The following is a 144,179-nucleotide window of genomic DNA, read 5'->3' on the forward strand; positions in this document are numbered from 1 at the left end:
AACTTTTATCTGAAACTCGACAGTCTATTCTTGTTCTTAGAAATGAAGGCTATTCCACAAAATTGTTTGGGTGACCCCAAACTTTTGAACGGTAGTATATATATATATATATGTATGTATATATATATATATATATATATATATATATATATATATATATATATATATATATATATATATATATATATATATATATATATATATATACATATACATATATATATATATATATATATATATATATATATATATATATATATATAAACATATATACAACCCCGTTTCCATATATATATATATATATATATATATATATATATATATATATATATATATATATATATATATATATATATAAAAACATATATACAACCCCGTTTCCATATGAGTTGGGAAATTGTGTTAGATGTAAATATAAACGGAATACAATGATTTGCAAATCATTTTCAAAATTACATTTGACCACTGTTTGACCACACCTTGGAGTCTTAGAGCAATCGCCACTGATATAAATATATCTATATATTATACATGTTTTCGAAGCTGGGTGCTAAGCAGATCCAACTACAGTGAAACACTAAACCATTGTGTAGCATTATTGCTAAGTGCTAAACAAGAAATACAAAAGCTCTCTTTCTGATGGCGATTTATGGGATGGTAGTATCTTTCAGGAAATGACTTGTTTTGTGAGTTCAGCAACATCCTACTCTGTGATGTTTTGTATGCTGGATCCCAAGACGCAGAGGCGGGAAGCAGGTGTGTAACAAAAACATTTCCTTTAATTAGCAGGTACTAAGACAGAGCTTGTGGCAATAACGGAAAGGTGTACCATAAATAATAAAGAAACACAAAAAAAAAAACAGGTAGACAGGCCAGGAGGAAAGGCTCTGGACTAAACTGAGACGTTTGTTCCAAAGAAAAGGAAAATGTTGTCAGTAGTTGTTTTTTTTTAGGCAGCAACGCAATAAACTTATTCCTGCATCTGAAACAGAGGCCTCTAACCAAATGAAAAAAATGCAACTCTTTACGAGGCAAACAGGACCACAACAACAACAAACTCCAACTAAAAAACTAAAAAGTAGCTTATTGTGGTGGAATCATTTACACAAGGTACCATGCATGATAAGAAAAAAGCACAGTGGAGAACAATCACTAAAGCCAGGGGTGTCCAAACTTTTTGACTTGGGGGCCGCTTTGGCTTAAAAAAGTCGGCCGGTGGCCAAAAGCTGACTGCATATGAAGTAAAGCCTATACGTATAAATGGGTTATACCTGTATAGCGCATTTCTACCTTCAAGGTACTCAAAGCACTTTGACACTATTTCCACATTCACCCATTCACACACACATTCACACACTGATGGCGGGAGCTGCCATGCAAGGCCCTAACCACGACCCATCAGGAGCAAGGGTGAAGTGTCCTGCTCAAGGACACAATGGACGTGACGAGGTTGATAGAAGGTGGGGATTGAACCAGGAACCCTCAGGTTGCTGGCACGGCCACTCTCCCAACAGCGCCACGCCGTCCCAGTCTATACATATATATGTGTTCGTATTCTATTAATATAATGGATATAAGCATATAGCATACAGCATATAACCCCAATTTTTGAGACTTTGCAATGGCTCCCTATTCATTTTAGGATTGATTTTAAAATGTTGCTGTTTGGTTTTAAAGCTTTGCATGGACTTGCACCTCTTTATATCTCGGACCTCATCCAAATTTACACTCCTGCGTGCGCTCTGAGGACAGAGAGCCAGCTCCAGCTCGTGGTGCCCAAGACGAGACTAAAACCAGGGGAGACTCTGTGGTCGGCCCAAAGCTCTGGAACACTCTGCCCTTCCATGTTGGAACTGCTCCCACAGTGGAGTGTTTTAAGTCTCGTCTTAAGACCCACTCTGGCTTTTTACACAACATGAGTTTTGTGGTCCTCTGTGTTTTTAAATTTGTATTTCTATTTATTGTTTTAATTGGTTTTACCCTTTAAAATAGTTTTTAATCATATGTATTTTTATATTGTTTTTGTATTGGTTTTATATTTATTTATTTTGTTTTTATTCAGTCATTGGTGGAGCTAAAAATAGTATTTGAATCTTGTTTTTAATATTTTTGTGCAGCACTTTGGAAACATTTTTGTTGTTTAAATGTGCTATATAAATAAAGTGGATTGGATTGGATATAATTAATAAGTAATGAATTACATTAAAGGCCTACTGAAACCCACTACTACCGACCACGCAGTCTGATAGTTTATATATCAATGATGAAATCTTAACATTATAACACATGCCAATACGGCCGGGTTAACTTATAAAGTGACATTTTAAATTTTCCGCTAAACTTCCGGTTCGAAACGCCTCTGAGGATGACGTATGCGCGTGACGTAGACCGGCGAACACGGGTATGCCTTCCACATTGAAGCCAATACGAAAAAGCTCTGTTTTCATTTCATAATTCCACAGTATTCTGGACATCTGTGTTCGTGAATCTGTTGCAATCATGTTCATTGCATTATGGAGAAGGAAGCTGAGCAAACAAAGAAGAAAGTTGTCGGTGCGAAATGGACGTATTTTTCGAACGTAGTCAGCAACAACAGTACACAGCCGGCGCTTCTTTGTTTACATTCCCGAAAGATGCAGTCAAGATGGAAGAACTCGGATAACAGAGACTCTAACCAGGAGGACTTTTGACTTCGATACACAGACGCCTGTAAAGAACTGGGACAACACAGACTCTTACCAGGATTACTTTGATTTGGATGACAAAGACGCAGACGTGCTACTGTGAGTATGCAGCTTTGGCTTCTAAACATTTGATCGCTTGACCGTATGTGCGCAACTTTTTTTTGCGTATGTACGTAACTTTTTTTAAATATATAAGCTTTATGAACCTTGGGTTAGGTGAACGGTCTTTTGGGCTGAGTGATTGTGTGTGTTGATCAGGTGTTTGAATTGTATTGGCGTGTTCTATGGAGCTAGGAGCTAGCAGAGGAGCTAGGAGCTAGCGTAACAAACACGCAGGTGTTTTTATGCAGGATTAATTTGTGGCATATTAAATATAAGCCTGGTTGTGTTGTGGCTAATAGAGTATATATATGTCTTGTGTTTATTTACTGTTGTAGTCATTCCCAGCTGAATATCAGGTCACCCCCGGCTCTCACAGCATCTTCCCTATCTGAATAGCTTCAACTCCCCACTAGTCCTTCACTTGCACTTTACTCATCCACAAATCTTTCATCCTCGCTCAAATTAATGGGGAAATTGTCGCTTTCTCGGTCCGAATCTCTCTCACTTCATGCGGCCATCATTGTAAACAATAGGGGAACTTTGCGTATATGTTCAACTGACTACGTCACGCTACTTCCGGTAGGGGCAAGCCTTTTTTTTATCAGATACCAAAAGTTGCAATCTTTATCGTCGTTGTTCTATACTAAATCCTTTCAGGAAAAATATAGCAATATCGCAAAATGATCAAGTATGACACATAGAATAGATCTGCTATCCCCGTTTAAATAAAAAAAATTCATTTCAGTAGGCCTTTAAGTTTGCACTTTATTAATCTCAATGTTGGAGAATATCATTTTTTTGCATGCAATGTGCAATGCTACATTTTTTTTAACAGAATTATTTTATTCAAAACTGAAATATTGCCTCCCTGAGGAAGCTCTTAATTTAGTTCTTTTAAAATAATAAAAAGTAAAATGTATATGTGGTCTAAAACTAACAACATTATACAAATTAGAATGTTGCTAAAGGTAAGAAGCAGTGTATGCAGTGTCATTTCAAACTACTAGTTTTTGATCAACTAAAACAGAAACTTGTTTAGAATAATCTGTCATTTGTATTCATTGGTTTCTTTAAAAGGTAGGATAAAATAAATCGGACAAAATCATGAATCTTTAGGTCATATATCGCACAGGCCTAGTTGATTGACATGTAAACATAAACATTGGTATTGCTTGTAGATACAAACGTTTATCGTCCGAAAGAGAATATGAACCCTAATCCAAATACAGTGGCGGGCCATGCGTTTCCCACCTAGGCCTTCAGTGATGTCGGACTTCAAAAATTACCTCTCAAAATACCATAATTGATGTCACCACATGACGATTGCTGGAGAAATACTATACAGAAACACATTCACGCACTACTGTGCATTCAATCACATCAACAGTGTACAAAACGGGTTATTTTCTGGCGCATTTAAAAAACAATTAAAACGTATAAGCAATTAAAACATATCTTATGTGGTACTGTCAAAATTAAAATTGCAAAAAAAATTAAAAAGTGAAAAAATTTAATATTTGAACTCACAATTTATAGAACCTATTCGACTACTCCAGCTCTCACTGGATCGGTTCGCAGCCGAGTGTGAAGCGACTGGGATGAGAATCAGCACCTCCAAGTCTGAGTCCATGGTTCTCGCCCGGAAAAGGGTGGAGTGCCATCTCCGGGTTGGGGAGGAGACCCTGCCCCAAGTGGAGGAGTTCAAGTACCTAGGAGTCTTGTTCACGAGTGAGGGAAAAGTGGATCGTGAGATCGACAGGCGAATCGGTGCGGCGTCTTCAGTAATGCGGACGCTGTATAGGTCCGTTGTGGTGAAGAAGGAGCTGAGCCGGAAGGCAAAGCTCTCAATTTACCGGTCGATCTGCGTTCCCATCCTCACCTATGGTCATGAGCTTTGGGTCATGACCGAAAGGACAAGATCACGGGTACAGGCGGACGAAATGAGTTTCCTCCGCCGGGTGGCGGGGCTCTCCCTTAGAGATAGGGTGAGAAGCTCTGCCATCCGGGGGGAGCTCAAAGTAAAGCCGCTGCTCCTCCACATCGAGAGGAGCCAGATGAGGTGGTTCGGGCATCTGGTCAGGATGCCACCCGAACGCCTCCCTCGGGAGGTGTTTAGGGCACGTCCAACCGGTAGGAGGCCACGGGGAAGACCCAGGATACGTTGGGAAGACTATGTCTCCCGGCTGGCCTGGGAACGCCTCGGGATCCCCCGGGAGGAGCTGGACGAAGTGGCTGGGGAGAGGAATATCTGGGCTTCCCTGCTTAGGCTGCTGCCCCCGCGACCCGACCTCGGATAAGCGGAAGAAGATGGATGGATGGATGGATGGATGGATTCGACACCGTATAAGCCACTTGTACCCACGTTGTCGACTTATTCGAATGGAAATGGCAAGTATTTCCCTATTTCATCGCCAGAACAGCTGTGCTAGGTTCCGGGGTTGGCCGACATCGTCTCACAAGATGTAGTTTTTCTTTAAATATCCTTCTTGAAAATGGCCTTGCAAATATATATCTGCCACCTAATCAACATTTTGTTCTCCTTCTCTGCTATCCCGGTCTGGCTATGGCGCAACACTTCCCGCTTCCTGCTAAATTGAATCTTGTGAATGGATACTCACTTTAAGATTGACAAGTGACTATCCAATCCCAGTCTCGTTAACATCAGGCTACTTAGATAGGCTACTGTCAACAACTTGTGATCTGATTGGCTATCGCAACTGTCTATCAACTGTATGTGTTCTCAAATTCATCCGCTAGCAGTTCCGATGGGTATCCAATCACAGGTCGCGTAAATGTCCCGTTCAAAGTGAGGCCATTTAGAGGGCCTTACTGACAACAACTCATGATCTGATTGGCTATCGCAACTGGCTATCAACTGTATGTGTCCGTTCACTTACAGTGCACGGACGCCCGCATTGTTGTTTCTGAAGGCCTTGGGCAGATTTGGTACAGCATGGCAACATAAGCTAGCTGAATTCTGATTGGATACAAACTCAAACTAAAAACAACAGCACTGGAACGAGAATAATATGACATGAAAATAATATTAATACTTTTAGATATTTAGGGAAAGTAAATTTAAAAATTATTTTATCTTTTATTATGATCATGATTTCTGGTTATGTTAGGCCAGCCGATAATGCCTTGCTAAAGGGGAACTGCATTTTTTAGGAGTTTTGCCTGTCAGTCACAATCATTATGAAAGACACGAAAGGATGTATTTTTATTTTTTTTATATTCAACTTGTAAATAAACGTAAATAAAAGTCTGCTTACAACGAAGCCAACAAAGACCTCTATTCCGCCCATGAAACACAATAAAAAAATATCCAAAAAGCGCCAACAATACTCCATTTACATTTGATGACATGAATATTAACCAAGTATTAGTGATATTGTTATTACACGCGCTAACGCAGACAAACTATTTATAGTATATGATCACTAGCGCATGTGCCTATGTTTACATCGAGTGGTAAGCTGCTTCCTCTGCTCGTGAAAGTTTTTTGTAGATCATAAATCACGCCTCTCACCTGGATAGTAGAAGGATGAGGACGTATTCCGACATGTTGGTACACTTTGACAGCCATTTTAGACCCGGAAATGGCGAGAACGACACGAAAACAGGCTTGGTTCCACCACCCCTTTAGTCGTGAGTCATTCTTCATCTAAAACGAGAATATAACAAGATTCTATCAGTCGGCATCTTAATGACAGCAGACTTTGCACAGTAAGTGATGTTTTATTATGCCACGTGCACATAGATTTTAGAAAAACATTTTTTTAACATTATAATACCTTATTGGGGTGCGTCAAAACCATGAAATGTCGTTATAAACTTTGTAACATGAGATGTCTGTATGTTGATTGACATATAAACATAAACATTCATATTGCTTGTACATGCCAACATGTCTCGTCCTAAAGAATATTGTGTACACAAAAACATAGTCACCGTTAGCAAACAAAGCTAGCCTTAAAGTTGAGCTGCACATTTAAAAAATGTTGCCTATCGTTCACAATCATTATGAAAGACATGATGAAGGATGTTTTTTTTTAATGCATTCTAACTCGTAGATAAACGTAACTAAAAGTCAGCTTACAGCGGAGCCAATGAGAGGTCCTCTATTCCGCCCATAAAGCCCAATAAAAAAACATTCAAAAAGCGCCAACAATACTCCATTCACATTTGGTGACTTGAATATTAACCAAGTATTAGTGATATTGTTATTATAATTGCTAACGCAGACAAACTATTTATAGTATATGATCACTAGCGCATGTGCCTATGTTTACATCGAGTGGTAAGCTGCTTCTTCAAATCGTGCCTCTCACCTGAAAAATAGATGGCTGAGAATATAATCCGACAAGTTGGGACACTTTGACAACCATTTTAGACCCGGAAATGGCGATAACAACACGAAAAGACGCTTCATTCACAAGGATTATGAGTCATTCTTCATTTAAAACGGGAATATAACAAGAGTCTATCAGTCGGCATCCTAAGGACAGCAGACCTTGCACAGTAAGTGATGTTTTCTTATGTTTGTTGTAGGGTTGTACGGTATACCGGTATTAGTATAGTACCGCGATACTAATGAATCATTTTCGGTACTATAGCGCCTCTGAAAACTACCGGTTGCCCCCCCAACCCCCGCACCTCGCGTCGTCACGTTGTGTCATTGCTGGTTTACGAGCAGACGAGCATGTTCGGCAGCACACAATCACGGAGTATTACAAGCAGACACAGTGTGTAGACAGAAAAGGGAGAACGGACGTCTATCCATCCATTTTCTACCGCTTATTCCCTTCGGGATCGCGCTAGAGCCTATCTCAGCTACAATCGGGCGGAAGGCAGGGTACACCCTGGACAAGTCGCCACCTCATCGCAGGGCGAGAATGGACGTATTTTGCCACAGTCCAAGCTCCCATCCCTCCAGGACTTGTTCTCCTCCAGGACCAGGAGGCGTGTGGGTCGGATCACAGCTGACTCTTCTCACCCTGGACACACACTATTCTCCCCTCTCCCCTCAGACAGGAGACTACGCTCCATCCAGACCCACACCTCCCGCCACCTGAACAGTTTTTTCCCCTCGGCCATCAGGCAAATGAACAATAACTCCTAACAGCAGCTCCTTGAATTCCTTCAAAGTCTATCTGATAGCTCAGTCACAGCTCTTTTCATTACCAAATATGTGTTATATGTGTTTTATGTCGCACGTTTGCACCAAGAAAAATTCCTAGTTTGTGAACCCGTTCTCAAACAATGGCAATAAAACTATTCTGATTCTGATTCTGATTCTGATTAAAAACTAACGATAAAGGTGAAGTTGTAACACTGACACGCCCTCAGGAAGAGGTGCTTTAAGACATGGCTAGCTAACTAGCGACTAAAGTCCAGCCCCAGTCTGCAGTGTTTTAGCAACTTCTAAATCAGTAATCCTCGCCTCCATGGCGACAAATAAAGTAAGTTTCTTACAGGCATCATCCCTGCAGGACGAGGAATAGCTAAACATGCTTCACTACACACCGTAGCTCACCGGCATCAAAATGTAAACAAACTCCATTGGTGGATCTACACCTATCAGCCACTGTAATGATACCAAGTACAGTAGCGTTTCTAGTCGATACTACTATGATTACGTCGATATTTTTTGGCATCACAACATCTTCTTTTGTTTTTTTAAAATGTATATTCTGTTTATGAACTTAAGAAATATGTCCCTGGACACATGAGGACTTTGAATATGACCAATATATAATCCTGTAACTACTTGGTATCGGATTGCTACCCAAATTTGTGGTATCATCCAAAACTAATGTAAAGTATCATACAAAAGAAGAAGAAGTGATTATTATATTTGAACAGAAGTGTAGATAGAACATGTCAAAAGAGAAAGTAAGCAGATATTAACAGTAAATGAACAAGTAGATTAATCATTAATTTTGTACCACTTGTCCTTAATCATTTTGACAAAATAATAGAATCTGTGTTGGGCCTGCGATGAGATGGCGACTTGTCCAGGGTGTACCCCGCCTTCCGCCCGATTGTAGCCGAGATAGGCTCCAGCGCCCACCGCGACCCTGAAGGGAATAAGCGGTAGAAAATGGATGGATGGATGGATAAATGACACAATATGTTACTGCATATGTCAGCAGCTAAATTAGGAGTTTTTAATGGTTTACTTACTACTAAAAGACAAGTTGTCTTGTATGTTCAATATTTTATTTAAGAATAAACTTGCAATAAGAAACATATGTTTAATGTACCCTAAGATTTTTTGGTAAAATAAAGCCAATAATGCAATTTTTTGTGGTCTCCTTTATTTAGAAAAGTACCGAAGAGTACCAAAAAGTATCGAAATAATGTTGGTACCGCTACCGGTACCAAAATATTGGTATGGGGACAACACTAGTTTGTTGGCTCTCATGAAGTCTGCAGTCAGCAGAAATGTGAGCATGAAATGGCAGCTGCCTTACAAACGTATGTACGCTCTCACTCAAAGCTTGTGACTGTGGCGATCACTCGGATATAAATCAACAACGTTGGACTATCAAACAAGGCTAGACTAGATGGGTGGACTTTTTCTTGTTGTTTGTTTTCTTGCTGCCCGTCTGAGTGAGCCAAGATGACTGCTGGAGCATCAAGTTGCCTCCACAAAGAGGGCTTTAAACTGCATGTACACGGCAGCAAATCAACTTACGGCCTCATGTCAGTAAACAGTTACACACACACACACACACACACACACACACACACACACAACGCCCTCCCATTAGTGCTGAATGTCCTTGTCCGATTAGGGCGATCAATGAGACTGTAGCGAGGAGGGAGGAGGAGGAGGATGAGGAAGGTTAAGAAGGAGAACCAAGGGATGAGTCTGTGTAGGGAGGGGGTGGGCCGGCAGCTCCTCCCATAATTAAGTTATCCAGCAGTGCTGGAGGTCCGTGTTTACAGCTTGCTCGCACTCTCCACTCGGCGGACGGACGGCAGAGAGAGCGCTCACTCTTTTCTCGCAAGTCATCTTTGGGTACCACCGGAGCCGAGGACATCCCCGCCATCCCTCCATCGGTCCCGCCTCGGCAGGCCTATAGGAGCCGGGCTTCGCCATCATGTGCGACTGTTTCCACCTGGCCTTCCCGAACTGGCACGCCGCCCCTTCAGGGACAGGTGACCATCCCTTCCTTTAAACCCTTTATGTCCGTCTGACTGACTTTGTGTGAGCTGAGCAACTCGCTGACTCAGCAGTTGTCATGCAGCAGTGGCCGCGTGTGCGTGTGTGTGTGTGTGTGTGTGTGTGTGTGAGGGGAGCGGTGCTGATGCTGACCTGCAGTGAGCGCTGGGTGTGTCGTCTGCAGAGATGTCATCATCTTTAACGTTACCCATGAGGACCTCCTGTGGCAGCCCAGCAGCGACAGGACAGTAAAGACTGTGGCAGGACATAAAAAAAAAAAGATGATGTCGTGCTTAAAGCTGCGGGTCAAATGTGGAATAGAATAAAAGAGCTGCCACCTGTAACATCACTTTTCCCGATACTTGAGAACAATGTCCCTGCATTCTTTACGCTGCAGTGCTGACTTCCTCATGATGCGTCACATTATTTTCCCCCTTCAGGGCTATTAAACGCTGCGTTCAAGTGAGTTGGATGGACGGGGGGGAGGGGAGGGGGTGGGGGTTCTTCCAGCCTTATTTCTAAAAGCACATCACGTGTGCCAGCATGGTCAAGTCGAGGTCAAAGTCGGATTCTGCTTGGATGAGTCCTGTTCACGTCGTTGACGGTCTTGATTCTGCACAAATATTAGATTTTACTTGCAAGTTGCGATTGGTGTGATTCATTAACACTACAACTCCCAGCAGGCAGCCAAAAGGCTGTTAGTTTAAAATCTACCATTCAACGACCGACAATTAGCCACCGTTCTTTAGTAAATGCAGCCATTACATTGGAATGGGGTGGACCACTCAAATGCTCAGATTAGGAGGCGGGGCATGCTTGAATAAATGGACGCTTCAGACATCTACTGAGAGTTCTCCTGTGGCTGTAGGACTGTAGGTAATATTAGCTGTAAATATATCTGATATAGGCTCCAGCACCCCCCGCGACCCCAAAAGGGACAAGCGGTAGAAAATGAATGGATGGATGATTAGAAATACTATTTCTTATGTAGTCCATATATTTAAGTGTCCTTTTACAAAAGTGCCATTGAATTTTTAGTTTAAAGCTATTATTTGAGTGTTTTTGTTTCTGTAAAATGTTCTTTATAAAGTATTCCTCCAGTAAAAAAAATGTTGTGCCATTACAATTTTTTTTTTTAGAAATTACTAACCTTTTTGTGTAAAAAAGACATTTTGTCCACAATGGTTTTACTTTGATCATGTAAAATGGCATACATGTTATTGTAAAATATTAGTTTTCGTCTCAAAATATTTATACAGTGCATAATTCTTGTGCAATGGGATTTTTTTCTTACACAATATTACTTTTTTTTCTGAAAAATACTTTCATAATATATTTGACTTAAATTTTGTAAAATTCCATAATTTTGTCTGTAAAATAAAACATTTTCTCAGACTATTCTTAAAAATGATTATATGAAAACTTTTTCTCCCAATATTGCAACTTTTTTCTATAAATACATCTTACTTTTTTTCCTAAATATATTCAACTTTAATCATGTAAAATGTCATAACTTTTTCCTAAAATAATCAAAAAAAAATTTCTTAAAATAGGTATACACAATTCTTGTCAAATTCTTCAATTTTATTAAAAAAAACATACTTTTTCTAAAAATATTTGACATTAATCCTGTAAAATGGCATATGTTTTTCTAGTAACATTTTTAATTTCATCTCAAAATATTTCAACATAATTATTTTATGTTTTATTTAACAGTTTTCCTCACAAAATTACTAAATTTCTCTAAAAAAAAAACATTTTGTCTTGTAAAAAAAAAAAAATTCTCAGAATATTCCTAAAAATTCTCTCACAATATTGCAAGGTTTTTCGAAAACAAATGTGACTTTTTTCAAAATATATTTGACTTTAATAATGTAAAATGGCATTCATTGTTCTTAAATTTTTAAAAACTTCTTAAAATATTTTTTTCTTAAAATATTTCTACACATTTCTTGTAAAAAACATTTTTCTCAAAATATTGCATTTTTCTGAAAAAACAAAACAAAACATTTTTTACAATATATTTGACTTTAATCTTGTAAAATGGCATCATTTACTTTTAGTAAAATATTAACTTTTCTCTCAAACTACGCCGACATAATTCTTGTAAAAAAAACAACTTTTTCAACATAACATTAACTTTTTGGTGAGAAAAAAAAAAGTTTTTTTTCTCCACAATATTTTAATCAAGTAAAATGGCATAAATTATCTTGTAAAATACAAAATGTTGTCACAGAATATTCTTACTTGTACAATGACATATTTTTTCTCACAACATTACTAACTTTTTTGTAAAAAACAAAAAATACTTTTCTAAAATACATTTGCTTTTTATATTGTGAAATGGCACATACATTTTTCTTTAAAAAATTCAAACTTTAAATGTACTTTTATCCCTGTGGTTGATTTACAATCGTTTCCACCTTCTTTGAAGGTTAACCTCCTCGGCATAGACTCAATTCTAGCGTTCATGAGGGTTGATAGTCAAGAAATAGGGATAAAAAGCGTGGCTAAAATTGATGGCCGTTTATCCTCTCTGACCTTCTTATGATGTTAATTTTGTTTACTTCCAAGGCGTGGGAAGCAAATTGAAGTCAGCAAAGTTAACTAAAAAGTGAGGTTACTCTAATCCGACTCTAACTAGTGAGCACACAGCAGTGTCAGGTACAGTCATGGTCAAAAGTTTACTTACACTTGTAAAGAACATAATGTCATGGCTGTCTTGATTTTCCAATAATTTCTACAACTCTTATTTTTTTGTGATAGAGTGATTGGAGGACATACTTGTTGGTCACAAAAAACATTCATGAAGTTTGGTTCTTTTATGAATTTATTATGGGTCTACTGAAAATGTGAGCAAATGTGCTGGGTCCAAAGTATACATACAGCAATGTTAATATTTGCTTACATGTCCCTTGGCAAGTTTCACTGCAATAAGGCGTTTTTGGTAGCCATCCACAAGCTTCTGGTTGAATTTTTGACCACTCCTTTTGACAAAATTGGTGCAGTTCAGCTAAATTTGTTGGTTTTCTGATATGGACTTGTTTCTTCAGCATTGTCCACATGTTTAAGTCAGGACTTTGGGAAGGCCATTCTAAAACCTTAATTCTAGCCTGATTTAGCCATTCCTTTACCACTTTTGACGTGTGTTTGGGGTCATTGTCCTGTTAGAACACCCAACTGCGCCTAAGACCCAACCTCCGGGCTGATGATTTTAGGTTGTCCTGAAGAATTTGGAGGTATTCCTCCTTTTTCATTGTCCCATTTACTCTTTGTAAAGCACCAGTTCCATTGACAGCACAAAGATAAGACCTTCTGCAGGAAAGTTCTGTGGTCAGATGATATTCTTGTACAATGTACCAGCATAGCTTTGAGGTTATTTCCAACCCTGCCCTCCAACGACCAGACCGGACTAAGCGAGTGAGAAAGACCTGTTGAAGACTGAAGATGCGAAAAATGCTGGTCTTGCATCTTGGGACTGCGGGACATTCGCGGTCAAAGACAAATTGTTAGGAGTTTGTATTGCTCTTTGCAAGTGAGCAAAACAACTGTTTTGTTCTGCAAAGGAACGGACGTCTAGACTTCAATAAGTTCATCTATCTCCAAGTGCTTGAATGTCTCAAAAGTTTCAAACAATTCTAGCGTCTTTGATCATCCAAAAACCGTAATGTGGCTCACCGCTAAACAGTACACCTTTCCAGACCCATGCTGGCTGCACATATTTTAACAAAGTTTAGTGGCACGTATAATTAATCCTGCTAAGTAACAAATAGTCAGGAATGAAAGCATTTGGCCTCAGGAGAGTTAACAATGAATTATCAACATAATACTATGTTTCATCGATTTGCTTTCAACCAGATTATTTTAAAGGGGACATTTCCTTGTTGTCTAGATCAGGGGTTCTCAACCTTTTTGAACTTGGGGCCCAACTTTTTCACTACAGAGGTGCCCGGCGCCCACTCAAAGATTACCACTGAATTAGTCATTTTACCCTTGATTCGAATCATATTCAATGATTACTGTATATCTTACCTACTTACAGTGTACAACCTTGTCAAATTATATGAAACCATTTGTCAATCACAAAGACTAGTATTTATTTAACACATAAACCTTAAGCTTAGGTCAGGCTGATTAGAAAAATATGTACTAACTAAATACACTGCATAAGAAGGGACTCATAAATAACTGATAAAAATTAAATGTATATTAGATTATGTCGTGCTAAAATAAATAAACTAAATGAATAATGACTAGCGCACTCAAGCACACTCAAATATTAAGACTAAATTAAAAATCTTACTCTTGAGTTTAAAACTGATGAAAATTACATTTACATACAATTACCTTTACAATTATAATTCTAACTGAATTAATAAGAAACCATAATACTATATGTGTTTCTTAAATAAACTATCAATAAAATTTAAGTGCAAATGACAATACAGCTTTACCGCTTTAGTCATAATTTTTGCGCTTAAGAAACTTATTTTTGTTTGATATTGTCATTACGGCCACAAGTGGTGGAAAAGTGTATTACAATTGAGTACCACTGTGACCCGTACGGACCACAGCTGAGAAACAAATATTTTTAACGGTTAGGAAAAACTGGTCTAGATAATCCATCCATACATTTTATTTTACCGCTTCCTCACCAGGGTCACGGGTAATATAGAGCCTATCCCAGCTGACTTCGGGCGAGAGGCGGGTTACACCCTAGACTTGTCGCCAGTCAATTTTAGGGCGCGTATAGAGAAACAACCATTCACACTCACATTCATACCGATTAACAATTTAGAGTTTTCAATTAGCGGTCGAGCAGCCGGCCAGAAACCTGAGGGTTCCTGGTTCGAATCCAGCTTCTGCCATCCTAGTCACTGCTGTTGAGTCCTCGGGCAAGACACTACACCCACCTTGCTGCCAGTGCCATCAACACTGGTGTAAATGTATATTTACTAGCGTTACACATACAACCGCTTTTACACGCAAATAACCGGTAAGGACACTGATAAATTGTGACTTACAGCTTTCTCTTGGGGTTCTTCTACAAGACCAAGTCTTTCAGTAGCTCCTAATCCAACTTTGTACTTGTCAATGTTGACAAAACAGTGCAGTGCAAAACGTCAGGACCAAATAAGCACAGAAGTATTTTTCTTTTGTAGACATCAGAGCAGGCGGGAGGGCACGAAACGGAAGGCTTCCGCCAACAGTCTCGGCTCAGCCTGATGCAGAGTAGGAGGGGTAGCAAGCTACCATGGGCCAGGCATTAAAAACTGCATGCAAACTCCATTCAAATGAATTAACCTTTATGACGCTTTGTCATTGTTTAACATTTGTATCCATAAGAGAACAATCTTTAAAGGAAACAGCTCTCAAATAGTAAAACACTAGAAGCTAAAATAATTCAAAGGATGTCAAATCAAAGACGAATAAATACTGTAACTAAACTGCACAGCTGTGTAGGTGCCTTCAAAATTGATTTAAACCAGGGGTGTCCAAACCTTTTGACTTGGGGGCCGCATTGGCCTAAAAAAATGCGGCCAGGGGCCAATATGTATATATGTATATACATATGTGTGTATGTATATATGTGTATATGTATGTATATATGTATATGTATGTATTATTGTTTATGTATATATGTGTATATATAAATATATATAAGTATGTATGTGTGTGTACAATGTACATATTTGTGTATATATACATGTGTACATATTTTATTGATATAATGTAGCTGAGATAGGCTCCAGCGCCCCCCGCGACCCCGAAGGGAATAAGCGGTAGAAAATGGATGGATGGATGAATAATTAATATAATTGGATATTAAGAGTATGTGAAAGTTCGACTCCTACCTTGTTTACTTCTGTGACGACCTCCTAAAATTTGTGTAATCAATCAGAAATATCAAACAGCTGAAATGCGTCAAACATGGATAAGTGTTGAGAGAGTGTTTTGCATTTTTCCCATCATGCATTGTAATGGATTTAAATGGGTGTAGTATAAAAATGCTTATGGTGATTGGACGTTTTTTTAAAAAAATATCCACAAAGTTCAGTGAGTTGTGTGTGACAATGTATGTTGACTTTTGGTGTTGATTGAATTTTTTTGAGCCATGAGTAGGGAAGGTTGTTTGGATTAGGTCATGTAAGTAAATGCTGAGCTGTATTTTCTTTAACGCACAATTCATGGTCTTTTATCTGATTTCCTTACGTTGTCCACAAGATGGCGGAACATTTGTAGCAATCAGATTGTCAGATATTCAAAATTAATTTGGAAACACCCCGTGGTCCAGATTCCTTATCAAACCCATGATGTCTCACGGGTCAAACTGAAGACGTTGGTGGTCCGCACTTAGGACGCGGAACGTAGTTTGGATACCCCTGATTTAAACTTTTGTCAGCATAATGCGGTCGAACTGTAACAGAGCTCAGGAAATTTTTGTTTTGCTCGTCTCATGACATCTGGTGAATAAAGGCAGATGAAAATGTGAAATTTGAGGATTATATTGCATAAATTGTGGTTTGTTTTCAGGGGATGAATATATTGAAAGCACGAGACTTTGCGGTCGCATGTTCAAATCATGCAGAAAATCTAATTGTGTTTCTTGGCTTCCACTTTATTATAATTTAGATGCAAACAAACTTAGCCGCAGTGAAGGGAACTTGTGTCCAAAGATTGAGAAGAATTCACATCCAAGAGCTCAAATAAACAGCTGTACGACTTTTGATTAGTTTAGTCTTGGACACAACACAGTCTAGTTATGTCAGTGAACCGGGCACAGCTAACGCAATCAGACAGGAAACTATATTTTAATTGCTTTATGTTTTGTTTTGGCAAGGCACGATGAGTACAATCAGCAGTAACACAAACGCAGACCTTTGAGTGTCAGGGCATTGTGCTAAAGATAAGGCAACGTGATCAGAAGCACTTGAGCAGCTAGGGAGGAGCCACACCCTGCGCGTGCAGTGCTGCAGTCGCAACCTACGAGGAATCATGCAGCAGCTGCTGCGTCTAAAAGGCTGCCTTAGCCCTTCTATACAGGTGCATCTTACATCATCAGAAGATAATGAAAAAGTTCAAAAATGTTTGTGGGAAAATTAATAGATAGTTTAGATGCATTATACATACATTACAACATTCCAAGCATTTAATTCTTATCATGTTGATGATTATGGTTTACAGATAATAAAAACAACAATTTTAGTGTCTCAGAAAATGTGAATACTACATAAAATCCTTTTTTGTTATAAATGTCTGAAGTGTATGCTGATTTCTATGCACCCATTGTTTGGGTGGGTCTCTTTTTGCATGAATTACTGCAGTGTGGCACAAGGGCCATCTGCCTGTGGCACTCTGCGGATGAAATGTCTGTATTTTGGGGTCTGGTGTGTCTCATCTAGGCTTGTCCCAATACCAAAATGTATTTCGATACTTTTCTAAACAAAGGGGACCACAAAAAAATGGCACTATTGGCTTTATTTTAACAAAAAATCTTACGGTACATTAAACATATGTTTCTTATAGCAATTAAAGAACAATTTTGGCCTTAAACAAAATAGTGAACATACTATACAAATTGTCTTTGAGTAGTAAGTAAACAAACAAAGGCTCCAAATTTGTCTGCTGACGTATGCAGTAACATATTGTGTCATTTCTCATTCTATTATTTTGTCAAAATTATGAGGGACAAGCAGTAGGAAATGGATGGATGGAAGCTGTAAAAATGGATTATTAATCCACTTGTTCATTTACTCTTAATATCTGGTTAAATATATCAAAATGTTATCTACACTTCTGTTCAAATGTAATAATCACTTATTCTTCTGTTGTTTGGATACTTTACATTAGTTTTGAATGATACCACAAATTTAGGTATCGATCCGATACCAAGTAGGTACAGGATCATACATTGGTCATATTCAAAGTCCTCATGTGTCCAGGGACGTATTTCCAGAGTTTATAAACATAATATGAATTTTTTTAAAAAGGAAAAAAGATTTTGCGACGATAAAAAAATATCGATGTAATCATAGTAGTATCGACTAGATACGCTATTGCACTTGGTATCACTACAGTGGATGTTAGGTGTAGAGTCACCCATGGCATTTGTTTACGTTCAGGAACGCTATCTATTGTTAGCGGTGACGCCGGTAAGCTATCATATCCTCCTACGGCAGGGGTCAGGAACCTTTTTGGCTGAGAGAGCCATGTAAGCCAAATATTTCAAAATGTATTTCCGTGAGAGCCATATAATATTTTTTAACACTGAATACAACTAAATGCGTGCATTTTTAAGTAAGACCAACATTTTTAGAGTATAATAAGTCTCTTATTCTTTTTAATAACATTGTTATTCTAAAGCTAACCAATAATAAATAAAATACTTTTTACCATTAATTCGACTTCTTGAACAGGTGCGATAGAAAACGGATGGATGGATTAAAATGCATGAAAATGTTTTATAATTTGAACGTTATTTTTAACACTGTGATTACCAGCGGAATTATTCACTACTTATCGTGTTAAGCAATGTCGGCTAAGATTTATCTGAGAGCCAGATGCAGTCATCAAAAGAGCCACATCTGGCTCGAGAGCCATAGGTTCCCTACCCCTGTCCTACGGTGTGTAGTGAAGCATATTTAGCTATTCCTCGTCCTGCAGGGATGATACTTGTAAGAAATGTACTTTATTCGTCGCCATGGAGGCGGGCATTAATAATTTAGAAGTAGCTAAATCACTGCCAACTGCGGATGGATGTTAGCTGCTAGATAGCTAGCCATGTTTTAAAGCACCTCTTCCTGAGGGCGTTTCAGTGTTGTAGCTTCACCTTTATCTTTAGTTTTTAGGCCAAAATGCGTCCATTCTACCTTTTCTCTCTACACACTGTGTCTGCTTTAAGTACTCTGTGATATTTTGCGCAGCAGAACATGCTCCTCTGCTTGTAAAACCAGCAATGTCATGAAGTGACGACGCCCCGTCATGCCCATTAAAAAAGACAAAAAAAAGAAGAAGGGGGAATCGATACTTTTCAAACAGAGTATAGTACCGTTTTTGATTCATTAGTATTGCGATACTATCCTAGTACAGGTATACTGACAACCCTAGTCTCATCTACAATGCCCCATAGATTTTCTATGCGTTCAAGTCAGGCAAGTTTGCTGGCCAATCAAGCACGATAAGACTGTGGTCTTTGAACCAGCTTTTGGTACCTTCAGAAGAGTGGGCAGGTGCAAAGGGAAAATGGAATCAGTATCTCCTTTAAGCTTGTCAACAGATTGAAAAGTTGAGGGCTTGATCTACTAAAGGTCTGCGTGTATTAAAACATTGATAGCGCACGGAAAGTTGATCTACTAAGCTCATGCACAGAGGACTGTGTCTCTTAAGTGAGCATAATAAGGACAGTCCATTTAGCGAGTCTGTCTTCATGAGTGTGCAGAATATATGCTCATCATCATAACGCCCACAATACTGGGAGGAGAAGATGCGAATATGACTATTTAGCAAACCCAGCGGGATTTATCAAGACTAAAACTGTTTTGCGGGAGCTGTTTTGCGTCTATATGTGCGTGTAAACTGGCAGTTGCGCAGAAATAACGGTGAGAAAGGAGGAGGTCGCGTTGCAGCTCCTTCCCACGTATGCTTGTCACTATATATAGACTGTCAAAAATAAGAATAATATTCAGCAATATCATTTTATAATTGTATAGCTGCTAGATGACTTAAAGGCCTACTGAAATGAATTTTTTTTATTTAAACGGGAATAGCAGATCCATTCTATGTGTCATACTTGATCATTTCGCGATATTGCCATATTTTTGCTGAAAGGATTTAGTAGAGAAAATCGACGATAAAGTTCGCAACTTTTGCTCGCTGATAAAAAAAACCTTGCCCCTACCGGAAGTAGCGTGACGTCACAAGCGGTAGTGCTGCTCACAATTCCCCGTTGTTTACAATGGAGCGAGAAATATTAGGAGCGAGAAAGTGACGATTACCTCATTAATTTGAGCGAGGATGAAAGATTCGTGGATGAGGAACGTTAGAGTGACGGACTAGAATGCAGTTCAGGAGATATCTTTTTTCGCTCTGACCGTAACTTAGGTACAAGCTGGCTCATTGGAATTCACACTCTCTCTTTTTTCTATTGTGGATCACGGATTTGTATTTTAAACCACCTCGGATACTATATCCTCTTGAAAATGAGAGTCGAGAAGGCGAAATGGACATTAACAGTGACTTTTATCTCCACGACAATACATCGACGAAGCTCTTTAGCATGAGCTAACATGATAGCATCTGTCTCAAATGCAGATAGAAACAAAATAAATAAATCCCTGACTGGAAGGATAGACAGAAGATCAACAATACTACTATCAGGAGACACCGAACCAAACACTGGACATGTAAATACAGGGTTAATGCTGTGCCGCCTGTCGAAGCCTGGCAATGCTGTTGCTAACGACGCTAACCTAGCAACGGGACCTCGTCAGAGCTATGATAAAAACATTAGCGCTCCACCTACGCCAGCCAGCCCTCATCTGCTCAACACCCGTGCTCACCTGCGTTCCAGCGATCGACGATGCGGTCGGCGGCCCGGAGACGTAGGAAGTCAAGGTGAGGTCGCCGGCGCTAGCGTCTGCTATACAACAAAGTCCTCCTTGTTGTGTTGCTACAGCCAGCCGCTAATACACCGATCCCACCTACAACGTTCTTCTTTGCAGCCTCCATTGTTCATTAAACAAATTGCAAAAGATTCACCAACACAGATGTCCAGAATACTGTGGAATTTTGTCGAAGAAAACAGAGCTCTGTGCATTGTGTCCAATAGGGTCCAAACACTTCCGTGGACCTCGCAACGTCACGCGCATACGTCATCCTCCAAAGGCGTTTTGAACCGGAAGTTCCCCGGGAAATTTAAAATTGCACTATATAAGTTAACCCGGCCGTATTGGCATGTGTTGCAATGTTAAGATTTCGTCATTGATATATAAACTATCAGACTGCGTGGTCGCTAGTAGTGGGTTTCAGTAGGCCTTTAAGACAGGTGTATCAAACGTACAGCCCTCGAACAGGTTTTATATGACTGTGCTAAGTATGAAAACGAGCTGAGCTTTTTAACGAAAGCAACTGCTGTTCTAAATGTGTCCATTCAATTCTGTTAGGCAAGCAAACGATTTATAGTGGGGCCAAGCAAGACGTACACGGTAAAGCGTGGCTGCGGCTCCTAACCTTCGACCCAAATGCAACGTAAAACCTGCCGCTTTACATCTTCTGCTTGGAACACATCCTGTTTTGGCATCTTCATTGGACTAAAATGTCTGTCAAAAAAAAGAAAAGTGGACACACAGTGTAGCTCAACCGTCTTGAATAGTCTATACCTGTGTTCGTATGGTTTGTTGAGTTAGCACAGGAATAATACGTGGACATGACAAATGAGGTATTTGATACTTAGAAGAGTTTTCATCTATTTATTTTTCAATCCCAGATATGCTGCGACTTTAAATTTGATAACTTTGTAGATGAACTGAGACAAAATCTAGGTTCATTGTGTTCTTTGTAGTGGTTTTTTTGTGAAACTGCACAATTTTTTTTCCTCAAATTTTTCAACAAACTTAGTGTTTTGTCCAGAGAATTATTTGTGATTTGTACATTTTCAGAAGACCAAAAGTGAAACAAACAAAACAATCTAAAGCCCACTTGGGAATAGATTTTCCTCCATGTGGTCCCTAGACTAAAATGAGTTTGACACCCCTGACTTAAGAGGATGATAAAAACAAATTCAAATGATGCGTTTTGGTGTCTGCTGGCATTTTTTTTAAGGGGTGGCAGCAGCATGGCTCATGTGGTAGAGTGTTTGTCTCCCAACCTGAAGGTTGCAGGTTCGATCCTTAGTTTCCCTGTAATTGAATTACTAATGAACTACTCTTCAATAAATGTAATTAATTAATGCCTTACTTTAAAAACAAACCCGTTTCCATATGAGTTGGGAAATTGTGTTAGATGTAAATATAAACGGAATACAATGATTTGCAAATCATTTTCAACCCATATTCAGTTGAATATGCTACAAAGACAACATATTTGATGTTCAAACTGATACACTTTTTTTTTTTTGCAAATAATCATTAACTTTAGAATGTGATGCCAGCAACACGTGACAAAGAAGTTGGGAAAGGTGGCAATAAATATTGATAAAGTTGAGGAATGCTCATCAAACACTTATTTGGAACATCCCACAGGTGAACAGGCAAATTGGGAACAGGTGGGTGCCATGATTGGGTATAAAAGTAGATTCCATGAAATGCTCAGTCTTTCACAAACAAGGATGGGGCGAGGGTACCACTATGTCAACAAATGCGTGAGCCAATTGTTGAACAGTTTAAGAAAAACCTTTCTCAACCAGCTATTGTAAGGAATTGAGGGATTTCACCATCTACGGTCCGTAATATCATCAAAGTGTTCAGAGAATCTGGAGAAATCACTGCACGTAAGCAGCTAAGCCCGTGACCTTCGATCCCTCAGGCTGTACTGCATCAACAAGCGACATCAGTGTGTAAAGGATATCACCACATGGGCTCAGGAACACTTCAGAAACCCACTGTCAGTAACTACAGTTGGTCGCTACATCTGTAAGTGCAAGTTATAACTCTCCTATGCAAGGCGAAAACCGTTTATCCACAACACCCAGAAGTGCCGTCGGCTTCGCTGGGCCTGAGCTCATCTAAGATGGACTGATACAAAGTGGAAAAGTGTTCTGTGGTCTGACGAGTCCACATTTCAAATTGTTTTTGGAAACTGTGGACGTCGTGTCCTCCAGACCAAAGAGGAAAAGAACCATCCGGATTGTTATAGGCGCAAAGTTGAAAAGCCAGCATCTGTGATAGTATGGGAGTGTATTAGTGCCCAAGACATGGGTAACTTACACATCTGTGAAGGCGCCATTAATGCTGAAAGGTACTTACAGGTTTTGGAGCAACATATATTGCCATCCAAGCAACGTTACCATGGACGCCCCTGCTTTTTTCAGCAAGACAATGCCAAGCCACGTGTTACATCAACGTGGCTTCATAGTAAAAGAGTGCGGGTACTAGATTGGCCGCCTGTAGTCCAGACCTGTCTCCCATTGAAAATGTGTGGCGCATTATGAAGCCTAAAATACCACAACGGAGACCCCCGGACTGTTGAACAACTTAAGCTGTACATCAAGCAAGAATGGGAAAGAATTCCACCTGAGAAGCTTCAAAAATGTGTCTCCTCAGTTCCCAAACGTTTACTGAGTGTTGTTAAAAGGAAAGGCCATGTAACACAGTGGTGAACATGCCCTTTCCCAACTACTTTGGCACGTGTTGCAGCCATGAAATTCTAAGTTAATTATTATTTGCAAAAAAAAAAAAAACGTTTATGAGTTTTAACATCAAGTATGTTGTCTTTGTAGTGCATTCAATTGAATATGGGTTGAAAATGATTTGCAAATCATTGTATTCTGTTTATATTTACATCTAACACAATTTCCCAACTTATATGGGAACGGGGTTTGTATGTTAAATGCAGTTGATAGACGTTTATGAGACCAGCATCTGCGTGAGTGTGTATAAAAGGCAGTGTCTGTTGCAAAGCGACGTGTGACGTCAGGGTTTCAGCTGAATTGTATTTGTTAGCTTTAGCAGTTTGTCAGCTCTGAAGGCTTTTCTGTTGAAAATTTTCACCAGCTTGTGTTACCTCTGGCTAATAAAGAGGCCCCCCCCCCCCCCCCCCCCGCTCTCGCCAGCCACCGGAGCTACAGCGCGCAGGTGAAGGTGGCGGGTTGTCGGTGACGGCAATGCGCGGTAGCGCCAGCCCCTTCCTCAGCTACAGTACCTGCCGAGCCCCCCGCAAACAGCCGTAGCAAAGGCACATCAAAAAATACTGCTATGGCGGTATTGTCAAAAATATATATCGCTTTTCTAAAATATACCGGTAATAACTGTAATACCGGTAATACACCCAGCCGTATTTTAACACATAGCAAAACTGGAGCCCGGTAACATGAATGTGCAGTAAATGAGCGAAGCTATTATCATGTTTTTCTGATTTATAACACCAAAAGACATACAAGGTTTGATCAAATTAATATAAATGTCAAAGAGATTCCATGGTCATTTTGTGGGATAATGAGCATGAGCGGTCACATGATCCGTGGCGTGCATGTGGGAACCTCAGTTCCCTTCAACAACGACAAAACTACTACTCGCGGCATACTTTGTGACAGACAACGATTACTTTGGGACAAATTATGATCCAGGGTCTTATATTTTTTTGCCTGATTATAAGGAGGATGAGCAACAAGTTTTAGAAGCTGTGTACTAAACAGACATCATGCAGCTGTGTGGCTGAGTGCTAAACAAGAAATAAGAACATAACAAAACACTTACTGTACATAGTTTGCTTTCATTGGGATGCCGACTGATAGGATGTTCATATATTCCCGTTCAGATTAAAAAATATAATCATAATCCTTGGGAAGGGTTAAAAAAAAAGTTACCGCACAAGCGTTTTTTGTGTGTCTTTCTGGCCATCTCCAGGTATAAGTTGGATGTCACAGATGACCAGCTTCTTGGTTTTTGGGAACAACCCTCGAGAGGCATTATTTATAATCCTCAATGAACTTTCACCAATTGGAGACGATGCAGCAGCAAGGCACCGGCTCAATATGTCAATACAGCAGCGATTATAAACACAGTATTGCTAATACTTGGTTAATATTCAGGTCACGAGATGGAAATGGAGTATTGTTGGCGGTTTTTGGGTGATTATTTAGAGGGCTTTGTGGGCGGAATAGAGGACCCCCGTTGACTCCATTGTATTATATTATGTATTGTTGACTTTTGCTAGGGTTTATTTACGATTCAGAATGCATAAAAAAAGAAAAACATATGTGTTTGTGTCTTATAAAGGGAATGTGAATGATAAAGAGCATGATGAATGATTTATACATTTTCAGAATGTGCTTGTTCTATTTTTAAACAAAGAAAACAACCTGAAGTTGTCTGTATTTTTAAGTTATCGTGCCGTGATTTTACCAGTCCAGTCCACTTGGGAATAGATTTTTCTCCATGTGGCCCCGATCTAAAATGAGTTTGACACCCCTGCCGTAGACAGACTGTCAAATAAAATATAACGACTCTTAAAATAATTACTTAACGTGACCACACATTTTAGTTTGTCATAGTTACAAACTATGCGGGACTTCTCTGCCATCCCTGTGGAGGTTGGGGATATTGAACAGGAATGGGCAATGTTCAAAGCCTCTATTGCTAAAGCCGCAGCTGTGAGCTGTGGCCAGAAGGTCTTAGGTGCCTCAAGGGGCGGTAACCCTCGAACACCCTGGTGGACAGTGGTGGTCAGGGAAGCCGTCCGACTGAAGAAGGAGTCCTACCGGGGTATGTTATCCCAGGGGACTCCGGAGGCAGTTGCGAGGTACCGACGGGCCCGAAGGGCAGCGGCCGTGGCTGTGGACGAGGCTAAGCAGAGGGTGTGGGAGCAGTTTGGGGAATCCATGGAGAAGGACTATCGGGCGGCACCAAAGCTGTTCTGGAAGACCATACGGCACCTCAGGAGGGGGAAGCAGGGAACCATCCAAGCTGTGTACGGCAAGGATGGGACTTTGCTGACTTCAAGTGAGGAAGTCGTAGGGCGTTGGAAAGAGCACTTTGAGGAACTCCTGAACCCAAATACATCAGATACACCCTCCCTGATAGGAGCAGGGCCTGAGGATGATGGGGGATCGACGTCGATCTCTCGGAGTGAAGTCACTGAGGTAGTTAGACAACTCCACAGTGGCAAAGCTCCGGGGGTTGACGAGATCCGTCCAGAAATGCTGAAGGCTCTGGGTGTTGATGGGCTGTCTTGGTTGATACGCCTTTTCAACATTGCGTGGAAGTCTGGGACAGTGCCGAGGGAGTGGCAGACTGGGGTGGTGGTTCCCCTTTTCAAAAAGGGGGACCAGAGGGTGTGTGCTAATTACAGGGGCATCACACTACTCAGCCTCCCTGGGAAAGTTTACGCCAAGGTACTGGAAAGGAGGGTCCGGCCAATGGTCGAACCTCAGATTCAAGAGCAGCAATGTGGATTCCGTCCTGGTCGTGGAACAACTGACCAACTCTTTACTCTTGCGGGAGTCCTGGAGAAGGCCTGGGAGTATGCCTATCCAGTCTACATGTGCTTTGTGGATTTGGAGAAGGCGTATGACCGGGTCCCCCGGGAGATCTTGTGGAAGGTGCTGAGGGAGTACGGAGTGAGGGGAACCCTGCTGAGGGCCATCCAATCTCTGTACAACCAAAGCGAGAGTTGTGTCCGGGTGCTTGGATGTAAGTCGGATCCGTTTCCAGTGGGGGTTGGTCTCCGCCAGGGCTGCGCTCTGTCACCTATCCTGTTTGTGATTTTCATGGACAGGATTTCTAGGCGGAGTCGTGGCCATGGCGGAGAGGGTATACGTCTCGGGGGGCTAAGGGTTGCATCACTGCTGTTTGCAGATGATGTGGTCCTGATGGCACCTTCGGTTCGTGACCTTCAGCTCTCACTGGATCGGTTCGCAGCCGAGTGTTCAGCGGCTGGAATGAGGATCAGCATCTCCAAATCTTAGGCCATGGTTCTCAGCAGGAAACCGATGGTTTGTACAGTCCGGGTAGGGGACGAGACTCTGTCCCAGGTGGAGGAGTTTAAGTATCTCGGGGTCTTGTTCACGAGTGAGGGAAAGATGGAGAAGGAAATCAGCCGGAGAATCGGAGCAGCTGGGGCAGTATTGCAGTCTCTCTGCCGCACTGTTGTGACGAAACGAGAGCTGAGCCAGAAGGCAAAGCTCTCGGTCTACCGAGCTATCTACATTCCTACTCTCACCTATGGTCATGAAGTGTGGGTAATGACCGAAAGAATAAGATCGCGGATACAAGCGGCCGAAATGAGTTTCCTCAGAAGGGTGGCTGGCATCTCCCTTAGAGATAGGGTGAGAAGTGCAGTCACCCGAGAGAGACTCGGAGTAGAGCCGCTGCTCCCTCGCTTGGAAAGGAGCCAGCTTAGGTGGTTTGGGCATCTCGTGCGGATGCCTCACGAGCGTCTCCCTAGGGAGGTCCTCGTTGCACGTCCCACTGGGAGGAGACCCCGCGGCAGGCCAAGGACCAGATGGGGGGATTATATCTCCTCTCTGGCCTGGGAACACTTCAGGATTCCCCAGGAGGAAGTCGCAAATGTTGCTCTGGAGAGGGAAGTCTGGGGGTCTCTGCTGGAGCTGTTGTCCCCGCGACCCGATTCCGGATAAGCGGTTGAAGATGGATGGATGGATAGTTAAAAAGAACACTTAACATTGATGAAAAATATGGTAAAATCACAAGCTAATGCAACTTAATTGCTCCCGATAAAAAGATCCCCCTGATCAAGAACTCCCTTGTTGCTCTGGGTGCATCTGTTAAAAGCAGCCTCAGAAACTTTGGGGTTGTGTTCGATCAGTCCATGTCTTTGGAGGGTCACTGTCGTCAATTGACCAAAAACTGTTTTTATCATCTCAGAAATATTTCTAAAGTGAGAAATTTGCTGTCAAAAATGGATCTGGAAATGATCATTCACACGTTTACTTCGTCTCGCATTGACTATTGCAATTCTCTTTTCACCCTCTTCAACAAGTCAACGCTAAAGAGACTTCAGACTGTACAAAATGCGGCTGCCAGACTTTTCACCGGTGCACCCAGAAAAGCCCATATCACCCCCGTTCTATCCAGTCTTCATTAGCTTCCATTTAAATTCCGCATTGAGTTTAAGATTTTAGTCCTGACATTCCGTGCATTGCATGGTGGGAACCCTCAGTACATCACTGACTTGCCATGTCCCTACTGGTCTTCAGGCCAGCGTCTTCTAAAGATCCAAAAAAACTAATTTTAAAACCCGTGGAGACCTGGCATTCCAGGCTATAGTTCCCATACTCTGGAACAATTTGCACCAGTCCCTTTGTGATCTTGACTGTGTTGACACTTTTAAGAAACATTTGAAAACTTCTCTTTTTAGTAAAGCTTTTAGTTAATGCACCTTTTAACTATCATTTTTAATCCACTTTGTATCCTTTTTATGATGTTGCCCCTGTTGTTTTCAAATGAATTGTTGTTTTACTTCACCTATGTTTTGAAAAGCGCTTTATGAATAAAATTCACTTAAATACTTACTTACTTAATTCCAAAAAGAAAATCTAAAGTGTTGCAACTTTTGTGCAACATTTTAAAAAGCTGCTGCAAAATCAGGCATTTTAGGCCAAGGTAAACCCCAAAAAAGCCTACGAAATCTACAAAATCCGGAGGGAATGGCTATGGTCGGTTCACTGACAACATGACAAATATTTGAAATAAGAGGTACTCTGATGTGTACAGCTCTTTGTGGACACGTGTGAGGCGGGGAATAAGATCATACAAATATCGTGCAGTTCGAGTAAAGTCACGTAAAGCTGGCTCTACACAGCAACGCCATGAACCAACAAGTGATCATCAGTGTGTACGTACTTGACACACACCATGATGGATTTAGCCTTGACACTCTCCCCCGTCTTCTAGCGATCCAACTGTGCTAAGATCCGCTTCCTAAAGACGCCCTGGAACATCAGTCTTCATAGAATGAGGCAGCCGACTGTTTTAAAGGGGAGAGGTTTTAGGGTTTTTTTCTCAAAACTTATTAGCTTACATTTATGAGCGCCTTTTGCAAATACAAATTACAAATATACAAAATGATCTGATATTAGTGGCAACAAACAGCAGTGGATAAACAAAAACTACAGTGATACCTCAACTTACGAGCTGAATTTGTGCTACTGCTGAGCTCGTAACTGAAAATACTCGGCAATTAAAGAAGCCATATTATTATTTTTATACACTTCCTTGTGGTCTACATATCATGTAATAGTGGTTCTGTGATCAAAATGTTGCATATATTATGTTTCACATACCATTTTCGAGCTGCTTTCTTCCGGTGTCACGTTATGATTTTTTATGAATATTTTAGGCTCATCAGAGTATGGCAAAGTGATACATTTGCACACAAGGTGAGCGTATAAGATAAAGTGCTACGCCTTCTTTGCACACAAATCACTTGAGTTGCTTTAGTGGTTACAAGACAGCAACTGTGTTTAAAAAAAAAAGAAGCTTGTTGTTAGTACCTCTACTGTGTTCATTTCTAGGACTTGGACAAAGCGCATCAGCAGGTGGGTGAGCTGCTTCGCTAAATGTCACTAGGGGATGGTGTACATAGTGTAAAAGATTTTATCGTATTTTTTTTCTTCTAATTACTAAATGGAATGTAATTTGATGTTATGTGTTTAACCTCATATACTGCCACTAATTATACTATCTGATGCATTTAAAGTTGCAGTTAGAGCTGCTCACATGGCAAACGTTAACACAGTGGGCAGGGTCTTGCTCTGTTGCTTTGTTAAGAGAGTGTATTATGTGTAATCATACAAATAAAAACCACGGATGCTGCTTGACTCCCAAGTTGTTCTAAATTTAAAACAGGAAATGACGTAACGTTGATTAAATTATGGTTATAAATGCAATTTTCCGTCTGAGTCATCCCCGGTCCAAAAAAGATGCAAAACACACTTGCAAAGTTCAACTTTAAGATGATCACTGAGCTGAAGTCTCAGTGGACAGTAAACTAAAATGATCAGCAGAGTGGCAACTTATAGTTAGTTTTAAATTAAGTCAGGAGACAGGTATCAGGGCGACTGATTCTAATAACAATCCAGATCCAATTGTAGTCCGATTTTTCCTAATTGCAAATGTAGAATGACTGAATGACCACATGCGTCTTGTGTGTGGATCAATACAGAGTATCACTTAACAGAACATGGAGGGGATGGAATTCCAGAGGGGAATTATTGTCAGGAAGAACTCTACATAGTCTATCATTAGCCTCAGCATCTCCAAGCAATGGACTTTAGATTTTAACTTCAACTGGTCGGATGAGACACAACATTTAAGAACACAAATACAAGGTAGACAGCGTGTCTATATATTTTATAATTATGATGTGTTTCTGCCCACAGGAACTCGTCGCAGGCTGAGAGGACCAGAACTCCCCTCAGAGGACACTTCAGTGAGTCTTTTCAATGCAAATCTTAACAATATGAGATTCAGGCATGTTTTTTTGTGAGGCTGTAGACACGGATTAAAAATCAAAAATTAAATTTTTTAGGATTCCTAAATATCTTAATTTCTTTTTACGAATAACTTTACTGAGTGTGTATAATGCAGTTTGTATGTAAACATTTTTTGTCAAAATAAGGTCACATGTCATTGCTCCTCCACAGTGATGTGAGCATTGAACCATTCAGATCGGATCATAGATTTAACAATAAATTAGATTTATTATAGTGCTTTTCTAGATACTCAAAGCGCTTCACAGTGAGAACTGAAACTCATCATTCATTCACTCTATTAGAAAGAAACAATTAAATTACTGTGGACCACATGGTTAACCAGTCCTGGAAACACACCAAAAATGTGTAAGAAAAAAAATCACAGCTGTGGTTGGACCAGCAAAATGTCATTATCACACATTTTGTGATCCACATCCTTGTAAATTCAGTATAGTGAAAAAAACAGAGCTACAAATCAATCGAGTGGCCTACCGTCTGTCTGTGTAGGCATGTGACGAGCCATCACATTTCAACGAGGAAGAGAGACCGCGCCCTCAAGGATCGTCCCCTGTTGAAGAACATCCAGAAAATGAGAAATACAGCGACAGTGACAAAGAGGTAAAGACCATTACAGCATGCATCTATAAAGTGGCCAGAAGCTCACAGAAGTGATGACAATTGGCAATTTTCCAAGGGAACTCAACCTCAACAAGTAATTTAAGTAAACTTTATGCAGCCCATGTGGTTTAGCATAGATTGTAGCATAATGTGTGTGTGCTGATGATTAGTGTTTTTGTTGTAGTGTGAGCATGAGCCACACCAGAAGGGAGGGAGAGGAAAGAAGACTAAAAAGTCTGGCTTTGGGTGCGGATTTGACCGGCGCTCAACACCAAAGATGAGCAAACTGAAGGTGAGACCATTCTTCTTCTTTTTTCTTCCTGATTGCTAAAGCAAATCCGTTAAACAGCTAATGTTTAATGCCTGCATATTGGCTTTTGGACAGGAAGCGTACAGCCCAGAGTCGGGAGTGATAGTGAAAACCGCTAATGATGGCTGTGCAGAAGGTCTTGTCTATGGCGGGGGAGGAAAAGAAGGAATCTTCATTAAGGAAGTAGTACCAGAGTCACCGGCCTATAAAAATCTACAATTGAAAGAAGGTATGCCACCAGTTTCCTACCTACCGTTCATCATTCCGTTCATCATTACAGTGTATATATATATATATATATATATATATATATATATATATATATATGTATGTGTGGGAAAAAATCACAAGACTATTTCATCTCTACAGGCCTGTTTCATGAGGGGTTTTCCTCAATCCTCAGGAGATTTTTCTCCTGAGGATTGAGGAAAACCCCTCATGAAACAGGCCTGTAGAGATGAAATAGTCTTGTGATTTTTTCCCACACATACATATTACGCTCTACCACGGTATCGAGCACTATTTTTTTTTGGATAATATAATTAAGACATATATATATATATATATATATATATATATATATATATATATATATATATATATATATATATATATATATATATATATATATATATATACAGTATATATGTGTGTATTAAGGTTGTATGGTATATCGGTACTAATAAAGTACCGCAATTCAGATGAATTGAAATCGGTACTATACTACCTTTGAAAAGTACCGGTACCGCTCTTTCATCTGAGTGCCGCTGAGTGGTCGTGACTACAGAGCAGAGGCGCATGACGTTTAATGTGTCAAAACGCACACACAAAGTGCATACAAGCAATAACATCTTGGAGAGGAAGAATGGCAAAAAACATAATTTCTACTGGTTAATAAAGAGAGTGCGTGAAGCGCAATACGGAGGTATTTGGGCTTCAAAACTAACAATAAAGGTGCCGCTTTAAACCGGAAAGCGCCGCGCTGCAATTTCTGCTTTAAAACACGCCTCGCCTTGTATTACCACCATTGCTTCAAACTTAGGTAAACATTTAATTAATAAGCATTCAGATCTGCACAAGGAGATATAAAGAGTGACAGGTAATAATGTAGTTGTTACACCTTTCTTGCTGTTCGGCTCCGGTGCAGACCGTAGTCGAGGAGCACAGGGCAGGCGTTCCTTCCAGGGCGGATGTTTTCGTCGGGGTAACACCCTTCACTTTACCCAGAAAAGGGTCTGCTAAGCTCTGCTTTCGGGTCAGAATGACAAGGCTGCCGATTCGTGACAATCTGGTTGCTTTATTATTCGTTTTGCAGGACACAACCGGACCTGTTCATCACTCTACTGCGCAGTTCACACTATAACGCTCTCTCTCGTTACTCGCCCACTCACTCAATGACGTCACTCAGACAACACGATGACATTCTCGCAAACACACATACGTTGCTCTAATAAGTTAACTAGCTCCCCTGTTGTGCACATGTAGATACGTAGACGCACACACAGCTGCTTGGCTTGATGCCAATCTAGCATCAACTAATGCAAGTGAAATGACTGAATTTTGTAAAAAAAATGCTACAATTTGTGTTTTATCTTTAACAAATGTGTGTTTTACTTGCTACATGGCTTATATGTGTACATTTATCCTTAGTTTATTTTTTACCATTTACTTGTTCTTACTAATGTATTTTCCTTAAAGCACAGACCAGGAGTGGCAACCTTAAACCATGAAGCATTTAATATAATGTCAATAAATCTTTTTATTTTATTCTAATCTAATCCTTGATTATGGCAGACTATATGTAATATGGACAATTGTAAATTGTTCTTTGAGTGCAACAAGAAAAGCCCAATGTGTTTAATGCCCTTTAATTTATATTTTAACCTTGTAAAATTTTTATTTGAGTGCAATAGGAAACATATGTTTATTGCATTGTAAGATTTTCTGTTAAAATACAGCCAATATAAAAAATTCCGTACTTCCCTTTATTTGGAAAAGTATCGATATACATTTGGGTACCATTTACCATATACATTTTGCTTTATATATTTTCAGAGTTTAACCCACATTTCAAACATAAAACACCAATGTTTGCCATAATACTCATGTGCTTGTCGAATAATTAAAATTGTTATCCTTTCCAAATGACCAAATCATTCTTAAGTGTTTTACCTTGTACTCTTTCTTTTTATGTAGGTGATCAGATTCTGAGCGCCACCGTTTATTTTGACAATGTGTCATATCAGGACGCCATTCAGATAATGGAACATGCTCAAGGTTACAAAATGAAGCTCTGCTTAAAGAGGAAACCAGACATCACAGACACTGAACCCACGGCTGAATGTGACATCATCCCTGTAACTATTTTTTATTTATCTTCAGACTTTTAGATGTATTTTCTTAAACAAACTAATAGTTCACATTTATGTTACCAACCAGGAGGATGAAACCTTTACTCCAGAGATGAGAGAGCATGGGAAAACCAAAAGGCGAGGTGATGCACGCATTTCTTGGCCCAAATTTCCTTCTTTAAGGAGAGGACGAAAATCCCGCTTTGCAAGATCTCACAGTTCGTCAGAGGCTGACGAGCAGAGAAAGTTGGAGTTGAGTCCCACAACAAGCGACACGGAGTCCCCAATAAAATCTCAGGAGGCCCTTAAAGGCAAAAAACGGCATAAGATGAAGCTTCCAACTCTAACGAAGAGAGGTCGCATTAGTTCATCAGAAGAGCAGGACACGGATGCACCAACAGTAACTGAAAGTCACCAAACACAAGATGCTGTGAAACTGGTTTCACCGGAAAGCCTTCAAAGCCCTTTGGGAGGAAGACCTGAAGTCCATGGGACAGAGGACTTGACTCTGATAGAAGACTGCGAAAAACGAAAATTGTCTAAACCACAAACTGTTCAACACAAGGTGGAGCTCTCTGCTATAGACAGCACTTTGAAAACAACAGATATAATGATGGCTCTGGCAGGCCAAGAGAGCCCCTCTGGACCCCTGTCTCCGGACGGTAAGAAGAAAAAGAAAGGAAGGTCAGAATTTAAAACAAAAATGTTAGGGAAGGACAAATCACAAAAGAAGGAGACAAAAGCAAAATCACCCAAAAGGCTAAAAACACTTGGTGCAAGTTTAGAAAGACCAGATCAAGCCATTGTTAAGGGGGAAATGCCAGATGAAGTGGCCAATATTCAAATAATTACCAGTGAGAGGATTGAAGAAACATCACCTCTCAAAATCAAAGGAAAAACTAAAATAAGAACAGTCCTTCCGAAGCGTGAAGACATTGAGATTCCCGGTATGGAGGCTGTGTTGATAAGGACCAAAGCCAAAGGACCTCATGAAGAGACACCAGAAATTGTCCAACTGTCAATTGATGTGGACAGAGTAAAAGAGGCAGTTTCAAAGTTACCTGGATATAAACTGCCAAAGGTTGATATGTGTGGAGTACCTATCCCTGAAGAAATTACTGTCATTGATGCAAACGCACAAAGAATATCAGTAAAAACCCCCACAAAAGTTGCTGACAGCAAAACAAAACAGGACACACCCATCAGTAAGTTGGAGGTCACTGCTTCTCAAGAATTATCCACAGATTCATACACACTACCAAAGACCAAACTGGGTGATTTAACATCGGAAGAAGTCCTAAGTGTGACAACGGTGGACCAAAGCGACACACAAAGCTCAAAAGATTCTGAGAAGAAAACAAAGACAGCAAAGATAGTATTGCCAAGCATTGGGTTTTCAAAGTCAGACTTTAGAATTCCTGAAATTGGAATGTATTTGCCAAAACCAAATATTTCTGGCCAAAATGGTGACGAGGTTAAAGATGAAAAAACTGTATTCCTACCAGAAAAGTTGTTCAAAACTGCGGTAAGTGAAGACAGCATACTGAGTTGGGAGACCAAAGCAGATGTCAAAAAGCAAGAAGCTGACACCCCTGCTGCAGAACTTTCAAGTGAACTTGGAGACACTGGTGAGGGTTTTGCATACATTGATTCAGTTGATTCACCAGTCGAGAAAGATCTTGAAGAAAAAGGAAGCCCGTTTACAATGCTAAAATTTGAAGTATCCCTGCCCAAATTAAGAAGCCCTGAAATTGAATTAGGCTTGTCAAAGAAAGAAGTCAAATCACCTGATGCTAAATCAGCATACACAAATATTCCAGAAGAGAAGTCGTTAGTTGGCATTGCAGGGTCGCCCTTAGAAACTGAAGAGGAATTAAAAGGAAGGAAGTTTAAAATGCCTAATCTTGATTTCACAATGCCTGAAATCGCTGGGCCACAAATCAATGTTGGCTTTTTCAAGAAAAATGTGTATGTAAAAGCGCCAGAACCTGAATCTCAGGATGCAAGTCTTGGAAAAGCACATGCATCACCACTGCAAGATAAAAAACCTGAACCAGAAATGTTACACCCTTATTCCGGTGTTGAACAAGAAAGCAAAGTTGAGCTTTCAACATTGAATGTAAAAGGCCCTGCTATTAATTTATGCTTTGCTAAGGAAGGTGAATATGCCACTATTGCAGAGCCCAAGCTCCAAGTTAAGCTCCCTGATGTGAATCTTGGAAAAGCATCCATTTTAGTTCAGAAAGAAAATCCTGACACCAGTGAGGCCAAAACCGACGCTCAAGTGAAACTTAGAGCAGCGCCATCGACTCCGATGAGAATTAAACCACCTGAATATGAAGCAGAATATGACGAACAAGGAATGAAGTTCAAAATGCCGAAGTTAGGAATAAAAATGCCTAAAATAAAACATTCAGAAATTGAAACTGTATCCAAGAAAAAACTAAATGATTTAAGCCTTAAATCAAATGTTAAGATCAAGCACCCAGATGTACCTGAAGCTGAACTTGGAAAAGTGAATATCCGCATTTCAGAGGCAAAAGTAAAAGTTCAAGAACCCGAACTAGAGCTTAAACCTTTGTATAATGAAGGTGGACTTGAGGGAAAAGGAAGCAAATTCAAAATGCCAAAATTTGAAGTCTCAATGCCAAAAGTAAAGGCACCGGAAATTGATCTAAATATCACAAACAAAGATATGACTGCCCCAGGTAAAACAGCTGAAATAAAACTTCCTGATGCTGAACTAAAAGGGACGATTAAAGATAATGTTCACCTTCATCAAGTTGGATTAAAACAATCCTCAGGAACAATGGAAATAAAAGATTACGAAACTAACATTGAACCAAGTAATGTTGAGGATTCACCGTCAAAATTTAAACTCCCAACATTTAAGATACCCAAACTCAGTGTGGTCTTACCAGAGGTCAGTGTTGGAGTACTTGATACGAACAAAGATGAAGAGGATGTAAAATCAAAAGAATTAAATATTGAAGCCACACCACCTGAGGCTGCTGTTGACTTTGATGTCAAAATGAAAAGGTCAAAATTTTCCTTCCCCAAATTCTCATTTGCAAAGCAAAGTAACAAAGAATCTGAAGTTGATATTGATCTCCCAGATGTTGATATTTCTATTCCAGCAGAAAGGTTGGAGATAACACACCCACAACTGGAGATTCACCCACCAAAAGTTGATGTCAAAATAGGTGGCCAAGAGAGCACGTTTAGAATGCCAAAGTTTGGAATTTCAATGCCAAAAATAAAAAGTCCTGACATTGATATAAGCTTATCAAAGAAATATGTAGACATTACACTCCCAGAAGCTGAAGTTGAACTCACAGATATTGAAATGAAACTACCATCAGCTAAAGTGGATATTGAAGCGCCTGAGATTGATGTTCCTGAAGTGGAAATCAAAGATCCTAAGATTGAAGTTCAACCAGGGGATGTTGAAGTATCTCCATCAAAATTTAAACGGCCAACAATGAAATTACCAAAATTCTCATTCAGAAAGCAAAGTAGCCTAGAGTCAGACGTTGATGTTGGTGCCCCAGATGTTGATATTCCTATTCTAGAAGGAAGTTTGGAGATCACTCAACCACAAATGGAGTTTCACCCGCCAGAAGTTGATGTCAAAATAAGTGGCCAGGAGAGCAAGTTTAAAATGCCAAAGTTTGGTATCTCTATGCCAAAAATAAAAAGTCCTGACATTGATATAAGTTTGTCAAAGAAAGACAAAGATATTACATTCCCAGAAGCTGAAGTCGCCGACATTGACATTAAACTACCATCAGCCAAAGTTGATATTGAAGCAACTAATATTGAAGTTCAACCAGGTGATGTTGAAGGATCTCCATCAAAATTCAAACTGCCAACGATCAAATTACCCAAATTGTCATTTGGAAAGCAAAGTAGCAAGGAATCTGACGTTGACGTTGGTCTCCCAGATGTTGATGTTTCTATTCCAGAAGGAAGTTTGGAGATCACGAAACCACAAGTGGAGTTTCACCCACCAGAAGTTGATGTCAAAATAGGTGGCCAGGAGAGCAAGTTTAAAATGCCAAAGTTCGGTATATCTATGCCAAAAATAAAAAGTCCTGACATTGATATAAGTTTGTCAAAGAAAGATAGAGATATTACATTCCCAGAAGTTAAAGTTGACCTAAGAGATACGGAAATTGAACTACCATCAGCTAAAGTGGATATTGAAGCGCCTGAGATTTATGCTCCTGAAGTGGAAATCAAAGCTCCTAAGATTGAAGTTCAACCAGGGGATGTTGAAGTATCTCCATCAAAATTTAAACTGCCAACAATGAAATTACCAAAATTCTCATTTAGAAAGCAAAGTAGCCAAGAGTCAGACGTTGAGGTTGGTGCCCCAGATGTTGATATTCCTATTCTAGAAGGAAGTTTGGAGATCACTCAACCCCAAATGGAGTTTCGCCCACCAGAAGTTGATGTCAAAATAAGTGGCCAGGAGAGCAAGTTTAAAATGCCAAAGTTCGGTATCTCTATGCCAAAAATAAAAAGTCCTGACATTGATATAAGTTTGTCAAAGAAAGACAGAGATATTACATTCCCAGAAGCTGAAGTTGCCGATATTGACATTAAACTACCATCAGCAAAAGTTGATATTGAAGCGACTGATGTTGAAGTTCAACCAGGTGATGTTGAAGGATCTCCATCAAAATTCAAACTGCCAACGATGAAATTACCCAAATTGTCATTTGGAAAGCAAAGTAGCAAAGAGTTTGACGTTGACATTGGTCTCCCAGATGTTGATGTTTCTATTCCAGAAGGAAGTTTGGAGACCACGCAACCAAATGTGGAGTTTCACCCACCAGGAGTTGATGTCAAAATAAGTGGCCAGGAGAGCAAGTTTAAAATGCCAAAGTTTGGCATTTCCATGCCAAAAATAAAAAGTCCTGAGATTGATATAAGCTTATCAACGAAAGATGGAGACATTACACTCCCAGAAGCTGAAGTTGAGCTCAGAGATATTGAAATTAAACTACCATCAGCTAAAGTCGATATTGAAGCGCCTGAGATTGATGTTCCTGAAGTGGAAGTTGAAACTCTTAAGACTGAAGTTAAACCAGGTGATGTTGAAGGATCTCCATCAAAATTCAAACTGCCAACAATGAAGTTACCCAAATTGTCATTTGGAAAGCAAAGTAGCAAAGAGACAGACGTTGACGTTGGTCTCCCAGGAGTTGATGTTTCTATTCCAGAAGGAAGTTTGGAGATCACGCAACCACAAGTGGAGTTTCACCCACCAAAAGTTGATGTCAAAATAAGTGGCCAGGAGAGCAAGTTTAAAATGCCAAAGTTTGGCATTTCCATGCCAAAAATAAAAAGTCCTGACATTGATATAGGTTTATCAAAGAAATATGGCGATATCAAACTCCCAGAAGCTAAAGTTGACCTAAGAGATACAGAAATTAAACTACCATCAGCTAAAGTGGAAATTGAAGCGCCTGAGATTGACGTTCCTGAAGTGGAAATTGAAGCTTCTATGATTGAAGTTCAACCAGGGGCTGTTGAAGTATCTCCATCAAAATTCAAACTGCCAACAATGAAATTACCCAAATTCTCATTTAGAAAGCAAAGTAGCCAAGAGACAGACGTTGAGGTTGGTCTCCCAGATGTTGATGTTTCTATTCCAGAAGGAAGTTTGGAGATCACTCAACCACAAGTGGAGTTTCACCCACCAGAAGTTGATGTCAAAATAAGTGGCCAGGAGAGCAAGTTTAAAATGCCAAGGTTTGGCATTTCCATGCCAAAAATAAAAAGTCCTGACATTGATATAAGTTTGTCAAAGAAGGATAGAGATATTACATTCCCAGAAGCTGAAGTCGCCGATATTGACATTAAACTACCATCAGCCAAAGTTGATATTGAAGCGACTAATATTGAAGTTAAACCAGGTGATGTTGAAGGATCTCCATCAAAATTCAAACTGCCAACGATGAAATTACCCAAATTGTCATTTGGAAAGCAAAGTACCAAAGAATTTGAGGTTGACATTGGTCTCCCAGATGTTGATGTTTCTATTCCAGAAGGAAGTTTGGAGATCACGCAACCACAAGTGGAGTTTCAGCCACCAGAAGTTGATGTCAAAATAAGTGGCCAGGAGAGCAAATTTAAAATGCCAAAGTTTGGCATTTCCATTCCAAAGATAAAAAGTCCTGATATTGATATAAGTTTATCAAAGAAAGATGGCGATATCACATTCCCAGAAGCTAAAGTTGACCTAAGAGATACAGAAATTAAACTACCATCAGCTAAAGTGGAAATTGAAGCGCCTGAGATTGACGTCCCTGAAGTGGAAATTGAAGCTCCTAAGATTGAAGTTCAACCAGGGGGTGTTGAAGTATCTCCTTCAAAATTCAAACTGCCAACAATGAAATTACCCAAATTCTCATTTAGAAAGCAAAGTAGCCAAGAGACAGACGTTGATGTTGGTCTCCCAGATGTTGATGTTTCTATTCCAGAAGGAAGTTTGGAGATCACGCAACCAAATGTGGAGTTTCACCCAACAGAAGTTGATGTCAAAATAGGTGACAAGGAGAGCAAGTTTAAAATGCCAAAGTTTGGCATTTCCATTCCAAAAATAAAAAGTCCTGACATTGATATAAGTTTATCAAATAAATATGGCGATATCACACTCCCAGAAGCTAAAATTGACCTAAGAGATACAGAAATTAAACTACCATCAGCTAAAGTGGAAATTGAAGCGCCTGAGATTGACGTTCCTGAAGTGGAAATTGAAGCTCCTAAGATTGAAGTTCAACCAGGGGGTGTTGAAGTATCTCCATCAAAATTCAAACTGCCAACAATGAAATTACCCAAATTCTCATTTAGAAAGCAAAGTAGCCAAGAGACAGACGTTGAGGTTGGTCTCCCAGATGTTGATGTTTCTATTCCAGAAGGAAGTTTGGAGATCACTCAACCACAAGTGGAGTTTCACCCACCAGAAGTTGATGTCAAAATAAGTGGCCAGGAGAGCAAGTTTAAAATGCCAAAGTTTGGCATTTCCATGCCAAAAATAAAAAGTCCTGACATTGATATAAGTTTGTCAAAGAAGGATAGAGATATAACATTCCCAGAAGCTGAAGTCGCCGATATTGACATTACACTACCATCAGCCAAAGTTGATATTGAAACGACTAATATTGAAGTTGAACCAGGTGATGTTGAAGGATCTCCATCAAAATTCAAACTGCCAACGATGAAATTACCCAAATTGTCATTTGGAAAGCAAAGTAGCAAAGAATTTGACGTTGACATTGGTCTCCCAGATGTTGATGTTTCTATTCCAGAAGGAAGTTTGGAGATCACACAACCGCAAGTGGAGTTTCAGCCACCAGAAGTTGATGTCAAAATAAGTGGCCAGGAGAGCAAATTTAAAATGCCAAAGTTTGACATTTCCATTCCAAAGATAAAAAGTCCTGATATTGATATAAGTTTATCAAAAAAAGATGGCCATATCACATTTCCAGAAGCTAAAGTTGACCTAAGAGATACGGAAATTGAATTACCATCAGCTAAAGTGGATATTGAAGCGCCTGAGATTGACGTTCCTGAAGTGGAAATTGTAGCTCCTAAGATTGAAGTTCAACCAGGGGGTGTTGAAGTATCTCCATCAAAATTTAAACTGCCAACAATGAAATTTCCCAAATTTTCATTTAGAAAGCAAAGTAGCCAAGAGACAGACGTTGAGGTTGGTCTCCCAGATGTTGATGTTTCTATTCCAGAAGGAAGTTTGGAGATCACTCAACCACAAGTGGAGTTTCACCCACCAGAAGTTGATGTCAAAATAAGTGGCCAGGAGAGCAAGTTTAAAATGCCAAAGTTTGGCATTTCCATTCCAAAGATAAAAAGTCCTGATATTGATATAAGTTTATCAAAGAAAGATGGCGATATCACATTCCCAGAAGCTAAAGTTGACCTAAGAGATACAGAAATTAAACTACCATCAGCTAAAGTGGAAATTGAAGCGCCTGAGATTGACGTCCCTGAAGTGGAAATTGAAGCTCCTAAGATTGAAGTTCAACCAGGGGGTGTTGAAGTATCTCCATCAAAATTCAAACTGCCAACAATGAAATTACCCAAATTCTCATTTAGAAAGCAAAGTAGCCAAGAGACAGACGTTGAGGTTGGTCTCCCAGATGTTGATGTTTCTATTCCAGAAGGAAGTTTGGAGATCACTCAACCACAAGTGGAGTTTCACCCACCAGAAGTTGATGTCAAAATAAGTGGCCAGGAGAGCAAGTTTAAAATGCCAAAGTTTGGCATTTCCATTCCAAAGATAAAAAGTCCTGATATTGATATAAGTTTATCAAAGAAAGATGGCCATATCACATTCCCAGAAGCTAAAGTTGACCTAAGAGACACGGAAATTGAATTACCATCAGCTAAAGTGGATATTGAGGTGCCTGAGATTGACGTTCCTGAAATGGAAATTGAAGCTCCTAAGATTGAATTTCAACCAGGGGGTGTTGAAGTTTCTCCATCAAAATTCAAACTGCCAACAATGAAATTACCCAAATTCTCATTTAGAAAGCAAAGTAGCCAAGAGACAGACGTTGAGGTTGGTCTCCCAGATGTTGATGTTTCTATTCCGGAAGGAAGTTTGGAGATCACGCAACCAAATGTGGAGTTTCACCCACCAGAAGTTGATGTCAAAATAGGTGACCAGGAGAGCAAGTTTAAAATGCCAAAGTTTGGCATTTCCATGCCAAAAATAAAAAGTCCTGACATTGATATAGGTTTATCAAAGAAATATGGCGATATCACACTCCCAGAAGCTAAAGTTGACCTAAAAGATACAGAAATAAAACTACCATCAGCTAAAGTGGAAATTGAAGCGCCTGAGATTGACGTTCCTGAAGTGGAAATTGAAGCTCCTAAGATTGAAGTTCAACCAGGGGGTGTTGAAGTATCTCCATCAAAATTCAAACTGCCAACAATGAAATTACCCAAATTTTCATTTAGAAAGCAAAGTAGCCAAGAGACAGACGTTGAGGTTGGTCTCCCAGATGTTGATGTTTCTATTCCAGAAGGAAGTTTGGAGATCACTCAACCACAAGTGGAGTTTCACCCACCAGAAGTTGATGTCAAAATAAGTGGCCAGGAGAGCAAGTTTAAAATGCCAAAGTTTGGCATTTCCATTCCAAAGATAAAAAGTCCTGATATTGATATAAGTTTATCAAAGAAAGATGGCCATATCACCTTCCCAGAAGCTAAAGTTGACCTAAGAGATACGGAAATTGAATTACCATCAGCTAAAGTGGATATTGAAGCACCTGAGATTGACGTTCCTGAAATGGAAATTGAAGCTCCTAAGATTGAAGTTCAACCAGGGGGTGTTGAAGTTTCTCCATCAAAATTCAAACTGCCAACAATGAAATTACCCAAATTCTCATTTAGAAAGCAAAGTAGCCAAGAGACAGACGTTGAGGTTGGTCTCCCAGATGTTGATGTTTCTATTCCAGAAGGAAGTTTGGAGATCACTCAACCACAAGTGGAGTTTCACCCACCAGAAGTTGATGTCAAAATAAGTGGCCAGGAGAGCAAGTTTAAAATGCCAAACTTTGGCATTTCCATGCCAAAAATAAAAAGTCCTGACATTGATATAAGTTTGTCAAAGAAGGATAGAGATATTACATTCCCAGAAGCTGAAGTCGCCGATATTGACATTAAACTACCATCAGCCAAAGTTGATATTGAAGCGAATAATATTGAAGTTAAACCAGTTGATGTTGAAGGATCTCCATCAAAATTCAAACTGCCAACGATGAAATTACCCAAATTGTCATTTGGAAAGCAAAGTACCAAAGAATTTGACATTGACATTGGTCTCCCAGATGTTGATGTTTCTATTCCAGAAGGAAGTTTGGAGATCACACAACCACAAGTTGAGTTTCAGCCACCAGAAGTTGATGTCAAAATAAGTGGCCAGGAGAGCAAATTTAAAATGCCAAAGTTTGGCATTTCCATTCCAAAAATAAAAAGTCCTGACATTGATGTAAGTTTATCAAAGAAATATGGCGATATCACACTCCCAGAAGCTAAAGTTGACCTAAGAGATACAGAAATTGAACTACCATCAGCTAAAGTGGAAATTGAAGCGCCTGAGATTGAAGTTCCTGAAGTGGAAATTGAAGCTCCTAAGATTGAAGTTCAACCAGGGGGTGTTGAAGTATCTCCATCAAAGTTCAAACTGCCAACAATGAAATTACCCAAATTTTCATTTAGAAAGCAAAGTAGCCAAGAGACAGACATTGAGGTTGGTCACCCAGATATTGATGTTTCTATTCCAGAAGGAAGTTTGGAGATCACGCAACCACAAGTGGAGTTTCAACCACCAGAAGTTGATGTCAAAATAAGTGGCCAGGAGAGCAAATTTAAAATGCCAAAGTTTGGCATTTCCATTCCAAAGATAAAAAGTCCTGATATTGATATAAGTTTATCAAAGAAATATGGTGATATCACACTCCCAGAAGCTAAAGTTGACCTAAGAGATACAGAAATTAAACTACCATCAGCTAAAGTGGAAATTGAAGCGCCTGAGATTGACGTTCCTGAAGTGGAAATTGAAGCTCCTAAGATTGAAGTTCAACCAGGGGGTGTTGAAGTATCTCCTTCAAAATTCAAACTGCCAACCATGAAATTACCCAAATTCTCATTTAGAAAGCAAAGTAGCCAAGAGACAGACGTTGAGGTTGGTCTCCCAGATGTTGATGTTTCTATTCCAGAAGGAAGTTTGGATATCACGCAACCACAAGTGGAGTTTCACTCACCAGAAGCTGATGTCAAAATAAGTGGCCAGGAGAGCAAGTTTAAAATGCCAAAATTTGGCATTGCCATGCCAAAAATAAAAAGTCCTGACATTGATATAAGTTTGTCAAAGAAGGATAGAGATATTACATTCCCAGAAACTGAAGTCGCCGATATTGACATTAAACTACCATCAGCCAAAGTTGATATTGAAGCGACTAATATTGAAATTAAACCAGGTGATGTTGAAGGATCTCCATTAAAATTCAAACTGCCAACGATGAAATTACCCAAATTGTCATTTGGAAAGCAAAGTAGCAAAGAATTCGACGTTGACGTTGATCTCCCAGATGTTGATGTTTCTATTCCAGAAGGAAGTTTGGAGATCACGCAACCACAAGTGGAGTTTCAGCCACCAGAAGTTGATGTCAAAATAAGTGGCCAGGAGAGCAAATTTAAAATGCCAAAGTTTGGTATTTCCATTCCAAAGATAAAAAGTCCTGACATTGATATAAGTTTATCAAAGAAAGATGGCCATATCACATTCCCAGAAGGTAAAGTTGACCTAAGAGATACGGAAATTGAATTACCATCAGCTAAAGTGGAAATTGAAGCGCCTGAGATTGACGTTCCCGAAGTGGAAATTGAAGCTCCTAAGATTGAAGTTCAGCCAGGTGATGTTAAAGTATCTCCATCAAAATTTAAACTTCCAGCAATGAAATTACCCAAATTGTCATTTGGAAAGCAAAGTAGCAAAGACTTTGACGTTGACATTGGTCTCCCAGATGTTGATGTTTCTATTCCAGAAGGAAGATTGGAGATCACGCAACCACAAGTAGAGTTTCACCCACCAGAAGTTGATGTCAAAATAGGTGAAAAGGAGAGCAAGTTTAAAATGCCAAAGTTTGGCATTTCCATTCCAAAAATAAAAAGTCCTGACATGGATATAAGTTTATCAAAGAAAGATGGCGATATCACACTCCCGGGAGCTAAAGTTGACCTTAGAGATACGGAAATTAAATTACCATCGGCTAAAGTGGATATTGAAGCGCCTGAGATTGACGTTCCTGAAGTGGAAATTGAAGCTCCTAAGATTGAAGTTCAGCCAGTTGATGTTAAAGTATCTCCATCAAAATTTAAACTTCCAACAATGAAATTACCCAAATTGTCATTTGGAAAGCAAAGTAGCAAAGAGTTTGACGTTGACGTTGGTCTCCCAGATGTTGATGTTTGTATTCCAGAAGGAAGTTTGGAGATCACGCAACCACAAGTAGAGTTTCACCCAACAGAAGTTGATGTCAAAATAAGTGGCCAGGAGAGCAAATTTAAAATGCCAAAGTTTGGCATTTCCATTCCAAAGATAAAAAGTCCTGATATTGATATAAGTTTATCAAAGAAAGATGGCCATATCACATTCCCAGAAGGTAAAGTTGACCTAAGAGATACGGAAATTGAATTACCATCAGCTAAAGTGGAAATTGAAGCGCCTGAGATTGACGTTCCTGAAGTGGAAATTGAAGCTCCTAAGATTGAAGTTCAACCAGGGGGTGTTGAAGTATCTCCATCAAAATTTAAACTTCCAACAATGAAATTACCCAAATTGTCATTTAGAAAGCAAAGTAGCAAAGAGTTTGACGTTGACGTTGATCTCCCAGATGTTGATATTTGTATTCCAAAAGGAAGTTTGGAGATCACGCAACCAAATGTGGAGTTTCACACACCAGAAGTTGATGTCAAAATAGGTGACCAGGAGAGCAAGTTTAAAATGCCAAAGTTTGGCATTTCCATTCCAAAAATAAAAAGTCCTGACATTGATATAAGTTTATCAAAGAAAGATGGCCATATCACCTTCCCAGAAGCTAAAGTTGACCTAAGAGATACGGAAATTGAATTACCATCAGCTAAAGTGGAAATTGAAGCGCCTGAGTTTGACGTTCCTGAAGTGGAAATTGAAGCTCCTAAGATTGAAGTTCAACCAGGGGGTGTTAAAGTATCTCCATCAAAATTCAAACTGCCAACAATGAAATTACCCAAACTCTCATTTAAAAAGCAAAGTAGCCAAGAGACAGACGTTGAGTTTGGTCTCCCAGATGTTGATGTTTCTATTCCAGAAGGAAGTTTGGAGATCACGCAACCAAATGTGGAGTTTCACCCACCAGAAGTTGATGTCAAAATAAGTGGCCAGGAGAGCAAGTTTAAAATGCCAAAGTTTGGCATTTCCATGCCAAAAATAAAAAGTCCTGACATTGATATAAGTTTGTCAAAGAAGGATAGAGATATTACATTCCCAGAAGCTGAAGTCGCCGATATTGACATTAAACTGCCATCAGCCAAAGTTGATATTGAAGCGACTAATATTGAAGTTCAACCAGGTGATGTTGAAGGATCTCCATCAAAATTCAAACTGCCAACGATGAAATTACCCAAATTGTCATTTGGAAAGCAAAGTAGCAAAGAATTTGACGTTGACATTGGTCTTCCAGATGTTGATGTTTCTGTTCCAGAAGGAAGTTTGGAGATCACGCAACCACAAATGGAGTTTCACCCACCAGAAGTTGATGTCAAAATACGTGGCCAGGAGAGCAAATTTAAAATGCCAAAGTTTGGTATTTCCATTCCAAAGATAAAAAGTCCTGACACTGATATACGTTTATCGAAGAAAGATGGCGATATCACATTCCCAGAAGGTAAAGTTGACCTAAGAGATACGGAAATTGAATTACCATCAGCTAAAGTGGAAATTGAAGCGCCTGAGATTGACGTTCCCGAAGTGGAAATTGAAGCTCCTAAGATTGAAGTTCAACCAGGTGATGTTAAAGTATCTCCATCAAAATTTAAACTTCCAACAATGAAATTACCAAAATTGTCATTTGGAAAGCAAAGTAGCAAAGACTTTGACGTTGACGTTGGTCTCCCAGATGTTGATGTTTATATTCCAGAAGGAAGATTGGAGATCACGCAACCACAAGTAGAGTTTCACCCACCAGAAGTTGATGTCAAAGTAGGTGGCCAGGAGAGCAAGTTTAAAATGCCAAAGTTTGGCATTTCCATTCCAAAAATAGAAAGTCCTGACATGGATATAAGTTTATCAAAGAAAGATGGCGATATCACACTCCCAGGAGCTAAAGTTGACCTTAGAGATACGGAAATTAAATTACCATCAGCTAAAGTGGATATTGAAGCGCCTGAAATTGACGTTCCTGAAGTGGAAATTGAAGCTCCTAAGATTGAAGTTCAGCCAGGTGATGTTAAAGTATCTCCATCAAAATTTAAACTTCCAACAATGAAATTACCCAAATTGTCATTTGGAAAGCGAAGTAGCAAAGAGTTTGACGTTGACGTTGGTCTCCCAGATGTTGATGTTTGTATTCCAGAAGGAAGTTTGGAGATCACGCAACCACAAGTAGAGTTTCACCCACCAGAAGTTGATGTCAAGGACAGCAAGTTTAAAATGCCAAAGTTTGGCATTTCCATGCCAAAAATAAAAAGTCCTGACATTGATATAAGCTTATCAACGAAAGATGGAGATATCACACTCCCAGAAGCTGAAGTTGACCTCAGAGATATTGAAATTAAACTACCATCAGCTAATGTGGGTATTGAAACGCCAGAGATTGATATTCCTGAAGTGGAAATTGAAGCTCCTAAGATTGAAGTTCAATCAGGTGATGTTGAAGGGTCTCCATTAAAATTCAAACCGTCAACGATGAAATTACCCAAATTGTCGTTTGGAAAGCAAATTAGCAAAGAGTCTGACGTTGATGTTGCTCTCCCAGATGTTGATGGTTCTATTCCAGAAGGAAGTTTGGAGATCACGCAACCACAAGTGGAGTTTCACCCACCAAAAGTTGATGTCAAAATAGGTGGACAAGATAGCAAGTTTAAAATGCCAACGTTTGGCATTTCCATTACAAAAATAAAAAGTCCTGACATTGATATAAGCTTATCAAAGAAAGATGGAGATAGCCCACTCCCAGAAGCTGAATTTGACCTCAGTGATATTGAAATTAAACAACCATCACCTACAGTGGAAATTGCATCTCCTAAAGTTGACGTTCAAATAAGTAATGTTGAAGGCTCGTCATCAAAATTTAAATTCCCATCTTTTACATTACCTAAATTTGGAGGCTCGCCATCAAAGATTAGCGTTGAAGCACCTGGTTTGAGCAAAAACCTTGAAATTGATGTCAAACATGTAGAAATATCTGAAGACGATGCTACAGTCGTTGTTATAGCACCCAGCACTGATATTGAAGGCCTGTCTACACGAGGGGAACCAGAAGGATCCAGACACAAGTCGGATGTTGATGCTGTAATTGAATTAGAGGTCAAATTAGACGCATCTAAAGCCAGAGTAACGGATTCTGAAAGTGTCAAAACTGAGATTGATGATGTTAGCCCCACCACTCCAAGTAAATTCAAACTTCCAACATTTAAAATGCCAAAGATGGCTTTTTCAAGACAAAAACCAGAAGGAGAATGTGTTTCCATAGACACAGATGATAAAGACAATCAACTAGAGATGAAAGCTGAACTGAATGGGCACAGTAAATCCCCACAAGCCACTCCAACACTACTTGGTGATATACTAAAGAATTTTGAAGTTCAATTTGATGTTGCAAAAATAGAAAAAAAGTATGAGCATCAAGTCGCATCAAGGCAGGTTCAAGAAGAAGAAAAACTGCAAGGAAAGGAGGTCAATAACAGCAAGCAACAAACTACAACAAGTCCTGAAAGGACAGGATGGTTTAGATTTCCAACATTTGGGCTCTCCTCACCTGTGGAACCTGCCAAAACTCCTCAAAAAGAAGACCAGAAGGATCAGAAGAGCCCAACAGGAGAACATGAAGAAATTAGCCTCACCTCTTCTGTCCTATCGTCCGACGTCTTTGCTGATATCAGATCAACGATGACTAGTGAGCATGTTGTCATGTCCTCATCATCTCCAACCAAGGTCACAGTCAAATATTCTGATCCCAACTTCTCTCCTGATTTCAAAGAGATGCACGATAACATCCTTACTTCCACCACAAGGTCAGAGCTGATAAGGATTGAGCCAAATTTACCAGAGAAAATCACCATCTCGTCATCTGAGTTCTCGTCTTCATCTGAAGAAACAGTGAGACTGCCATCGGGAAAAATACACGTCTTTACCTCAAATATACATGCATCCCCAGAAGCACAGCGGACCAAGCTTCTTTCCACTGTCCAAACAGCCGGGGAGACCAGCCAGGCTTCTTCGTGGACTGTTGAGAGTTCTCAGAGTAGCACGAGAACTGTATCACAGAAAAGAATAATACGTGAAACGTCGCATGAAAGCAAAGAGACGGTCGTTATTACTAAACAAATCACAAAAACATTTGACCCTGAAGAGCTCTTCACTGACGAAACTGCTTCATCCGTCCAGAGACTCAGAGACTCTGTTCACTCTGAGAAAATTAGATTTTTTGACGGTGTTGAGAAGTGAAATACTTTCATGAAAAGTGCAAGTGAGGAGCTGCCTATATAAAATGTCCTGGGCCCAGTTACAAATAATAACAGAGAGAACAATTGTGGAGAGAATGTTTAATTGAGGGCAGGTATTAACTTTCACTGTAGCTGCATGTTTTTTTTGTCTAGAAAAAGACAAGAGTAATGTTGTCCACAAAGAAAATGTGACACAACTGTTAATAAGCTATGTATCTAAGTGTCTTATGACAGTGCCTCCCCAAATATGCTTAAACGTGGTACAGAATATGTGTAAACGTTTAAGTATCGCAGTTGTGTTCGAACATTACGGGGTGTTAACCAATGGTGCGTCATTTTGGGAAGTTAAACAATGGCAAAAATGTATGTTTATGATGACTTCTAAAAGAAGATCATAGAGACTACAACAGTGCAGTGTATGGCATCAAAAATGTGTGTATGTTTGTATGTCTGCTGAGGTGTTCTTGTGGCTCCCGTTCAATTGTAAAGGAAACAATATCAGAAAAAAGTTATGATGACAAAAAGTGTACCACTGTAACTATATTTTTTATTAATAGATTTGCTTAAAGCCTAATTTGCTACAGTAAACATCTATCAGCAGTACATTCTCATTCAATGATGACTAAGATAGTGCCTGTGTAAATAGCTTTTAATGACCTCTGGAGCATCGCCGCATCATTTGTATCCAGACGATTTCATGTGCTTTAACGCCAAATGTTTGCAAGACATGCACAATAAAGACACAATATAACAAGCCAATCAATGTCTGTAATTGATGACTTACCAGAGATTTTTGAATATCCGATAGGCTTTAAGGTCAGGGCTCCAGTCATGTTCTACCACAGCAAACCCCTCCAAGCATGCCTTTATGGGACCTCCCAGCAGGCACAAGACATTGATACAATGTTGATTATACGTACATGTCCTTTAAAACTGACTTAGAAACAACGTTGCAAAATAGTTGTATTTGTAAATTGAGACAATGTTGGTGTCTAACGTTGGATTCATGTTGTTGTTTGGGAAATTACTAAATTTCAATGGTCAAATCAACGTCGCAACGTTGTATTTGTGTTGTAGAATATTGGTTGGGAAATGACCAAAATGCAATGGTCAAATCAACATCAGAACCCAACATTGAATAAACGTTAAAAAAAACATGTTTCAACGTTGTATTTGTGTTGTAGAATATTGGTTGGGAGATAACCAAATTTAAATGGTCAATAGGGGTGTAACGGTACACAAAAATTTCGGTTCGGTACGTACCTCGGTTTAGAGGTCACGGTTCGGTTCATTTTCGGTACAGTAAGAAACCAACAAAATTTAAATTTTTGGGTTATTTATTTACCAAATTTGCAAAATCTTCCACCAAAAATATTTTTCTTAGTGGAATATTTGATGTGAAGTAATCGGAACCTTGGATAGGTCAATAATTCACAATAACATTGATTTTGATTCAATATTATGTTTTGAGCAATGACAGTTTGAAAGAAAAAAACCCAGCTTTGTTTTATTAGTCAACATTGCAACTTTTTCTAAATTACATTTAACCTTTAAGCTTTTTTATTTCACTTTTGTTATGTTTTTGTTTATTTTAAAAGTATTTTTAGAATGTGCCGTGGGCCTTTAAAACATTAGCTGTGGGCCGCAAATGGCCTCCGGGGCACACTTTTGACACCCCGGCTATAGATAATAAAAAATTAAATCTGATAAATCTATGGATAAAAAGCAAAGCCTGGCGACGCATGCGCGTTTATCATAACTCTCTCGCTCTCTCTGTCTCTGCCCCTCCCTCACCAATGCTGCTGCGCGCACAATTTGTTTTGTTTTTAACCCCTTCTTAACCCTGAACGTACATTGAAAATACATGCAACTCTAACTCAAAATGCCAGACATTTGAGGCATTTAAGAAACTCCGCCCTGACAGCTCCGCAAAAAAGGACATGTCCGGTGAAAAGAGGACGTATGGTCAGTCCTCTCTGAGCTGCCACCTTACCGTGGTAGAGGAGTTTGCGTGTCCCAATGATCCTAGGAGCTATGTTGTCCGGGGGCTTTATGCCCCCTGGTAGGGTCTCACAAGACAAACTGGTCCTAGGTGAGGGATCAGACAAAGAGCAGCTCGAAGACCTCAATGAAAAATAAAACCTATGGACCCAGATTTCCCTCGCCCGGACGCGGGTCACCGGGGCCCCCCTCTGGAGCCAGGCCCGGAGGTGGGGCACGATGGCGAGCGCCTGGTGGCCGGGCCTATCCCCATGGGGCCCGGCCGGGCACAGCCCGAAGAGGCAACGTGGGTTCCCCCTCCAATGGGCTCACCACCCATAGCAGGGGTCATAGAGGTCGGGTGCGATGTGAGCTGGGCGGCAGCCGAAGGCAGGGCACTTGGCGGTCCGATCCTCGGCTACAGAAGCTAACTCTTGGGACGTGGAACGTCACCTCGCTGGGGGGGAAGGAGCCTGAGCTAGTGCGCAAGGTGGAGAAGTTCCGACTAGACATAGTCGGACTCACTTCGACGCACAGCAAGGGCTCTGGAACCAGTTCTCTCGAGAGGGGCTGGACTCTCTTCTACTCTGGCGTTGCCGGCAGTGAGAGGCGACGGGCTGGGGTGGCAATTCTTGTTGCCCCCCGGCTCAGAGCCTGCATGTTGGAGTTCAACCCGGTGGACGAGAGGGTAGCTTCCCTCCGCCTTCGGGTGGGGGAACGGGTCCTGACTGTGGTTTGCGCTTACGCGCCAAACCGCAGCTCAGAGTACCCACCCTTTTTGGATTCACTCGAGGAAGTACTTGAGAGTGCTCCCCCGGGTGATTCCCTCGTTCTACTGGGGGACTTCAATGCTCATGTTGGCAGCGACAGTGAAACCTGGAGAGGCGTGATTGGGAAGAATGGCTGCCCGGATCTGAACCCGAGCGGTGTTTTGTTATTGGACTTTTGTGCCCGTCACAGATTGTCCATAACAAACACCATGTTCAAACATAAGGGTGTCCATACCTGTATGTGCACTTGGCACCAGGACACCCTAGGCCGCAGTTCCATGATCGACTTTGTAGTTGTGTCGTCGGATTTGCGGCCTCATGTTTTGGACACTCGGGTGAAGAGAGGGGCGGAGCTTTCTACCGATCACCACCTGGTGGTGAGTTGGCTGCGATGGTGGGGGAGGATGCCGGACAGACCTGGCAGGCCCAAACGCATTGTGAGGGTTTGCTGGGAACGTCTGGCAGAGTCTCCTGTCAGAGAGAGTTTCAATTCCCACCTCCGGAAGAACTATGAACATGTCACGAGGGAGGTGCTGGACATTGAGTCCGAATGGACCATGTTCCGCACCTCTATTGTCGAGGCGGCTGATTGGAGCTGTGGCCGCAAGGTAGTTGGTGCCTGTCGTGGCGGTAATCCTAGAACCCGTTGGTGGACACCGACGGTGAGGGATGCCGTCAAGCTGAAGAAGGAGTCCTATCGGGTTCTTTTGGCTCATAGGACTCCTGAGGCAGCGGACAGGTACCAACAGGCCAAGCGGTGTGCGGCTTCGGCGGTCGCGGAGGCAAAAACTCGGACATGGGAGGAGTTCGGGGAAGCCATGGAAAACGACTTCCGGACGGCTTCGAAGCGATTCTGGACCACCATCCGCCGCCTCAGGAAGGGGAAGCAGTGCACTATCAACACCGTGTATGGTGAGGATGGTGTTCTGCTGACCTCGACTGCGGATGTTGTGGATCGGTGGAGGGAATACTTCGAAGACCTCCTCAATCCCACCAACACGTCTTCCTATGAGGAAGCAGTGCCTGGGGAATCTGTGGTGGGCTCTCCTATTTCTGGGGCTGAGGTTGCTGAGGTAGTTAAAAAGCTCCTCGGTGGCAAGGCCCCGGGGGTGGATGAGATCCGCCCGGAGTTCCTTAAGGCTCTGGATGCTGTGGGGCTGTCTTGGTTGACAAGACTCTGCAGCATCGCGTGGACATCGGGGGCGGTACCTCTGGATTGGCAGACCGGGGTGGTGGTTCCTCTCTTTAAGAAGGGGAACCGGAGGGTGTGTTCTAACTATCGTGGGATCACACTCCTCAGCCTTCCCAGTAAGGTCTATTCAGGTGTGCTGGAGAGGAGGCTACGCCGGATAGTCGAACCTCGGATTCAGGAGGAACAGTGTGGTTTTCGTCCTGGTCGTGGAACTGTGGACCAGCTCTATACTCTCGGCAAGGTCCTTGAGGGTGCATGGGAGTTTGCCCAACCAGTCTACATGTGTTTTGTGGACTTGGAGAAGGCATTCGACCGTGTCCCTCGGGAAGTCCTGTGGGGAGTGCCCAGAGAGTATGGGGTATCGGACTGTCTGATTGTGGCGGTCCGCTCCCTGTATGATCAGTGCCAGAGTTTGGTCCGCATTGCCGGCAGTAAGTCGGACACGTTTCCAGTGAGAGTTGGACTCCGCCAATGCTGCCCTTTGTCACCGATTCTGTTCATAACTTTTATGGACAGAATTTCTAGGCGCAGTCAAGGCGTTGAGGGCATCTGGTTTGGTGGCTGCAGGATTAGGTCTCTGCTTTTTGCAGATGATGTGGTCCTGATGGCTTCATCTGGCCAGGATCTTCAGCTCTCGCTGGATCGGTTCGCAGCTGAGTGTGAAGCGACTGGGATGAGAATCAGCCCCTCCAAGTCCGAATCCATGGTTCTCGCCCGGAAAAGGGTGGAGTGCCATCTCCGGGTTGGGGAGGAGATCTTGCCCCAAGTGGAGGAGTTCAAGTACCTCGGAGTCTTGTTCACGAGTGAGGGAAGAGTGGATCGTGAGATCGACAGGCGGATCGGTGCGGCGTCTTCAGTAATGCGGACGCTGTATCGATCCGTTGTGGTGAAGAAGGAGCTGAGCCGGAAGGCAAAGCTCTCAATTTACCGGTCGATCTACGTTCCCATCCTCACCTATGGTCATGAGCTTTGGGTTATGACCGAAAGGACAAGATCACGGGTACAAGCGGCCGAAATGAGTTTCCTCCGCCGGGTGGCGGGGCTCTCCCTTAGAGATAGGGTGAGAAGCTCTGCCATCCGGGGGGAGCTCAAAGTAAAGCCGCTGCTCCTCCACATCGAGAGGAGCCAGATGAGGTGGTTCGGGCATCTGGTCAGGATGCCACCCGAACGCCTCCCTAGGGAGGTGTTTAGGGCACGTCCGACCGGTAGGAGGCCACGGAGAAGACCCAGGACACGTTGGGAAGACTATGTCTCCCGGCTGGCCTGGGAACGCCTCGGGATCCCCCGGGAGGAGCTGGACGAAGTGGCTGGGGCTGGAGCTGGAGCTGCTGCCCCCGCGACCCGACCTCGGATAAGCGGAAGAAGATGGATGGATGGATGGATGGTCAGTCTATCGTAGCCCATCGTTTACACAACGTGCAGTACGCTACTTAATATGTCCATGTGGAAACTCGTTCAGTACACCTCCGGACCGAACCGAAGCCCCCGTACAGAAACGGTTCAATTCAAATACACGTACCGTTACACCCCTAATGGTCAAATCAACAACTGAACATTGATTAAACATCTTTAAACAGCACGTTGTTTCAAAATTAGGTTTGAGTTGCTCAACGCCAGGACCTAATTCCACAATTTCTCAACGTTGTTTCAATGTCTTGTGCCCGCTGGGCTTGCTCTGTTCACTGGGAACAGAACAAGGTGTTCCCCAAATTGTTCTAATTATAATTATAATTGTTGTGAGCATACAATAGTCCAAATGTCTTACTTAAATGAAGAATTAAGAGTGGTTTAGTGGAGTTCTCGGTTGGTTACTTCAATAGTGGTTAGAGTGTCCGCCCTGAGATCCGGTAGGTTGTGAGTTCAAACCATACATGCCAACCCTCCCGAATTTTCCGGGAGACTCACGAATTTCAGTGCCTCTCCCGAAAATCTCCCGGGACAACCATTCTCCCGAATTTCTACCGATTTCCAGCCGGACAACTATATTGGGGGCGTGCCTTAAAGGCACTGCCTTTAGCGTCATCTCTCACCTGAAAAGGAGACTATTATATATGTCTCCGTTACCCATAGGTTTATCTATAACCCATAAAGTAGGCAGGCACGGAGCTATTTCTCAGCGTGTGTTTATACCAGCTAATACACTGACACACAACATCCGGATTCTCATCATGAATTGCTTCAAAACTACGGCAAGTAGTAATATCCAAAATTTCCAGCCGGAAAAACAATATTGGGGGCGTGCCTTAAAGGCACTGCCTTTAGCGTCCTCTCACCTGAAAAGGAGACTATTATATATGCCTCCGTTATCCATAGGTTTATCTATAACCCATAACACGGTGGCCGAATGGATATAGTCACTCATGAACGGTCAGAGAAGCACAAGGCGGCGGCAACGCAGTATTATGGGCCACCTTGCAAGCAACATCCCGTTCTCATTTGCGGATGTTTTCAACAAATACGTGAAGGATATGTTCCCGGATTCAGAGATTGCTCGCCAGTACTCAAATGGCAGAACAAATAGTGAAAGGTAAGTGTTATTTTTTTTTTAAAGTAAGCAGCAAGTACAGTACAGTTAGTAGAACAACTGTGTTTTAATTACTGTGTACTGTACTATATATATATATATATATATATATATATATATATATATTGCGCTCTACCACGGTATTGAGCACTATTTTTTTGGATAATCTAATTAAGACATGTATATATATATATATATATATATATATATATATATATATATATTAGGGGTGTGGGAAAAAATCGATTCGAATCGCGATTCGAATCGCGATTCTCACGTTGTGCGATTCATAATCGATTCTCATTTTTCAAAAATCAATTTTTAATTTATTTATTTATTTTATTATTTTATTTTTTATTAATCAATCCAACAAAACAATACACAGCAATACCATAACAATGCAATCCAATTCCAAAACCAAACCCGACCCAGCAACACTCAGAACTGCAATAAACAGAGCAATTGCGAGGAGACACAAACACGACACAGAACAAACCAAAAGTAGCGAAACGAAAATGAATATTATCAACAACAGTATCAATATTAGTTACAATTTCAACATAGCAGTGACTAAAAATCCCTCATTGACATTATCATTAGACATTTATAAAAAATTTAAAAAATGAACAATAGTGTCACAGTGGCTTACACTTGCATCACATCTCATAAGCTTGAAAACACACTGTGTCCAATATTTTCACAAAGATAAAATAAGTCATATTTTTGGTTCATTTAATAGTTCAAACAAATGTACATTATTGCAATCAGTTGATAAAACATTGTCCTTTACAATTATAAAAGCTTTTTACAAAAATCTACTACTCTGCTTGCATGTCAGCAAACTGGGGTAGATCCTGCTGAAATCCTATGTATTGAATGAATAGAGAATCCTTTTGAATCGGGAAAAAAATCGTTTTTGAATTGAGAATCGTGTTGAATTGAAAAAAAAATCGATTTTGAATCGAATCGTGACCCCAAGAATCGATATTGAATCGAATCGTGGGACACCCAAAGATTCACAGCCCTAATATATGTATATATATATATATATATATATATATATATATATATATATATATATATATATATATATATATATATATATATATATATATATATATACATATATATATATATATATATATATATATATGTATATATATATATATATATATATATATATATATATATATATATATATATATATATATATATATATATATATACATATATATATATATATATATATATATATATATATATATATATATATATATATATATATATATATATATATAAGAAATACTTTAATTTCAGTGAATTATAGCTATAAATATACTCCTCCCCCCTTAACCCCGCCCCACCCCCAATCTCCCGAATTCGGAGGTCTCAAGGTTGGCAAGTATGGTTCAAACCCAAGTCATACCAAAGACTATAAAAATGGGACCCATTACCTCCCTGCTTGGCACTCAGCATCAAGGGTTGGAATTGGGGGTTAAATCACCAAAAATGATTCCCGGGTGCGGCCACCGCTGATGCTCACTGCTCCCCTCACCTCCCAGGGGGTGATCAAGGGTGATGGGTCAAATGCAGAGGATAATCTCACCACACCTAGTGTGTGCGTGACAATCATTGGTACTTTAACTTTAAACAAGAGGCATGTTTTTCCATAAGAGAGACAATATCGCATTCACACCCTAGAGGGAGACACAGCTCAACTTAAATGTTTCACAACCGCTGAAGGGCTCTTTCAGTAATACAGGTGGCAAAAAAAAAGGGAACATGAATCACAGTCCGACATCTTTCCATAGCTAGCACTTTGATAACGTTACAGTCGGACAGTTCGAACGCGTACAGGTCAGGTGTAACCACTTTCCCGACTTTAACTATCTAACTGGAGTTGTGTGACCTTATAAGAACATTTGCCTCTTCAAATAGACGACGCGGTTAAAGTTTGTTTGCTAATTTAAAACTGTCCGAGCCGCCATCGCGCCTTCGTGTGCCGCCTTCAAGTGATGCTCGTAACGCCCATAAATGTAAACTACCTTCTTTTGTTCATAATTCCTGCTCTTTTTTAAACCATCTTTAATTCTTAGTAGTTGCCAGGGGAAACGTGTAAGGTTTAATTAAGGATGCCCGAGAAGATGAATATGCCGCCGACGTCCGGTTTCGCGTGGGGAATCGCCACATTTCCGAGGGTACTGGAAGTTGAAGCTCCGCTGCCAGTGCGCATGCTCCCGGCACTTGGATGCCAAGCGGCGAACTTGCCTGCCCGTCGCCCACAACAGCCTGCATCCTCTTCATCAGCACCAGTGTGATGAAGACAGTCCTGCTCTGACATTCTGGACCAGCCTGCATACAGGTAGGGAGAGTCTTTTTTTTTTTTTCAACACATTTTGTGGGCGCATTTTATCCGGCACAGTGCCATCTGGTGTGCTTTAAAAAATTGAAAATAAAAAACACAAAATAAGAGTGTTTAAAATGTGATAAAAAGTAGGAAATTTGACCTCAGATCTGTTAATATTGAAGAGTGTGTTCAAGTGTGGGTGTAGCAGAAGCTGGTGTATTATAATACCACTAGTAATACTGTATATTTTAGTTTCATTAATACTGTATCTTTTAGTTTCGCCCACTGGCAGTAAATGGGCTACCTGTTGTGTGACGTGCAGGAAAAGCTCTGTAATTTATTGTTGCGCTTCAGGAGTATTTCTGATCGGCATGTTTTGTAGGGTACAATATACGTCCTTTATTACTCTATTTGGGCCGGTACGAGAGAGAAACGGCGCTCTTCGTGGCAGGAGAGTTTGTCGTGACTCTGACCTGGATGCAGCCCTTTTACCTGAATACCAAGAGGGCCACTGCGGACCGGAATCGTCTTCCAGGGAAAAGCTCCATCGTATATATACGAAAAAAAAGGCAGCGGTAGAGGAGTTGAGATGTGTTGCATGTGGAAAACAGACCTTAAAAGCCTACTGAAATTAAATTTTCTTATTTAAACGGGGATAGCAGATCCATTCTATGTGTCATACTTGATCATTTCGCGATATTGCCATATTTTCGCTGAAAGGATTTAGTAGAGAACATCGACGATAAAGTTCGCAACTTTTGGTCGCTGATAAAAAAAAGCCTTGCCTGTACCAGAAGTAGCGTGACGTCACAGGTTGAAAGGCTCCTCACATTTCCTCATTGTTTACACAAGCAGCGAGAGCGATTCGGACCGAGAAAGCGACATTTACCCCATTAATTTGAGCCAGGATGAAAGATTCGTGGATGAGGAACGTGAGAGTGAAGGACTAGATTGCAGTGCAGGACGCATCTTTTTTCGCTCTGACCGTAACTTAGGTACAAGCTGGCTCATTGGATTCCACACTCTCTCCTTTTTCTATTGTGGATCACGGATTTGTATTTTAAACCACCTCGGATACTATATCCTCTTGAAAATGAGAGTCAAGAACGGGAAATGGACATTCACAGTGACTTTTATCTCCACGACAATACATCGGCGAAGCACTTTAGCTACGGAGCTAACGTGATAGCATCGGGCTTAACTGCAGATAGAAACAAAAGAAATAAACCCCTGACTGGAAGGATAGACAGAAAATCAACAATACTATTAAACCATGGACATGTATCTACACGGTTAATGCTTTCCAGCCTGGCAAAGCTTAACAATGCTGTTGCTAATGACGGCATTGAAGCTAACTTAGCAACGGGACCTCACAGAGCTATGCTAAAAACATTAGCTATCCACCTACGCCAGCCAGCCCTCATCTGCTCATCAACACCCATGCTCACCTGCGTTCCAGCGATCGACGGAGCGACGAATGACTTCACTCGATCATCAATGCGGTCGGCGGCTAGCGTCGGATAGCGCGTCTGCTATCCAAGTAAGTCCTCCTTGTTGTGTTGCTGCAGCCAGCCGCTAATACACCGATCCCACCTAAAGCTTTCTTCTTTGCAGTCTTCATTGTTCATTAAACAAATTGCAAAAGATTCACCAACACAGATGTCCAGAATACTGTGGAATTTTGCGATGAAAACCAAGCTTTTTGTATTGGATACAATGTGTCCGAATACTTCCGTTTCAACAATTGACGTCACGCGCATACGGCATCATACATAGACGTTTCAACCGGAAGTTTAGCGGGAAATTTAAAATTGCACTTTATAAGTTAACCCGGCCGTATTGGCATGTGTTGCAATGTTAAGATTTCATCATTGATATATAAACTATCAGACTGCGTGGTCGGTAGTAGTGGGTTTCAGTAGGCCTTTAAGGATACACCTGCGTGAGCAGTGGTTCTTATCTATAGGGCCGGGGGCCCATTGTTGGTCCCCCTACAGGGCCCTGCAAGATTATCTTTCTCAGCTGTGGTAGTAATGACAATATCAAACAAACATAAGAAGTCTGGAGCTAAAGTTAGAGAAGTTTCTTAAGCGCAAGAATTATGACTAAACTGGTGAAATGATATTTCCAATTGTACTCTAATTTTATTGACAGTTTAGTTAAGAAACACATTCATTATTTTATTACTTTAGTTTATATTTGAGTGGTTAACGAGTCCCTTCTCATGTAGTATATTTGGTTAGTACCCATTTTTTCCTAATCAGGCTGACCTAAGCCTAACCCAGCAGGCACAAGACATTAAAACAACGTTGAGAACTTGTTGAGTTAGGTCCTGACAAACAAACATAACGTTGAAACAACATGCTTTTTGACAAAGTTTAATCAATGTTGGGTTCTGGCGTTGATTTGACCATTGAATTTTTGATCATTTCCCAACCAATATTCTACAACACAAATACAACGTTGAAACAACATGCTTTTTGCGTTTATTCAATGTCAGGTTGTGACGTTGATTTGACCATTGAAATTTAGTAATTTCCCAACCAACAACGTGGATCCAACGTTGTCTCAATTTACAAATACAACTATTTTTCAAAGACAGTTTGAAAGGACATGTATGTAAAATCAACGTTGTATCAATGTCTTGTGTCTGCTGGGAAGGTTTATGTGTTAGATAAATATTAATCCTTGGGATTAGCACTTGGTATCATATCATTTGAAAAGGTTGTAAACTGTAAGTAGGTTAGACATGATTATTGAATACAATTAAAATCAAGAGTAAGATGACTAATTCAGTTTTTATATTTTGAGTGGAAAAGTTGGGTCCCAAGGTCTAAAATGGGGAAAACGCCTACTGACTTTAGAGCTGCAACGTTTAATCGTTTGAATCAGTGATTCTCAAACTGTGGTATGTGTACCACTCCATCTACTGGTAGACCAAATAATTACTTGGCTAAAGTACAGTGTTTTATTTTCCTGTATTCAAACACAGTTCTATTGTTCAAACAGTGTGTAATGTTAAATGTTAAATATATTTGCTTTATCTGCCTTGCTTTAATCAATACTTAGGCCTACTACACTACTGTATTTTAATGTTGGTCATTATGGTGGTACCTGGAGAGCCAAGTGTTTTTGAGGTGGGTTTAAATCAATTACTTTGATTAGAAAATATATTTTAGAAAAGTATTCGATTAAGCCTTTATTGAGTCTAACTAACAGAAATGTATCAAATCTGAACTGCAGTAAGTGTCCAAACTTTAAATACGCGGACATCCCAGCAGGCACAACACATTGATACAACACTGATTATATGTCCTTTGAAACATCCAATGTTGCAAAATAGTCATATTTGTAAATTGAGACCATGTTGCTGTTCAATGTTGGATCCACGTTGTTGGTTGGGAAATTACCAAAATTCAATGGTCAAATCAACGTCACGACCTGACAATGAATAAACGTTGTCAAAAAGCATGTTGTTTCAACGTTGTATTTGTCTTGTAGAATATTGGTTAGTAAATGACCACATTTCAATGGTCAAATCAACGTCAGAACCCAACGTTGATTAAACGTTGTCAAAAAGCATGTTGTTTCAACGTTGTATTTGTGTTGTAAAACATTGGTTGGGAAATTACCAAAATTCAATGGTCAAATCAACGTCAGAACCCAACATTGATAAAACGTCAGCAAAAAGCATGTTGTTTCAACGTTGTCTTTGTGTTGTAGAATATTGGTTGGGAAATGACCAAAAATCAATGGTCAAATCCACATCAGAACCCAACATGGATTAAACGTCGTGAAAAAGCATGTTGTTTCAACGTTATGTTTGAGTTGCCCAACGTCAGGACCTAATTCAACAAGTTCTCAACGTTGTTTCAATGTCTTGTGCCTGCTGGGATAGTTTTCAGTGGCCATTACAACAGCGCACGTTATCAGGGTGGTGTGTGTGCGCTGTGATCAGAAGAGTTTTTGAATTATTGTTTTATTAATATACACGTGTTAAAATGGCAATTTCAATGTGGATAATGTGCATTTGTTAGAAAATATGAATGAACTTTAAAGCAAGCAGAAAAAAACGATTGTTTATTTCAACTCTTTTCCCGAAAATACGCATTGTGGTTTTAAAGTGTGCTTTATCTGATTATTTGAATAATCAAACAAACTAATCGATTCCTAAAATAATTGATAGCTGTAGCCATACATGACTGCTTTAGATATTTTATAGCAATATTATTAACCTAATGCACACATTATATTTCTATTACAGCAAAAAATCTCACCACAGATCATTTAATTTGATGTATTGTACAGAAAGTGGTGGGGGAAAAACTTCCCAGTATGCTTTCCTTTAACCAAGTGTTCAAAATGGATGAACTTGTGCTTAATTTTAGTGTCAAATATGTTTTAGTCCAAAACTATTAAATGTAACACATTCAGGAGTTTCTCTGAATCGCAATGAATGTGATTCTACTTCCTGTAATTCCTATTCAACATTCTGTGGGGGTGGAGCCAATTCTATTCGAATTTCCAAAATTCTTTTTGCAGAAGCCTGATATGCAACATGTTAATGACCACCAATAACCCGTCCACTTGTGAAATACAAAAATAAAATAACTGTCATCCAAGTGGAGGTATGACTTAAAGGCCTACTGAAAGCCACTACTACCGACCACGCAGTCTGATAGTTTATATATCAATGATGAAATCTTGACATTGCAACACATGCCAATACGGCCGGGTTAACTTATAAAGTGCAATTTTAAATTTCCCGCTAAACTTCCGGTTGAAAATGTCTGTGTATGATGACGTATGCGCGTGATGTCAATCGTTGAAACGGGAAGTATGCGGACACATTGAATCCTATATAAAAAACTCTGTTTTCATCTCAAAATTCCACAGTATTCTGGACATCTGTGTTGGTGAATCTTTTGCAATTTGTTTAATGAACAATGAAGACTGCAAAGAAGAAAGTTGTAGGTGGGATCGGTGTATTAGCGGCGGACTACAGCAACACAACCAGGAGGACTTTGAGGATAGCAGACGCGCTAGCCGAACGACCTCACCTTGACTTCCTCCGTCTCCGGGCCGCCGACCGCATCGGTGATCGGGTGAAGTCCTTCGTCGTACCGTCGATCGCTGGAACGCAGGTGAGCACGGGTCGTGATGAGCAGATGAGAGCTGGCGTAGGTGCAGAGCTAATGTTTTTAGCATAGCTCTGTCGAGGTTCCGTAGCTAAGTTAGCTTCAATGGCGTCATTAGCAACAGCATTACTAACCTTCGCCAAGCTGGAAAGCATTAACCGTGTAGTTACATGTCCAGAGTTTGGTAGTATTGTTGATCTTCTGGCTATCCTTCCAGTCAGGGGCTTATTTCTTTTGTTTCTATCTGCATTTAAGCACGATGCTATCACGTTAGCTCCGTAGCTAAAGTGCTTCACCGATGTATTGTCGTGGAGATAAAAGTCACTGTGAATGTCCATTTCGTGTTCTCGACTCTCATTTTAGGATATAGTATCCGAGGTGGTTTAAAATACAAATCTGTGATCCACAATAGAAAAAGGAGAGAGTGTGGAATCCAATGAGCCAGCTTGTACCTAAGTTACGGTCAGAGCGAAAAAAGATACGTTCTGCACTGCACGCTAGTCCTTCACTTTCACGTTGCTCATCCACGACTCTTTCATCCTCGCTCAAATTAATGGGGTAATCGTCGCTTTCTCGGTCCGAATCTCTCTCGCTGCTGGTGTAAACAATAGGATAATGTGAGCAGTCCTAGTGTCGTCACGCTACTTCCGGTAGGGGCAAGGCTTTTTTTTTATCAGAGACCAAAAGTTGCGAACTTTATCGTCGTTGTTCTATACTAAATCCTTTCAGCAAAAATATGGCAATATCGCGAAATGATCAAGTATGACATAGAATGGATCTGCTATCCCCGTTTAAATTTTAAAAAATCATTTCAGTAGGCCTTTAAAGAAGGATGTACTGTATGAATCCCTTTATATTAGAAATAAAGCATGACTGAAGCCTCATGCTAGGCATTGGAATTTTAATTCTGTGATGCTTCACTGGAACCAGATCAGACTGGAATCACATGCGGACTACCACGGGGCTCTGGGTCCATACCTCCGCAGACCTTCTAATTCTGTCCGATGATCCGGCACGAGCGAGCACTCCTTGCCTCCAGAGGGACAATCCCGGCCTCTGATAGGGAATAAAGCTTGTATTGTCTGCCGGGCTGCCGCCTGGGGAAAGACAGAGGCAATCCCAGGTTCCACACAGAGGTCTCACCAACGGCGAGGCTCCCCCCGTCTTGAAGGCAGTAATTGCCGCATAACGCCACACATGAATGCCCCCCCAAATCAGCTGTGGGCTTTGTGCGCTCAGGCAAAGTGCTCCACTTACACAATCAGAGGCATGAAACCTCATTTTTTGTACCCATGGCAACAGCGGCGGGCCGTCACTGTCTGATTGTATGAAAAGTGCTCTTTCACTCAACTTACGGGCGCACATGGAAGAGAGCCGAGTCCTCCACGCTTTCCAGGTGTCGCCGCCAGAGAGGCGAGCTGAAGGACGTTAGTGACCGCATCTCCATGGTAATGGAGTTGACAAAGCGAGCTGTTGATCGTCGCTCGGCTGTTGCCGAGCATGCAGCCGACACCAAATGGCCAACAGCTGCTGACTGCGCTCACAGAAAAAGGATGTTTGTTTGAGGCCGAAGAGAATCTCCGAAATATCCACTTTGTGCCCCTGTTAGTGCCACTACTAACACAACTAGTCAACTAAAAAATTGAAATAATAAAGCTATTGTGTAGCGAAGAGACAATGGACTATAAGGCTGGCTTCAGGCTGCTGAGGAAGGTTTATTGACACTTCATCATATAGAGTGGAAATAGGAAGAAAGCTTGCTGTTCTGGTCCTAATTCTACTGTTCCAAGTTCTGAGATTAGTTATAGTTATGTTATTGTAGTGTGGGAAGAGTAAGTATTTCATCCCCTGGTGATTTGGTAAACTTAGGCCCTTACAAAGACATTGACTGCAGGCAATTTTAGGGTCGACATACAAATTGTAAAACATCTCAGGACGGATTTTGGTCAAAGACACCTCCGTGTGGTGCTGTGGTTGTTGTTGTTGTCGTGTGAATGCCCAAGCATGTAAGATTCTACACTAGTGGTTCTTAACCTGGGTTCGATCGAACCCTAGGGGTTCGGTGAGTCGGGCTCAGGGGTTCGGCGGAGGTCAAGACACACCCGACTCATCGTGTAAAAAAAAACTTCTCCCTATCGGCGTATTACGGATATGGCAACAGCAGAAGTCAGACTGATTTGCAGGTGTGTAATTTGTTGTGAGTTTATGCATTGTGTTGGTTTTGTTGTTTGAACAAGGTGATGTTCATGCACGGTTCATTTTGTGCACCAGTAAAAAAACATGGTAACACTTTAGTATGGGGAACATATTCACCATTAATTAGTTGCTTATTAACATGCATATTAGTAACATATTGGCTCTTAACTAGTCATTATTAAGTACTTATTAATGCCTTATTCGGCTTGGCCTTATTATAACCCTAACCCTCTAACCCTAACCAAATAACTCTAAATTAAGTCTTTGTTACTTAGAATATGTTCCACATACTAAAGTGTTACCAAAAACATATAACTTTGTCTTGAATTTGAAAAAAAAAAACATTTTATTTTTCACTAAAGAAGGGTTCGGGGAATGCGCATATGAAACTGGTGGGGTTCGGTGCCTCCAACAAGATTAAGAACCACTGTTCTACACCAAAAAAATCATCTATTTATTATTATCTCGCCGCAAAAGTTTGCCGCACTCCACCGCCCACAGTTTTCATCCAATCGGAACTGTTGGAAGTATCAAAACGGAACTGTTGGAAGTATCAAAAATATCCCGGATTACCCAGAATTCCCGGTTTTCCGGGATATTTTGCCCATTGAAAATGAATGGGCCAATTTTCAAACAAGCACAACTCCCACATTTCTCTCCCGATTAGAACCGTTCCACCATTCGCATACTCCACTCACCTTGGACAATCAAACTACCATTTTACAAGTTCAAAACATTTTTCCAAAGCCCTATTTTCACCTCTTCCCGGAAAGCTTTCACAGTCCACATTTTTCAACCGTTTTTTGACGATTCCACCTTCAAAACATTCCTCTTAGTTGGGACAACACATGCTCCTATTTTTATTTTCGTAAAAATGACCAGTCTTCCCGAAATTGCAGGAACTCCGAAATACCCATTGTCAATTCAAACTGTTACTACGTCAATATTTTTCAACCGATTCCAAAAATTCCCGCACCAACCCATTCATATCATCTAGGACAATTGTGTTAGTATGAATATTTTCAAAAAATTCCGGTTTTCCAGACATTCACAAATTTCCAGGAAATTCCCATTTAAATGAATGGACATCATAGTTCTACAATGCCCTAAATTCGCAAAATGTTGCGCCATTTTAAAACCGGATTTTGACCTTCCAACCATCTACCCACACTATTCCTCCGATATAGCAAACACAAAACATGTTTTTCCTTTCTCCAAATTCCCGGTTTTCTCAGGATTTCCCAGAATTTTCTCCCCATTGACAATAAATAGGCATTATACAGTCTACTGCATATCCCACATTTCTCATCCTATTTGAACCATTCGAACATGCACACACTCCACTCACCCATGACATTCAAGCCAGCATGTTTCCCGGTTTGGAAAAATCCCTAATTACCTGGAATTACCAGGAATATGCCCGCCTTGAAAATGAATGGGCAATGTACAAACCTCTCCATATCCCACATTTCTCAACCAATTTGAACAGTCCCAACATCCATACACTCCACTCACCCTGGACATTCAAGCATTTCAGTTCTACCCAGGCGTATAGGCGGTTTGGCGGCTTGCACACATAGGGCATTCACACGCAATTCCTAGCGGAATTGCAAATTCTAGTTGTTGTTGTTGAGTAATTTAAGCCTCTGAACAGGACTCACAAAGATTGTCTGCTTGAAGTTCACTTCGCAAATTGTAGCAGTTCATAAGACCTGTGGGAGTGCAGGTCAACCCCTGACACAGAGAGCACCAAGGCTCAGCGGTTGCATCCGACGTCGGGGAAAGGTTGCGGCCATCACACGCAGAAGAATGGCGGTTGCACATGCGCGAAGCAACGTTGTTATTCTCACTCCATTTGTGAAGCCGCCGACCTTGCTTGCCGCAGATTTACCACAGATGCAGAGGCAAGATGACCAGAAGCTGCTGGTTCCTGAGGGTTGACGTCTCCTGGGTTTTCACCAGAGCCCTGTTAGTAACCAGACCTGTCTGCCATGGGTAACCCTACCAGGAACCAAAGTTCCAGATGTTATAGCTCTGACACTACCACATTGCCAGCGTCCCCACCACGATGAGGAAGGGTTGGATTGTAGTTGGACTCCTAAGCATATCTCTGCAAACAAACACCTCTATTTTGCTGCCATGTGACCACATCACATTCTCCTTCTCAGTCTAATCCACTGCAAAGCGTGTTATCAACGCTTTTCTTGATGTCTGTGGTCCCAACTCTCACAATCATCCTTACAGTTCCAGACCAGGTGAAATCTGGCATGGATCTTCAGAGCGAGGCTTAATGATGGTTATCTTTTATTTTGCCATTTATCAGTTATTGCCAATTGTGTTCTCTTCCCCACTAAGCTTCTAGTGGATGTCCATTCCAGCCTTGTGCAGGTCTACAGTTTTTTTGACAGCTCTTTGGTCTTGCCCATGATGGTGTAGAGGTTTGAAAGGAAGATAGTATTTGGCAACAACATACTTACATACTGTTTATTATAATAACAACATGACAGCAGTCATTTTCATGAGATTATTTTTTAATATAAGTGATTTGGTCCACTTACAATGAAATTGTTGTTTTTCATGAGCTGTGTACAGGTCCTACTTTTGAAAGAATGTGTACCCCTTTCAGAGGTCACATTTAGTTCCCCTTAAAACATTCACATGTTGCACAATGAGATGTAAGCATGGGATAAAGTGTACATTCCTGTAACTTTCTGTCTGTAAAGTATATATCTTTATTAGCATTTAGGTAATCTAGTGTCAGCATTTCATGATTAATATCCATAAATTAACATTCTTAATAAATGATGGTAGAATAAGCACACGTCTGATTAGGGAGTCATATTGTAACAACCTGGCATTTACACTTTGTGTGGTGTTGGAGTTGTCCGACTTTTTGTGTGGCCATAAACGCATCAGTGGCTAAGAGCCATAAGTGCTGTTGGTGCAGATGAAAGAGAGAGAGGCTGCTGTTATTATGACAAATGACAAATAGTTAGTTTTGGCCTGGTTTGTACAACAGAAAATTGCCCGTTTTTCTCGATAGTCGGTTTTTTTGCTGATGTTTTTTGGTGCAGTTACGGCCGGATAAAAAAAGTTTTGCTCAATAAAGTAATCGATGGAATTCCTGTCCTCTTTAAAGCGTCTCTACAGACGTTACAATAATTGAACAGTGTTGACGAACATTATTTTACCTGGTAGTGTCACCTGTCACTCACAGAGTTGCAATACAGAACAAATAGTTATGTGTTTATTTTTGTTCAGAGTTCAGATTGGATTATTTTGTGTGCGGCAAAAGGAAATGAGGAAACGTTGGGCAAGTGTAACTTGTACACATGATAGATTGAGGTTGGGGGAAATTTGTTAAAAGGAACAGGACTTCTTTGTGTGTTTCGAGGAAACAAGTGAGTTTGTAGTCAGTATGCTTGCTGGTTGGTAGGGGAGCTAATACTTATTTGTCTCAGTCAAATACAAGTGAACGTATAAACGTTGTTGATTGTTATTTCATCTTTGTAAGGGCCTGGGATTACAAAATCAGCAAACAATCAAATAATCCGCTTTACTTTGTGCTTACCTCATTCCATGGAGTGGACTTTGGGACTTTTGTGCTTCTTTTATGCTGTTTCCTCAAGTACTTGTGCTGTTAGAACAAAATGAGACTTAAAAGTAGGTGATTTTGTTTTGTGCAGGATGACCGAGGTGATGAACTCCCTGGAGTCGGGCTCGGACGACTTTGGCGGTGCAGCGGGAGGCGACCAGAATACCGTATCCTTCCAGAATAGGACTATTTGGATACCATCTTGTTTTTTTGTTGTACAGTACTGAGCTTGGGTCACACTGCAGGTCAATTCCGATTTGTTTTGCCCATAAGCGACCTGTATTGGATTTTTCCATTCTAGCGTGAACAGTGCGATTCCGAATTTTCATATCCGACCTAGGCCTCTTTCGTATGTGGATAAAAATCCGATACATATGTTTGCATTCGTCTGACCAGAACACCATCAAAAAGATTAACGTCATAATTATTTGACAAAATAGACGGTTACAAAATAAATGGTTGACAAATGAGCAGAAAACAGGTGAAAATAATGTTTGAGGAACTGACATCAATGTTCCAGCACTCCCATGGCTACGACGACTTGCTTACAGACACGCTCTTCAAGCAGACATCAAAGAAGAATATCCTGCAAGAGCCGAAATATTTGTCCTCTTCCTTCTTAATCTTCTCCACACAAAAACTTTGTTCAAAATATTTCTGCTTTGATTGCACAAAATCGTTGAAATGTCGATGCAGAGATGGCAGGCATGATGGAGGAAAACATGACTTTAATGTCCAAAGGAAATGTAGGAAAACGGGAACCAGGAAACAGGCAAGAGGATACAGGGAGAACTGGAGACAGCAAAAACCTAACAATTCCCAAGCCCTGACTGGAGGGCGAGGCAGGTATAAATAGTAGCCTGATTGGCAATTGCCACCAGGTGTGCCAGGCTGCCAATCAGGGACAGGTGAGGGAAACGAGCGCTCAGGGCGACGTGCAGGAAATGTAACCAAAATAAGAGCGCTGACAGGAAATAAACACAAACACAGAGGAAAAACCCAAACATAACCAAGCTGTCAGTGACAAGCCTGACTGATTAAAATCAAAGCTATGTTTATTTCCGTAAACACTGCAGTGCTTGCGACGTCATGACGGTCAGTTTGCGTCCACATTGGAAATCACTTTTTTTTTATATGAACGACTTCATAAAAAGATCGGATCCGACAAAGAAATACGAATCGGACAGCCGACCCTGAACTTTGAACGTAGCCTTATTAATTGATCGGAATTTGTTTGTAACTACAAAACGGGGACCACCTTTACTATGGAGGTTAATTTGTCACTTTATTACGAAAGGTTTTTTTTACGACAAATTTATACAACTGAATTTTTTGCGTTTGAATTTTTTTTAACTGGATTTTCTTATTGATGCATTTATGTTCTCTGATATATATATATATATATATATATATATATATATATATATATATATATATATATATATATATATATATATATATATATATATATATATATATATATATATATATATATATATATATATATATATATATATATATATATGTATATATATATATATATATATATATATATATATATATATATATATATATATATATATATATATATATATATATATATATATATATATGTAGTTTTTGTATTTATTTTTTTGTATTTTAAATTTACACTGAATTTTTATAACAGAATTTTTTGCGTTTGAATTTCTTTAACTGGATTTTTTTATTGATACATTTATGTTCATTGAAATATATATATATATATATATATATATATATATATATATATATATATATATATATATATATATATATATATATATATATATATATATTAGGGCTGCAACAACTAATCGATTAAATCGATTAAAATCGATTACCAAAATAGTTTGCGATTAATTTAGTCATCGATTCGTTGGAACTATGCTATGCGCATGCGCGGAGGCTTTTTTTTTGTTTTTGTTTTTGTTTTGTTATTTTTTTGTTGTTGTTTTTTTTCGTTTTATAAACCTTTATTTATAAACTGCAACATTTACAAACAGCTGAGAAACAATAATCAAAATAAGCACAAAAACAGTACAAAACAGCGCCAGGGCGGCGCTGAGGCTACGTCTAATGAGGTGGCGTAAGCTAGCCAATGATGTGTCATGTGCAGCTCACGTGACGACGGCGTCTCCTTTGCTGGAAAAATTCGAAAAATGGCGCAGGAAAACACGACCGATAGTTTAGCGGAGAAACATCTTGAGGTTATTGCTTCAATGGAGAAAAGTGTACGACCTAAGTCGTCAAAAGTGTGGGAGCACTTCACTTTAAAGACTTCAAAGAAGAGCGTTTCCTGCAAAATGGCACGGAAGTACAACATTGCTTCAGAAGCACCTGAAGAGGAAAAATGTTGGAGCCATGGATGAAGGGAAGAACTCACAGTACGTAACTTTTTAAGTCCATAGTGGCAACAAGCATTCATGAGTTCAGCTTTTTTGTGAGTAACGTTAAAGTTATGCCTTTGTTGCAACTCGGGGCTGATAATGTGTCTTCGGCACATTTGACTCCGTTTTGAGAGAGAAAACGCACGGTTACCAATTTGGAAATAAACGTAACGGACAGAAATATCTCAGGTTGGTTTCATAATGGATCAATGTAGCCGGGCTGATAAAGCTATATAAATCTATTTAGATTTGAGTGACGCTTTAGTATAACTAAACGTTATGAAGGTGCTGGAATATTTCATGCTATTATTCAGAGGCAGCCTAAAATGAATCCTTTATTATTCACAACAGAAACGTGTACAATATCTGATTCAGTTCTGATGAGTTACATTTCTGTGTTATCATTGGTGTATGCTGCACCCCCAATGTCCACAACATGGTGCCAGTATGCTGGGTTTTTTCAATAAAATACTGGAAAGGATAGAAATGTAGTTTGTCTCTTTTATCCGATTATTAATCAATTAATCGAAGTAATAATCGACAGATTAATCGATTATCAAATTAATCTTTAGTTGCAGCCCTATATATATATATATATATATATATATATATATATATATATATATATATATATATATATATATATATATATATATATATATATATATATATATATATATATATATATATATATATATAGTTTTTGTATTTATTTTTTTGTATTTTAAATTTACACTGAATTTTTATAACAGAATTTTTTGCGTTTCAATTTCTTTAACTGGATTTTTTTATTGATACATTTATGTTCATTGATATATATATATATATATATATATATATATATATATATATATATATATATATATATATATATATATATATATATATATATATATATATATATATATATATATATATATATATTTTACACTGAATTTTTAAACACTGAATTTATATAAACTGAATTTGTTTACACTGAATTTTTATAGACCGTTTTTTTTTTTTACACTGAGTTTTTATACCCTGAATTTTTTTGAACAGTTTTTTTACACAGAATTTTGAATTTTGAAACACACAAATTTTGCCAACCTTTTTTTTTTCAATGAAATTGTCAGTTTAATTTCATTCAAAATAAAATCCAGATCATAAAATTCAAAAAGCAAAAAATGCAGTTACTTAAATTCAGTGTTAAAAAAAAAAGCTTTCTTAATAAAGACACAAACTAACCTCCAAAGAACAATAATAATTTGTCACTTATACCACAAAGCTGAGATGCAGGCTTTTTTTAGTTTAGCATAATCTCGACCCATGATGAATATCAAGGTGGCCCCTCACACCCTTGAAATATTTCATACGCGGCCCTCTGCACTTTAGATGGTTTTCAGCAAGCTTTTGTTGGCGCAGGTTGCATCCAGCGGTGAGTCACGGGGGCGATGAGTAAAACGTAGGCTGGTTGTTAAAAAATATTGTCTTCTTCCAACAGAGAGGATCACTTTTCATCATATTTGACGTTAGCTCCAAACAACTGAATGGCTCAGTCGAGCAAACGCGTGAGTGAATGAGCGTGAGTCGGTTAGCCGCCTTGCTAATCTGGTTTTTACCGCATCGTCGTTCCCTCACACGCGCCGTGTCACATGTTCTCCCCCCTGACGTGAGCTTGCAGATATTCCCAGGGCCCCACGAAAGGCATCCAAAGTTGTCCAAGAGGCTTCCCTCCATCGTGGTGGAGCCCACGGACGGAGCGGAAGTGGAGAGCGGCGAGCTGCGATGGCCGCCGGAACCCAGCTCGCCAGACGCGCCGACCGCACCGGCAGGTGAGGCGGAGCACGTGGTGACCTTCTGGTGTGTCACCCCCCGATACGCTACCGATATCGGAGCCTTGAGTATTGGCTGATCTGATAGCGATTGATATTGATGCGATACAGCACCAGCACAAAGGTTTGATGAAGTGAAATGACAATGGTATGTTCCGTTAGGAAAACACTCACCTATTTGTTATTAACCGTCTGGAATGGACTTGTGGTGTGGTGATTTTCTTGTGTAGACCTTTGAGACACTCGTGATTTAGGGCTATATAAGTAAACATTGATTGATTGATTGATTTTGGCGAAACCTCATAGCCACAATAATTAATGAAGTGAAAAAAGAACAAAGTCACGGTCCGTTTTTTACCATCTGTGGGTGTGCGCGTGTGCAGGACATGAAAAATGAAAGCCAATCAAAGTTCTACAAGGTTTCACTTCCAATTGGGACAAATATAAAGTCACTGTGAATGTCCATTTTGCGTTCTCGACTCTCATTTTCAAGAGGATATAGTATCCGAGGTGGTTTAAAATACAAATCCGTGATCCACAATAGCAAAAGGAGAAAGTGTGGAATCCAATGAACCCTTGTACCTAAGTTACGGTCAGAGCGAAAAAAGATACGTCCTGCACTGCACTCTAGTCCTTAACTCTCACGTTCCTCATCCACAAATCTTTCATCCTCGCTCGAATTAATGGGGTAATCGTCGCTTTCTCGCTCTGAATCGCTCTCGCTGCTGGTGTAAACAATGGGGAAATGTGAGGAGCCTTTCAACTTGCGACGTCACGCTACTTCCGTAACAGGCAAGGCTTTTTTTATCAGCGACCAAAAGTTGCGAACTTTATCGTCGATGTTCTCTTCTAAATCCTTTCAGCAAAAATATGGCAATATCGCGAAATGATCAAGTATGACACATAGAATGGATCTGCTATCCCCGTTTAAATAAAAAAAATTCATTTCAGTAGGCCTTTAAATCTTTTTCTCTTAAACATAAGCTAGCAGGTAGCGTTCTTGATGTATTTTTTGGTTTGGAAAATGTAACTTGTTGCAAACGTCCCCCTTTACGCTCACGACGCAGTAAGTCGAATGATGCAGACACGTTTGTTACTGGATACTTTCTGATACACTTCTGCCTTGGAGACTCTGTATTTTTAAGTAATATGCATCTATGATTATTTGATACTAATACAAATGTTTTCGACTGCAATATTGTTCCATTAATGACACGTGTTACTTACAGTATGTCTAGCTTGTGTGCTATCGTGTGCTTAGCTGTGGCGTAGATCAGTGGTACCCAACCACCGGGCCGCACAAGAAATGTAAAAAAAATAAAATAAAATAAAACGTTTTTTTTTTTTTTTTTTTAAATTAAATCAACATAAAAAACACAATATATACATAATATATCAATATAGATCAATACAGTCTGCAGGGATACAGTCCATAAGCACACATGATTGTATTTCTTTATGACAAAAAAACAATAAAACAAAACCCCAAAAAATACCATTTATGGCGCCCCACAAAAGGTGGGGAAAAGGTGAGCGCTGGGGGGGGGGGGAGTCGATCTCAGAATGGGCTCTTGTGGAGTGGGGAGGTGAGGGGGGTCCAGACTGAGGCCAAGAAAAAATGGCAATAGCCATAAACATGTTTCACAGAGTCCATCAAGACTTGCAACAGAGGAATGTGGGGGTAGGATGGACGGAAATATCAATGCAACAATGTACAGAGACATCCTGGATGAAAACCAACGCTTCCCATCCAACTTGTCGGAGCTTGAGAGGGGCTGCGAAACGGCCCAACGATAGGTGTGTCAAGCTTGTGGCATCGTATTGCTGCCAAAGGTGCATCAACAAAGTACTGAGCAAAGGCTGTGAATACTTACGTTTTTTTTTTTTAGTTTTTCATTTTTGATAAATGTGCAAAATTTAAAAAAGAAAACCTTTTCACATTGTCGTTACGGGGTATTGTGTGTAGAATTTTGTGGATAAAAATGAATTTATTCCATTTTGGAATAAGGCTGTAACATAATGTGGAAAAAGTGAATACTGTGTGAATACTTTCCGGATGCACTGTATTTACTGTATAACTTTGGTTTCAACGCTAGCTAGTTATTTGCCAATAATTAGCATAAATACATAAATATTGCGCTCGAGTAAGGAATCTAATTGTCCATAAAATTATTTTTAAAAAATTGCTGTTTTTTGCTTTGTCATCCCGAAATCAAACCTTCTTCCTGTTTACATAGTTGTGACCAATCAGAGAAGAGTACACTGTTACATAGTTTGTCCGGGGTTTTTTTTTGCCAGGTGAAAATAAGTTTGCCATCAACTGATTCAGACCAGAGAAGACGTGACAGCACTTAAATAAAGAGCGCAAACTAACGAGGCGTCTTCATGCTCTTGCAGTTGATGTCCAGGTCCAAGCCGGTGTCGGCGGGGGGATATCCGGGGCGGAGATGCCGGCCTCCAACTGAACAACCGCTGACGGTACAAAAGAAAAACTCCACGGTAGCTGTGACTCGGTCCCCACGCGGACCAGGGAGCTCCAATAGAAGAGCACTTATTATTAGTGTGTGTGGATAGAGAGCTTTGTGGCGCCAACAGGAGGCCAGAGTAGAAATAGCAGGCGAGCTGACCTGACAGTCGTGTCTGCACCTTGAAATAAAATGTGTTTTGTTTGTAAACCTGATCTGGACCCTGTGTCGGTGTGACCAAAAATACAAAATGGGGTTTTTGCTCGCTGCCACATTCAGTTAACTTGCCACCGCTACACATTTAAAATCAGCTTTGAATAATGACAAATAAGGAAGCAACGCCACACAAATGTTTGTATAACAACAAAACTTTCGGACCAAAACACATTGAATATATCACCCGTCTATAAAGTTCGATTAACCCAGGATCGCAGTTCAAATGACCCAGCATTTGGGTTAAATATGTAACGCCTTTATTTGGTTCAATTAACCCAGCATTGCAGTTAAAATGACCCAGCATTTGGGTTGAATATCTAACACGTTTATTTGGTTCAATTAACCCAGCATTGCAGTTAAAATGACCCAGCATTTGGGTTGAATATATCATCCGTTTACTAAGTTCGATTAACCCAGCATTGCAGTTAAAATGACCCAGCATTTGGGTTGAATATTTAACGCCTTTATTTGGTTCAATTAACCCAGCATTGCAGTTAAAATGACCCAGCATTTGGGTTGAATATATCACCCGTTTATTAAGTTAAATTAACCCAGCATTGCAGTTAAAATGACCCAGCATTTGGGTTGAATATATCACCCGTTTATTAAGTTAAATTAACCCAGCATTGCAGTTAAATTAACCCAGCATTGCAGTTAAAATGACCCAGCATTTGCGTTGAATATATAACGCCTTTATTTGGTTCAATTAACCCAGCATTGCAGTTAAAATGACCCAGCATTTGGGTTGAATATATAACGCCTTTATTTGGTTCAATTAACCCAGCATTGCTGTTAAAATGACCCAGCATTTGGGTTGAAGATATCACCCGTTTTTTAAGTTTGATTAACTCAACATCGCAATTTAAATGACCCAACATTTGGGTTGAATATATCACCCGTTTATTTGGTTCAATTAACCCAGCATTGCAGTTAAAATGACCCAGCGTTTGAGTTGAATATATCACCCGTTTATTAAGTTCGATTAACCCAGTATTGCAGCTCAAATGACCCAGTATTTGGGTTGAATATAGAACGCCTTTATTTGGTTCAATTAACCCAGCATTGCAGTTAAAATGACCCAGCATTTGGGTTGACTATATAACGCCTTTATTTGGTTCAATTAACCCAGCATTGCAGTTAAAATGACCCAGCATTTGGGTTGAATATATAATGCCTTTATTTGGTTCAATTAACCCAGCATTGCAGTTAAAATGACCCAGCATTTGGGTTGAATATATAACGCCTTTATTTGGTTCAATTAACCCAGCATTGCTGTTAAAATGACCCAGCATTTGGGTTGAATATATAACGCCTTTATTTGGTTCAATTAACCCAGCATTGCTGTTAAAATGACCCAGCATTTGGGTTGAAGATATCACCCGTTTTTTAAGTTTGATTAACTCAACATTGCAATTTAAATGACCCAACATTTGGGTTGAATATATCACCCGTTTATTTGGTTCAATTAACCCAGCATTGCTGTTAAAATGACCCAGCATTTGGGTTGAAGATATCACCCGTTTTTTAAGTTTGATTAACTCAACATTGCAATTTAAATGACCCAACATTTGGGTTGAATATATCACCCGTTTATTAAGTTCGATTAACCCAGCATTGCAGCTCAAATGACCCAGTATTTGGGTTGAATATAGAACGCCTTTATTTGGTTCAATTAACCCAGCATCGCAGTTAAAATGACCCAGCATTTGGGTTGACTATATAACGCCTTTATTTGGATCAATTAACCCAGCATCGCAGTTAAAATGACCCAGCATTTGGGTTGACTATATAACGCCTTTATTTGGTTCAATTAACCCAGCATTGCAGTTAATATGACCCAGCATTTGGGTTGAATATATAACGCCTTTATTTGGTTCAATTAACCCAGCATTGCAGTTAAAATGACCCAGCATTTGGGTTGAAGATATTAAGATTAAAGTACTAATGATTGTTACACACACACTAGATGTGGTGAAATTTGTCCTCTGCATTTGACCCATCCCCTTGGGGAGCAGTGGGCAGCAGCGGCGCCACGCCCGGGAATCATTTTGGTGATTTAACCCCCAACTCCAACCCTTGATGCTGAGTGCCAAGCAGGGAGGTTATGGGTCCCATTTTTATAGTCTTTGGTATGACTCGGCTGGGATTTGAACTCACCCGTTTATTAAGTTCGATTCACCCAGCATGGGAGTTAAAATGACCCAGCATTTGGGTTGAATATATCACCCGTTTATTTGGTTCAATTAACCCAGCATTGCAGTTAAAATGACCCAGCGTTTTGGTTGAATATATCACCCGTTTATTTGGTTCAATTAACCCAGCATCGCAGTTAAAATGACCCAGCATTTGGGTTGACTATATAACGCCTTTATTTGGTTCAATTAACCCAGCATTTGGGTTGAATAAAGAACGGCTTTATTTGGTTCAATTAACCCAGCATTGCAGTTAATATGACCCAGCATTTGGGTTGAATATATAACGCCTTTATTTGGTTCAATTAACCCAGCATTGCTGTTAAAATGACCCAGCATTTGGGTTGAATATATAACGCCTTTATTTGGTTCAATTAACCCAGCATTGCAGTTAAAATGACCCAGCATTTGGGTTGAAGATATTAAGATTTTATATTAAGAAGCCCCGGCAGACGAACTTGTGACACTTGAACGGCAAGTAATTAACTTTTTTTCCAGTAAGAACATGACTCTTCAAAGTGGCAGCATTTCAGCGTGCCATACTATCCCCAGGAAGGACAGCAGAACCAACCCAGCCATTGTGATCCGGTTTGTAAATCGGAAACACAAGACGGAGTTACTACGGCAGGGAAGGAAGCTGAAGGGAACTGGGGTTTACGTCAATGAACATCTTACCAAGAAGAACGCTGACATTGCAAGACAAGCACGCATCCTCAGAAAAGAAAACAAGATACAAGCAACATGGACACGGAACTGCAAAATCATGATTCGGCTAAATGGACCATATGAAGAAGCCAAAGTTGTCATGATCCGAGAGCTCCGCGACTTGGATCAATATAGATGAGACCTGCTAGACTTATGACTGACACGGCTCATCCTTGGCTGGAGACGGGGAAGGCTACGCAGCGAGAAGGTGAGACAACTGAGAATCAAAAGTTTCTAAGAGCTGAATACATGGACTATAAACTGTATGACTTTGAAAATGATGTTGACCCAGAAAACCATCTGTTCAACTCAATCAATGCTACATGTGACTACTACACAGAGGAACAATTCAATGACAATGTTAGTTTAGATAATACATTTTCTTTAATACATTTCAACTGTAGAAGCTTATATGCAAATTTCTCAAAGATTGACGAATACCTGAAGACTCTAAATGGCAAATTCAAAATAATAGCACTTTCTGAAACATGGATCGATAAAGACAGAGGTATCGATTTCTCCATTGACGGGTATGAGTTGTATCACTGTAGTAGAAGAAACAAGAAGGGAGGAGGTGTGGCCCTGTTTGTTGACTGTGAATTGAAATGTAGACCTGTGGAATGTATGACAGTGGTAATTGATGATTTATTTGAATGTGTAACTGTAGAGGTAGAAATAGAAAAGAAGAGAAATGTTATTGTTACGTGTATGTATAGGACACCTGGGTCTAAAGTAGAAGCATTTAATGATAGTTTGGAAGAATTATTGTGTAAGGTGAAGGAAAATAAAACATTTGTCATGTGTGGCGACTATAACATAGACCTGCTAAGCTCACCCAGAAATAAATCAACAAGAGACTTCTTGGATGTGGTATATAGTAGAGGGCTTTATCCATTGATCACCAAACCCAGTAGAATAACGACAAATTGTGCAACGTTAATTGATCACATCTTTATAAATGACATAAAAAATAATATAAAAAGTGGACTAGTAATTAATGATATAAGTGACCACTTACCTGTGTTTCTTACTTATGACTGTCCAATTGATAAAAAAGAGGGAGGAAAAAACTCATAGATATGTAAGGAAAAGAACTGAAGAGGCAATAAATAGGTTTAGGAAGGACTTATTTGAAACAGACTGGAATGAGGTGTATGGGGGAGAAGCAAATGCTGCATATGAGGCTTTTCTTAATATATATTTATCATTGTATGAAAAGCATTGTCCGAATGTATGGAAACAAAGAGACAGCTACAATAAAAAGCCTTGGATTATAAAGGGACTACAGAATGCTTGTAAAAAGAAAAACAAACTTTATAGAGATTTCATAAAAGTAAAAACAAAGGATGCTGAAACAAAATATAAGGTTTACAAAAACAAATTGATAACAATAATGAGACAAGCAAAAAGAGAATATTATAATAATTTACTAGAAAAAAATAAAAACAATATCAAAGGAACTTGGAATATTCTGAACAAGGTAATAGGAAAAACATCTGGGCCTACAAACCCACCAAGCCATTTTATCAATGAGGATAATAAGATGATAACAAATATGAATGAAGTGGCAAACGGATTCAATTCTTTTTTTGTGAATGTTGGACCCAAATTGGCAGAGAGTATTGGAGAACATAAAGATATACAGAGTGGATGGAGAGGGGGAAGCAAAGTGCTACAGTCCATGCTTCTAGGAGATGTTAGTGAAAATGAAATTGTATCGGTGGTAACAAAACTGAAAAATAAGACATCAACAGACAGTGATGGTATAGACATGATAATTGTAAAAAAGACTATTGACTGTATCATCAAACCTCTTTGTTATATTTTTAATCTTTCTTTTCAAACAGGGACCTTTCCAAATAAAATGAAGGTAGCAAAGGTAATTCCACTCTTTAAAACGGGAGATAAACATAGATTCACTAATTACAGACCAGTGTCACTACTGTCACAATTTTCTAAAATAATTGAAAAAATATTTGTAAAAAAATTAGATAGTTTTATTGAAAAGAACATGCTGTTGAGTGAGAGCCAGTATGGATTCCGGACCAATAGATCCACTGCTTCAGCTGTAATGAATATAATTGAGGATATAGCAACAGCAACTGATAATAAGAAATACACTATAGGGGTATTTATCGATCTTAAAAAAGCATTTGATACTATAGATCATTCTATATTATTGTCCAAGTTGTATTCATTTGGTGTGAGAGGAGTAGTTTTAGACTGGCTAAGAAGTTATTTAGATAATAGACAAGAGTTTGTGGATTTTATGGGTAATACATCTGAACAAATGAGGATTGAATGTGGAATTCCACAAGGTTCGGTTTTGGGACCAAAATTGTTTATTTTATATATTAATGATATATGTGAGGTATCAAAGTTATTGAAATTTGTATTATTTGCGGACGACACCAACTTTTATAGTTCGGGACACGACTTAAAAGCATTATCAAAAATTATTGAACAGGAAATGATTAAACTTAAGAGATGGTTTGATGCCAATAAATTATCATTAAATGTAGAAAAAACAAAGTTCATGATTTTTTGTAAGAGGAAAAGGGAGGAAACGATCAAATTGTCAATAAATGGAATAGATATTGAAAGGGTTTCTGAACTTAGATTTTTAGGAGTGATACTGGATGACGGTCTGACATGGAAATCTCATATTGCACATCTGCGGAAAAAGATGTCTAAGAGTATTTTTATATTAAATAAGGTAAAATATGTGTTAGATTATAGGGCAATGCGTATATTGTATTGTGCACTTATATTGCCATATATCAACTACTGTGTGGAAGTGTGGGGGAACACATATAAGAGTAACATAAAGGCATTGTATCAACTACAGAAAAGAGCTATAAGGATTATTCATAAAGTAGATTACTTAGAACACACTAACATATTATTCATTAATTCAGGTTTATTGAAATTACAGGAGCTAGTAAAGTTACAGACATTATGTGTCATGTTTAAGGCTAAAAGCAAAACATTACCAGCAAATTTACAAAAAATGTTTGTCATCACTTCTGAGAATGAAGAGCATAGAAGAAAAGGTCATTTCCAACATCAGTATTCAAGGACAACTTTAAAACAAATGTGTATATCAGTGGTGGGGGTTAAACTATGGAATTCTCTTTATAATGAGATAAAAGATTGTAAAAATATATTCAAATTGAAAAAAATATATAAAGACAGAACAATAAAATCATATGGACAGCCATAAGTGTTTACATTTTGCTTTATATTTATTAATTTACTTGTTTTTTGCCTGGTTTTGTATCTGTTTTGTATCATCCTGTGAGGTGTACCTGTATATTACTTCTTTTGTTTTTTTGTTCGGTTTGTACTTCATGAAGTTTTGCACTTGTGTTTTTTTGTTTTGTTTTGTTTTGTTTTGTTTTCGTTATATTTGGATGTAATTGTTGGTTCACATATCATTAAGTAAGACTATGTATTATGTGAAGGGGGCAGGAAAATATAAGATTTTTCTTCATCCTGCTCCTTCTCAGGCATTGGTGTGTAACGGTGTAACTGAATAATTGTGGTATAATTGTCTATCAAAGATGCACATCAATGAAGGAGATAAATAAAAATGAAAAAAAAAAAAGATTAAAGTACCAATGATTGTCACACACACACTAGATGTGGTGAAATTTGTCCTCTGCATTTGTCCCATCCCCTTGGGGAGCAGTGAGCAGCAGCGGCGCCGCGCCCGGGAATCATTTTGGTGATTTAACCCCCAACTCCAACCCTTGATGCTGAGTGCCAAGCAGGGAGGTTATGGGTCCCATTTTTATAGTCTTTGGTATGACTCGGCTGGGATTTGAACTCACCCGATTATTAAGTTCGATTCACCCAGCATGGGAGTTAAAATGACCCAGCATTTGGGTTGAATATATGACCCGTTTATTTGGTTCAATTAACCCAGCATTGCAGTTAAAATGACCCAGCATTTGGGTTGAATATATCACCCGTTTATTTGGTTCAATTAACCCAGCATCGCAGTTAAAATGACCCAGCATTTGGGTTGAATATATCACCCGTTTATTTGGTTCAATCAACCCAGCATTGCAGTTAAAATGACCCAGCATTTGGTTCAATTAACCCAGCATTGCAGTTAAAATGACCCAGCCTTTGGGTTGAATATATAACGCGTTTATGTGGTTCAAATTAACCCAGCATTGCTGTTAATATGACCCAGCATTTGGGTTGAATTTATAACCCATCTATCCATCCATCCATCCATCCTCTTCCGCTTATCCGAGGTCGGGTCGCGGGGGCAGCAGCCTAAGCAGGGAAGCCCAGACTTCCCTCTCCCCAGCCACTTTGTCCAGCTCCTCCCGGGGGAGTTTTACTGTAAAAAAAAAAACTATAGTAGCGCTTTCCATTTACAGTAAAATGCTGTAATTGCTGTAAAAGTGTGGCGACTGAGCTGCCAGTGTTTTGCTGTGTCTGTAAAAACTATATAACAATGAAATACATAGGTAATTGTATTATAATATGAGGAGCTGAATCCTTATACATTCATATTCATAAATTATTCACTGTAAAATGTGGCCCTCTGAGAGCAGCTACAGCTGCGATACGGCCCTCAACCAAGACCAATTTGATACCCCTACCCTCGGGTTCTGAACACTCGCTAAACATGAGAGCGAGAGGCCAAGTTGGCAAGACCTCCTGCCACGTCTTCTTACTCTCTTGACAGACCAGGCGCCTCATTTGCCTTTGCATAGACGTGAACATTCCCACGCAAAGTATGGTATTCATCAACTGCTACGTGGAAACCTGTGTCAATTCAAGCACTTCAATATAAACGCTGAGGAAAGTGGGCCACATCGTCTCGGATTGCTGCGTGATTCAGGACTTCCGCAGGGAGCCCCCAGAGCAGACCAGGCTTCCAAATCCCTAATGCCGCTGCCATTCAAATAAGAGAAGGATCAAGCAGAGATTTGAGGTAAGTCTGCCTGTTAGCTGTCTTATTGCAACATTTCAGACTGGAAGGGTGCGTGGGAAACTCTTTTAATTCAACTTATTTTTTATACACATTCTAAGTTTTAGTCCCACTAAAGGATTTAGAACATTTTCTTTGCACATGCACACAGGTGTAAATCTAAATCACTCATAACATTGTCCTATGATTATTCATACCACAATCTTCATAGACTAAGTATGGTGAATCTGGTCTGCAAAAGACAGTTTGAAAACTACATTTGCAATATTTTACTTCTTCCTGTAGGAAACATGAATCATTAGGACATTTGGACTACAAAAAAGATGGTGGAAAGCTTAAAAAAAAACTACAAGTTGCAATGCTGACGTCTGCCTGGAGGAGTCATAAACCATGACATTTGGTCCACAAAAAACATGAAAATAAACCATTTATTTGGTAGAATTAACCCAGCATTGCAGTTAAAATGACCCAGCATTTGGGTTGAATATATAACCCATTTATTTGGTTCAAATAACCCAGCATTGCAGTTAAAATGACCCAACAATTGGGTTGAATATATCACCCGTTCATGTGGTTCAATTACCCAGCATTGCAATTAAAATGACCCAACAATTGGGTTGAATATATCACCCGTTTATTTGGTTCAATTAACCCAGCATTGCAGTTCAAATGACCCAGCGTTTGAGTTGAATGTATAACCCATTTATGTGGTAGAATTAACCCAGCGTTGCAGTTAAAATGACCCAACATTTGGGTTGAATGTATAACATTTGCTTCAATTAACCCAGCATGGCAGTTAAAATGACCCAACATTGGGTTGAATATATCACCCGTTTATTTGGTTCAATTAACCCAGCATTGCAGTTAAAATGACCCAGCATTTGGGTTGAATATATCACCCGTTTATTAAGTTAAATTAACCCAGCATTGCAGTTCAAATGACCCAGCATTTGGGTTGAATATATATTACGCATCTATGTGGTTCAATTAACCCAGCATTGCAGTTAAAATGACCCAGCATTTGGGTTGAATATATAACCCATGTATTTGGTTCAAATAACCCAGCATTGCAGTTAAAATGACCCAACATTTGGGTTGAATGTATAACATTTGCTTCAATTAACCCAGCATGGCAATTAAAATGACCCAGCATTTGGGTTGAATATATCACCCGTTTATTTGGTTCAATTAACCCAGCATTGCAGTTAAAATGACCCAGCGTTTTGGTTGAATATATCACCCGTTTATTTGGTTCAATTAACCCAGCATCGCAGTTAAAATGACCCAGCATTTGGGTTGACTATATAACGCCTTTATTTGGTTCAATTAACCCAGCATTTGGGTTGAATAAAGAACGGCTTTATTTGGTTCAATTAACCCAGCATTGCAGTTAATATGACCCAGCATTTGGGTTGAATATATAACGCCTTTATTTGGTTCAATTAACCCAGCATTGCTGTTAAAATGACCCAGCATTTGGGTTGAATATATTAAGATTTTATATTAAGAAGCCCCGGCAGACGAACTTGTGACACTTGAACGGCAAGTAATTAACTTTTTTTCCAGTAAGAACATGACTCTTCAAAGTGGCAGCATTTCAGCGTGCCATACTATCCCCAGGAAGGACAGCAGAACCAACCCAGCCATTGTGATCCGGTTTGTAAATCGGAAACACAAGACGGAGTTACTACGGCAGGGAAGGAAGCTGAAGGGAACTGGGGTTTACGTCAATGAACATCTTACCAAGAAGAACGCTGACATTGCAAGACAAGCACGCATCCTCAGAAAAGAAAACAAGATACAAGCAACATGGACACGGAACTGCAAAATCATGATTCGGCTAAATGGACCATATGAAGAAGCCAAAGTTGTCATGATCCGAGAGCTCCGCGACTTGGATCAATATAGATGAGACCTGCTAGACTTATGACTGACACGGCTCATCCTTGGCTGGAGACGGGGAAGGCTACGCAGCGAGAAGGTGAGACAACTGAGAATCAAAAGTTTCTAAGAGCTGAATACATGGACTATAAACTGTATGACTTTGAAAATGATGTTGACCCAGAAAACCATCTGTTCAACTCAATCAATGCTACATGTGACTACTACACAGAGGAACAATTCAATGACAATGTTAGTTTAGATAATACATTTTCTTTAATACATTTCAACTGTAGAAGCTTATATGCAAATTTCTCAAAGATTGACGAATACCTGAAGACTCTAAATGGCAAATTCAAAATAATAGCACTTTCTGAAACATGGATCGATAAAGACAGAGGTATCGATTTCTCCATTGACGGGTATGAGTTGTATCACTGTAGTAGAAGAAACAAGAAGGGAGGAGGTGTGGCCCTGTTTGTTGACTGTGAATTGAAATGTAGACCTGTGGAATGTATGACAGTGGTAATTGATGATTTATTTGAATGTGTAACTGTAGAGGTAGAAATAGAAAAGAAGAGAAATGTTATTGTTACGTGTATGTATAGGACACCTGGGTCTAAAGTAGAAGCATTTAATGATAGTTTGGAAGAATTATTGTGTAAGGTGAAGGAAAATAAAACATTTGTCATGTGTGGCGACTATAACATAGACCTGCTAAGCTCACCCAGAAATAAATCAACAAGAGACTTCTTGGATGTGGTATATAGTAGAGGGCTTTATCCATTGATCACCAAACCCAGTAGAATAACGACAAATTGTGCAACGTTAATTGATCACATCTTTATAAATGACATAAAAAATAATATAAAAAGTGGACTAGTAATTAATGATATAAGTGACCACTTACCTGTGTTTCTTACTTATGACTGTCCAATTGATAAAAAAGAGGGAGGAAAAAACTCATAGATATGTAAGGAAAAGAACTGAAGAGGCAATAAATAGGTTTAGGAAGGACTTATTTGAAACAGACTGGAATGAGGTGTATGGGGGAGAAGCAAATGCTGCATATGAGGCTTTTCTTAATATATATTTATCATTGTATGAAAAGCATTGTCCGAATGTATGGAAACAAAGAGACAGCTACAATAAAAAGCCTTGGATTATAAAGGGACTACAGAATGCTTGTAAAAAGAAAAACAAACTTTATAGAGATTTCATAAAAGTAAAAACAAAGGATGCTGAAACAAAATATAAGGTTTACAAAAACAAATTGATAACAATAATGAGACAAGCAAAAAGAGAATATTATAATAATTTACTAGAAAAAAATAAAAACAATATCAAAGGAACTTGGAATATTCTGAACAAGGTAATAGGAAAAACATCTGGGCCTACAAACCCACCAAGCCATTTTATCAATGAGGATAATAAGATGATAACAAATATGAATGAAGTGGCAAACGGATTCAATTCTTTTTTTGTGAATGTTGGACCCAAATTGGCAGAGAGTATTGGAGAACATAAAGATATACAGAGTGGATGGAGAGGGGGAAGCAAAGTGCTACAGTCCATGCTTCTAGGAGATGTTAGTGAAAATGAAATTGTATCGGTGGTAACAAAACTGAAAAATAAGACATCAACAGACAGTGATGGTATAGACATGATAATTGTAAAAAAGACTATTGACTGTATCATCAAACCTCTTTGTTATATTTTTAATCTTTCTTTTCAAACAGGGACCTTTCCAAATAAAATGAAGGTAGCAAAGGTAATTCCACTCTTTAAAACGGGAGATAAACATAGATTCACTAATTACAGACCAGTGTCACTACTGTCACAATTTTCTAAAATAATTGAAAAAATATTTGTAAAAAAATTAGATAGTTTTATTGAAAAGAACATGCTGTTGAGTGAGAGCCAGTATGGATTCCGGACCAATAGATCCACTGCTTCAGCTGTAATGAATATAATTGAGGATATAGCAACAGCAACTGATAATAAGAAATACACTATAGGGGTATTTATCGATCTTAAAAAAGCATTTGATACTATAGATCATTCTATATTATTGTCCAAGTTGTATTCATTTGGTGTGAGAGGAGTAGTTTTAGACTGGCTAAGAAGTTATTTAGATAATAGACAAGAGTTTGTGGATTTTATGGGTAATACATCTGAACAAATGAGGATTGAATGTGGAATTCCACAAGGTTCGGTTTTGGGACCAAAATTGTTTATTTTATATATTAATGATATATGTGAGGTATCAAAGTTATTGAAATTTGTATTATTTGCGGACGACACCAACTTTTATAGTTCGGGACACGACTTAAAAGCATTATCAAAAATTATTGAACAGGAAATGATTAAACTTAAGAGATGGTTTGATGCCAATAAATTATCATTAAATGTAGAAAAAACAAAGTTCATGATTTTTTGTAAGAGGAAAAGGGAGGAAACGATCAAATTGTCAATAAATGGAATAGATATTGAAAGGGTTTCTGAACTTAGATTTTTAGGAGTGATACTGGATGACGGTCTGACATGGAAATCTCATATTGCACATCTGCGGAAAAAGATGTCTAAGAGTATTTTTATATTAAATAAGGTAAAATATGTGTTAGATTATAGGGCAATGCGTATATTGTATTGTGCACTTATATTGCCATATATCAACTACTGTGTGGAAGTGTGGGGGAACACATATAAGAGTAACATAAAGGCATTGTATCAACTACAGAAAAGAGCTATAAGGATTATTCATAAAGTAGATTACTTAGAACACACTAACATATTATTCATTAATTCAGGTTTATTGAAATTACAGGAGCTAGTAAAGTTACAGACATTATGTGTCATGTTTAAGGCTAAAAGCAAAACATTACCAGCAAATTTACAAAAAATGTTTGTCATCACTTCTGAGAATGAAGAGCATAGAAGAAAAGGTCATTTCCAACATCAGTATTCAAGGACAACTTTAAAACAAATGTGTATATCAGTGGTGGGGGTTAAACTATGGAATTCTCTTTATAATGAGATAAAAGATTGTAAAAATATATTCAAATTGAAAAAAATATATAAAGACAGAACAATAAAATCATATGGACAGCCATAAGTGTTTACATTTTGCTTTATATTTATTAATTTACTTGTTTTTTGCCTGGTTTTGTATCTGTTTTGTATCATCCTGTGAGGTGTACCTGTATATTACTTCTTTTGTATTTTTGTTCGGTTTGTACTTCATGAAGTTTTGCACTTGTGTTTTTTTGTTTTGTTTTGTTTTGTTTTGTTTTCGTTATATTTGGATGTAATTGTTGGTTCACATATCATTAAGTAAGACTATGTATTATGTGAAGGGGGCAGGAAAATATAAGATTTTTCTTCATCCTGCTCCTTCTCAGGCATTGGTGTGTAACGGTGTAACTGAATAATTGTGGTATAATTGTCTATCAAAGATGCACATCAATGAAGGAGATAAATAAAAATGAAAAAAAAAAAAGATTAAAGTACCAATGATTGTCACACACACACTAGATGTGGTGAAATTTGTCCTCTGCATTTGTCCCATCCCCTTGGGGAGCAGTGAGCAGCAGCGGCGCCGCGCCCGGGAATCATTTTGGTGATTTAACCCCCAACTCCAACCCTTGATGCTGAGTGCCAAGCAGGGAGGTTATGGGTCCCATTTTTATAGTCTTTGGTATGACTCGGCTGGGATTTGAACTCACCCGATTATTAAGTTCGATTCACCCAGCATGGGAGTTAAAATGACCCAGCATTTGGGTTGAATATATGACCCGTTTATTTGGTTCAATTAACCCAGCATTGCAGTTAAAATGACCCAGCATTTGGGTTGAATATATCACCCGTTTATTTGGTTCAATTAACCCAGCATCGCAGTTCAAATGACCCAGCATTTGGGTTGAATATATCACCCGTTTATTTGGTTCAATCAACCCAGCATTGCAGTTAAAATGACCCAGCATTTGGTTCAATTAACCCAGCATTGCAGTTAAAATGACCCAGCCTTTGGGTTGAATATATAACGCGTTTATGTGGTTCAAATTAACCCAGCATTGCTGTTAATATGACCCAGCATTTGGGTTGAATTTATAACCCATCTATCCATCCATCCATCCATCCTCTTCCGCTTATCCGAGGTCGGGTCGCGGGGGCAGCAGCCTAAGCAGGGAAGCCCAGACTTCCCTCTCCCCAGCCACTTTGTCCAGCTCCTCCCGGGGGAGTTTTACTGTAAAAAAAAAAACTATAGTAGCGCTTTCCATTTACAGTAAAATGCTGTAATTGCTGTAAAAGTGTGGCGACTGAGCTGCCAGTGTTTTGCTGTGTCTGTAAAAACTATATAACAATGAAATACATAGGTAATTGTATTATAATATGAGGAGCTGAATCCTTATACATTCATATTCATAAATTATTCACTGTAAAATGTGGCCCTCTGAGAGCAGCTACAGCTGCGATACGGCCCTCAACCAAGACCAATTTGATACCCCTACCCTCGGGTTCTGAACACTCGCTAAACATGAGAGCGAGAGGCCAAGTTGGCAAGACCTCCTGCCACGTCTTCTTACTCTCTTGACAGACCAGGCGCCTCATTTGCCTTTGCATAGACGTGAACATTCCCACGCAAAGTATGGTATTCATCAACTGCTACGTGGAAACCTGTGTCAATTCAAGCACTTCAATATAAACGCTGAGGAAAGTGGGCCACATCGTCTCGGATTGCTGCGTGATTCAGGACTTCCGCAGGGAGCCCCCAGAGCAGACCAGGCTTCCAAATCCCTAATGCCGCTGCCATTCAAATAAGAGAAGGATCAAGCAGAGATTTGAGGTAAGTCTGCCTGTTAGCTGTCTTATTGCAACATTTCAGACTGGAAGGGTGCGTGGGAAACTCTTATAATTCAACTTTTTTTTTAATACACATTCTAAGTTTTAGTCCCACTAAAGGATTTAGAACATTTTCTTTGCACATGCACACAGGTGTAAATCTAAATCACTCATAACATTGTCCTATGATTATTCATACCACAATCTTCATAGACTAAGTATGGTGAATCTGGTCTGCAAAAGACAGTTTAAAAACTACATTTGGAATATTTTACTTCTTCCTGTAGGAAACATGAATCATTAGGACATTTGGACTACAAAAAAGATGGTGGAAAGCTTAAAAAAAAACTACAAGTTGCAATGCTGACGTCTGCCTGTAGGAGTCATAAACCATGACATTTGGTCCACAAAAAACATGAAAATAAACCATTTATTTGGTAGAATTAACCCAGCATTGCAGTTAAAATGACCCAGCATTTGGGTTGAATATATAACCCATTTATTTGGTTCAAATAACCCAGCATTGCAGTTAAAATGACCCAACAATTGGGTTGAATATATCACCCGTTCATGTGTTTCAATTACCCAGCATTGCAATTAAAATGACCCAACAATTGGGTTGAATATATCACCCGTTTATTTGGTTCAATTAACCCAGCATTGCAGTTAAAATGACCCAGCGTTTGAGTTGAATGTATAACCCATTTATGTGGTAGAATTAACCCAGCGTTGCAGTTAAAATTACCCAACATTTGGGTTGAATGTATAACATTTGCTTCAATTAACCCAGCATGGCAGTTAAAATGACCCAACATTGGGTTGAATATATCACCTGTTTATTTGGTTCAATTAACCCAGCATTGCAGTTAAAATGACCCAGCATTTGGGTTGAATATATCACCCGTTTATTAGGTTAAATTAACCCAGCATTGCAGTTCAAATGACCCAGCATTTGGGTTGAATATATATTACGCATTTATGTGGTTCAATTAACCCAGCATTGCAGTTCAAATGACCCAGCATTTGGGTTGAATATATAACCCATGTATTTGGTTCAAATAACCCAGCATTGCAGTTAAAATGACCCAACATTTGGGTTGAATGTATAACATTTGCTTCAATTAACCCAGCATGGCAATTAAAATGACCCAGCATTTGGGTTGAATATATCACCCGTTTATTTGGTTCAATTAACCCAGCATTGCAGTTAAAATGACCCAGCATTTGGGTAAATTCAATTAACCCAGCATTGCAGTTCAAATGACCCAGCATTTGGGTTGAATATATAACCCATTTATTTGGTTCAAATAACCCGGCATTGCAGTTAAAATGACCCAACAATTGGGTTGAATATATCACCCGTTCATGTGGTTCAATTACCCAGCATTGCAATTAAAATGACCCAACAATTGGGTTGAATATATCACCCGTTTATTTGGTTCAATTAACCCAGCATTGCAGTTAAAATGACCCAGCATTTGGGTTGAATGTATAACCCATTTATGTGGTAGAATTAACCCAGCGTTGCAGTTAAAATGACCCAACATTTGGGTTGAATGTATAACATTTGCTTCAATTAACCCAGCATGGCAGTTAAAATGACCCAACATTGGGTTGAATATATCACCCGTTTATTTGGTTCAATTAACCCAACATTGCAGTTAAAATGACCCAGCATTTGGGTTGAATATATCACCCGTCTATTTGGTTCAATTAACTCAGCATTGCAGTTAAAATGACCCAGCATTTGGGTTGAATATATCACCCGTTTATTAAGTTAAATTAACCCAGCATTGCAGTTCAAATGACCCAGCATTTGGGTTGAATATATATTACGCATTTATGTGGTTCAATTAACCCAGCATTGCAGTTCAAATGACCCAGCATTTGGGTTGAATATATAACCCATGTATTTGGTTCAAATAACCCAGCATTGCAGTTAAAATGACCCAGCATTTGGGTTGAATATATAACCCATGTATTTGGTTCAAATAACCCAGCATTGCAGTTAAAATGACCCAACATTTTGGTTGAATGTATAACATTTGCTTCAATTAACCCAGCATGGCAATTAAAATGACCCAGCATTTGGGTTGAATATATCACCAGTTTATTTGGTTCAATTAACCCAGCATTGCAGTTAAAATGACCCAGCATTTGGGTAAATTCAATTAACCCAGCATTGCAGTTCAAATGACCCAGCATTTGGGTTGAATATATAACCCATTTATTTGGTTCAAATAACCCAGCATTGCAGTTCAAATGACCCAGCATTTGGGTTGAATATATAACCCATTTATTTGGTTCAAATAACCCAGCATTGCAGTTCAAATGACCCAGCATTTGGGTTGAATATATAACCCATTTATTTGGTTCAAATAACCCAGCATTGCAGTTCAAATGACCCAGCATTTGGGTTGAATATATAACATTTGCTTCAGTTAACCCAGCATGGCTGTTAAAATGACCCAGCATTTGGGTTGAATATATCACCCATTTATTTGGTTCAATTAACCCAGCATTGCAGTTAAAATGACCCAGCATTTGAATTGAATGTGTAACCCATTTATGTGGTAGAATTAACCCAGCGTTGCAGTTAAAAATACCCATCATTTGGTTTGAATATATCACCCGTTTTATTTGGTTCAATTAACCCAGCATTGCAGTTAAAATGACCCAGCATTTGGGTTGAATATATCACCCGTTTATTTGGTTCAATTAACCCAGCATTGCAGTTAAAATGACACAGCATTTGGGTTGAATAAATAACGCCTTTATTTGGTTCTATTAAACCAGCGTTGCAGTTAAAATAACCAAGCAATTGGGTTGAATATATCACCCGTTTATTTGGTTCAGTTAACCCAGCATTGCAGGAAAACATGCAACTTTTCTCTGACGACAATTGAACATTCACTTACCGAAAATCCAGAGCATCTACTGTGGCAAATTTGTGCAAGCTTTTGACAAACTTAGTCGCTGCTCTGTAAATTGCCTTCTGGGTAAATAGGTTAGAAATAGGTATAATTATTGAATAGAGTAAGATTAAGAGTAAGAGTATAGTGTTAATATTGTAGTCGAAAAGTTGGTCAAAAAGGTTAGGAACTAGGGATGTCCGATAATATCGGACTGCCGATATTATCGACCGATAAATGCTTTAAAATGTAATATCGGCAATTATCGGTATCGCTTTCAAAAAGTAAAATGTATGACTTCTTAAAACGCCGCTGTGTACACGGACGTAGGTGTCAAGGCTTGGACTGTGGCGTGGTTTGTTCTCCCGTGGTGCAAATGATTTGGACCAGACATGACGTGCAGGTGAGGACATGTTTAATATTTTAACTCAAAAAGGTATAAACAAAAGGCGCTCACAGCGGAGGTACAAAACGTGGCTATGAAAACAAAAGACATGCACAAAGGCAAAAAACTATGAACAATAAACAAAAACTTACTTGGCATGGAACTGTGAACATGGCATGAAGAAGAGTGATCATAAAGTGTGCGGAGCATAAATGTGATGTCGCCAGGCTGACTAACAGAAAATGAAAAGCTTAAATAACACAGACATGATTAACAACAGGTGCGCGGGTGCAAATGAATCAGGTGTGTGACATGAGGACAGGTGAAAACTAATGGTTGCTCTGGTAACAAAACAAGAGAGTGAAACCAGGAACTAAAAAGCGTCCAAAAAACAAACAGCACATGGCCAAACAAAAACATGATCAACACAGACATGACAGTAGGGAGAAGTACAGAGCGCCAATAAACCTTGCGTGCCGGCCCAGTCACATAAAATCTACGGCTTTTCACACACACAAATGAATGCAAAGCATACTTGGCCAACAGCCATACAGGTCACACTGAGGGTGGCCAAATAAACAACTTTAACACTGTTACAAATATGCGCCACACTGTGAACCCACACCAAACAAGAATGACAAACACATTTCGGGAGAACATCCGCACCGTCACACAACATAAACACAACAGAACAAATACCCGGAACCCCTTGCAGCACTAACTCTTCCGGGACGCTACAATATACACCCCCCCTACCCCCCACCCCAACCCCGCCCACCGCAACCTCCTCATGCTCTCTCGGGGAGAGCGTGTCCCAAATTCCAAGCTGCTGTTTTGAGGCATGTTAAAAAAAAATAATGCACTTTGTGACTTCAATAATAAATATGGCAGTGCCATGTTGGCATTTTTTTTCCATAACTTGAGTTGATTTATTTTTGGAAAACCTTGTTACATTGTTTAATGCATCCAGCGGGGCATCACAACAAAAGTAGGCATAATTAGGGTTGGGTATCGAGTATCGAGTATCGATTGGAACCGGGACTAACTTTCCGATTCTCCCGGAATCGTTCAAAAGTTTAAATTTCGATTCCTAGTTTCGATACCCAGTCCGCCGACCGGAAAAAAAGAATAAGTCCGCCGACCGGAAGAAGTCCTCCTGTGCCTCTTCCTCTGGCTTCGACGCCCAGCCTGGCACCTCGGTGACTGCATTGCAGTCCGAATCCGGTAAGTAAAACAATATATATGCAATAAATAATGTGTTTTGCGCCAACGTCGAGGCAGCTAACAAATATAGCCCGCGTATTTTTTCATAGACAATTTACAACCTGCTAGCCAGGCTCCGCGATGTGCTCAGCGTTCACCGTAGCGGCAATGGGGAAGATGTCGGTGCCACAGACGGAAGAGTGCCACAGAAAGGTCACTGCACACGTAGTCAAAAGACTGCATCCCTTTTCAGAGGTGGAATCTCCAACATTTAGGTTAGTTGAGCAATAACGTTAGAGCTAAGCTAATTGATACTGGGCTAAACAGTAACAGCAACATTACATGTTTGTTTATGTTTGCAGGGATATGGTGAAACCTCTCAACCCAAAATACATACCACCTTCCAGGGACTACCTGTCAAACACATTGATCCCGGCATGGTACAAGAAGAACCGGAACCGAGAATCGGAATCGAAACAAAGAATCGGAACCGGAATCGTTCGAATTCACACGATACCCAACCCTAGGCATAATAATGTGTTAATTCCGCGACTGTATATATCGGTATCGGTTGATATCGGAATCGGTAATTAAGAGTTGGACAATATCGGAATATCGGATATTCCTTTAAAGATTTTTTATCAGGCAGCTGCCCTAGCTCCTTTTTCATGCAACCAACCGACATCAATGAGCTTTATACGATCATTATGGACCTAAAGTCATCACATACAGCTGGAGTGGACGGGATATGTAGCAAAATCTTGAAAGCCATAGCTAATGTGATCACAAATCCTCTTTGTCACTGTATAAACCTGTCACTTAGTGCTGGCATTGTACCCAAAATGTCCAAAGTGGCAAAAGTAATCCCAATTTTTAAATCAGGTGATAAAAACGATATGAACAATTATAGGCCAATTTCAATTTTACCAACATTTTCAAAAATATTTGAGAAAGTGGTCTATAACCGACTGAATGGCTTTCTAGAAAAACTAGATATCCTTGTCCCCTCCCAATATGGTTTTCGTAAAAAAAGTACCACCTGTATGGCTATACTCGACCTCTTGGAATAGGTCAATGACTGTATCGAAGAAGGAAAATGTGGTATTGGTATTTTTTTGGATCTTTCCAAGGCCTTTGACACAATAGACTTTGAGATTTTATTATACAAACTATACCACTATGGTGTCAGAGGGGTACCTCTCGATTGGTTTCGCTCTTACCTATACGGAAGGCAACAATGTGTATTCGTCAATGATCACAATTCACCCTGTATGACCATAAAATATGGGGTTCCCCAGGGATCCATCTTAGGGCTTCTCCTTTTTATCCTATACATAAATGATTTTGTAAACTCCTCCGAAACTTTTCATAAAATCATTTTTGCTGATGATACAAATTTGTTTACCTCACACAGGAGCCTCCACGATCTACCAAGTAACTGTCAATTCAGAGCTTGTGAAAGTGGATTCCTGGTTCAAATGCAATAAGCTCTCACTTAATGTTAATAAAACAAATTGTATTCTATTTCATTCTAATAAAAACCGGAAAAATACTGAGCACTGTCATGTCAACATCAATGAGCAGGAAATACAGAGAGTGTATTCCACAAAATTCCTGGGGGTCATCATTGACAAATATCTCAATTTCAAATGTCACATTAGCCATCTGGTAAACAAATTATCCAAATATGTTGGCCTGTTCTTTCACCTTCGTCATTATCTTCCTCTGTATGCTCTACTTACCCTATATAAAACTCTATTTGAACCACATCTAAACTACTGTAATGTCATCTGGTGTAACACCTTCCCTACCTACCTTCACAAATTAGAATCCATGCAAAAGAAAATCATACGGGCCCTGTCATGGTCCAAGTTTAATTCCCCCACTCGCCATCTATTTCATAATTACCATCTCTTAAGACTGACAGAGTTCAATATTTATCGAAATGCTTGTTTAACCTATCAAGTCATCCACAGGCTGATTCTTAGGCTCTGTAGCTTGGTTCCTAGCTACCATCCCCAGCATGCCCACAACACTCGTAACTTAGATCTGATATCAGGTAAATATCGTCTACTGGCTTGTACCGATCGAAGTGTTGTTTGCAGGGGACCTAAGATTTGGAACCGGCTTAATGAGAGCCTCAAGATGCTGTATCCATTCTCCAACTTCAAAAAGAAACTGAAAACTTACCTATTAACCACCTATCTCTAATGCCTCATGTGGGGTTGACTACTGTTGGGTTTTGCATGGTCGAATGAATATATGTGTGTATGTGTATGCTTGCTTTAGTACTATTATCTTGTGTTTATCATATAGCGTTGTTTTGTTTTGTTTTTTGTTGTTGTGCTTGCTACCCTTTTTCATCATCCCATGTATATACTGTCCTTTGGACACCCTGTCAAAAGCTTCTTCTAGCTTATTTGGGGGACCCTTTCACTTACCAATATCTTTAAATGATATTCATTACTATTGAAGTTGTTCTATGGTATTGTGAATAAACTTGAACTTGAATATCGGCAAAAAAGCCATTATCGGACATCTCTGAAAAAAATAATAATAATGTCATTGAAAAGTTTGGTTTTCAATGTTGCACATTGTAATATAATAGTCGTCAAAAGGCTGAAACCTGCAGAGAAGTAGTAGAAAAATGGACCTGGTGTGTCTTTCATGGCAGTAGAGGGTAGACTTTGAGAGTGAACTCCTACTCATGTCAAGTGGAGCGTCCATCTGTTGGTCCTCTCGGCCCGTGTGTGAACTTGAAGGTGTCGCTCAGATGACAAAGTGTCCACGCCGCTCTTCAACAGCCTCCATCTTCCTGCGCTTCACCCACCAGCACTTTGGTGCCTTGCTGAGGCTCCAGCCTCATAAAAGGTCACGTTACCCCCCCCCCCCCACCCCCCCTTTTTCTGTCTTCCCTGTCGTCTTCTCTCTGGGGATTCGACCTTTGCGACGACAACTTGGTTTGGAGCAAGCGGGGTCGCCCCTGGGAAGACGAGGGGCTGCTGCCACTATCGGTTATCTCTCAAATGTCACGAGCTGTTTTTCTTTCCGTTGGGGGGGGTGAGGATGTAGGACTCTGTCACACAGCGTGTCTGCCTTGCAATATGCGGATCACTTAAAAGGTGACAGTAAGTACGTCTGCTGAGCTGCCAACAGTCAAAGACGATAACACTACACATTGGTTTACACTAGAGATGCTTTAGAATGTAATGTCGGAAATTATCGGTATCGTTTTTTTTATTACCGGTATCGTTTTTTTGGGGGGTTTTTTTGTTTTGTTTTTATTAAATCAACATAAAAAACACAAGATACACTTACAATTAGTACACATACCCAAAAAAACTCCCTCCCCCATTTGCACTCATTCACACAAAAGGGTTGTTTCTTTCTGTTATTAATATTCTGGTTCCTACATTATATATCAATATATATCAATACAGTCTGCAAGGGATACAGTCCATAAGCACACATGATTGTGCGTGCTAAGCTTTAACAGTTAATTTGACTCATTTTCATTCATTACTAGTTTCTATGTAACTGTTTTTATATTGTTTTACTTTCTTTTTTTATTCAAGAAAATGTTTTTAATTTATTTATCTTATTTTATTTGTATTTATTTTTTTAGAAAAGACCTTATCTTCACCATACCTGGTTGTCCAAATTAGGCATAATAATTTGTTAATTCCACGACTGTATATATTGGTATCGGTTGATATCGGTATCGGTAATTAAGGGTTTGGTCAATATCGGAATATCGGATATCGGCAAAAAGCCATTATCGGACATCCCTAGTTTACACAATTCCCATTAAATGACTAGAATCTGTGCAAATGCGGGAGGAATTGCGTGTAAATGCCACCGCGAGAACATGCTGAACTGAAATGCTAATTTCAGTTCAGCATTAACATTAGCATGCTAACATTAGCATGCTAACAGTTAGCATGTGTCACATATCAAGTGATTTGACTCTAAAGGTGTATAACTGCAAAATTAGCTCAAAAAGTGTAAAATTAGCTAACTTTAGCATGCTAGCACGCAAAATTAGCATGCTACTTACTAGCATGCAAAATGCTAGCAGTTAACTAATAAGATCAAAGGGCATTGTGTCTTCCATTGTGACACAAGTAGGACATGTAGAAGTTTGTATAAAGCCCATTTATTTTCAATAGGGGGAAAAATCCTGGTAATTCCCAGTAAGCCAGGAATTTTGGGGACCAGGTAACGGGCTGGCTTGAATGTCCAGGGTGAGTGGAGTGTCTGGATGTTGAAAAGGTTCGAATTTAATGAGAAATATATATATATATATATATATATATATATATATATATATATATATACGTATACACACATATATATATATATATATATATATATATATATATATATATATATATATATATATATATATATATATATATATATATATATATATATATATATATATATATATATATATATATATATATATATATATATATATGTGTGTGTGTGTGTATGTATGTGCGTATATGTATGTACTGTATAGATGGTGTATATATATATATATATAATATATATATATATATATATATATATATATATATATATATATATATATATATATATACATACACACACATCATATATACAGTCCATACATATACACACATACACATATATATACATATATATATACATATATATATATATATATATATATATATATATATATACACATATATATGTGCTGTGGGTCCGCCTCCATCTCCCTGGACTTGTGGGTACGTGGTTACTAGATGGTGAAGGAGCAGGGATCCAACAATGGAGGACATCCTTCTTGTATTTTGTCTTCTTCCCATTCTAGACCTTTTTCTGTCCACCAATCAACACACAGCATTTTGTCTTGCTCCGCCCCTTTACACCACTGTGCTACAAGTGGTATGACTTGGTTGCTTATATAAAGAACAGTGCTGCTTGGTGGAAAGTTGTAATGTCTTGGACATTAAATATCACAAGAAGTGTGTAGTGTGTGTATTTCGCTTAACATTTATTGAAAATTGTACATCATTTTGTTTCATCTTTAACTTATCAACTTAATAGTTCTGACAAATTTAAAAACCCGTAAATTCACAAAACTTGTAAAAAATTGATTGGAAAATGTTTTAAAGTTGAAACAAAGTAACATGTTTTAACTTATATATATTATATTAGGTGTGGTGTCATTAATTTGCCTTCTTTTTTCATTTTTTTGTCTAACTTAATTATTTTAAATTTTTTTGAATGTTTTACTTAATATTTTTGCATCTTTAGCTTATCACCAGTGAAATATATTTCATTAGGTCTGGTGTAATTAATTAACTGCTTTTTTTCATGTTTATTAAAGCTAAATTAGATGCATCTTTAACTTCTCACCAACTTAATTGTACCAAGTTTTACCAACCTATGAAATACATTTAATTAGGTCTGGTGTAATTAATGAATTGCATTTTATCATACTTATTAAACCTAATTTTGTTGCATCTTCAGCTTAGCACCAAAGTTTTACCAACCTATAAAATACATTTAAATTAGGTCTGGTTTAATTAATTAGCTGCCTTTTTTCATGTTTATTACACCTAATTTTGTTGCATCTTCAATTTCTCACCAGTTTAATTATCCCAAGTTTTAGCAAATAAATAAACAGTACATTCACAGATTTTGTAAAAATTGATTGGAAAATGTTGAGAACATTTTTTAAAAACATTTTTAATGCAATATATTTTAATTAGGTGTGGTGTAATTAATTTACTTTCTTCTTTAATTTTTTTCTAACTTGATTTTTTGACCATTTTTTAAAGTTGTACTTAATTTTGTTGCATCTTCAACTTATCACCAACTTAATTATACCAAGTTTTACCAATGTATGAAATGTATTTAATTAGGTCCTGTGTAATTAATTAACTGCCCTTTTTAATGTTTATTAAACCTAATTTTGATGCATCTTTAACTTATCAACAACTTAATTAAACCAAGTACAAAAAACAGTAAGTTCACAAAACTTGTAAAAATTGATTGAAAAATGTTTAAAAAAATTTTTAAAAAGTTGAATTAAAATAAAATGTTTTAACTTATATAGATTTTAATTAGGTGTAGTGTAATTAATTTGCTTTCTTCTTTAATTTTTTTCTAACTTATTTTTTTTGGGGAAAAAAATAGTTATACTTAATTTTGTTGCTTCTTCAACTTATCACCAACCTAATTATACCTAATTTTACCAACCTGTGAAATACTTTTAATTATGTCTGGTGTAATTAATTAACTGCTTTATTTCATGTTTATTAAACCTAATTTTGATGCATCTTTAACTTATCAACAACTTAATTAAACCAAGTACAAAACACAGTAAGTTCACAAAACTTGTAAAAATTGATTAAAAAATGTTTTAATTATTATTTTTAAGTTGAATCAAAATAAAATGTTTTAACTTATATATATTTTAATTAAGTGTGGTGTAATTCATTTGCTTTCTTCTTTCATTTTTTCCAAATTTATTTTTTTTGGGGAAAAAAATAGTTTTACTTAATTTTGTTGCTTCTTCAACTTATCACCAACCTAATTATACCAAATTTTGTGAACGTATGAAATACATTTAATTAAGTCTGGTGTAATTAATTAACTGCCTTATTTCATGTTTATTAAACCTAATTTTGATGCATCTTCACCTTATCACCAACTTAATTATACCAAGTACAAAAAACAGCAAGTTCACAAAACTTGTAAAAATTGATTGGAAAATGCTGCAATTTAAAAATAAAAAAAAAGTTCAATCAAAATAAAAATAACTTATATATATTTAATATAATTAATTAGCTTTTTTCATTTAATCATAATTTACACATCGTACAAAGTAGCTTTTAACACGGGCGTTGCAGCAGCTCGGTTAGCTTTTGATGATGTCAAAGTGCGCCGATCCACCACTTTCATCCCCACTTCAAAGGACTCTATTCAAACGTGTTTGCATGCGGCCTCTAGACCAGGGGTCGGCAACCCAAAACGTTGAAAGTCTTATAATGAAGGCAACACATGATGTAAGTGTGTATTTTAGCTATAATAGCCTACAATCAAATGACTATGTGTCGCAGGCTGAAGCAAATCTTCGTTGACAGAAATGTTGACATGTGATATTTATTCTACACATTTTTACAACATTAGAAACCATTAGTAAATCAGAGGCTACTCAGAAGGTGAGAAAACTCCTGGAAATTACTGGCTTTTAATGGCCAAAGGTATATATGTGTGTGTCCAAGTTAAAGGAAACGGCAGGCTGTCTTCTTTTAATAGATTTATTACAATCTTTGGCAAGCTAGGTAATGTTTGCTGTGGTCTGGAACAACATGGCACACAAACAACTATCTGAAATGCAGCCAATATTACATACATAGAAAGCCCACTGTTCAATATGTTAGCGTGTATGCTTCACTGATGAGAAGCGCGCCGGGACACGCGCCCGCACGGCTGCAGACAATCATCAATCCGCGCACCTGGGTCTGATGAGGGCAGACAGCATAAAGACCAGCGGACCCCAAGATCCAGTGCCGGAACGTAGTTCACTCTTCGTAGTAAGCATCCCGTCTCTGCGTATAATATATAATATATGAATAATATAAATATATGTAGAATATATTTATATAATTCATATATTATATATATAATATATTATATATATTATATTATTTATTATTATTATTGTCTATTGTGAGCGAACTGTGGTGCTGATTTTCCCCCAGGGATCAATAAAGTACTTTCTATTCTATTAAATTCTATTCTACATATGATGTGTCATGAGACATGCAAAACTGAGTTACATACAAAGAGGATAAAAGTAAAGGATATCAAAATGAGCTCAAATATACCTACAAATGAGGCACAATGATGCAATATGTACATACAGCTAGCCTAAATAGCACGTTAGCATTGATTAGCTTGCAGTCACGGACTGACCAAATATGCCTGATTAGCACTCCACACAAGTCAATAACATCAACAAAGCGCACCTTTGTGCATTCACGCACAGCATTAAACGTTTGGTGGACAAAATGAGACAAAAGATTTTCCATGTAAACCAACTGTTGCGTCACAGTCCACACTATGGCGAGTTCAAGAACCGCCGAAATTAGTAGGACAAAAACGACGTTCACCAAATTGTTACGTACGGCGGGGGAAGGAGACGACACCACAACAGAGGATCAGTTCAATAGGTTTATTGATACTGTTGCGTCAGACCAGTTCTTCCTCCAAGGGAATCTAAGTTACTGGTCAATCCCAAGTTCTTTAGATGACATATATGCGGAGTAAGAAGGACCGTCAAGACAGTTTTGGAATATTATAGTTGTATCTTTTGGACTGCCAGCTTTGCACAGATACAAAAATACCACTTCAGCACAATTGACAATAATTTATAGCAATTGCCCTTAAGCATAAAGTTAGTGTGATAATATATACATAATTATTCTAACAATAAGACACGGGGCACAGGGAAAGCACAGAGAGAGCAAGTACGCAGAGACGGGATGCTTACTACGAAGAGTGAACTACGTTCCGGCACTGGATCTTGGGGTCCGCTGGTCTTTATGCTGTCCGCCCTCATCAGACCCTGGTGCGCAGATTGATGATTGCCTGCAGCCGTGCAGGCGCGTGTCCCGGCGCGCTTCTCATCAGTGAAACATATTGAACAGTGAGCTTTCTAACAATTGGGAAGGTTTGTGTCTTGTTTGTCCTCAAACAAAAAACATACAAAAACATAATTTCTCCCACCCCATCCTTTAAAAAAAAATGCTCCAGGGAGCCACTAGGGCGGCACTACAGAGCACGTGACACGGACTACTGCGTGTCCTTGAACCGCCGGAACCTTGTCCCCCCTTTGCGCCCGCTGCCCGGGCAGAAGTCGTGCAAGCGCGACGACATGTAAACACGGCGAAGCTAACTATAGCCGCGTCCTACTTAGGGTTGCTGCATCCGATGACGTAACGCCGCACGAAGGCTGTCCCCAATTCAGAGGCTCCCGCAAATGCACGCTTGTTTTTTTTTTTTTAGGGAGGATGCATCACTGCCGTCCCCTGCGGTCTCACATATGACAAGATTCTGTGTTTGCCACCGCGCTGTGTCGTGGGAATGGCCGTTAACTGTATGGAAGATTGTGAGTGATTTTATGTGATGGGCTTTTCCCTCCCATTTATTTGGGTCAAGTATTCCCCGCCATGTGTCTCAAGCCGAGACGTGAAGTCACGGGCGACAAAGTTATGGAAATATGGCTGTGCATGTAACATCATTCCATTTTTTGGAAAATGGTAAAAAAAAAACTTTAATGGTCTGAATGAGTTGAAATGTTGAGATGTTAAATGGTTACATTTAACCAATGTTAAAGGCCTACTGAAAGCCACTACTACCGACCACGTAGTCTGATAGTTTATATATCAATGATGAAATCTTAACATTGCAACACATGCTAATACGGCCGGGTTAGATTAGTAAAGTGCAATTTTAAATTTCCCGCGAAATATCCTGCTGAAAACGTCTCGGTATGATGACGTTTGCGCGTGACGTCACGGATTGTGCGGACATATCGGGACAGCATTGTGGCCAGCTATTAAGTCGTCTGTTTTCATCGCAAAATTCCACAGTATTCTGGACATCTGTGTTGGTGAATCTTTTGCAATTTGTTTAATGAACAATGAAGACAGCAAAGAAGAAAGCTGTAGGTGGGAAGCGGTGTATTAGCGGCCGGCTGCAGCAACACAACCAGGAAGACTTTGAGTTGGATACGCAGACGCGCTACCGTGAGTACGCAGCTGCGGCTTCCAAACATTTGATCGCTTGCCCGTACGTGCGTGCCGCTATGTGCATGTCACGTACGTAACTTTGGGGAAATATATGTGCTGTATGAACTTTACGGAGGTGAACGGTACTTTGGGCTGTGGGATTGAGTGTGTTGTGCGGGTGTTTGTGTCAAAGTTTTTTGGTGACGAACCCCAAGATGCAGAGAAGGCGGCAGGCATTGTGCGAGGAAACATGATTTAATTAAACACTATAGCAAAAACAAACAAAAGGGAAACAAACAAAAGGCGCACACAAGGCAGAGAACAAACTAGGCTACGAACTAAAATAGCACAAAGGCTAACTGTCGACAAGAAACAAAAACACTTACTGTGACACGAAGGAACTATGACTTGAGCGGAGTGGACAAAAGTAGACAGAGCTACAACGACAAATAGTGACAGGTAGAAGCTACAGGTAGAAGTGACAAGTATTATAATGACAATAATCCAGCCGTGACTGGAGGGCAGGACAGGTTTAAATAGCAGCTGGCTGATTGGCACCAGGTGTGGCCACGTGCCAATCAGCCACAGCTGAGGGGACAAAGCACTCAGGGAGATAATCAGGAAATAACCAAAATAAGAGTGCTGACAAGAACTAAAAACAGGAAACCAAGACAAACGCAGAGGAAAACTAAAACTTGACCAAACTGTCAGGGACAACCTGACAGTTTGATTTGTATTGGTGGGTTATATGGACGGGAGGGGGGAGGTGTTTGTTATGCAGATTAATTGGTGGCATATTAAATATAAGCCTGGTTGTGTTGTGGCTAATACAGTATATATATATCTTGTGTTTATTTACTGTTGTAGTCATTCCCAGCTGAATATCAGGTCTCACCCGCCTCTCACAGCATCTTCCCTATCTGAATCGCTTCCACTTCCCTCTAGTCCTTCACTCTCACTTTCCTCCTCCACAAATCTTTCATCCTCGCTCAAATTAATGGGGTAATCGTCGCTCTCTCGGTCCGAATCGCTCTCGCTGCTGCTGGCCATGATTGTAAACAATGTGCAGATGTGAGGAGCTCCACAACCTGTGACGTCACGCTACTTCCGGTACAGGCAGGGTTTTTTATCAGCGACCAAAAGTTGCGAACTGTATCGTCGATGTTCTCTACTAAATCCTTTCAGCAAAAATATGGCAATATCGCGAAATGATCAAGTATGACACATAAAATGGACCTGCTATCCCCGTTTAAATGAGAACATTTGCTAACATTAGTATGCAAATAAATGAAGAGCTAACATATATATAACATATACAGTCGTGCTCATAAGTTTACAAACCCTGGGAGAATTTATGATTTCTTGGCCATTCTTCAGAGAATATGAATGATAACACAAAAAGCTTTCTTCCACTCATGCTTAATGGTTGTGTGAAGCTATTTATTGGCAAACAACTGTGTTTACTCTTTTTGAATCAAAATGACAAAAGAAAGTACCCAAATGACCCTGATCAAAAGTTGACATACCCCAGTGACTTTGATCTGATAACCTGCACAAAAGTTGACACAAACAGGTTTGAATGGCTAATCAAGGTTCCAATCCTCACTTGTGACCTGTTTGTTTGTAATTAATGTGTGTGTATAAAAAGGTCAGTGAGTTTCTGGGCTTCTGACAGACCATTGCATCTTTCATCCAGTGCTGCACACATGTTTCTGCATTCTGAGTCATGGGGAAGGCAAAAGAATTGTCAAAGGATCTGCGAGAAAAGGTCATTGAACTGCATAAAACAGGAAAGGGGTATAAAAACAAGGAATTGGGAATGCCAATCAGCAGTGTTCAAACGCTGATTAAGAAGTGAAAAATGAAGGATTCAGGTAGACCAGCAAAGATTTCAGCCACAACTGCCAGGAAAATTGTTCGAGATGCAAAGAAAAGTCCACAAATAACTTCAGCTGAAGTACAGGACTCTCTGAAAAATTGTGGTGTGGCTGTTTCAAGATGCACAATAAGGAGGCACTTGAAGAAAAATGGGCTGCATGGTCGAGTAGCCAAAAAGTTACATTTTGGTCTCATCACTCCAAATTACTTTGTTCCAGACGTTTTGAGGCCTGTCTCTGTGCTGTATGGCGTAATGTGAGCGGGATACTTTGTGACATTTGCGCAGAAATGGCTTTCTTCTGGTGACTAGACCATGCACTGAGAATCAGCACCTCCAAGTCCGAGTTCATGGTTCTCGCCCGGTAAAGGGAGGAGATCTTGCCCCAAGTGGAGGACTTCAAGTACCTCGGAGTCTTGTTCACGAGTGAGGGAAGAGTGGATCGTGAGATCGACAGGCGGATCGGTGCGGCGTCTTCAGTAATGCGGACGCTGTATCGATCCGTTGTGGTGAAGAAGGAGCTGAGCCGGAAGGCAAAGCTCTCAATTTACCGGTCGATCAACGTTCACATCCTCACCTATGGTCATGAGCTTTGGGTTATGACCGAAAGGACAAGATCACGGGTACAAGCGGCCGAAATGAGTTTCCTCCGCCGGGTGGCGGGGCTCTCCCTTAGAGATAGGGTGAGAAGCTCTGTCATCCGGGAGGAGCTCAAAGTAAAGCCGCTGCTCCTCCACATCGAGAGGAGCCAGATGAGGTGGTTTGGGCATCTGGTCAGGATGCCCCCTAATGCCTCTCTAGGGAGGTGTTTAGGGCACGTCCAACCGGTAGGAGGCCACGGGGAAGACCCAGGACACGTTGGGAAGACTATGTCTCCCGGCTGGCCTGGGAACGCCTCGGGATCCCCCGGGAAGAGCTGGACGAAGTGGCTGGGGAGAGGAAAGTCTGGGCTTCCTTGCTTAGGCTGCTGCCCCCGCGACCCGACCTTGGATAAGCGGAAGAAGATGGATGGATGGATGGATCTTAGTTGTAGTTGTCGACAACAAATATGGAGGCGTCAAAATCGCCATGCGAAATTGCTAACTTTGCTAAAGAGAGAAGGCCAAGGGTGTCCAACCGTCAGATGCTGATAATATCAACGTCTTCGTCCATGTCGGTGGTTGAATAAAGATGTCGACGCAAACGCCGGCGTGAAAAAACAACGAGCCGCGTGTGGATTTGAGCCCGTTAAGAGCACTTAGCGTATGGAAGGCCGCCAGCCATAAACTGCGGTCCCCTCTGAGGCCTCTCTACTTTCCTGCTGGACGCCCACGTCCAGATAAACCACCTCCGTTCTGCACGTTTCACATGAATTATTATCATCGAAATTGTTGTTCACCCTTTAAGCTCGCGGTTCTTATTGATTATTTCCCACTTATTGAAACGCATATGAAGCGATACTTTAAATCAGGGGTGTCAAACGTACGGCCCTAGGGCCAGATCAGGCTCGCGAACAGGTTTTATCCGGCCCGCGGGATGAGTTTGCCAAGTATAAAAATGAGCCGAAATTGTTGAGTGAAAGAAACAGCTGTTCTAAATGTGTCCACTAGATGTCGCAATGGCAATTCTTTGTATCTTCGTAGATGATGCTACATATGTAAAAAAAAAAAAATAAACCACATGATGTTAGTGCGCCAGTCGAGGAAAATGAGCAAACTACATAAATAACATCCTGTAATTTAATTTTGATATTATTTTTTAATCTTGATAGATTGAAAATTGACTGATGAACATTATCACATAATTTATTCAGAAAGTATAAATATTTCTCATATTCTTTCTGTTTCTGTAATATTGCAATATTTTCTTGTAAAAGTATTAGTTTTTTATGTACAATTATTACTTTTTACTGCAAAATGGTGACATTTGTCATATAAAATTCTGACTTTTATCACAATACTGCCAATTTTTTGGTTGTTCTTGTAAAACAGTGACATTTTTTGAGTAAAATTATGACTTTTGCTTAAAAAATTTCAAGTAAAATTCCGATTATTATTAGAATATTGCCCAAATTTGATTTGGATATTATTTTTTTATCTTGACGGATTGAAAATTAACACCTATCTGTTGACTGACGAACATTATCACATAATGTATTCAGAAAGTATAAATAACGACAAATAATGATAGAATAATACGCAACACGTAAGTGTAAACAAAACAACAACAACATTATGATTTGTACATTTTCAGAATGTGCTTGTTCTATTTTTAAACAAAGAAAACAATCTGAAGTTGTCTTTATTTTTAGGTTATCGCGCCGTGATTTTACCAATCCGGCCCACTTGGGAGTAGATTTTTCTCCATCTGGTCCCCCATCAAAAATGAGTTTGACACCCCTGCTGTGTAAGAGTGTGTAAGAAATTGAAATGTGTCCCCTTTGGCCTATATTAATTTTTAAAAAGTTAAATATGTATATAGAGACATACTGTCATAACTTGAAGTAAATATTGAATATTCAAAACCAATTACAAACAAAAAATTCAAAAAAATGAACTATAAGCAGTATTTTTCTCACAATGTGTCGACTTTTTTCCTTTAAAATTGGGAACAATTTGTCATATTCTTTCTGTTTCTGTAATATTGCAATATTTTCTTGCAAAATTATTACTTTTTTATGTAAAATTATTACTTTTTACTGCAAAATGGTGACATTTGTCATATAAAATTCTCACTTTTATCACAATATTGCCAATTTTTTGGTTGTTCTTGTAAAACTACGGGGACCCTAAAGGGGCATGGGGGAAAAAAATTTGGGGGGGAAATTTAAAAAAAAATTTTTTTTTTAGATATGTATCTTGTGCGCACAAGAAACTATCTCGTGCGCAAGCAAAAGTTTCTCTTGCGCACGAGAACCTTGTGCGTGCGCACGAGAGTTTGTCGTGCGCATGAGATACATATGTAAAAAAGAAAAAAAGAAAAAAATTTCCCCCCAACATTTTTTTCCCCGCATGTCCCTTTAGGGGCTCCGTAGTTTCTCGTGCGCACGAGAAACGTTTGCGTGTGCACGAGATAGTTTCTCGTGCGCACGAGATACATATCTAAAAAAAATTTTTTTTAAATGTTCCCCCCCAAAATTTTTTTTTTCCCCATGTCCCTTTAGGGCAGCGTTTCTCAAAGTGTGGGGCGCGCCCCACTGGTGGGGAATAGAGACATGACAGGTGGGGCGCGAGGAACGGGAGGAAATTTCACTTTTATTTTTTTTATGTTTTTATTATTATATTCTTTGATTATTTTTTTTACTATGCTTTCATTTTCTATACACACTGGAAATCACTTTGTGATTCTGTCTGTGAAATCCGCTATATAGATAAATGTAAATTACTTATTTTTCCTGTATGCTTTACATTTCTAGGTAGGAGCGAAAGTTTGACAGACAGCAACAGTAACTAATGGGGGCGGGGCTAAGCGGAAGCTTTGTGAATGGCGAGTCACTGTGCGAGGATTTGCTGTTTTGCAAATACATAAAAAATAGAGCCACTGCTGATGAGCTGTTCGAGATAATGGACAGTTTCCTCAAAGAACACGACCTTAAATGGGAAAACTGTGTGGGCTTTTGCTCTGATGGCGCGCATGGCAAAGTCAAGAAACGGGCTGCAGGCTCTAATAAAGAGGGTTGCGCCAAATGCGCATTGGACACAATGTGTCATTCACCGGGAAACACTCGCGTCAAGGCAGCTCAGCCCCGAATTCAATGAGGTTTTAACAGTGGCAGTGTCAAGCCTGCAACCCCCATTTGAAAAGCTGTGCAGTGCAAAACAGGCTCATTGCAGCCACTAATGCTGGAGTACTGTAAAACTCATGTTCACTTGCCCTGTCCTCCTTTTTTTGGCAAAGATTGCAAAGTGGCACTTTTATTTTCATTTATTATTGAACTTGATGCAAGTTATTTGATTTATTATTGAACTTGATGCAAGTTATAACACTTTTATTTGATTTATTATTGAACTTGATGCAAGTTATAACACTTTTTTTGATTTATTATTGAACTTGATGCAAGTTATAACACTTTTTTTTAAATTTATTATTGAACTTGATGCAAGTTATAACACTTTTGTTTTATTTATTATTGAACTTGATGCAAGTTATAACACTTTTATTTGATTTATTATTGAACTTGATGCAAGTTATAACACTTTTATTTGATTTATTATTGAACTTGATGCAAGTTATAACACTTTTTTTGATTTATTATTGAACTTGATGCAAGTTATAACACTTTTTTTTTTTTTTATTATTGAACTTGATGCAAGTTATAACACTTTTGTTTTATTTATTATTGAACTTGATGCAAGTTATAACACTTTTATTTGATTTATTATTGAACTTGATGCAAGTTATAACACTTTTTTTGATTTATTATTGAACTTGATGCAAGTTATAACACTTTTGTTGTATTTATTATTGAACTTGATGCAAGTTATAACACTTTTGTTTTATTTATTATTGAACTTGATGCAAGTTATTTGATTTATTATTGAACTTGATGCAAGTTATAACACTTTTATTTGATTTATTATTTAACTTGATGCAAGTTATAACACTTTTGTTGTATTTATTATTGAACTTGATGCAAGTTATAACACTTTTGTTTTATTTATTATTGAACTTGATGCAAGTTATTTGATTTATTATTGAACTTGATGCAAGTTATAACACTTTTTTTGATTTATTATTGAACTTAATGCAAGTTATAACACTTTTGTTTTATTTATTATTGAACTTGATGCAGGTTATTTTATTTGATATTGAACTTGATGCAAGTTATACCACAGCTGCACAGTTATTTTATTTATTATTGAACTTGATTTTATTTTATGTTATTGAGTTTGAATGTATAAAACTTGATGTTACTTGATGTTCGATAAATTTGAAAATGTTAAGCTTGGCATTAGCGTTCTGTTGGGGCGATGGGGGCAGGTGGGGCTTGAAAACTCCCCCTTGTCCAAAGTGGGGGATGACAAAAAAAGTTTGAGAACCACTGGTTTAGGGGCTCCGTAGTTTCTCGTGCGCACGAGAAACGTTTGCATGTGCACGAGATAGTTTCTCGTGCGCACGAGATACATATCTAAAAAAAAATTTTTAAAAATGTTCCCCCCCCCCAAAATTTTTTTCCCCATGTCCCTTTAGGGGCTCCGTATAAAACAGTGACATTTTTGGAGTAAAATTATGACTTTTGCTAAAAAAAATTCAAGTTAAATTCCGATTATTATTAGAATATTGCCCAAATTTGATCTTGATATCATGTCTTGATATCACACCTATGTGTTGACTGACAAACATCATCACATAATTTATTCAGAAAGTATAAATAACGACAAATAATGATTGAATATTACGCAACATGTAAGTGTAAAAAAAACAACAACATTATGATTTGTACATTTTCAGAATGTGCTTGTTCTATTTTTAAACAAAAAAAAACAATCTGAAGTTGTCTTTATTTTTAAGTTATCGTGCCGTGATTTTACCAGTCCGGCCCACTTGGGAGTAGATTTTTCTCCATGTGGCCCCCCATCTAAAATGAGTTTGACACCCCTGCTTTAAATTATCTTACCAACTAAGGAAACTTAGTCGTCCCTTGGGATGAAAATCATGTGACTTACTCATGATACTGCTCACAGCCACTAGAGGGCGTATTTATTTATATCTGGGGAGTGCTGTAATGTATTGTATGGATCAGCTGCATAGTTCATTTCTTGTTTTGGTCATTTCAGTGTAAATGAACCTTGTTTATTAGTCCTATAATGAGTGGAGTGCAGGGAAATGAGTATGAATACTAATCGAAGCGCTCTCTGCCAAAGAAAACAATATACCGTGACGACATAGCTATTATTCAACCTATTATTAGGTTGAATATTCATAGTTGGACAAGGGTTTATCATTCATCTGTTGAGTGACGAGCGCCTCTCCACTTGCGGGGGAATAATGTGACGGACGCGCCAACAAGCCCCGCAGATACTCCACTAACCTTTGCTCGAATCACTAAATGCCAACATCATCAATTTTAGATGTTGAGGCTCTGCAGGTGGAGCCTGCAGAGGGAAAGGATGGGGTGTTCTGAAGGTGAATATACACTGATGCACAGTGATTGACTTCTGAAGGTGAATATACACTGATGCACAGTGATTGACTTCTGAAGGTAAATATACACTGATGCACAGTGATTGACTTCTGAAGGTGAATATACACTGATGCACAGTGATTGACTTCTGAAGGTGAATATACACTGATGCACAGTGATTGACTTCTGAAGGGGAATATATACTGATGCACAGTGATTGACTTCTGAAGGTAAATATATACTGATGCACAGTGATTGACTTCTGAAGGTAAATATATACTGATGCACAGTGATTGACTTCTGAAGGGGAATATATACTGATGCACAGTGATTGACTTCTGAAGGTAAATATATACTGATGCACAGTGATTGACTTCTGAAGGTAAATATACACTGATGCACAGTGATTGACTTCTGAAGGTGAATATATACTGATGCACAGTGATTGACTTCTGAAGGTAAATATACACTGATGCACAGTGATTGACTGCTTATTCACTGTCAATCTTATCGGTCTTTGTTATTGTTTTTATCCAATTGATTTTGTTGTTTTGATTCATTACGATGTCCTCGAGTGCCCAGAAAGGTGCCTTATAAGCAAAATGTATTATTATTATTATTGATCTTATTAAATAACTACTGAGCTCAGGCTCACTCCAAAATGCTAATAAATCAACCGCAGCTAACATGCTGTAGGGCACTGACAAAACTAATACAACATTTATTGTAGCCATTAGAGCTGCCCTCAATTTTGGTGAATGGTAAAAAACCCAAAAAGGATCTCAGTCTATCAATATATATATAAATCCATACATACATACTGTACATATGTATATATATATTTATATATATATACACAGTATATATGTGTATATATATATATATATATATATATATATATATATATATATATATATATATATATATATATATATATATATATATATATATATACATATATACTGTACATATATATGAATATATATGTATATACAGTATGTATACACACACACACACGTATGTATACATAAATATGTATATATACATATATATACATAAGAATATATACACACACATACATGTATATATATACGTATGTATGCATATATATGTATACATACATATATATGTACACACACATATATGTCTATTTATATATGTATGTGTATATACATACATATATATGTGTATGTATATATATATATATATATATATATATATATATATATATATATATATATATATATATATATATATATATATATATATATATATATACATACATATATGTATATGTGTATATATACATATATATATATATATATATATATATATATATATATATATATATATATATATATATATATATATATATATATATATATATATATATATATATATATATATATATATATATATATATATATATATATATATATATATATATATATGTATATATTGGGAACAATTTATAAAATTGTTTACAATTTTATAAATTGTTCCCAATTTTCTTTCTGTTTCTGTAATATTGCAATATTTTCTTGTAAGGAGCGCCCTAAGTGGCTGATCCGTTGGCGGTCCCGTCAGCGGGATTGTGCTGAAAATGTAATTTCAGTTCTTATGTGTCTTGTACATGTTAAGAATGGACAAATAAAGCTGCTCTCTGCTCTGCTCTGCTCTCAAAATGTTTATGTTTTCTTATGAAATTGCGTCTTTTGTCGTGTAAAATTACGACTCTTTTCATAAAATTGCCAAAATGTTAAGCTTTTCTCGTAAAATTGCGACTGTTGTCGAGTAAAATTCCAACTTTTATTATAATATTGCACGAATGTTCTATTTTTCTTGTAAAATTTTGACTTGCGTTGAGTAAAATTACGACTTTTATTATGCGTTTTTCTTGTGAAATTGTGACCTTTTTCTTGTGAAATTCCTACTCATTTTTCCGTTTTTTTTATATTTGCGTAGTATGTATATATTATTACTTATTAATGTTGTAAATACAAATCTTTATATATCTAGATAGGGTGGTCTGCATTTTTCGGAGGTCTCAAAAAGGTAACAATACAAGAATGTGTGTGTGTGTGTGTGGGTGTGTGTGTGTGTGTGTGTGTGTGTGTGTGTGTGTGTGTGTGTGTGTGTGTGTGTGTGTGTGTGTGTGTGTGTGTGTGTGTCGGACAGCTCGTCTCGCAGCTGGGATACCCGGTCAGGAGTACGAGGCGATCAACCCACAGGGGGGTTTATGTACGAGTTATTTTGGGAAGCACAGAGGAGGAAGCACTTCCATCAATACCCGGCTCGACCAATCATGTCCCCCCCACCCCACCCCACCCCACCCCACCCCACCCCCCGGGCTCGCCCCCGTCTGTCAGCCCCCTCTGTTCATTTGCACAACCTCAATTAGCCTTCAGCGGGGAGAAGAAAGGAAGTGGACACTCCAAATCCTTTTTAAAGGACCTATTCACTGTGCACTGTACTGGACCGTGTCCATGAAATAGACCTGATACCACGTTTGATGTTTCAAACTCCAACACGCGTTTGTGACGTTCATTCGCCACTTTCACTGGATTCGCTTGCTTTATTCGTCAATGCAGGTTATACAAAGAAACCTCCTGGTAGCAGCGTCTCAAAAATTAGTTTGGGGTAGCTTAAAGGCCTACTGAAATTTTTAAAAAAAATTTAAACGGGGATAGCAGATCCATTCTATGTGTCATACTTGATCATTTCGCGATATTGCCATATTTTTGCTGAAAGGATTTAGTAGAGAACATCGACGATAAAGTTCGCAACTTTTGGTCGCTGATAAAAAAAAAGCCTTGCCTGTACCGGAAGTAGCGTGACGTCACAAGTTGAAGGGCTCCTCACATTTCCCCATTGTTTACATTAGCAGCGAGAGAGATTTGGACCGAGAAAGCGACGATTACCCCATTAATTTGAGCCAGGACGAAAGATTCGTGGATGAGGAACGTGAGAGTGAAGGACTAGAGTGCAGTGCAGGACGCATCTTTTTTCGCTCTGACCGTAACTTAGGTACAAGCTGGCTCATTGGATTCCACACTTTCTCCTTTTTCTATTGTGGATCACGGATTTGTATTTTAAACCACCTCGGATACTATATCCTCTTGAAAATGAGAGTCGAGAACGCGAAATGGACATTCACAGTGACTTTTATCTCCACGACAATACATTGGCGAAACTCTTTAGCTACAGAGCTAACGTGATAGCATCGGGCTCAAATGCAGATAGAAACAAAAGAAATAAACCCCTGACTGGAAGGATAGACAGAAAATCAACAATACTATTAAACCAGGGACATGTAACTACACGGTTAATGCTTTCCAGCCTGGCGAAGCTTAACAATGCTGTTGCTAACGACGCCATTGAAGCTAACTTAGCAACGGGACCTCACAGAGCTATGCTAAAAACATTAGCGCTCCACCTACGCCAGCCAGCCCTCATCTGCTCATCAACACCCGTGCTCACCTGCTTTCCAGTGATCGACGGAAGGACGAAGGACTTCACCCGATCATCCGTGCGGTTGGCGGCTAGCGTCGGATAGCGCATCTGCTATCCAAGTCAAAGTCCTCCTGGTTGTGTTGCTGCAGCCAGCCGCTAATACACCGATCCCACCTACAGCTTTCTTCTTTGCAGTCTTCATTGTTCATTAAACAAATTGCAAAAGATTCACCAACACAGATGTCCAGAATACTGTGGAATTTTGAGATGAAAACAGAGCTTTTTTGTATTGGATACAATGGTGTCCGAATACTTCCATTTAACTAGTGACGTCACGCGCAAACGTCATCATACATAGACGTTTTCAACCGGAAGTTTAGCGGGAAATTTAAAATTGCACTTTATAAGTTAACCCGGCCGTATTGGCATGTGTTGCAATGTTAAGATTTCATCATTGATATATAAACTATCAGACTGCGTGGTCGGTAGTAGTGACTTTCAGTAGGCCTTTAAGCCGGAGTAGGACCCCAAAGCAGAGATGGACAATTGAGGAAAAAAGGATATTGTTTAATAACAACAAAAAAAAACACTCAGGAGAAGTGAAAAAAAGGTGCACTCACAAGGAGTGGAGAAGAAACAAAAGACACACTCAAAAGGAGTGGAGAATAGGCTACACAACAACGTTTAATCAATGTTAGTTTCTGACGTTGATTTGACCGTTGACATTTGCTCATTTCCCAACCAACAACGTGGATCCAACGTTGTCTCAATTTACAAATGCAACTATTTTGCAATGTTGTTTCAAAGTAAGTTTTCAAGGACATGTACGTATAACTAGTGGTTAGAGGGTCCGCCCTGAGATCGGTAGGTCGTGAGTTCAAACCCCGGCCGAGTCATACCAAAGACTGTAAAAATGGGACCCATTACCTCCCTGCTTGGCACTCAGCATCAAGGGTTGGAATTGGGGTTTAAATGCTCCCCTCACCTCCCAGGGGGTGATCAAGGGTGGTGGGTCAAATGCAGAGAATAATTTCGCCACACCTCGTGTGTGTGTGACAATCATTGGTACTTTAACTTTAACTTTAAAAATCAACGTTGTATCAGTGTCTAGTGCCTGCTGGGGAGTTACTTTGCATCGGTCTGTGACGCTCGGGTGGTGTTCCCAAGATGCAGAAGACCGAGGAGGCAAACGTGCAGGTAAATAACTATTTAATGTAATGTAATATATATTTGTCACGGCCAGGCGCATTGAATGCGCCCTCATCTTTGCGTCCTGACGAGCGCACCACGGGCCACGCCCTCGCGCCTGCAGACAATCTGCAATCAGCGCACCTGCCCGTGATGAAAGAGCTGCCTTCATAAGCCTGCTCAACCTGCCATCCCGCGACGGAATATAACCTTCTGTTTCGCGTACAGTAAGCCATGACCTGCTTGATGCAGTCCAGCTCTCTCTCTGTGTTTTCTTGTGTCGTCCCCGCAGTACCCTCCGTCGCCTTGAAAGTGAGCTGTGCGTCTCACTTTTCCCTGGATCCTCCTCTGGACTCTGACTGCCTCCCTTGATCCGTCACTTCCCCCGCTTTGGACTCAGACCTGTACACTTCTCTCTCCTCTGGACTTCCTAGTCTCTCGTTCAACATTTACGGTAACACTCAACAGCTAATCTACACGCATAGTCTTACACCATACACACTCTTGGATTTTGTCACACTCCATTTCCTTAGTTATTATAGTTAGTATTGTTTGATTATTATATATATAGATATACTAAATCTCATAGAGCTACATTCTCCCCCCTGGTGTCTGTTGCCGTCATCTTCCCTCAGTAACCATAACAATATATATATAAAACGCCCTATAACCCGCAGACAACCTAACTGAGCTAATGCTACTAGGTAGCTAACGGCGCTACTGTTAGCCAAGAGTAAACAAATGTTCTACTGCTTCACGTAACATGACAAATGTTTTGAGCTAAACAATGGAGCGATGATGAAATAAAGGTGTGTTTAGTCAAGTCACAAAAGTATATCATGTATCACTTAGGTCAGGGGTCACCAACGTGGTGCCCGCGGGACCAGATGAGTAGCCCGCTGGCCTGTTCTAAAAATAGCTCAAATAGCAGCACTTACCAGTGAGCTGCCTCTATTTTTTAAATTGTATTTATTTACTAGCAAGCTGGTCTCGCTTTGCCCGACATTTTTCATTCTAAGAGAGACAAAACTCAAATAGAATTTGAAAATCCAAGAAAATATTTTAAAGACTTGGTCTTCACTTGTTTAAATAAATTCGTTTTTTTTTTTTATTTTGCTTCTTATAACTTTCAGAAAGACAATTTTAGAGAAAAAATACAACCTTAAAAATGATTTTAGGATTTTTAAACACATATACCTTTTTACCTTTTAAATTCCTTCCTCTTCTTTCCTGACAATTTAAATCAATGTTCAAGTAAATTTATTTTTTTTATTGTAAAGAATAATAAATACATTTTGATGTAATTCTTCATTTTAGCTTCTGTTTTTTCGACGAAGAATATTTGTGAAATATTTCTTCAAACTTATTATGATTAAAATTCAAAAAAATTATTCTGGCAAATCTAGAAAATCTGTAGAATCAAATTTAAATCTTATTTCAAAGTCTTTTGAATTTCTTTAAAAAAAATTTGTTCTGGAAAATCTAGAAGAAATAATGATTTGTCTTTGTTAGAAATATAGCTTGGTCCAATTTGTTATATATTCTAACAACGTGCAGATTGGATTTTAACCTATTTAAAACATGTCATCAAAATTCTAAAATTAATCTTAGTCAGGAAAAATTACTAATGATGTTCCATAAATTATTTTTTTTATTTTTTCAAAAAGATTTGAATTAGCTAGTTTTTCTCTTCTTTTTTTTCGGTTGAATTTTGAATTTTAAAGAGTCGAAATTGAAGATAAACTATGTTTCAAAATTTTATTGTCATTTTTTTTCGTGTTTTCTCCTCTTTTAAACCGTTCAATTAAGTGTAAATATCACTAATTATTAATAATAACAGAGTTAAAGGTAAATTGAGCAAATTGGCTATTTCTGGCAATTTATTTAAGTGTGTATCAAACTGGTAGCCCTTCGCATTAATCAGTACCCAAGAAGTAGCTCTTGGTTTCAAAAAGGTTGGTGACCCCTGACTTAGGTCATAGTGCACTTAGTTAGCAGTATACACGCCAAGGGCATGTTTCAAGCCAATCTATGAAGAATGAGCAGTTTATCGGCTGTATGAGAACCGACCTCCTTTCCCTCGACAACATAAATAACGTTCCACTGTGTCACTCTGGCAAATAATAATGAAATAATAACGCGGAGGAGGGCGGCTCGTCAACAGAAACGCTGAGTGACAGCTCAAATGCACCTGAGGCGAGTTGGCGGGGAGATATTTTTGTCGCAGCGCTCACTTTAGGACGAGACTCCGCCGGGCGGGATATTATTAGGGCGACGGCGGGCCTTATCCGCCGCGAAGGCTCCGGCGGCTCATTTCCTGTCGCCGTGTGATTGATGCTCGCCGTCTTCCGGGTCACCTGGGAGCTTCTCACCAGGCGTCTCATTGCCGTCTCGTTTCATGTCGCCCGGGTCATCTTCGCACCTGTCTCTCCATTCCGCGCCACGTCACACCAGATTACTGTTACGCTGCCAGCAAGAAGCATCCATAAATCTACAACTCTCAATTTTATTTTTGAGGATAGAAACTCCACCGGACAATTTATTAGGTACACCCTTTATCCAACACAAAAAACCCTATCTGTGCAAAAATAACAACGTTCACATTTTTAGTATTATGTCATTCAATTTAGATATTTAGTGATCTACAAAACCCCAAACCAGTGTGTAAATGGTCAATAAAAACAGAATACAATGATTTGCAAATCCTTTTCAACCTATATTCAATTGAATAGACTGCAAAGACGAGATATTTAACGTTCGAACTAGAAAACATTGTTATTTTTTGCAAATATTAGCTCATTTGGAATTTGATGCCTGCAACATGTTTCAAAAAAGCTGGCACAAGTGGCAAAAAGGACCGAGAGAGTAGAGGAATGCTCATCAAACACTTATTTGGAACATCCCACAGGTGAACAGGCTAATTGGGAACAGGTGGGTGCCATGATTGGGTAAAAAAAAAAAAGCAGCTTCTATGAAATGCTCAGTCGTGCACAAACAAGGATGGGGCGAGGGTCACCACTTTGTGAACAAATGCGTGAGCAAATTGTCCAACAGTTTAAAAACAACATTTCTCAACGAGCTATTGCAAGGAATTTAGGGATTTCACCATCTACGGTCCGTAGTATCGTCAAAAGGTTCAGAGAATCTGGAGAAATCACTGCACTTAACATTGAATGCCTGTGACCTTCGATCTCTCAGGGGGTACTGCATCAAAAAGCGACATCAGTGTGTAAAGGATATCACCACATGGGCTCAGGAACACTTCAGAAAACCACTGTCAGTAACGAAAGTTCGTCGCTACATCTGTAAGTGCAAGTTAAAACTCTACTATGCAAAGTTAAAGCCATTTATCAACAACACCCGCTGGGCCCGAGCTCATCTAAGATGGACTGATACAAAGTGGTAAAGTGTTCTGTGGTCTGATGAGTCCACATTTCAAATTGTTTTTGGAAACTGTGGTCGTCGTGTCCTCCGGACCAAAGAGGAAAAGAACAATCCAGATTTTTATAGGCGCAAAGTGTAAAAGCCAGCATCTGTGATGGTATGGGGGTGTATTAGTGCCCAAGACATGGGTAACTTACACATCTGCGAAGGCACCATTAATGCTGAAAGGTACATACAGGATTTACAGCAACATATGTTGCCATCCAAGCAACGTTACCATGGACGCCCCTGCTTATTTCAGCAAGACAATGCCTAGCCACGTGTTACAACAGCGTGGCTTCATAGTAAAATGGGGGAAATTCCTGGTAATTCCGAGTAATCAGGGAATTTTCCAAACCGGGAAACATGCTGGCTTGAATGTCCAGGGTGAGTGGAGTGTGTGGGTGGTGGACCGGTTCGAATCGGTTAAGAAATGTGGGATATGGAGAGTTTTGTATATTGCCCATTCATTTTCAACGGGGTAAATTCCTGGTAATTCCGGGTAATCAGAGAAGTTTTCGAAACCCGGAAACATGCTAGCTTGAATGTCCAGGGTGAGTGGAGTGTGTGGATGGTGGACCGGTTCAAATTGGGTGAGAAATGTGGGATATGCAATAGATTGTATAATGCCCATTCATTGTCAATGGGAAGATAATCCCGGGAAATTCTGGCAAAACCAGGAAATTTAGGAAAGGGAGAACATGTTTTGAGTTATTTTATATATTTCTGAAGAGTAGTGTGGGTGGATGGTTGAAAGATCGGAATCAGGTTTTAAAATGTTGAGAATTGAGGCGTTGTAGAACTTTGAATATGCCCATTCATTTGAATGGGAATTTCCTGGAAATTGGGAGTTTCGGGAAAACCGGGAATTTTTGAAAATATTGATACTAGCACCAGCTGCTATTTAGACCTGCTTTGCCCTCCAGTCAGTGCTGGAGTATTGTCGCTGTAAGCTGCATGCTGTGGACTTTTTTCCTGTTTGCTGGTTCCTGTTCCCAGTTTGCCTGTTCCTGGTTCCTGGTTTGGGTTTTGCCTTCATTTTTTGGACATTAAATCCTGTTTTCCTGCACCAAGCCTGCCGTCTCTGCATCTCGGGGTTCGTCACCACCTCTACTTGACACATTTGGGCTAATTTCATTCATATAAACCTACAATTAATGGATTTTGATACTTGGCATCATCTTAGGAGTATAGTTACTTTTCAAATAGCATCGTGCTAATGTTATCATACGAACATTTTATGCTAGCTTTTTTTTTTGCTAATTCTGTATGTTTAAACATAAAAATAATGAATTTTTTGATACTCGGTGCAACCTTGGAAGTACTGTATTTTTCGGACTATAAGTCGCAGTTTTTTTCATATTGCGACTTATACTCAGGAGCGACTTATGTGTGAAATTATTAACACATTACCGTAAAACATCAAATAATATTATTTAGCTCATTCACGTAAGAGACTAGACGTATAAGATTTCATGGGATTTAGCGAATAGGAGTGACAGATTGTTTGGTACACGTATAGCATGTTCTATATGTTATAGTTATTTGAATTTGTTAAATGCTTTATATAAGATTATTAATGTATTATATTTAACAAGGTCATCAAATTTGAGCAACTTTGATTGCATAAACAGATTATGAGTATGTTCGAAATAACCAACGTTGTGAATGATCCGCACTGCTGTTTTCTGTAATATGATCAGAGGATGAATTGTGTTGTGGTAAGTATTCCCCCATACTTCAACACAGTATGTAAGGTATGGCAGTACCAAGGTGCAGTATAGCGTACGGAGTGCATTTTCATTGAGGTATAGTTTTGCTTTCTTTATAATTGAGAGGCTTTTGGAGATTTTTGTTTTAATGTGTCTGACATGAGGTTTCCATGATAGTTTACTATCAATTATTACTCCCATTATCACATGTTCTATATGTTATAGTTATTTGAATGACTCTTACCATAATATGTTACGTTAACATACCAGGCACGTTCTCAGTTGGTTATTTATGCCTCATATAATGTACACTTATTCAGCCTGTTGTTCACTATTCTTTATTTATTATAATTTGCCTTTCAAAAGTCTATTCTTGGTGTTGGCTTTTATCAAATACATTTCCCCAAAAAATGCGACTTATACTCCAGTGCGACTTATGTTTTTTTCCTTCTTTAATGTGCATTTTCGGCCGGTGCGATTTATACTGCGGAGCGACTTATACACCGAAAAATACGGTATTCTAACTTAAGTCATATTAAGATGCTAACATTAGCATGCTACCATTTTATGCCAGCATTTTTGCTCAATTAATTCGTATAAACCTACAATCAATGGACACGATTAACTCCGACACGTACCTGGCAATCGGTTTCATTTCCGATTCTATGGTTATCATCGCGCCTTTCCTTATGCTAAGCTGTGAGCTGGAACAGTTGGTGGGTTCCTGGGTTCCTTATTATTAATGTTCCACTTTGGAAAGACACCTGCAATAATAAACGCGGGACAATTCGCTGTAGTTGTGCACAAAAGATCAATTTCACTCCAGCATAACGCGTGAAGAACGCATGAATATCGAATCGGTGTTTGTGACTGTTCGTGAAAAGCGTGCGTCGAGCAATGAGGTCAAAGCAAACAACGCAATAGCGGTAATAATAATTCCGTAATGTACATGAATAATGGCAGATTAGAATATGCATCCACCTCCTTTACAGATAAATCTGTTGAGGATTAGCGTGAAAACATCCTCAACAAGGAAACATTATGTAAGGGCTAAAAAAAGACCACCACTAGATGTTTTAAAATATCTTTTATGTATTTTTGTGTGTATGTATTTAAATGTGTTTATATAGCACACAAATACAGCCATATTTTTCTCTATGTCGCCCTCAACATTTGGACAGCTCTGGATGTGTGTCTTTTTAGACAAGATTACGTGCAAATGTTGCCCTCTTGTGGACACGAGTGACACTACACGGAGTCTTGATTGAAATTATTAAAAAAAACATATTTACAACATTTAAATAGATTATCTGTTTTTAAATTGTATACACTGTGTACAGTTAGTGTGGAAACACTCAAGTTACAACAGTTAGTGTTTTAATTACTGTACTTGTGTTTATTTATTTTGCGTATGTCTCCCTCTGGTGGACACTATGTGTATGACAGCTGGCTGAAAGACAATTCGCCCACACGATTGTTTTTTTTTTTAAATTGGGGAAAATTATGAATCGATTTAGAATGAGAAAGGATGAATATGTGATGAATAAGAATCGCGTTTCGGATGTGAATCAATTTTTTCTGCACCCCTAAGGATGTGAATCTTTGGCACCAAAAGATTCAATTCGACTCAGATTCTTGGGTTACGATTCGATTAGGAATCAATTCTCGATTCAACACGATCGTTGATTAAAACCGATTTTCACGGTGTGTGTACTATTATAGTTGTAGGTTAAAAAAGCTCCTTCTGGCAAAAAAAAAAAAAAAGTTGCTATATTTATGTGTGTATATATATATATATATATATATATATATATATATATATATATATATATATATATATATATATATATATATATATATATATATATATATGTGTGTGTGTGTGTGTGTATATATATATATGTGTATAAATGTGTGTGGGTGTATATATATATGTGTGTATATATATATATATATATATATATATATATATATATGCATGTCGAAAATGGATGGATGATGGATAAATATACGTATGTATATATGTATCTATGTATGTATATACAAATATATGTGTACATATATGTATATATACGTATATATGTAAGTATATAATACATATTTATATGTATGTATATGTACATATGTATAAATGTGTATATATGTATGTATGTGGGTATATATATATATATATATATATATATATATATATATATATATATATATATATATATATATGTATATATATATATGTATATATATACATATATATATGTATACATATATATATATGTATATATATACATATATATATATGTATTTATATTTGTACATATGTATGTATATAAATATATGTACGTAGAAATCAATGTATGTATATACATATGTGTACATATAGGTATATGTATATATACGTATATATGTAAGTATATAAATACATATTTATATGTATGTATATGTATGTATAACTATACCATTGGCGAGTAAGTCTGTATTCTGGACATTGAATATTGTGGAGTGTTTTTTATCTTTTTAAAAATATATATTTTATACAAGTATTTTATATATTTTATTTCTGCTTGTATTTCTTTTATTTCGGTTTTTATCGTTGTATGGTTTCTTTTTCTGTGATATGGATCCCCCTGGGTCTGAAATAAAATGACTACTACTACAATAAATACATATATATATATATATATATATATATATATATATATATATATATATATATATATATATATATATATATATATATATATATATATACATATATATATATATATATATATATATATATATATATATATATATATATATATATATATATATATATATATATGTATATATATATATATATATATATATATATATATATATATATATATATATATATATATGTATATATATATATATATATATATATGTATATATATATATATATATATATATATATATATATATATATATATATATATATATATATATATATATATATATATATATATATATATATATATATATATATGTATATATATATATATATATATATTGGATGTCCGATTATGGCTTTTTTACCGATATCCAATATTCCGATATTGTCCAACTTTTAATTACCGATACCGATATCAACCGATACCGATACATACAGTCGTGGAATTAACACATTATTATGCCTGATTTGGACAACCAGGTATGGTGAAGATAAGGTCCTTTTAAAAAAAAAAAAATCAAATTAGATAAATAAATTAAAAACATTTTCTTGAATAAAAAAGAAAATAAAACAATATAAAAACAGTTACATAGAAACTAGGAATTAATGAAAATTAGTAAAATTAACTGTTAAAGGTTAGTACTATTAGTGGACCAGCAGCACGCACATTCACATGTGCTTACGGACTGTATCCCTTGCAGACTGTATTGATATATATTGATATATAATGTAGGAACCAGAATATTAATAACAGAAAGAAACAACCCTTTTGTGTGAATGAGTGTAAATGGGGGAGGGAGGTTTTTTGGGTTGGTGCACTAATTGTAAGTGTATCTTGTGTTTTTTATTTGGATTTAATAAAAAAAAATAAAAAAATAAAAATGAGACTGATAATAAAAAAAACGATACAGATAATTTCCGATATTACATTTTAAAGCATTTATCATCTCTAATATATATATATATATATATATATATATATATATATATATATATATATATATATATATATATATATATATATATATAAAATGATGAATATGATGATGATAAATGTTGAAAAAGAATCGTGATTGGAATGTGAATTCATTTTGTTGTGCACCCCTACTCCTATGTACTATAATCATTCTCTGTAAAATGTGTATTTTGTATATATATTTGGGTATTTGGAACGCATTAATTTCAATCAATCAATCAATGTTTATTTATATAGCCCTAAATCACAAGTGTCTCAATTTGATTTACATCCCATTTGATTTACATCCCATTACATTATAGGAAAAATTTGTAGAATATATTTGAACAACACAACAAAAAAACACACAAATATTTGTGAAAATAAACAGAGCAAAACTGAAAAGTATCGATATTGCCACGCTGGTATCAGTTCGAAACCAAAATTTAAAAAAAAAAATGGTATCGACAAACCCGATATTTGACACGATACGCCCACCTTGACAAGAGCGAAAGCTGGATTTCTTCTTCTTCAGTCCTGAGTCGAAATTTGCTCAGCAAAACAAAAACGAAACCCGACAAGGTGGATGACAATCACATTTCCCGAGGTCCCTGAAAGCAGCAGCCTAACGTCACATTCCAGGTGTTCGGCCAGCATGGCAAGTGTACCCAGACGCCAACGTGAGTTGAAGCACCCCAGACAGGACGTGACGTCACAGCTCCTAATCCCTAACCTCGACCTAAAGGAAGCGGGAAGGTGATCTTTGCCCCCACTTGCTTCTTTCCTGACCGCTGCACCGTGCTTGTCCTCTTCCGCCCGACGTCTGCACACGGCACGCCACGGAAAGACGACGAGGAAAGACAAAAAGAAAGGTCATTTCACCTGACCAGGTGAGCGTTTTCGCTTTAAAAAACGTCTGTTTTCTGCTTTTTAAAGTAAACACTGGCGTGCCAATCATCCATAATGTTGATAACACGTCAGTAATTAAATATAGTGTTAATTTGCCGCAGGTGTTGTGACTGTCAATGGAGGCTAACGCAAGTCATGTCCTCATTTAATAATTTAATTGATGTTTTATTAACAGTTAATTTACAACAGATGTTTATCTTTCACTTGTAGTGCATCTAAACTGGTCCTGCTTGATAAGAAACGTGATTAAAAACATTCAAACACTTACTCATATAAAAGTACAAATGTATATCAGACATCGTGTAGGAACATTATAAAACTGCCTCGTCACTTTTGTGCTAGCATGCTAACGTTAGCATGCTAACGCTTTCTACTAGCTAATGTTGTATGTTTAAACCTCAAAATGGTGCCGTCTTAAAGGTATGTTAACTATTCCCATGTCATCCTTGACATGCTAATGTTTTTAGTGTGCTTTTTAGCCAATTTTGTACGTTTAAACCTCAACATCATGGATTTTTGATACTTGGTGCCGTCTTGAAAGTATGCTAACTTATTCTATGCTTACATTTTATGCCAGCATTTTTGCTCATTTCATTCGTATAAACCAACAATTGACGTTAGAGATGTCCGATAATGGCTTTTTTGCCGATATCCGATATTCCGATATTGTTCAACTCTTAATTACCGATTCCGATATCAACCGATACGATATATACAGTCATGGAATTAACACATTATTATTATGCCTAATTTTGTTGTGATGCCCCGCTGGATGCATTAAACAATGTAACAAGGTTTTCCAAAATAAATCAACTCAAGTTATGGAAAAAAATGCCAACATGGCACTGCCATATTTATTATTGAAGTCACAAAGTGCATTGTTTTTTTTTAACATGCCTCAAAACAGCTTGGAATTTGGGACATGCTCTCCCTGAGAGAGCATGAGGAGGTTGAGGTGGGCGGGGTTGAGGTGGGGGCCGGGGGTAGCAGGGGGTGTATATTGTAGCGTCCCAGAAGAGTTAGTGCTGCAAGGGGTTCTGGGTATTTGTTCTGTTGTGTTTATGTTGTGTTACGGTGCGGATGTTCTCCCGAAATGTGTTTGTCATTCTAGTTTGGTGTGGGTTCACATTGTGGCGCATATTTGTAACAGTGTTAAAGTTGTTTATTTGGTCACCCTCAGTGTGACCTGTATGGCTGTTGACCAAGTATGCCTTGCATTCACTTGTGTGTGTGTGAAAAGCCGTAGATATTATGTGATTGGGCCGGCACGCAAAGGTACTTCTCCCTACGTCTGTGTACCACTCCGTACAGCGGCGTTTTAAAAAGTCATAAATTGTACTTTTTGAAACCGATACCGATAATTTCCGATACTACATTTTAAAGCATTTATCGGCCGATATTATCAGACATCTCTAATTGACGTATTTTCATACTTAGACGCCATATTAGAGGTACAGTTCCTTTTCTTATGTCAACATGCTAACGTTTTATGCTAGCTTTTTAGCTAATTGTGTTTAAACCTTAAATCAGGGGTCCCCAAATCTAGACCCCCAGCGTCAAAAATACAGGAAGTCCCAAGTTAAAAAAACAAAACAAAAAACTTTATTTTTATTAATATTAATTATTTAAATCTGTCATTTCTAATTAATTTTCTACCACTTGTTACTCTGTGTCTCCTAGCCGCTCAGGCAAATCATATTGTCTAAAAATGCATTTTCTCATCGATAACGAAAATCGATTCGAATTCAAATCGCCATTCTCACGAGTATCGATTCTCATTTTTAAAAATCTATTTGTTTTAAAAAAATTTAATTTTTTATTAATCAATCCAACAAAACAATACACAGCAATACCATAACAATGCAATCCAATTCCAAAACCAAACCCGACCCACCAACACTCAGAACTGCAATAAACAGAGCAATTGAGAGGAGACACAAACACGACACAGAACAAACCAAAAGTAGTGAAACAAAAATGAATATTATCAACAGTATCAATACTAGTTACAATTTCAACATAGCACTGATTAAAAATCCCTCATTGACATTATCATTAGACATTTATAAAAAATAAAAATAAAAGAACAATAGTGTCACAGTGGCTTACACTTGCATCGCAACTCATAAGCTTAACACACTGTGTCCAATATTTTCACAAAGATAAAATAAGTCATATTTTTGGTTCATTTAATAGTTCAAACAAATGTACATTATTGCAATCATTTGATAAAACATTGTCCTTTACAATTATAAAAGCTTTTTACAAAAATCTACTACTCTGCTTGCATGTCAGCAGACTGGGGTAGATCCTGCTGAAATCCTATGTATTGAATGAATAGAGAATCCTTTTGAATCGGGAAAAAAATCGTTTTTCAATCGAGAATCGCATTGAATCGAAAAAAATCGATTTTGAATCGAATCGTGACCCCAAGAACCGATATTGAATCGAATCGTGGGACACCCAAAGATTCGCAGCCCTAATGTTTTTAAACCTCAAAATGGTGCCGTCTTAAAGGTATGTTAACTATTCCCATGTCATCCTTGACATGCTAATGTTTTTATTGTGCTGCTTTTTAGCCAATTTTGTACGTTTGAACCTCAACATCATGGATTTTTGATACTTGGTGCCGTCTTGAAAGTATGCTAACATTTTATACCAGCATTTTTGCTCATTTCATTCGTTATAAACCAACAATTGACGTATTTTCATACTAGACGCCATATTAGAGGCACAGTTCCTTTTCTTATGTCGTCATGCTAATGCTACCATGCTATCGCTTTATGCTAGCTTTTTAGCTATTTGTGTATGTTTAAACCTTAAATCATGAATTTTGATACTTGACGCCATCTTGGAAGTATGCCAACTTCTTCTATATTAGCATGCTAATGTCAGCATGCTAACACCTTATGCCAGAATGTTTGCTCATTTCATTCATATAAACCTACAATAATGGATTTTGATACTTGACGCCGTCTTAATATGCTAACTTGTCCAATGTCATCATGCAAACGTTAACATGTTAATGTTTTATGTTTAAACATACTGATACTTAGCGCCATTTTGAACGTATGTTAACTTATTCTATAACAAACATTAGCATGCTAATGTTTTATGCTAGTTTTCTAATGTTGTATGTCTAAACATAAAAATAATTAATTTTGGTACCTGGCGCTGGTGCCGTCTTGGAAGTATGTTAACGTCTTCGATATTAGCATGCTAAGATTACCATGCTAACTTTTTATGGTAGCATTTGCTCGTTTCATTCTTAAAAACCTTCAATAAATGGATTTTAAAACTTGATGGCATCTTAGAAGTGAAGTTACTTTTCCAAATGTCATCGTGCTAACGTTATCATGCCAATTTTGAATGTTTAAACTTAAAATTCATAAACTTTGATACTTGACGCCCTCTTAGAAGTATGCTAACTTCTTCTATATTAGCATGCTAATGTAGTGTGCTAACATTTTATGCCAGAATTTGTACTCATTTTATTCGTATAAGCGTACAATTAATGGATTTTGATACTTGACGCCATTTTAGGAATATACAAACTTTTTCCCGATGTCATAATGCAAACGTTAGCATTTAAACCTTTTTCTGCTAGCTTTTTAGCAAATTCTGTACGTTAAAACACAAAAATCCTGAATTTTGATATTTTGTGTCATCTTAGAAGTATGTTAACTTATTTGATATTAGCATGCTAACATTTTATACCACCATTTGTGCTCATTTAATTCATACAAACCTACAATTAATGGATTTTGATACTTGGCACCATCTGAGAAGTACAGTTACTTCTCAAAAGTCATCGTGCTACGTTATCATGCTAACATTTTATGCTAGCTTTTTTGCTAATTCTGTATGTTTAAACATAAAAATCACAGATTCTTATAATTGGCGCTATTTTGGAAGTATGCCAATTTATTCTGTATTTGCATGCTAAGATTAGCGCGCTAACATTTTATGCCAGCATTTTTTGATCATATCATTCGTATAAACCTGCAATTAATGGATTTTGATACTTGGGGCCATTTAAAAGTACAGTTCCATCATGCTAACGTTATCATACTAACATTTTATGCTAGCTTTTTTGCTAATTCTGTATATTTAAACATAAAAATCATACATTTTGATACTTGCTGCAATCTTAGAAGTATTCTAACTTAATTTATGTTAGCATGCTGACATTTTTTTTTTTCATTTTATTCGTCGTGTGTTATTTTTTTCTTGATTTACCATGCTAAAGTTAACATGCTAACGTTTTATGCTTGCATTTTAGTGGAGTTTTATGAGCTGAAATACCTGCCTGGTGTGACTGTGTGGGCGACGTATGTTTCCAGTAATCGTGGAAGTGAAAATTGAGAGAAGAAAAAGGAGTTGTAGATACAATCATCTGCTACCGCCATGTTGTGTGTCAGCAAAAGGTCACCCGGCTGGAGCCCCGCCACTTTGACATTTTCACACCTGGCACTTCCTGTTGACGTCCTCCAAGGAGATGAACGCTGACGCGCCGATGCGCGACGACGAAGGCGCCGCTAAAAAGATGGCGGGTGTGTTTGGGACGTTCCGTAAGAGCATCCGTCAGGCAGCGGAGAAGAGCCCGCGCCTGCCTGGACAGAGAGGGTCAAAGGTCAGCGAGTCGGGGTCTGAGCACTCCAAAGCTCCGCCCTCTCCCAGTGAGTAAATCCACGCTTAATAGCAGGGTCACCGCTCCACAGATTACAACTCAACAAAATGTCACTCATGTCAGTATTAGCATGCTAATGTTTAAGCCGGTAAGCAGTTTTGCTAACTTCATTCGTTTAAACCCAAATATCGTGAATTTTGATGCCTTGTGCCATCTTACAAGTACGCTAACTTTTCTAATGTCATGCAAACATCATCATGCTAACATTATAATGCTAATGTTATATTCTAGCTTTTTAGCAAATTTTAGTATATTTAAACATAAAAGTCATGGATTTTGATACTTTGCGCCATCTTGGAAGTATGCTAACCTATTCTCTATTAGCTTTATGCCAGCATTTTTGCTCATTTCATTCGTATAAGCGAACAATCATTGTATTTTGATACTTGACGCAATCTTAGCAGTACAGTTACTTTTCCTATGTCATCATGCTAACGTTTTATGCTAGCTTTTCAGCTAATTGTGTTTGTTTGTACCCAAAATTCATGAATTTGAGTACGTTTTCTTTATTAGCATGTTGACATTAGCATGCTAACATTTTATGCCAGTATTTTGCTCATTTCATTCATATAAGCCAACAATTAGTTGATTTTGATACTTCGCGACATCTTTGGAGTAGTTACCGTATTTTCCGCACTGTAAGGCGCACCTAAAAACCTCCAATTTTCTCAAAATCTGACAGTGCGCCTTATAATCCGGTGCGCCCTTATATATGGACCAATATTGAGCCACAACAGGTCTCGCAACCCCAGCCTCTACTGTAGCGTCTATTCTATGCGCCTTATCGGTGCGCCTTATATATGAACTAAGTTTTAAAATAGGCCATTAATTGAAGGTGCGCCTTATAATCCGGTGCGTCTTATAGTGCGGAAATTACGGTACTCTTCCTATGTCATAATGCTAACATTAAAATGCTAACATTTTATGCTAGGTTTTTGGCAAATTTTGTATGTGTCGACATGAATATCATGAGTTTTCATTCTTGGCGCCATCTTGTATGCCAACTTAACTAAAATAGTTTGGTTTTTGGATCAATTAAAAAAAAATCAATTTAGAATCACAATGATTTGCAATTCGGATGTGAATCGATTGTGGTGCACCCCTACTATGATGTGGCAAACGTTTGTCATGAGTCCACTACTTTTGTCTCGCGCCAGGTGTCACATCTCCTCTGAGGAGCGTGGCGGCGCTCTTCCAGGCGAAAGACGAGGACGGCGAGAAAGGAGGAGCCATGATGCGTTCAAAGACAGGTGTGCACAAACGTCTCGTGGAAAGGGATGAACGCCTCCAAACGTTTCTAAGCATTCCCTCTCACCAGATCCCAACATGGCCACTCTCTTGAAGAAGGGGGCGTCCATCCGCCGCAGCCTGAGGTTTGTCTCCAGGAAGGACAAGAAGCAGGAGGCCTCCCTCGCTGTCCAGGAGGGGTCGTCGAAGGAGGAGGAGGTACAGGAGGAGGCGGCGTGGGAGGAGGTGGAAGAGACTTACATGCTGCCTGAGTTACCTCACACGCCTCTGTCAGGTAACGTTGCCTTGCTTCAGCAGCCATATTGGAAGATGTTGCATTCAAGGCTGTAGGAAATATCAGTTTAGGACCGGTTCACTTTCTAAAAGCCTTTAAGTAGCTGACTCGGGATCAAAACCTGTTTGTTCCAATGACACGTCGCCCCACAGCCTTGTGGGCACCCCTCCCCTCTCCTGTTGTTATCTCTCTGTTTTGTCAACATTCATCTTCGCTTGCTTTCACTTTACCTCAACACGCTTTGACTCTCATGTTTATGTCAAAAGAAAACAAGCCGGACTGGTGTTGCTTTCAAAGACCATGTGTTTGTCAGTTAGTTGATGACTCGGTTTTAATGGTGATTAGCTTAAAGCATCTTGTGCAAAGCTGGATAGCCAGGTACTGTAACTTCTAAATGTCCTCCAATAAGCGCACAAGGTTGGTCTTTTCATCTACTTTAGTCATTCACAAAGGGTAAACATGGCAGGCTACTAGGAGCTGGCAGCTTCACAGCAGCCTGGGACACACTAGCACACGATCTAGATAGGTACTGAATTTTTCAGACTACAAAAATGGACCGTATTGTGCGCCTAATGCACATATAAATTCTAGTTGTGCTTACCGACCTCGAAGCAATTTTATTTGGTGTAATGGTGAGTGTGACCAGTAGATGGCAGTAACACAAAAGATATACTGTATGTAATGTAGTAACATTCATATTAACATCTCCTATATACATGATGTAACTATATATGTAATGTAGTAACATTCATAATAACATGTAATATATATACATGATGTAACTATATGTAATGTAGTAACATTCCTAATATGTAATATATATACATGATGTAACTATATGTAATGTAGTAGCATTCATAATAACATGTAATATATATACATGATGTAACTATATGTAATGTAGTAGCATTCATAATATGTAATATATATACATGATGTAACTATATGTAATGTAGTAGCATTCATAACATGTAATATATATACATGACGTAACTATATGTAATGTAGTAACATTCATAATATGTAATATATATACATGATGTAACTATATATATAATGTAGTAATATTCATAATAACATGTAATATATATATACATGACGTAACCATGTAATGTAGTAACATTCATAACATGTAATATATATACATGACGTAACTATATGTAATGTAGTAACATTCATAAAATGTAATATGTATACATGATGTATCTATATATGTAATGTAGTAACAGTCATAATATCATGTAATATATATACATGATGTAACTATATGTAATGTAGTAACATTCATAATAACATGTCATATATATATATATATATATATGATGTAACTATATATGTAATGTAGTAACATTCATAATAACATGTAATATATATACAAGATGTAACTATATGTAATGTAGTAACATTCATAATAACATGTAATATATATACATGATGTAACTATATGTAATGTAGTAACATTCATAACATGTAATATATATATATATATATACATGATGTAAGTACTGTACGTGTGGATTGCAAATTGACACCTGTTCATTAAATGACTCTAGCAAGTACCCGTAAGCAAGCAACACCAAAGCTTTGATGTTTCATTGAGAATATAGAACATTACACACGGCGCTAAAAAATCGGTAAACATTTTTTAGAACGACTTTGGTAAGCTACAAAGCCGCACCGCTACCATAGTCAGACGTACTGTGCTTCAACACATGGTATTATTATGGTGTGTGTAAGGACCCCAAAATGGCACCTATGGCTTTGCATGTTCTAGGTAATATATAGTATAGGTATGGGATAAGCTCCACCCCCGCGATACCGATCGAGACAAGCGGTAGAAAATGGATGGATGACTTGATATAGGTTATCTATAATATCAAATATTACAGACAGGAAGTAGCACACGAACATTACTGAGGTTTTTGAAGCTCCTTGGCGCAGTTGGCACGTGCACTGTGATGTTTCTCTGTGTGTGCAGTGATGCAGATTAACAAGCTGATTGAGATGGAGGTCCTGGAGGAGGCCCACCTCAACCTGCTGGCCCTGCGCCTGGAGTTCCGGCAGGAATGGCAGCGCAGCGGCCAGGACTCGCCCATGGAGCTGGCCAAGAAGGAGAAGGACCTGAGCATCCTCTACTCGGACCTGCGCCGCAAGATCGCCTCCATCGTGCGCACCTCCGTCTCCCTGCCCTCCAGGAACAAGGGCCTCCTGGTCCACGTGGCCCGCATAGTCCAGGAGGAGGACAAGCGGGCTCAGGAGCCCGGGGGTCTCCAAGGGAGCTGGATGGAGGCCTGGAGGGAGGCGGTGGGGGAGGGGGTTAGGGACAAAGTGGAGAGCGTGCACCTGGAGCAGAGTCACTTGAACGCCTCGTGGCTGGCCGTGCACCTGGGGCTGCTGGGCAAGGCCGTGGTGGAGGACCTGGAGACCGTGAAGAGGGACATCCGCTGGTCCTACCCCCGCAGCTTCAAGGTCTTCAGCACCTACGTGGAGCGCTACCATGCCGCCATCAAGCAGCACCTCAACAAGCTGCTGCAGCAGTCCACGCACCTCAAGGACCTCTACGCTCTGCTGGACTGGATCGTCCACCGCTACCACAGGTCAGTGAACGCACCATCACATTCTGCCTTTCCAAAGATAACATTGTCTTGACAACTGGACTTGTTCATGCTGAGAGCTCAGTTTGGTCAAACAAGGGTCTTATTGCTAGAAAACCACCACATATGCACAGTGTAAAGACTCCAGTATGAAACTTGAACTCAGCCAGTCGGAATGTGGGAAGCGTATCAAGAAGAAGAAACTTTTATTGACGGCATTCCTGGGATCAGGCCTCCTTCCCTCCAAACTTGGAACATCATTTGGAAAAAGAGAAAGGCGAAATAAAACGTACAAAATAGATTCCCACGGATCATTGCACAAAGTTTATGGACAAGTCAGGTCTTGAATGTTCCCCCTGGTGCAAAAGTGCCTTTGTAATGACCTTCTAACAGCAACCGAGCGAGAGAAAAATCACATCCCTCACGTGCTAGCTCTTATTGAAGAAAAAAGCTTTGTAAAAACTAAAAATACAGGCTTCGCCACACATCCTAAAATAAAGCTCCACCAGCTATCCATCAGGCTCCAGATGTTGGAGCTGTAAGTTCAATCATGTGGTTGTTCTTCGGGCTAACCTAGCATGATGTTAAAGTGAAATGTTAGCATGTAGCTCACATAGCTAGGTTACCGTCAACGTGTGAATGTGGAGTGAATAAAATGATGGGTTCTCGGTTCTCTCTGTAAAAGCACTTTAGATGTCCAGAAAAGTGCTGTATACATTCAACCCATTATAATAATAATAATAATATTAATAATAATTACAATACGAAGGTCCTGGGTTCGATCCTGCCCTCGGGATCTTTCTGTGTTTGCATGTTCTCCCCGTGACTGCGTGGGTTCCCTCCGGGTACTCCGGCTTCCTCCCACCTCCAAAGACATGCACCTGGGGATAGGTTGATTGGCAACACTAAATTGTTGGCAACACTAAATTGGCCCTAGTGTTTGAATGTGAGTTTGAATGTTGTCTGTCTATCTGTGTTGGCCCTGTGATGAGGTGGCGACTTGTCCAGGGTGTACCCCGCCTTGCGCCCGAATGCAGCTGAGATAGGCTCCAGCGACCCCGAACGGGACAAGCAGTAGAAAATGGATGGATGGATTATTATTATTATTATTATGAGGACCCGAGCAGTGGCGCATGAAACAATTACTCAATTTCCATGTTCAGATCTTGATCTTAATTGCAACAAATATTATTGATTGATGATTATCATTTATTTTTTAGTAATTTTTTTATTTTTGCCCGAGCACCAAAGCAAGCCCCGCAGGGGCGATGAAGAGCACCATAATGGCCCCGTTGATATTGCTGTTTGTTCTTCTATAGGTTTGGACACCTTTTTGAGACCATTAACATGCACGAAAATGGCAAAACTCTATATTGTGGGTCCAGAAATGTTTTGGTGGTGGGTCAGGGTATCGGGAAGGAGGTGACCGCAAGCGTCATGCGTTCCGGCAACAGAGGCGAGGGCCTGTTCAATAAGCCCTCACATTCCTGTGCAAGTTTGTGGGAATTCATGACCCACGTGGTCACGTCCTTCCCAATGCTCTGACCCACCTTCAAAAAATTCAGAAAGATCTGAGCATCTGGAAGGAAGTTACCACTGTTAGTTTTTCACCAAAAGGGGGCGATCTTAGCGTCAATATCAAGGTCTTAGTCATGATCAGTTCCCAACCTTAGAGTCTTATGTCAGTTTGGAAGGCGATCTGATCATTTAAAGTCAAGTAATGACAGTTTGATGGTTGATGGCGAGGAGCAGTTTTTTCTGTCAGGATCCGCCCACTACGGAAGGGTAGGAATAGGTACTGACCCATCCAGGACTTAAACATCGTCACCATTTGAACCAATTATGATTAAGATCTGAATTTGCGGAGCCGAGTCACAAATGTTTTTGTCTTTAGATAAATATTTGGCGCCATGCCACGCCCACATCTTATAGCTGAGGCCAAAGGTCGGCAACCCAAAATGTTGAAAGTCATATTTGCCCAATAAAACAAAAATTGAAAACCTTATTTAAGTCTTATAATAAAGGCAACACATGTTGTAAGTGTTTATATTAGCTTAAATAGCATGTTAGCATTGATTAACTTGCACACAAGTCAATAATGTCAACAAAGCTCACTTTTGTGCATTCAAGCACAGTATAAAACGTTTAGTGGACAAAATGAGACAAAGGAGTGGCATAAAAAAGGCAGCGTCGGAGAGAGTTGTACATGTAAACAAACTGTTGCATTACAGTTCACGCAACTACGGTGAGTTCAAGGGCCGTGGAAATTAGTAGGACAAATTGGCGCTCGCCAAATACTCAGTGAAACATTAACACAAACATATTTATACAGTATATGTAGAATATATTTATATTATTTATTTATTGTATATTATATATATATATATTATATTATATTATTATTATTATTATTGTTATTGTCAATTGTGAGCGAACTGTGGTGCTGAATTTCCCCCAGGGATCAATAAAGTACTTTCTATTCTATTCATATTTAAATTATATTTTTTTCGAAATCTTTTTTAAATTTTCATACATTTTTGATGAAGCTTGTTGCCAACCCCCAGCCTAGGCAAAAGTCCTTCGTAATTTATCTTCGCCCATCTGTCTTTTGGTCAAAGTCCTTAGGAGTTAAAGTACAACTACTGTTTTTGGGCGACAGAAACCAAGATGGCCCACTTCCTGTTTGTTTTCAAATATGGGTTCTTGAGAGTTTTACGTCTGTCTTGTCATGATAGACGTCTCCAATGATTTCTTTTTTTTTGGACGATACGTCAAACTGGTGGAAAGGGCTAACATTTTTTTTACTTTTAAAGGAGGTGCTGGATACAAATTTTTGACATTTTGTGTTTTGAGACCCCGAAAATATATATTTTTTTGGCGGACCGGACACGCTTGCAAAAATTGGTGACTTCTTCATTTTAATTCCTTCCAAAATACAATAGGAGAGGGAGAATAATGATCAACTAAGCCATTCTAATAGAGTGCTCATATTGAGAGGCATGATACATGGACGTCACAATGGCAGCAGGACAAAGCAATATAATAACCGTTGTATCCCTAGTCATGAATTTCAACACGCTTCCTCTAAACCAGTGGTTCTTAACCTGGGTTCGATCGAACCCTAGGGATTCGGTGAGTCGGCTTCAGGGGTTCGGCGGAGCCTCCGCCGCGTAGGTCAAGACCACACTTGCCAACCCTCCTGATTTTCCGGGGAGACTCCCAAATTTCAGTGCCCCTCCCGAAAATCTCCCAGGGCGACCATTCTCCCGAATCTCTCCCGATTTCCACCCATACAACAATATTGGGGGCGTGCCTTAATATTCTGTAGAGTCCGCTTTTCCTCCATACAAGCACCGGCCCAGTCGCATAATATATGCGGCTTTTACACACACAAGTGAATGCAAGGCATACTTGGTCAACAGCCATACAGGTCACACTGAAGGTGACCGTATAAACAACTTTAACACTGTTACAAATATGCGCCACACTGTGAACCCACACCAAAAAAGAATGACAAACACATTTCGGGAGAACATCCGCACCGTAACAACATAAACACAACAGAACAAATACCCAGAACCCCTTGCAGCACTAACTCTTCCGGGACGCTACAATATACACCCCCCTTTTCACTAAAGAAGGGTTCGGTGAATGCGCATATGAAACTGGTGGGGTTCGGTACTTCCAACAAGGTTAAGAACCACTGCTCTAAACTCTTGTCACACTGATTTCAAAACATGAACAAATGTAGTGGGATAGTCATACATGGAAGCTGTATATTGTGTGTCCTTTGCCAGCGAGAGGATCATGGGAAGTCCCGCCCTCCAGCCTGACATGACAGAGGAAAAGGAGAATCTGCAACTGGACGAGGACTTCCTGCTGCAGCTGAGAGAGAAGTTCTGCATCACAGTGAAGGTGACGTCTGACTTCTGCTAAGAGGGTGCAGTCACGGCAACGCAGTAGCCTTATTTTGTGTTTTGTTTCATATTTTTGTGTGTGTGTATATTTACGTGTGTGTGTGTGTATACTGTATGTACAGTATATATGTGTGTGTGTATATACAGTATATATATGTATTTGTTAGGGCTGTAACGGTACGTGTATTTGTATTGAACCGTTTCGGTACGGGGGTTTCGGTTCGGAGGTGTACCGAACAAGTTTCCACACAGACATATTAGGTAGCGCACTGCACGTTGTGTAAACAATGCATACCGAGGCACAACACACGGCATGCTAGCAACGATTGGGCTAGGATAGACTGACCATACGTCCTCTTTTCGCCGGACATGTCCTCTTTTGCGGGGCTGTCCGAGCGGAGTTTCTTAAATGCCTCAAATGTCCGGCATTTTGAGTTAGGGTTGCGTGTATTTTCAATGTACGTCCCGGGTTAAGAAGGGGTTAAAAACAAAACAAATTGTGCGCGCAGCAGCATTGGTGAGGGAGGGGCAGAGACAGAGAGAGCGAGAGAGTTATGATAAACGCGCATGCGTCGCCAGGCTCTGCTTTTTATCCATAGATTTATCAGGTTTAATTTTTTATTATCTATAGCAGGAGTGTCAAAAGTGTGCCCCGGAGGCCATTTGCGGCCCACAGCTAATGTTTTAAAGGCCCACGGCACATTCTAAAAATACTGTTAAAATAAAAAAAAACATAACGAAAGTGAAATAAAAAAGCTTAAAGGTTAAATGTAATTTAGAAAAAGTTGCATTGTTGACTAATAAAACAAAGCTGGTTTTTTTTCTTTCAAACTGTCCTTGCTCAAAACATAATATTAAATCAAAATCAATGTTATTATGAATTATTGACCTACCCAAGGTTCCGATTACTTCACATCAAATATTCCACTAAAAAAAATATTTTTGGTGGAAGATTTTGCAAATTTGGTAAATAAATAACCCAAAAATGTACATTTTGTTGTTTTCTTACTGTACCGAAAATGAACCGAACCGTGACCTCTAAACCGAGGTACGTACCGAACCGACGTTTTTGTGTGCCGCTACACCCCTAGTATTTGTATATATGTATTGTTGCGTTTGACCAGATGTTCCTCCAAGTGGGATGTAAAACGCTGGTCAGTCCCAAGTTCCTTAGATGACATATAAACTGAACTCAAAGGTACCACTAAGCACAGTATAGGTATTTTGTAATTTATTGTCAAATATTTGAGAATAGAGACCAGCCTCGAACAACACATACAAATGCGTAGCCCAAGTTGATCTGGCATTCCAAAGGAAAAAGCAACTCTTTTCACACAAAGAAAGCCCCCATCTCTCCCCCCCCCCCTCCTCTCAACACTGATAAGAAGAGAGACTTGGGGGTTGTGTTCACATTCCTGATGGTTTACGACCCTGTCTAAACAGGCAATCTGAAGACAAAGAGAAACTGGTATATAGAGTATACATGGAAAAATATGAGCTGATTCAAACATGATTATGAAAAAAGAAATAACTCTTAAACATATGCATTATCCACAGTATGTATATGGGTGAGTATGTATATATGCATGTATGTGTATATGCATGTACATATGTACGAATAAATGTATATTAGTTTGTTTTTTTAGAATACCAGTCTTTTATTATATGCCTGTGTCTTTTCCTCATTTGGCGACATTCTCTGTCCACGATGACGTGGCGAACTGAACTTTAAGTTGTTCTTTAGCCCCTATGGAGGCACTAAAACTGTTTTTGTTTTTACCTCGATAAAGGAGGACATGAGAGCTTTTATGATTCGCCTCATTGAGCTCGAAAACGAGGAAATGTGGACGGCCAGGAAGCGCCCCGACAGAGAGGAGGACTTCCTCAACTCGCACTTCCACATGGACATCTGGACGGTGAGACGCACTAACGTCAGCCTTTGGGAAAGGAGCGTAGTGTTGACTTTGTGGGCGCGCTCGTTGGTAATTGGTGGACAAAGAAATATGACTTCAAATCTTATTTCATGTTGACCTTATTTGTAGGACACTTGGGGATGTTCAGATGTGACTCCATTATTTTTAATCAATGACTTCGCGACCCCAAACGGGACAAGCGGTAGAAAATGGATGGATGGATGGACTTCCTGTGGAGACAATTGTTTCCAAAAATAAACACATCAAGGGTTCACGCCACTGAACTTCTTTTTACACCTGCATGAGTGGTGGAATGTGTTGAGACTTTAATCACAGTTTAATCTAGCTAGCAACTGATCATTTCTAATGGGGATTTTTTTTCTGGAACCGATAAAGTTCTACCTTAGAGGCCCCCCCACCCTCATATTGTCCATATCTCCCCAAATCAACATGTTTGCTCATTATAGTTCTTAAGTCGTTATGTTATTAATGTCTAATTGTGTTCTTAATCATAACTAGAACCCCGTTTTGGTCTATTATAATTTAAGTTAACGTTTTATCATGTTATTAATGTCTAATTGTGTTCTTAATCATAACTAGAACCCCGTTTTGGTCTATTATAATTTAAGTTAACGTTTTATCGTGTTAATGTGTAATTAATGTGTCAATCATATATAGGACGTCAATCATATATTCGTCTGTGCTGTTAAGGTTTTTAAGTTACTAACATTTTATGGTATTAATGTGTAGTTAAAGCGTTATTATTCACGACGACACCTCAAACGGGACAAGCGGTAGAAAATGGATGGATGGATGGACTTCCTGTGTGGACAATTGTTTCCAAAAAATAAACACGTCAAGGGTTAACGCCACTGAACTTCTTTTTACACCTGCATGAGTGGTGGAATGTGTTGAAATGTGACTTTAATCACAGTTTAATCTAGCTAATGGGGATTTTTTTTCTGGAACAGAAAGTTCTACCTTAGAGGCCCCCCCACCCTCATATTGTCCAAATCTCCCCAAACCATTCCCAAATGCTTGTGCTGTAAACATGTTTGCTCATTATAGTTCTTAAGTTATTAGTGTTTTATGTTATTAATGTCTAATTGTGTTATTAAACATGACTAGAACCACGTTTTGGTCTATTATAATTTTCCAAGTTAACGTTTTATTTTATTTTTTTCATTTATTTATTTATTTCAGGCAATGACATCAAAAAATAATAATACAATTTTTTTTGAAAAGTACAAAATTTGATAAAACATAATATAAATTAATATAGTGCAAAAGGTAATGTATAGTATGTAATGCATGATTGTCCAGTTTTGCCTGCAAGGGAGTGGGAAGAAGATAATTTATTTAATCCCACCCCCAGTTCTCCATTCAGTGATTATTCACACGAGTTTCACTGTTACTTTGTTCAAGGATTATAATACAAATGTTGTATCATAGTGGCATTACCACAGGTAACAATAATTATTACACTGTAACAATAATTGTTATCAACAATGTAGGAATAATGAATATACCAACAATGGTAATAGACAACATAGCAATAATGGTAAGGAAACATTGAGCACATTATAACACTTTGAGACAGAGTACAACAGCAGGTCAATCACTCAATCAATCAATGTTTATTTATATAGCCCTAAATCACAAGTGTCTCAAAGGGCTGTCAAATTAAAGACCCTCATCTCTATATTTGAACCAGTCCCCATGTTTGTATAATAGTTTAAATCGATTAATAGTTGTTTAGTAGTAGTTATTGTGTTATTAACATGTAATTAATGTGTCAATCATATATTCGTCTGTGCTGTTAAGGTTTTTAAGTTACTAACATTTTATGGTATTAATGTGTAGTTAACGCATTATTATTCACGACACCCTCAACTCTGTCAAATTGTCCCCAAACTGGTCCCATTCATTTGTGCTGCAAGTTTTTTCAAGTTATTAACGAGTTGTGATTCATAACCAGCGCCGTAAAACGTTAACTTTTATTTTTTGTTCAAATGTCATTTTTAAATAATTATAAACAAGCTACAAAAATGGTCTTGTTACTTGGTTTTAAAATGATTAACGAATTATGATTTATAACCAGCTGCATAAA

The 144,179-nt window shown here is 38.8% G+C and overlaps 3 protein-coding genes across 10 annotated transcripts in view; all 3 read left to right on the top strand.

Annotated features, from left to right (window-relative positions):
- Nucleotides 1-9,838: 9,838 nt before the first annotated feature.
- On the top strand, nt 9,839-50,386 carry LOC133640855 (neuroblast differentiation-associated protein AHNAK-like). The gene is made up of 8 exons (XM_062034536.1): nt 9,839-9,956; nt 30,017-30,066; nt 30,617-30,727; nt 30,912-31,019; nt 31,113-31,266; nt 33,234-33,394; nt 33,477-34,763; nt 36,282-50,386. The coding sequence occupies exons 1-8, from the start codon at nt 9,899-9,901 to the stop codon at nt 49,632-49,634; spliced, it is 15,282 nt and encodes a 5,093-aa protein (XP_061890520.1). The 5' UTR covers nt 9,839-9,898; the 3' UTR covers nt 49,635-50,386.
- Nucleotides 50,387-58,007: 7,621 nt separating this feature from the next.
- Nucleotides 58,008-76,272, top strand: LOC133641099 (protein LBH-like). The gene is made up of 4 exons (XM_062034963.1): nt 58,008-58,461; nt 69,467-69,542; nt 73,447-73,597; nt 75,995-76,272. The coding sequence occupies exons 2-4, from the start codon at nt 69,468-69,470 to the stop codon at nt 76,060-76,062; spliced, it is 294 nt and encodes a 97-aa protein (XP_061890947.1). The 5' UTR covers nt 58,008-58,461; nt 69,467; the 3' UTR covers nt 76,063-76,272.
- A 50,926-nt stretch (nt 76,273-127,198) lies between these two features.
- Nucleotides 127,199-144,179, top strand: part of LOC133641164 (exocyst complex component 3-like protein 4) — a 37,418-nt gene continuing 20,437 nt past the window's right edge. For 4 of the 8 annotated variants that reach the window (XM_062035083.1, XM_062035087.1, XM_062035090.1 and 1 more), the window contains exons 1-7: nt 127,199-127,414; nt 131,716-132,112; nt 133,281-133,373; nt 133,442-133,645; nt 135,624-136,242; nt 140,037-140,154; nt 141,947-142,072. In XM_062035083.1, coding sequence (XP_061891067.1) covers nt 131,932-132,112; nt 133,281-133,373; nt 133,442-133,645; nt 135,624-136,242; nt 140,037-140,154; nt 141,947-142,072 — 1,341 coding nt within the window. In that variant the 5' untranslated portion in view covers nt 127,199-127,414; nt 131,716-131,931. Of the gene's footprint in view, nt 127,415-131,634; nt 132,113-133,280; nt 133,374-133,441; nt 133,646-135,623; nt 136,243-140,036; nt 140,155-141,946; nt 142,073-144,179 lie in introns of those variants that run through there. The other 4 variants (XM_062035086.1, XM_062035084.1, XM_062035091.1 and 1 more) reach the window with 4 other exon arrangements.

This window comes from Entelurus aequoreus, linkage group LG23 (assembly GCF_033978785.1).
Source record: "Entelurus aequoreus isolate RoL-2023_Sb linkage group LG23, RoL_Eaeq_v1.1, whole genome shotgun sequence".
NCBI classification, from domain to species: Eukaryota; Metazoa; Chordata; class Actinopteri; order Syngnathiformes; family Syngnathidae; genus Entelurus; species Entelurus aequoreus.

Excerpts from the sequence above, each read along its gene's own strand:
- LOC133640855 (XM_062034536.1), top strand. The coding sequence starts at position 9,899 with ATGTGCGACTGTTTCCACCTGGCCTTCCCGAACTGGCACGCCGCCCCT. Across the intron at positions 30,728-30,911 it reads ACAGCGACAGTGACAAAGAG|TGTGAGCATGAGCCACACCA; the intron begins GTAAAGACCATT and ends TTTTTGTTGTAG. Across the intron at positions 31,267-33,233 it reads AAATCTACAATTGAAAGAAG|GTGATCAGATTCTGAGCGCC; the intron begins GTATGCCACCAG and ends CTTTTTATGTAG.
- LOC133641099 (XM_062034963.1), top strand. The coding sequence starts at position 69,468 with ATGACCGAGGTGATGAACTCCCTGGAGTCGGGCTCGGACGACTTTGGC. Across the intron at positions 69,543-73,446 it reads CGGGAGGCGACCAGAATACC|ATATTCCCAGGGCCCCACGA; the intron begins GTATCCTTCCAG and ends GTGAGCTTGCAG. Across the intron at positions 73,598-75,994 it reads CGCGCCGACCGCACCGGCAG|TTGATGTCCAGGTCCAAGCC; the intron begins GTGAGGCGGAGC and ends ATGCTCTTGCAG.